The sequence below is a fragment of the Nyctibius grandis genome, chromosome 2 (assembly GCF_013368605.1).
Source record: "Nyctibius grandis isolate bNycGra1 chromosome 2, bNycGra1.pri, whole genome shotgun sequence".
NCBI lineage: Eukaryota > Metazoa > Chordata > Aves > Nyctibiiformes > Nyctibiidae > Nyctibius > Nyctibius grandis.
The window spans coordinates 123,898,640-124,042,818 of NC_090659.1; the positions used below are offsets into that span (position 1 = coordinate 123,898,640).

Here is a 144,179-nt window from a genome sequence, read left to right on the forward strand (position 1 = left end):
AAGTCCAACCGTTAACCCAGCACTGCCAAGCCCACCACTAACCCATGTCCCTCAGCACTACATCAACTCATCTTTGAAATCCCTCCAGGGATGGGGACTCCACCACTGCCCTGGGCAGCCTGTTCCAGTGCTTGACAACCCTTTCAGTGAAGACATTGTCCCTGATCTCCAATCTAAACCTCCCCTGGCACAACTTGAGGCCATTTCCTCTCGTCCTATCACTTGTTACCTGGGAGAAGAGGCTGACCCCCACCTCGCTACACCCTCCTTTCAGGCAGTTGTAGAGAGTGATAAGGTCTCCCCTCAGCCTCCTTTTCTCCAGACTAAACACCCCCAGGTCCCTCAGCCGCTCCCCATCACACTTGTGCTCCAGATCCTTCACCAGCTTCCTTGCCCTTCGCTGGACTCACTCCAGCACCTCAAGGTCTTTCTTGTAGTGAGGGGCCCAGAACTGAACCCAGGATTTGAGGTGCATCAAGCTCTGGCAGCATGGGGCTGCTTGAGCATATACTCTTCTCCTCTATCCTGAATCCTTCTTGAATGCTCCTCCTTGGGGGTGACACCAGGTGACACAAGTATGGGAAATGGGGCTCAGGTCCCCAGTCCCTTGGCTGTCTGAGCAGCAGTGCATAATTAGAGGAGACCTGGGCTTACTCTAACAGCTTTCCTGCCCCGCATTGATCCGCTCTCCTATACGAGTACTCGCCTGCTTATGAATATGCGACTTCAGAAGAAAATGCTCACGTGCTGAAAAAAAGATGGTGTTGCAGAGCTTTGTCTAGGGATGTGCTGCAATATTAAACTCAAACGTGCCAGCCCAGCCCTGCAGCACTTTGGAGTAATCTGCATTTAAGGAGATGAGGTTGGGACAAGCGTCCTGGCTAAACCCCAGCTGGGTTTGCAGTCGGGTGACTGAACAGCTAAACTGCTGTGCAGAATGGGGAGATACCACCTTAAGGGCAGTTTGGAGGATGCAGATGTGAGCATTTCCCACCCTCTTAGCCCATCATAATTCCTTCTGGGCTCCAGGAGCCAAGTGTGACATGGTGCCTCTGTTCCTGGGCTTTCGAAGAGCCTGAACCCATCTTCCCAATAGAGCAGAGAAACCCTCAAATTTTCAAGGCTTCCAGACATAAGCTGATGGACCTAGGAATAGCAGAGGACTGAGTATCAGCCAATGGTACCCCTCCATCCTACCTTCCATCCATCCTTTATCTGGACTAATACAGAAAACAAGGAGATAACAACTCCCAGCACCATGTCTCTTATGTTGCTCCGCAACTGAAAATAACAAAATCTTTCCTGAAACCCCAATGGGATGCCAGAACCAGGTGGGGGTCAGACAGTAACGACTTACGGGTGCTACCCTCTGCCAAAGCCCTGAGACATCAGCAGATAAAAGCGGTGGCCAAGAGCTCCCACCTTGCCAGGGTTTCTCACGACACAAGCAAGACTGGAGTGCTTGGAAGTCAATACCATCTCCTGGCCACAAACCCTCCAGGACTTTGGTTGTCGTTCAGCCATGACCACCCAACTGGAGAGGACCAGGGCTCAGCTGCTTTGGCACGGATGTGCCTCTGCTTGGGAGCAGACAGCACTATAGGAGTTCAGTCCATGACCTTGATTTTTCCATGGGGTTTTTCCACAGTGAGAAGCAAGACAGTTTGGAAAACAAGCAGGGTGCCAGCAATCCCACGTTCCCTGGAGCAGAGGGAAAGGAAAGGAGCAAATGGCACTGCTGTCCTCTCAGCTGCTCTTTATTTATGACAGGTCAGAAGCTGCCCTAACAAATGCTGACTCCAAACAGTTCTGCCAAGAGCTTTTTAGGCAATTTTCCTGCTGATTCTCTTCTGCACCCAAGAGACAAAAAAAAGCCAAAAAACTCAGGGTTATTTTTCCCCTCCGTCACCATCTCTGCCTGCAGCTCCCAGCAGAGAGACATCTGAAGCTCCCATTTCCAGCAGCTCCCAAGAGCATACAGAGAGCTGGGCAAGGCAGACTCACACATCAAGGCTCTTCCACACAACTCTTCTTACAGATAAGCAGCTTGTTGTGATATTAGGACAACTTCTGATCTTGGCTTCATGAGCCTAAATCGATGCTGGGATTGGTGGAATGACTTTGGATTCACACTGGCATAACTGAGATCGAGTTTTGCTTGATGATAGCTTCCCTCTGCTTCCAGTCACGCTCGCTGTGCAAACCGGTGGCTTGTTTCTGACATCAGAAGGACTCACAGAAAGGCAGGATTTGCTTTTCTTAAGCACATCTTAGAAAATGTTGCTGTGTTTTGAGTTTCTCTTTGTTTCCCAGTTGCCTAACAATACTGCTGTCACGGTTTAAAGCTGGGCTGGCTATTAACCCAGTGGCAGATGCTCTCTGTTAACCCTCTCCCCCCCCACCCTAAAGGAAAGGGAAAAGGGAGAGAGACTTATGGGTTGGAAAGTTAAAACAGTTTTAATAAACTATAATAATGAAAAAGAGTATAATAACAATAATAATAGAAATAATCAAATATATACAAATATATACAAAACCAAGACTGAGAGCTTGGAAATCCTCCTCAGGCAGAGTTGCTCCCCCCAGCACGGGCAGAGGGGAAAATGCAGTAGCTCCCCCTGCCATCACACTTGCAGGCTTTTAACTGGAGAATTGGCAAAGCTGGTACCAATCAGTGGAAGACAGGAGGGCCCCTCCCTCCTGGGCCCCACCTCCAGGAGGCAGTGGGTTAGTGATAAATAGGAAAGTGAGAATGACATGTATGGGATGGAATACCTCGTTGGTCAATCTTGGGTCACCTGCCCTGTCTGCTCCTCCCTGCAGGTGCGACCCCCCTTCGGCTCTTCACTCATAAGCAGTGAGGAATTTAGCAGTGACCTTGGTTTCTCTAAGACTAATTGGCCTGGTTTGGGCCAAACCAGCACAACTGCCCATTAATAATATGTAGATACATCAAAGCACAGCCTGGTTCCTGTGTCGGAAGAGACTTTGTCCTTCCAGGCGATGGTCCTCAGATGTCACTTTTAGGACTGCCCTCCTTGGCTTTTGGAGTGGCCAGCTCTGGGGAGGAGGAGCAGGCAAACGTTGGACCTCGTGGGAACACCCTTGACCAATTCCTTGCTACCACGTATGTAGAGCAAAGCTCCCAGAAGAAGACAGGGCCAAAGATGACTCAGATGATTCCCCACAAGGCAGTAAGATGAGTAGCCAGTGCATCTGAAAGGACAAATTTCCCCAGGGATTTACTCATTTTGTGCAATGTATTTCTGACTGAGCTACCTCCAACACCTACCAGGACCTGTGGGTTGGCCACTCGCATCCCTTGCATTTCAAAGAAACGGAGGTTTCAGAGGGGCTGAGGATAATTTGTCATGATGGCCACGTATCCCAACAGTCCCTTCAACCCCCTGAACCAGGTACCATGCACCCATGTTTCCATCACATTCATCCCATGAGAACTTGTCATCTGGAAATTTCCCCACCATTATCAAGGCAGATATTTTCACTCTACGACCTACTCTCCTTTGGCAAGGAACATCTCTAGGACATATCCTGGAGGCTCCTAGGGTATTTCCTTCTATGTATTGCTTATCAGCCTAACCTTGACCCCAACATCAGCGTGCAGCAACTCCAGCACTTGTGCTGACTCCTGCACTTGGTGAGGAAGCCAACACCAAGCTCTGCTCCCAGACTGTCTCCAGTTACAGAGCTTGGGGAAGTTGCCTGAGGATTAATTAGAGAGGTCACCTCTACATCTCAGCTTCATCCGGGCTTAGCTTCAAACACTAGGCAAGCATAAAACCATTAGCGAGATCAAGATTTATTTGCTGCAGTACAGACTGGCTGGAAAGGGGGAGCTGAGGGTGTGGGAAAAAACAACAGCGATGTAATTCTTCCTGTAAACCCCAGCAGCAAGGCACTGCTCAGCATCCTCGTCTAACCCCTAAACCATAATTCAGCTGCTGTGGTTGGGAGTCCAGGAGAGCCTTGACTTGGGTACAACTCCTCAATGCATGCTCAGAAATCATCCTCTTTTCTTGCAGTGTCTAGTGATCGGCTTCTGCCCCTTCCTCCTCTGCAAGTTTTATATTTTAGGGGAAAAAACTGTACTGTAGCCAACATGAGTGTGTAGGAAAAGGAGATGTTCCCGAATGCACTTTTTTTTTTCAAAGAGATCTTCGACACCAGTAGTTTTTCATTGCTGCTGGCTTGTGAAATGACTCAACCATCATTTTAAAAGCACTGGATACACCTTTTTATGATACACTGGGAAAAGCAGCAATTATCCAGCACTGCTGACGAGACCGGTGGATACCACCTGCGTTGGGCAGATACCCCCCTCACACCAGTAACACAGATGACAACTATACCAATGGCATCTCGCGTGCCTTGATTCCTCTCTTGTTTCCAAGTTTTAGAGAACAAGGATGTCTCAATCAGAAATCTTGAGGAGAACGTGACCCTAATTTTAAATGGTCTGTGGAGCCAGTGCAGGCTCAGGCATTGCATACATGGTGTTGAGGCCCCCTAAACCTTCAGAGGGTTCCTGGGAAGGCTTCTCCACCAACCCTAAAACTACGATATGCCCAAGGCCCACCTAAGCTTCAGCAAACCCTCCTGAGCTAGCTGCTTTTTTTTTTTTAAAACCTCATTTACTCAGCCCGCCCGATCGCTTTCCCCCCTCTTTTGCACAACACAACTGCATTAGTGTCCTGGTTTGGCCTAAACCAGGCCGATTTTCCTTTCAGTGATTTTTACTTTCAGCTAAGTCTCCTCTAAATAACTGCACTTTCTGAAACTAACTGCATGTTTTTGCAGACAGTGTCTGCTTCCAGGACTGATAACGCTCAAAGTTTGTAGTTATCACTGAGGCACCGGTAGGGATGTTATGCAGAAAGGCTCTTGCTGTACTTGTTCTTGAGAGAAACCAAGGTCACTGCTGAATTCCTCACTGCTTACGAGTGAAGAGCCGAAGGGGGGTCGCAGCTGCAGGGGGGAGCAGACAGGGCAGGTGACCCAAAATTGACCAACGAGGGTATTCCATCCCAGACACGTCATTCTCAGTATAAAGGGGGGGGATCACGAGGGTCTCGCGCTCTTTCTGCTATGGCCGGTGTCCAAGGAGGACTCCGTCTGTTTTCCTGCTGCCCCCGATCCCGATCCGTGCGTCCCTGAATCCAGCTCTCGACCGTCGCTAGGCCCAGCCTGGGCCTTCCCGGAGCCTGCCCTGCAGTGCCAGTGGTGACGTGGCTGACTTCAGGGGAGCTCAATCTTGGTTTTGTATATATATTTGTCTATATTTGATTATTTCTATTATTGTTATTATACTCTTTTTCATTATTATAGTTTATTAAAACTGTTTTAACTTTCCAACCCAGAAGTCTCTCTCCCTTTTCCCTTTCCCTTTCCCTCTGGGGGGAGGGGGGGGGGGATAACAGAGAGCATCTGCTGCAGGTTTAATCGCCAGCCCAGCTTTAAACCGTGACAGATTTATTGGTGCCCAACGTGGGGCACGAGAGAAGCTCCGACAGGTTGCTCTGATAAGTCGAATCCCAGCTCCAGTGGGAGGAGACCCGGAGAGCTCAGCCAAGAGAGTATCAGATTTCTTCCTTTGAGATTTACGAGGGGTTGGAAATTAAAACAGATAGTGAAGATGATAATGTTATTTGTGAGCCTTGTGTTACCTCTTTTCTTTATAAAGCTTGTTTTAGAGTTAAGTGTAATAATACCTTACTTGCCGTATGCGCTGTGTGTTAGTGCTTTCATGTGGTTTAACAGGGCGTGCTGGACGAAATGTGTCATTTTGGTATGGGTTGTGATACTGATTTATGTCGTGATAAACTGGGCAGTTATTATTCCGATCTCTTATCTCTACGATACAATGATAGGCAGCTTTAATCGCAAATCGGTAGCTGCGCACACCGGGCGTCTTCTAACTGATTTTGATAGTATCTGCTCCTTTTTTGCCAAGCTGATCCCTGCAAAATTCGAACAGGGCATGTTTTTATTTGTGTGTGTCCTGAATGTGTTTCTGGTGTGGTATGTGATTAGATGTCAGTGCAGCAACAGCGGTAGGTATCATGCTGCCCCTGCAACCAGGAGAAAACACCGAAAGAAATCAGCTAGTAAAGTGAAGGATGATGACTCAGAGCCTTCTAAGGCAGAGCCAGCACAGGACCCAGGTGAGGGCCCTTCTCAGTCAGAGTCAGGGCCTGACACAGATGGGGGTTTCCTTGATCGTCTTTTTAAAGCAGACCCATCACACAAGAAAGGTCCTTCTAAAGCAGAACAATCACAGGAGGACGAGGACTCGGACGTAGAGATAACCTACCACTCCTTATCCCTGAAAGAACTGCGAAGTATAAGGAAAGACTTTAGTCGTTATGACCGTGAGCCAATTATTACCTGGTTGCTCCGATGCTGGGATAATGGGGCGGATAGCATAGAATTGGATGGTAGAGAAGCCAGACAGTTGGGATCCCTATCCAGAGATGGTGGTATTGATAAGATGCTTCCAAGAAGGTCAAACACTATCAGTCTCTGGAGGCGACTCTTGTCAGCTGTAAAGAGCAGGTATCCCTACAAAGATGATGTTATGAGCCACCTGAGCAACTGGATCACTATAGAAAAAGGTATTAACTACCTTAGAGAACTAGCTGTGCAAGAGATCATTTATAGACACCCATGGGACATTGTAGATCCTGTAAATCCTGATGAAGTGGAATGCAACCGATCCATGTTCCGGAAGGTTGTGAGGAGTGCTCCACCAACACATGCCCATACATTGTCAATATTAGTCTGGGGAGAAGATGCTATGGCACGACCTAGTGTGGGCGAAATGGCTAACTGTATGCGACAGTATGAAGATAGTATTTCTTCCCCACTGCAGGCCACAGTTTGCTTTTACCTGGAGAGGTATCCAGTACACCTGGAATCGACTGCCCCAGGGGTGGAAACACAGTCCTACTATTTGCCACGGACTGATCCAGACTGCACTAGAAGAGGGTGGAGCTCCAGAACATTTGCAATATATTGATGACATCATTGTATGGGGTGATACAGCAGCAGAAGTTTTTGACAAAGGGGAGAAAATAATCCAAATTCTTCTGCAAGCTGGTTTTGCCATAAAAAGAGGCAAGGTCAAGGGGCCTGCCCGGGAGATCCAGTTTTTAGGGATTAAATGGCAAGATGGGCGTCGCCAGATCCCGATAGAGGTGATCAACAAAATAACAGCTATGTCCCCACCAACTAACAAAAAGGAAACACAAGCCTTCTTAGGCATTGTGGGTTTCTGGAGAATGCATATTCCAGATTACAGCCAGATTGTACGCCCTCTTTATCAGGTGACCAGAAAGAAAAATGATTTTCAGTGGGGCCCTGAACAACAACAGGCTTTTGAACAGATTAAACAAGAGATTGTGCATGCAGTAGCCCTTGGACCAGTCCGTATGGGACAAGATGTTAAAAATGTGCTCTACACCTCAGCTGGGGACAATGGTCCTACCTGGAGCCTCTGGCAGAAAGTGCCAGGGGAGACTCGAGGTCGACCCCTAGGATTTTGGAGTCGAGGATACAAGGTCTCCGAGGCCAATTACACCCCAACTGAAAAAGAGATACTGGCAGCATATGAAGGAGTTAGAGCTGCCTCAGAGGTAATCGGTACTGAAGCACAGCTTCTCCTGGCACCCCGATTACCAGTACTAGGCTGGATGTTCAAGGGTAAGGTTCCTACTACTCATCATGCAACTGATGCTACATGGAGTAAATGGATTGCATTAATTACACAGAGGGCTCGAATAGGAAACCCTAATCGCCCAGGAATCTTAGAAGTGATCATGGACTGGCCAGAAGGCAAAGACTTCGGAATGCCACCAGAAAAGGAGGTGACACGTGCTGAAGAAACCCCACCGTATAATGAACTACCAGAGGATGAGAAGCAGTATGCCCTGTTCACCGATGGATCCTGCCGTCTTGTAGGAAAGCATCGGAAGTGGAAAGCTGCTGTATGGAGTCCTATACGACGAGTCACAGAAGCCACAGAAGGACAAGGTGAATCAAGTCAATTCGCAGAGGTAAAAGCCATCCAGCTGGCTTTAGGCATTGCTGAACGAGAAAAGTGGCCAAGGCTGTATCTTTATACTGACTCATGGATGGTGGCAAATGCCTTGTGGGGGTGGTTAAAGCAGTGGAAGCGAAGCAACTGGCAGCGTAAAGGTAAACCTATTTGGGCTGCTGAACTGTGGCAAGATATTGCTGCTCGGCTAGAGAAACTAGTTGTGAAGGTACGTCATGTAGATGCTCACGTACCTAAAAGTCGGGCAACTGAGGAACATCGAAACAACCAACAAGCAGATCAGGCTGCTAAAGTGTTCCAAATAGATTTGGACTGGGAACATAAAGGTGAACTATTTTTAGCTCGGTGGGCTCATGACACTTCAGGTCATCAAGGGAGAGATGCAACATACAGATGGGCTCGTGACCGAGGGGTGGACTTAACTATGGACTCTATTGCACAGGTTATCCATGATTGTGAAACATGCACCGCAATTAAGCAAGCCAAACGGTTAAAACCTTTGTGGTATGGGGGGCGGTGGTTGAAATATAAATATGGGGAGGCCTGGCAAATTGACTACATCACACTCCCTCAAACCTGCCAGGGTAAACGTTATGTGCTTACCATGGTGGAGGCAACCACCAGATGGCTGGAAACATACCCTGTGCCCCATGCCACTGCCCGGAACACTATCCTGGGCCTCAAAAAGCAAATCTTGTGGCGACATGGCACACCAGAGAGAACTGAGTCGGACAATGGTACTCATTTCAAAAACAGTCTCATAGATAACTGGGCCAAAGAGCATGGCATCGAATGGGTATATCACATCCCCTATCATGCACCCGCATCTGGGAAAATTGAACGGTATAATGGGCTGTTAAAAACTACCCTAAAAGCAATGGGGGGTGGAACCTTTAAAAACTGGGATAAACATTTGGCACAAGCTACCTGGTTAGTTAACACCAGGGGATCTATCAACCGAGCTGGCCCTGCTCAGTCAGACCTTTTACATACAGTAGAAGGGGATAAATTCCCTGTGGTGCATGAAAGGAATCTGTTGGGAAAAACTGTCTGGGTTCTTCCTGCTACAGGCAAAGGTAAACCCATTCATGGGATTGCTTTTGCTCAAGGACCTGGATGTATTTGGTGAGTGATGCTGCAGGATGGTGGAGTCCGATGTGTCCCTGAAGGTGATTTGATCTTGGGTGAGAATACTTAATTCTGAACTGCATGATGTTAATTGCTGCATAATACTAACAGTGTTCATAAGTGTCTTTCAGGTTGAAGCAGTGGTGATGAGACTGGAGCTAGCTGCAAGTGGCGTCCAGTAACCTCCTCAAGACTGACATCTTTAACCTGCAACCCGTGGGCACGAACTGTGACAAAGCTCATACCATCTCTCCTACCCTGGGAGACTCCTAGCCAGATGGAAACCCACAATCCCGAACTAAATGAACTTGATTAACTTTTTTTTGTATAGAGATGAATCATAAACTAATGTTATCTGTATATATTTTAAAATGAAAAGTTAGTGGTGATTTGAGTATGACGTGAATGGTATGGAATAAGGGGTGGAATGTCCTGGTTTGGCCTAAACCAGGCCGATTTTCCTTTCAGTGATTTTTACTTTCAGCTAAGTCTCCTCTAAGTAACTGCACTTTCTGAAACTAACTGCATGTTTTTGCAGACAGTGTCTGCTTCCAGGACTGATAACGCTCAAAGTTTGTAGTTATCACTGAGGCACCGGTAGGGATGTTGTGCAGTAAGGCTCTTGCTGTACTTGTTCTTGAGAGAAACCAAGGTCACTGCTGAATTCCTCACTGCTTACGAGTGAAGAGCCGAAGGGGGGTCGCAGCTGCAGGGGGGAGCAGACAGGGCAGGTGACCCAAAATTGACCAACGAGGGTATTCCATCCCAGACACGTCATTCTCAGTATAAAGGGGGGGGATCACGAGGGTCTCGCTCTCTTTCTGCTATGGCCGGTGTCCAAGGAGGACTCCGTCTGTTTTCCTGCTGCCCCCGATCCCGATCCGTGCGTTCCTGAATCCAGCTCTCGACCGTCGCTAGGCCCAGCCTGGGCCTTCCCGGAGCCTGCCCTGCAGTGCCGGTGGTGACGTGGCTGACTTCAGGGGAGCTCAATCTTGGTTTTGTATATATATTTGTATATATTTGATTATTTCTATTATTGTTATTATACTTTTTTTCATTATTATAGTTTATTAAAACTGTTTTAATTTTCCAACCCAGAAGTCTCTCTCCCTTTTCCCTTTCCCTTTCCCTCTGGGGGGAGGGCGGGGGATAACAGAGAGCATCTGCCTCAAGTTTAATAGCTGGCCCAGCTTTAAACCGTGACAATTAGTCAAGTAAATGAATAACGATGCATTTTCTGAGCAGACCTGTGGTGCTGCCAAGAAGCTGTTGCCTCATTAAATCTGTGTCATAACTACTTTCACTCACCCAAGGATGCATGTCTTGGCTGCTGGGCAGTGTACACAAGTTGAGAATTTGGGCTTTTTTTGTGTTTCAGACTCTTGGTGCTTTTTTTAAAGGAGATGGCGTCGCACAGTCCATGGGCAGAGCAACAGAGAAGGAACCAGGAACCCTCAGATCCTGCAAAAAAGCAAATGTTCATCTGTTTTTCAGAGAAAAACATATCCATCTCACAGTTAGCATTTTCTGTTTTGCAGTGTGGAAGGAAGAGCAGTTACTCCAATTCTTTCCCAACTCTGCAACCACCCTGGTTCATGCTGTAATTACGCCTGATCTCATTAATGAAGCGCCACCAGACCTGGCTGGGATTTGGAGAGGAGATCTAGGGATAAGACAGGTGTTGCAAGAAATGGCAGGGCTGATTCACAGCTTGGCGATCTTCCCTCTGAATCAGCGTGAAAATAATTAATAACCCAGGCTAGCAATGGGGGACAGCAGCCAGCTAGATAATTATATGGTCCTCCTTACAACCTACAATCCTCATTTTTTAGTAACTCAAGTAATATCTCATTTATTTGCCAGTCACAAAGAAAGGGGACTGATAGGACAAGAGGACACAGCCTCAAGCTTCGCCAGGGGAGGTTCAGGTTGGACATTAGGAAGCATTTCTTCTCAGAAAGGGTCATTAGCCATTGGAAGGGGCTGCCCAGGGAGGTGGTGGAGTCACCATCTCTGGATGTGTTTAAGAAAAGACTGGACATGGCACTTAGTGCCATGGTCTAGTTGCCATGGTGGTGTCAGGGCAATGGTTGGACTCGATCCCAGAGGTCTCTTCCAAACTGGGTGATTCTGTGATTCTGTGTAATTAGCAAACAAGTGGATTGTGTGAAGCGTTTGGTAAGGGAAAGCGAAGACAAAATTATTAGCTTTGCCTTAAATTCTCAGTGGAGCCTCTCGTTTCATCTGGGTGGGTGGTTGCAGCTTAAATCCATCCCTTGGACTTGCTGTGGTGCTTTTGGTGGATCTCAGCTGGTCTGGGCTGTGGAATGAGATATTTTCAGAATCAATTTTTTTCAGAATCAATCAGGCTGGAAGAGACCTCTGGGATCATCGAGTCCAACCATTGCCCTGACACCACCATGGCAACTAGACCATGGCACTAAGTGCCATGTCCAGGCTTTTCTTAAACACATCCAGAGATGGTGACTCCACCACCTCCCTGGGCAGCCCGTTCCAATGTCTAATGACCCTTTCTGAGAAGAAATGCTTCCTAATATCCAACCTGAACCTCCCCTGGCGAAGCTTGAGGCTATGTCCTCTTGTCCTATCACTAGTTGCCTGGGAGGAGAGGCCGACTCCCACTCCACTACAACCTCCCTTCAGGTAGTTGTAGACTGCAATAAGGTCACCTCTGAGCCTCCTCTTCTCCAGGCTAAACACCCCCAGCTCCCTCAGCCGTTCCTCATAGGTCAGACCCTCCAGACCCTTCACCAGCTTGGTCACTCTCCTCTGGACTCGCTCCAACACCTCAACAACTTTGCAACACCTACTTGTTGCTGCATGGAGCCAGTGGGACAGGCTTGGGATGCCTGACCCAGGTGCTACATCCTTCAGAAGCCTTTGGTCTTGCTCAAAGGGTTCCCAGGGGGATGGCACTCTCACATGGGCATCCCTGTGTTTTAAAGGGGAAAAACAGAAAAAAACAGACCCAGCAGAGATCATATAGCCTAAAAAGACCAATTGCCATGTATAGTAGGGGTTGAGGAAAGTATGAGGCTGGGAAATCGTACTGCCCAAGGATATAAATCCATCCCAAAGCATCCAGATTGTTTCCTCTTTGCACATGGTGTTTTAATGAGTCTAATGATATACACAGCCAATGAAATGTCTTTTAATTGCTATATGTCTTGGCCAAAAAGAGGGCATTGATGCAAAAAAGAGAGAGAGGAAAAAAGGGTTTCAGAATTGAGAAGTTAAAATCATTGAATCACGGAATGGTTTGGGTTGGAAGGGACCTTAAAAATCATCTAGTTCCAGCCCCCTGCCATGGTTTCTATTTCAACCTTGAAGACAGGAAAAAAAAATAATCCAGTTCAGTGATATTAAAAAGAAGTTCAGTGCCATTGATAGTTTAGAGAAAAAAAGGAAGATGGAAAATCCCTGTTGACACTCAGCTTCTTACAAGGAATAAAGCCCAAAGGAGGGACAAGGCTTGTATCTAATTTAGACATTAGGGAAAACTTCCCAAGTCTGTCTTTGGAGCGGGCAGGCAGGGGAGACCGTGGCCTCCCTGTCCCCAGAGGTTTCAAACACCATGGAAAGGCTGTGTTGTGCCAGGGCATGGCAGCTGGGGGGAGCAGGTGGTGGGGATGGAGCATCATGCCGGCCCTAACTGGCTGACCCCGTCCCCCCATTAGCAAGGGGAAACAGGGTGACCCCCAGGCACAAGCAGCCCTGTGCTTTTGGGTCCAGCTCCCACTGCCACAGCATCGCTGCGTGCCAGTTTTTATCTGAGAGAGGGTGAGGCTCGATGTCCAAGTGGAGACCAGTGACGAGTGGCTTTCCTCAGGGGTCGGTATTGGGACCGGTCCTGTTTAACATCTTTGTCGGCGACATGGACAGTGGGATTGAGCGCGCCCTCAGCAAGTTTGGGATGACACCAAGCTGTGCGGTGCGGTGACATGCTGGAGGGAAGGGATGGCATCCAGAGGGACCTGGACAGGCTGGAGAGCTGGGCCTGTGCGAACTGCATGAAGTTCAACAAGGCCAAGTGCAAGGTCCTGCACGTGGGTCGGGGCAATCTCAAGCACAAATCCAGGCTGGATGGAGAATGGATTGAGAGCAGCCCTGAGGAGAAGGACTTGGGGGTGATGGGTGATGAGAAGCTCACCATGAGCCGGCAATGTGCGCTTGCAGCCCAGAAAGCCAACCGTGTCCTGGGCTGCATCCTCAGCAGCGTGGCCAGCAGAGTGAGGGAGGGGATTCTGCCCCTCTGCTCCGCTCTCGTGAGACCCCCCCTGCAGTGCTGCGTCCAGCTCTGGGGCCCCCAACAGAAGAAGGACATGGAGATGTTGGAGCGAGTCCAGAGGAGGCCACAAAGATGCCCAGAGGGCTGGAGCACCTCTGCTATGGAGACAGGCTGAGAGAGTTGGGGCTGTTCAGCCTGGGGAAGAGAAGGCTCCGGGGAGACCTTCTAGCACCTTCCAGTACCTGAAGGGGCTACAGGAAAGCTGGAGAGGGACTTTTTACAAGGGCATGGAGTGACAGGATGAGGGGGAATGGTTTTAAACTGAAAGAGGGGAGATTTGGATTAGATATTAGGAAGAAATTGTTGACTGTGAGGGTGGTGAGACACTGGCCCAGGCTGCCCAGAGAAGCTGTGGCTGCCCCCTCCCTGACAGTGTTCAAGGCCAGGTTGGATGAGGCTTTGAGCAACCTGGTCTAGTGGAAGGTGTCCCTGCCCATGGCAGGGGGGTTGGAACTAGATGGTCTTTAAGGTCCCTTCCAACCCAAACCATTCTGTGATTCTATGAGTTAATCAGTGAAACAGCTCAGCCAGGGACATGGGGCATCGTCCCTTCCTCCGGGCACCTGAATGGAGGAGGTGTTGCCCCAGTTGTACCCACAGATTGATGTTGTCAAACCGGGCTCTGCCAGGGGAAATGCCACAGCGTGATGTCTGGGTCAGCGCAAGTGCCTGCAGGTATCACGTCAGCCACTTGTGAAGAACAGGGTGGGCTATAGCTCTGATGGGCTACTCTACCCATCAGAGGAGCCCTGCTGAACCCCAGCCTGGTGTTGAACAGCGAAGCCAAGAAAAAAAATAAACGAGGCCTTTAACGCAAGAGCAGTTGGGTTTTACTCTTCACATTGACATGGGCCATACCTTCACAGCTCATATAGATATATGTTTCTTTCTGGGACCGATGTACGAGACTTACAACTACTGTCACACCTTAATGAATAACACCGGAGACTCCTTCTGGTCTCCCTCATTTCCTGATTCCTGAATTCAAGCTGCAGGAGCCATCTCTGATACTATCAGACTGTATATATATATATACCTATAATTAAAATATAGCTTAGCTGTCAGTGAGTGTTTCTCCCCTTTTGCTCTTTCTCGCTGATCCAAGATCTCTAAGCAGAAACAGCCAAGCTGGTATGGATTCAGGCAGGAAAACACCAGGGTTTCACTTGGAATCGTGGGCTGTAAAGGGATGCTTTCCTCCACCTCCAACCTTCCCACCTGAGGATGTTTCTGCTCCAGATACTCATCACCCCCCTTGCTGGAGGTAATTGCCTCCACCACTCTGTCTAGCCTGATTCAATCTACTTAAGGTAAGAATGACCATGTTTTTATGTTGATTTAGGGTTATGTCTTTAAAAGACACGTCCTGAGTCGTGTATAAACATTGATTTCCCCTAAAGCCTGATCCATGCCAAGATCTCACCATGGGTTTGGGCTGGGGTTGTTGCTGTGGTGGTTGTACAAACCTGACGTGCAGCTGCTGATGTGCCCTGTGATGCTTACTGGAGAGGAAGGGGTCTGCTGGGATGTAACCTGGATCATGGTATGGGAAAAGGGGCTTTTACTCACAGAATCACAGAATCAATGAGGTTGGAAGAGCCCTCTGGGATCATCGAGTCCAACCATTGCCCTGACACCACCATGTCAACTAGATCATGGCACTAAGTGCCATGTCCAGTCTTTTCTTAAAAACATCCAGAGATGGTGACTCCACCACCTCCCTGGGCAGCCCCTTCCAATGTCTAATGACCCTTTCTGAGAAGAAATGCTTCCTAATGTCCAACCTGAACCTCCCCTGGCAAAGCTTAAGGCTATGTCCTCTTGTCCTATCACTAGTTGCCTTGGAGAACTCCATCCTGAACATGAACACCACATGACATGAGCATATGGACAAACCCACCAAGTATCAGAAGTCCCGGGCATTACTGAAGAGCCACAACTGCTCTGGAGGGATGTATTTGAGTGCACGGGCTGCAAAGAAAATCGATAGCAAACCATCAAATTCAGGGGAACATGGCCCAGAGATCTTCAGCAGAAACAACTTCACAATGTTAATCAGCCCTCCTGCTCCAATTAATGCCAGCAGCAAGAAAACACAGCTGGTGTTTGTTTGCTTTTCAGATAAACCTGTATAAAAATATCCCTTCTGTAACAGCTCTTGCTTTGACGCTGTTGCTCGCAGGTTCATTGCTGGTTTTCATCTTGTAACTAGAACTTAATCTTGTTTTCATACCAGCTGAGGTGGGATGTTAAAAATAAGAAGATTAAGAAAAAAAAAAAGCAAATAGAGAAAAAAAAAACAAACCCTTGGAGGACTCCAAACGAACAAAATCCTGTTAACAATGACTCACAAGTGCCTGGACAGGTTTGCCTGGGTGCAGAGTGGATTTGCCTGTCCTGTTCATCACTTCTCTTACCTGAGGAAGTTGGACTTGTCCCCAGGCTTCTACAATAATGTTCTAACACATTTACTCCATTCTGCTGTTTGGCAGTGAGTCAACATGGCAGCTATGAGGAAAAAGCAGCGTTAAGGTTATGCATCCACATAAATCACTGCAGCTCTGCTGCTCGGCCAGCCTATAAACATTAGGGGCTTGACATGAGTTTACATCAGCAGAGTAAGTCAATTAATCCAATTTGTGTGGGATCATGCAAGCGGGTATTCATTAGCATTCACCTGCCTGATCTCAGCGATGAGAAAACACTGAGTCAGAGCCCTCGATGTCTCATGGGGTCGCTGTAGGTGCACGGTCCACAGGAGCTGCACACATGAAGCTCTGGCTGGTCCCCGTGCTGGCTCTATGTGCGTGTCAGTGCCATTAATTACTGCTAATTTCATTAAGTCAGCGTGTGCCTCTTGCATGCAAATTACAAGGTCAGTCTCAGTGAAGGAGATTAATGAGGTTGGACGTTTTTCAGTGGCTATTTGGATTGCCATAGCAGCTAGGAAGTGTCATGCTGGATGGCCGAGCCCAGAGAGTGGTGGTGAATGGGGCAAAGTCCAGCTGGCGGCCGGTCACTAGCGGTGTTCCCCAGGGCTCAGTTCTGGGGCCGGTGCTGTTCAATATCTTTATAGATGATCTAGACGTAGGGATTGAGTGCACCCTCAGTAAATTTGCAGATGACACCAAGCTGGGTGGGAGTGTCGATCTGCTGGAGGGTAGGAAGGCCCTACAGAGGGATCTGGACAGGTTAGATAGATGGGCCGAGACCAACGGCATGAGGTTCAACAAGAACAAGTGCCGGGTCTTACACTTCGGCCACAACAACCCCATGCAGCTCTACAGGCTGGGGAAGAGTGGTTAGAAAGCGGCCCAGCGGAAAGAGACCTGGGGGTGCTGATCGACAGCCGGCTAAACATGAGCCAGCAGTGTGCCCAGGTGGCCAAGAAGGCCAATGGCATCCTGGCCTCTCTTAGGAATAGTGTAGCCAGCCGGTCTAGGGAAGGGATCGTCCCTCTGTACTCGGCACTGGTGAGGCCGCATCTTGAGTACTGTGTCCAGTTCTGGGCCCCGCACTTCAAGAAAGATGTTGAGGTGTTGGAGCGAGTCCAGAGGAGGGCGACCAAGCTGGTGAAGGGTCTGGAGGGTCTGACCTATGAGGAACGGCTGAGGGAGCTGGGGTTGTTTAGCCTGGAGAAGAGGAGGCTCAGAGGTGACCTTATTGCAGTTTACAACTACCTGAAGGGAGGTTGTAGTGAAGTGGGAGTTGGCCTCTTCTCCCAGGCAACTAGCGATAGGACAAGAGGGCACAGCCTCAAGCTTCGCCAGGGGAGGTTCAGGTTGGACCTTAGGAAGCATTTCTTTTCAGAAAGGGTCATTAGACATTGGAATGGGCTGCCCAGGGAGGTGGTGGAGTCACCATCTCTGGATGTGTTTAAGAAAAGACTGGACATGGCACTTAGTGCCATGGTCTAGCTGACATGGTAGTGTAAGGGCAACGGTTGGACTCGATGATCCCTGAGGTCTCTTCCAACCTGGTTGATTCTGTGATTCTGTGATTCTGTAATGCACTGAGACCCTTGGGTGTTGCATGGGGGCAAGGTGAGACACCCAGCTTGGGGTTCTCTCACCTCGGTAAGGAGTTTAGGAGCCAGGATGCTGAATTAACTATATTGATTGCAAAATAGGTCTAAAATAAGTCCGTGCAGTTTCTCCTTGTAGGTTGGGATGTTTTCTCCGTCACACATGGTGCTCCACACATTAGTTCCGTGTTGGCAAACACAGGTTCCCTCACATGTACAAGGTAAATGAGAACATCCCAGCTCTGTTCCTGCTCAGGGTGCAGGGGACCTCCTTGAGCTCCAAGTCTCACCACGTCATTCCCTCTCGAGCTCTCAGGTGACTGAGGCTGAATCCAGATATTTTGTCCTTGTCCTGCCTCTGTTGATCCTCCCTCCTATGCCAGCACAACCGTGGTGTCTGTCTGTTCTGTCCCCATGGGGACCCATCAGAGGAGCCCTGCTGAACCCCAACCTGGTGTTGGACCTACCCCGTCAGACAACTCAAGTTTGCCCTGTCTTAGCTTTTGGAGAAGGGGCTGTTTGGGGAGGCAGAGACAGGGCAGATGGCCCTGAAGATGTTCTCTGGGGACACAGAGCTCTCCTGGGTAGTGCCAAATCACTGATCTCACCTCCAGCCATTTCAAGTCTTGTTTTCCATAAGGCCAGGAGGTAACATAAGCATGTTCAACAGAAGCATGTTGAGTGCTTGGTCCCTCTAGGTAAGAGCCAAGCCAAGATGACTTGGGCTGCTTGAAGTACATTCGCAGCAAAAAAAGAGTAACCCCCTGACCCACAGAGGAGACAGATCCATCATAGCTCCATTAGTGACTTCATTATCTCCACCATCTCCATGATGTAGCACCAAAGGTCACAGAATCAATCAGGTTGGAAGAGACCTCTGGGATCATTGAGTCCAACCATTGCCCTGACACTACCATGTCAGCTAGACCATGGCACTAAGTGCCATGTCCAGTCTTTTCTTAAACACATCCAGAGATGGTGACTCCACCACCTCCCCGGGCAGCCCATTCCAATGTCTAATGACCCTTTCTGAGAAGAAATGCTTCCTAATGTCCAACCTGAACCTCCCCTGGCCAAGCTTGAGGCTGTGCCCTCTTGTCCTATCGCTAGTTGCCTGGGAGAAGAGGCCGACTCCCACTTCACTGCAACCTCCCTTCAGGTAGTTGTAGGCTGCAATAAGGTCACCTCTGAGCCTCCTCTTCTCCAGGCTAAACAACCCCAGCTCCCTCAGCCATTCCTCGTAGGTCAGACCCTCCAGACCCTTCACCAGCTTGGTTGCCCTCCTCTGCACTCGCTCCAACACCTCAACATCTTTGTTGAAGTGCGGGGCCCAGAACTGGACACAGTATTCAAGATGCGGCCTCACCGGTGCCGAGTACAGAGGGACGATCACTTCCCTAGACCGGCTGGCTACACTATTCCTAATAGAGGCCAGGATGCCATTGGCCTTCTTGGCCACCTGGGCACACTGCTGGCTCATGTCAGGTCCATGCTGGATCTCCAGCTCCTCTGCCAAACTGGCAGCAACTGTCTCCACTGTGGGTACAGCACCGAGCACAGCTGGGTCTGGGGTTAGAGCCACTGGGATTAAAGTGTTGCAAATACATAGCTTCATTTTTAGCCTTTGAACAGGCTGAATAAAGAAAAAACAAGGGGCGAGTGTGGGGGGGAAGAGGGAATGGGAAATTAATAAAGCTGCAAGTAAATTTGCAGTCTTGAAAGAGAATTGCTAAGCTCAAAATTGAATTTTCTGGTTGGTAGGAGGTCTTTGACAGAACCACAATGTTTTTATCCCCAGGGAAATTTCGAAGTATAACTGAGTTCTGGGCTAGCCACAAGCTCCAAATGCAAAGCTGGATTTCACCCAGCCGAGCATTCAGGCAATGCTTGTCTGCGGAGCCTGGATGTGCCTCCCTGTGCAGCACCACCGAGCAGGCACCAAGGGGACGTGGCACTGGTTCCCCCAGACATTTACACCACTGGCTATGAGGGTTCCTGCCCTGTGGTTTGGCCCCCAAATATTTAGTTCAAGGTTGTCCCTGCAGCGACACAGCTGCAACAGACATGAGCAGGAGAAAATGGGGTCTCTGAGTATGACCTGGGAGAGCTGCCAGAAGTGGGGGGAATACCTGATGGTCACTACCTGACCCTGGCTGCTGGGGTGTGATGGGACTCGTTGGGTAAGAGCCTACTGGTCCATGATTTCTGCCTGGAGAGGTTCTGCCCTGCAGTGATTATCCTTCTCTCTCACTGAAAAAAAACAGGGAAAGGATGAGGCAAAGGATGTGCAAACTGCATGCTCCAAGCTGACAGCATGTTCACCTGATTCCTGCCTTGTCCTCTCCCACCCATGTCAGGCACCTGAATTCCCTTCTAACTGGTGTGCACTGGGGAAGGTCTTTAAGGTGAGAAGATCCTGCACTATTTGCAGTCAGTGCTACACCTCCGAGCAAGGTCCAGTGCTCGAAGGGCCCCAGCACAAGGCAGTAAAGACTGGGGAACCCCAGAGCCTTGCACTGGAGTTCAAAAGGAACACAATCACATCACCACAGGTCATACAAATCCCACTGTTCTAACTTGGGCACCTGCTATCCAAGACATACAACCACGCACCTACTGATGAGCATCAAGAGGAACCAGCCAGCCCCGTGCAACACAAAAGCCAAGAAACACCTGGGAAAAGTCAAGTTTAAAACAAAATTCTTTAATAATTTGAACTATAAAGACACAAATTAGTGCTTGACTGCAGCATGAATAACGAAATACATTAAATATTTCAAAGGTACTGTGCTTTGCAAAATATGATATGCTGATACATATAAGCGTAATGTTAGTTACCAGCTGGTTTGGTACGAAGAATCAGTTCAGTATATCAAAATTGTCACGAAACATTGCTCAATGCAGCTGTGTTTTACAGGTCAACTGCTATTCATCTGTCACAGCATCATTATCTATCTGCAACAATATACTGAATTTCGGGAAAAAAAACATTACCTTAGAACTGATAGTGTCAATGTTAGAAAGTTTGGTCATGTAACACGTGGGGTATTTCATGTCCGTTACAGGTGGACAGATGTTATTTGCTAAGACAGTAAACATCATCAGTGCATGGAGCTGAGTTCAGTAGTCAACATCAAATAGTCAACATCAGTTTGGAAGATCAAGAGAAAAATCAGTTCCCGTTCAGTCTAAGGAGTAACTACTGCTTACGCTGCTTGAAACTCTCTCTTCCAAAATCCAGGGAGCAATAGTATACACAACCAAACTTCTTCTGCAGCGACTGACCAAAGCTTTAATTTAGAAAACATTTTGGTAAATGATTTTCTATGAGCATGTGTGAAAGCCCATTCTAGTCAACATTGGCTTTGGAAACATATAGATGGTTCCAGAGCTTTGGGGAAAGAAGGATGAAACTGAGATTGTGCTTACAGGTATTCCTGTGGACAAATAACCAAAAGACCCTTCTATCCTTGCATTTTCCTCAACAATCTGCTCTAAACATCAGGCAGATTCAACTTGTGTGAAATACATGCAAAAAAAAAAAAAATTGGCAGGCACTGGTTTAGGGTCTTGCATTAGCTGGATTCTGAACTTGGTTCGTCTTAAATCTGCAATTACATGCTTAATCAAATCTAAACACTTTCAACAAGTAAAAAGGGAGAGTTCTGAAGTAAAGTTAGAGGTTCAGGCACCAACCCTGCCCCCAAAATTGTACATGTGAAGCCCCATATCCCCAGTCCTGTTCGGAGCATCTGGCTGGGAGCTCCAGTAATGGGGCTCTGCATAAAGTGCTTGCTTGACTGCTGCGCCCTCACGCTGCCTGTCACTGAACTACACACACTAAAATAAACAGCTGTGAGGCCAAATCCTCAACCAGCTTTCAGAGTCTGAAAAGATGCAACAGCATCAGGGATGTGGGGTAGTCAGGCACAAGTCTGAGCCAAGCAGAGGCAGCCATGTACTGGATAACTATGTTTCTGGAAAGCAATTAAAACCAGTGCTGTGACTCCTGCAGTAGAATTTTTAACAAAAACCAAACTGACCTCCTACTTACCAAGGACCTTGTCTTATGGACCCCAGGAGAAAACACAGCTTCAGCTCTCAGAAAAGACTTGTGACAAAGAGATCAGGCACTTGGCAGCTGTAGGCAGTCGTGAGCGAGAAACTGAACAAAGAAACCCAAAACCAGTCGTAATAGTTATACAGTATTTTCTCTGTAGTTATGTTATGGACTCTCAAACAAAGCTGGCAGAGGATGTTCCAGATGGATAAGAAATGTATTCATTCACGTACGACACAATCGGTGTCACGTTCCATCCTCACAAAAAAACAGCTGAATGATCTACAATGAACCGAATGTAACAGAGCCTACGTCACTTCTATGGTAACGAGTGAAGAGTCAGCATGGAAAGTTAAATGTATAAATAGCAAAACATTCAAGCTTGTTATGGAAGTATCTAAAGTGCAGTTATCAGGAGGGTGGCTGATGTAATACTACAGGATTCTGTGCTTAATCTTTTGTTATTCTCTTTCCATGTAAGATTTCTTAATCTCCTTCTGGCTTTCGCTTCTCGTGGGTAATAAAGACTCCATCATTTATCCCTCTTCATACAAAAATCTCACAGTTAAACAGTACTTTGCAGTTAAAGCCTCCCACCACCTACTTATAAAGCGCAGATGGGGTTTCTTTAAAGTAAACCACCTGTTTTACCTGAATATGTTAATTTAAATGATGGGGCACACATTCCGCCACAATTAAGGTGTGATCTTGGATTCTGAGGTCTACTGAAGAAAACAGCAGTGCTGCTTTGTTGGAGCTCGTCTTCCACTGAGAAGTGTTACACTGAATTGTTTCACCACCTGCTATCAAATGCCAAAAATATATCCACAGAGAGAAACAGGTTTAAAAAAATTCCACGCTATTACCAAAATTCTGGAATGCAGACTAAACAAGTTGGTAGTGACTGTGAGAAACACTCCTGATGCTGGGAGGATTTTCTATTGCTGAGAGTTTCACATGGAGGAGTTAGCTGAAAAACTCATTCAGCTGTTCGAAACCAGGTGTTGGAAGCAAATGCCCTGCAGCCAAAAGAATCAACTGCATTTCAAATCATACAATTTCCCTTCAGCCAAACAAGACAGCACAATATTAGATTAAAAGGGAATTAAAACTAATTATAAAACAGTATTTTCCATCACATCTCTTCCAAAACCAGGTAACACAAGTTATGCTGTTTGCATCTTAGCTTTAAATGCAACTTAACTGCCAAAAAGGTTTCACTTCACCTGTCTGAATTAAAGTCCTCCTACTTGTATCTCTTTCTAAAGCAGCCAGACTTCTCTGTGCAGATGAACAGCAGACTGAGCACAACCTAAAAGTGACAGACACCGAACAAGTCAGGATGTTTACAGAGTCAGCCAAGGATCAATACAATACTGTCGCCAGCCTCAGGGGCTGCATGGTCTAAGTCAGGCTGCTCTAACGTCTGCATATTCAGGCAGCTCTAATTAAGGGCACAGGTATTGTACAATACATGACAGAGGTAGATTGGCAAGTGCCAGAGTGCATATTGCGATTCTGACTGTGGGGTAAGTCTTCTAAACACTCGTGGGTGGCACATCTTCTTGGTGCTAAAACAAAAAGCATTAACATGAAGTCCGGAGATGGCTAATACTGCTAGCTACCACCACTGCCCTCAAACCATGGATGAGATTTGTCCTGATGGCAGATTTCTGTTTATCATGCCATATCTTCAGCTCTGGATAATGCACGTCTTGAGCTGTACCCGGAAAATCTAGACTCCTGGCATAAGGTATGGTGTTGATCTGTACTGGGAGAGTAATTCTGAGGTTTTTCTTTTATTTCCAAGGAAGATTTTTTCACCTCATGGTCTGCAGAACGACTTGCTGCTGATCTGTGCCAAGCCGATGGTCCTAAGGTGGCAGGTTTTCTGGTTCCTCACGGATGTTAAAGAATACGAGTTCATTGCTGTCAAGTCCGTCCAACGCATCCTGTAGGATTCGTATTAAACGACACCTGCTACTTCCATAATTCCCTTTAAAGTAGCTGCTGTCTGAATCCTACTCAAAAAAATAGGATCAAAAATGACCCACCTTATAAGATGTAGTGCAAGAAAAGTTTGGGATATGCTGCTCTAAGGTTTGTAGAAAAAAATCAGCATGTCATACAAGTGATATAAATAAAAAGCAATTTAACAGACATCTAACATTACAGGAGTAAGGATGGATGTCTTTCCAGGCACTAGAAAAGGCAGTCTGAATTTCAGTGACATGCAGTTAAAACTGGCTTGCCATTTTCGATATCACTCACAAGATCCGTAAGGCAGCGAAACCAAAGCACCCATAATTTTACATTATTTATGCTTGGAAGGATACACACGTAAATTACATTCTTCAGGGTCTAACGTAACCTGAAAGAAAGGCTGCTGGAAGGGTGGCAGAGGTGTGCATGGTTTTGGTCATTTGGAATGAAGAAAGAAGCCAATTTGCGTAATTTTTTTAAAGATAAAAAAATCAGTGACAAATGATACGTGAATGAAAAGCTAACAGCAGCATAAAACTAAAACAGGAGCTTTTCCAACTCTTTTTTAAAATCCTGACAATTTAATTCAATGAGATCTGAAAAGAAACATACACTTCCTAGTGTGGAGTTGCAAATGTGTAGGAGAATCAACAAATTTCTTTAAAATTTACCATTGTAGAGATGCCTTATCAATAAGAAAGTGGCTTTTCAGCACACTCTGGTTCCTGCAATTACAGGGAAACCAAACAGAGCCCCCAGATCCTCCAGTAAAAAAAATAAGGCCACTAAAATAAAGGTTTTGTTTGTTTTCTTAAAAATAACACCCTACCTAGCAGATGTCACAAGACCTGTTGATAGGTCTCGTTGCTGCACTGCTCCTATTACGGGACTCTTTCCTTAACTTAAAAAAACATGAACATACTAATAAGAAAATGGGATACAGTGTACAGGAGCATGCTTGAGAGAGCCTGGAGGTGAATATGCAGGCACTTATTTTTAAGCTACATTTTTAAAAGAGTTCTCAAATCTCTTTACAAAATTTATGCCTTCTGGATAATTAAAGATATTTGATCCAAGACAGCATTTTCCTACCTCTATTTTAGTTATTCCAACGTCTTTCAGTCTGTAGATCACTCAAATTTCCCAGAACAGATGCTGACCTTGTCTATGGAACTGGAGCCTACTGACAACAAATCTGTTTTAAAATTTTAATTCAAGAATCTTTATAGTGGTTTGCTGATTACAGGTTGAAATGCACTGCTATCAGCACGTGCTTAAACCTCACTGAAGTCACTCCAGGTTAAGTATCTTCTTCTAGCCCTGAGTTTGGGTCTATTTGATCCCAAGAGTCCAGGGTCAGTCACATAACAAAGCCACAATTTTATTTGGAGATTCACATCAGTAGGAGTGCTACTGATGGACAAGGAGGATGCAGCTGAGCTGCAAACAGGAAAAAAGAAAAAAAATATTAAAGGGAGGAGGCCATTTTAGACAGCTTTGATTGTACAATACAGATTTCAGTCTGACTTCTTCAGCAGTTGGAGCAAGGAACTGCTGGGAACTAACCAGGACTTTGTGATCTGGGAGACAGCTTTATAGCTACGTTACTGTGCCTTGCCGCTGCGGGCACATTTTAAATCAATACAGAATGGGATTTCCAATCAGTCTCAGCATTTCCCTTTTTTTCCTTCACTGCAAGAAGGATAAATCCGTCAGAGCATCAAAAACAGACAAAAATTGCATAGCATGGCAGCTGGGAGGCCCAGAGACAGCCCCCATTAGTTGCCCCAAGATCTGAAGGGTCAAAACCACAGCCTCCAATATGAGGTATATTTTGAAAAACTCTGTTAGTTCAATGTTTTCTTTACGCTTACTTACTAACTTTCATCAGCTGGGTAGATAAAAATTGCAGAAACCAGAGGGTTTGTCCCTCCCATTAATCCCCAAGTTTGACTTTAAAAAGGTGGTCAACTTTCCACAGGGTAACTATGTAATGGACAGATTAAGAGCAAGCAATCAAAGTGCTGCCAATTATATTTTGGGGTATCCTCAACATCAGTCTTGTTCTTTACTCTTTCTTCAATATTTCTGAATAAGAAGATGCTTCTGAAAGTCAGATTAATATTTAAGACTTACAAAATAAGGGAAAGAGGTGAATTCAAAGCTGAACTAGCACACATCTAAGGTGTTTGTCAATCTGTAGTATGAATGGGACATGGGGAGTAAAAAGTAAGGACAGAAAAAAGAGGCATGTAACTAATAATTATAAAAAATAAAAAAAGTGTTTCTTGTGTTTGTACAGTCACCCTGCAGTCTCCTGATGGATCACTGGTCAAACAAATTAGGAATTCAGTTTCCACACACAAACAAGAACCCCTATAACGCTTCACCACCTTAAATGTCTTCTGCCGGTCACACCCTGGAACATCCTCCACGATGTACCTCAGTTGGACTAAAGAGAAAATGGAAGCTTGGTACAAAATGAAATACATGGCACAGGTATCCCAACCGTTCTGCTTAAAATACAAATTGCAAAGGAGGCTGTGGAAAAGCAAGATAGAATAAAGCCCTAAATTAATCATTACATACTTCATTAATTGTATAAAAGTGCAAGATTAAAGTAGTTCAGGTTAAGCATTCAGTTCACTATAGGCCACATAAATGCTTGGCCAACAATGGCCTGTTTTTGTCATTCAGTTACTAATATTAGTTTAAACCACAGAAAGAACAACAACTGAATGAAAAAATGTATGCAATCCACTTCAAAAATGGTTAGTTTTCTGTGACCAGCACGAAATATTAGCTCAGTATCATCAGCTATACAATATATACATAAAAATATTGTGTCTTAATCTTTGTTTTAACAACTTAGAATAAAGCTGTACTAAACATTATTTCCCTAGTGTGCCAACTCTTTGTTCTGTTCCGGCCAGCTGGCCTAGTAACACAGAGAAGTCCTTTTATAGCAATGGTACTTGAACTGATCCATAATTTTGACACTTCAGCCACAGTAACTGTTGAATCGCTTTATTCAGCCAGGCTAGGTGACTCCCTAGGTCTCAGTCAAAGCTTCTTGGGTGGCTCCACAAGAAGAATAGGCCATATTCCAAAAACAAACTGTGAAAAGAGAAATAGGAAGAGGGGAAAGATTTCCTGGAATATTAAGTCTCTAGGAACAGAATGCAAACACTGTTAACCAGCTTTTCAACTGCGTTTCTTGGGATGTAAGTAGAAATCAAAGACAGTACCCTAATAGGCATAATCAGTGAGCCCCAAGTTGCTTTGAATGCAAGTTCAAAGCACAAGATATCCAAATGCTGCAGTGCATTAATGGACACAAAATATTGCTTGCTTACCTTCACCTTTGGCCTGTGTTTCAGGAAAAGTGTCCTTGTGTATAAACTGAGGAAAAGGAGAAATGTGTGCTTAAAATTTCAGGTATAAGACAGCGTATAAAATAATAATGATATACTAATCCCAGTTTTATTTTCCAGCTAGAAAAGAATTGCTTCTGTGATTGCAGAGCTCCCCATTCTACCTGGATTTACGCAGAATAGGAGACATTAGCCTACAGTAAATCTCTCCATGCTAGACTATGATTAGCAAACTAATCTACCCTATCACCTATGCGGGGAGAAAGACAGAAACCCAGAGATGTAAATTCTCTCTCCACGATGGAAAAGACTAAACAGGGACTAGAGCCTGTCATTTTGGAAGGATGAAATTAAATCAGTGTACCACAAAATACAGCAGATGTTAAGGGGGGGTGTGGAAGCAGCATAGCTTGATTCTGTATCTCATTTTTGTTCTTATACACCCTCTCTCCTCAGCAGATGTTTTCCTGTGCACAACCTCACTTTTTTAAGCAGACATAGGTGATGCCACTGTGGGGCTGTGAAAATACTAGGGAAACTGCTGCAGGGAAAGCATGTAGTTCATTGGGGTAGGACACACAAATCGGGCATCTGCACCTGCCCCAAGGGCTAGAGGACGAAAACCCAAATTATTTTCTCTGTGCAGCATGCTGGAAAAACCTCACCTATGCTATCCAAACTGTCTGCACCAGCTTGCTTTCTGTAAGGAATTTTCTTCAAAATATTATCTCAAGCCATTTAGGGCAGCAGACAATCTGTCAGCCAAAATGGAGCAGCTGTTTTGCACATACCATAACATATTTTATAAACACACATATATATACAGGTACATATAGATACACATCCACATATACATATATATATGTATATATAAAAAAGCTATCAGAATAGCTACTGGAAATGTACTTATTTTCCCTGCATTTTCCTTTTACCAGCTATTTTAACATCTGACAAAAAAAGAGAATACTGTGTTACATTAGAAAAGCTGATATGTAATCAAGGTTTCTCAACAACACAGAATGTATCTGTTAAACAGGTTAAGTGGTAAAACATTATTTCATTACATAACGAACAAACTACTGAAGTTCTTCAAATTCCAGGTTAAATTCTGGGTTTGTTCCTGGTTCCACTAGATGGTGGCAGAGAGCAAAAACAGAGACAAAAATCTCATTTAAGTCTCCTAAAATAATATCCTCCACTTCTGGGAACAGCTCTGCTCCAACCACTTCAGCCACCACCCTTCTGCTCTATAGCTTGATGCCTGCTAGTTTTCAGAAGCAACAGTGCCTATCAAAAAGATTAGCTATGCTTCTAAAATTAAACATGTTTAAGTACTTCAGGATTGCTGCTGAAGAACAGAAAGGTATTAATAGCTTATATTTTGAAATTAATATACTGTCAAATAGTTTTGCAGTTTAACTGCTACAGGGTTCCCATTTCTGAATTTCATTTTCCTGAAGAACCATCACTATTTAAAGACTAATGATTACATTTTGAAGAATATAAATTACAGAGTTTTTTAGACAGTTGCAAAGAGGAAAGAAAAACTCCCACCAGTTTAGTAAGAAGTAATTTTCCTCCTCTTCTGGCCAATACAACATTTTGAAGTAAATTTGAACCTGGGAAAACTCCTAAGACTGATTTAGGAACATCCAGTTTAGAAAACAATTCCTACCTTAGCAAGATATGAAGGTAAGAGCCCAGGCCTGTGAGGATATGCCACCACGCATGAAACTGTGTCACAGCTCCCACAACAGGAGGCATCTTCTCTCGTAGTGCTCTGTAAGAAAGAAACACCACACAATGTTGGGTTTTTTTTTCAAGCTAAGCAATCTCAAATCACAGCGCTTGATTGTCAGATCGCACATTGCTGTTTCTGCATCTCAGGCATGTGCTTCACGAGTGAGGCTTCACGTAGTCAGGCTTTCAGCAGGTGAGGAACAGCAGTTACACCTTATACTGGCAGTATAGGAAGATATTAGCAAACTGGCTTTCTTACACATCTAAAGAAAGCACACACTTCTTCATACAATGAGTGATCGGTTACTTCTGGACTCAAATTTCAAATAATATATTTATGGTATCCCACAGTCCCAAATGAGTTCTACCCTTCTGGAGGGTATGACCTATGAGGAGCGGCTGAGGGAGCTGGGGTTGTTTAGCCTGGAGAGGAGGAGGCTCAGAGGTGACCTTATTGCAGTCTACAACTACCTGAAGGGAGGTTGTAGTGAAGTGGGAGTCGGCCTCTTCTCCCAGGCAACTAGCGATAGGACAAGAGGACACAGCCTCAAGCTTTGCCAGGGGAGGTTCAGGTTGGACATTAGGAAGCATTTCTTCTCAGAAAGGGTCATTAGACATTGGAAGGGGCTGCCCAGGGAGGTGGTGGAGTCACCATCTCTGGAGGTGTTTAAGAAAAGACTGGACATGGCACTTAGTGCCCTGGTCTAGTTGACATGGTGGTGTCAGGGCAATGGTTGGACTCGATGATCCCTGAGGTCTCTTCCAACCTGGTTGATTCTGTGATTCTCCTCCCCAAAACCCGGTGAACTACTGTCCAGAGGATGAAATGCTGAGTTGAAGGTGTGAGAGAGGAAATGGGATACATCAGACATCACCACTTTACATTTGGCAATCACACCACCTATTCTCCAGCTCCCTGGAAGCTTCGCTTGCCTTTCTCTGTGTACTCTAAAACAGGGACAAAATGGGTGTTTAGTGAGGCAGCAAGGAAAGCAGAGGGTCTGAAATACTCTGCCAACATGCTTTGTATTTTACACAGTTATGGGGTGAGAGCTACTTGGGAAGAGGCTAAGGGAAGGAGACAGAGAAAGAAAGGGAAGGGAATTGCATTGCCCTGATTCCTCCCGCTCCCTAGGCTTCTGCAGAACGCCTATTTTGGTTGATGGTGAGAAAATGTTTGCATCTGCCTGTCTTCTTTTTTGACTTTCATTTCACATTCAGTCAAAACAAACAAGGGAAAACAATGAGTGCAGGTGTTAAGAAAAATCTGCAGCTTCTGTAGTACTTATTTACTGCTTGATGTTACAGTGTTCACTCCTCCTGACTAAATGCTGATCCCTGAGCTGCTGCTTAGTTTCCAGAGCTGCTCACTCACAAATATGAACACAAAGCTCCGATTCAGTCAGCCTGGGAATAACATCGTGGACACACAGGCTGTCACCCTGGCACAGCCCCTGAGCCTTGGGATGGCAGGAAATCTCAAAGCTCAAGTTCACAAGTGCATGGATCCAACCAGGGAAGCTGAGTGCTACAGATGTTTTCTTTTTTAAAAATAAGCTTCAAATTTAATGAAATACAGAAAAACAAAAACTGAACCAAAATACAATTGTGGACATTAAAACAAAAAAGAGCAGGCAGGTGGGTGATTCTCAAGGGAGCTCTTCAGAGAATAAAAAATTACAAGGAACTGGAATATATTTTCTCCAAAGGCTCAAGTTATAACACCACCTGAAAAAATCCAAGGCTCTGCAGACATCTGATTAAAGCTAGTAAACAGGCATATTTATTTTTTTTCCAGCACCATAACCAAACAAGTATTACAGGAAATATGCTCATCTTTTTTTTTCCCCTTTGGAAAATGAGGATGGAAAAAAGTGCTTCAGCAGCTGGTGTAATCTTTGAGTCTAGGAACAAGTTCAAAAGCCCCACGGACCTGCAGCAGCTCAGCAGGCTCAGTGAAGTGGGGGTTATGATCTCACCAGTGATGTGATGCAGCTGCAAAAATCAACCCTGATGCCAATATTTGCAAAGTCACTGTATACCCACCCACTTGTGTTGGCAAATAACTATTCTATGCCATCTGTATCAAGTGTTTCTAGCGATGAGGCACCGTGTATTATATTCAGCACACTTATATTTTTAAAAAAAAAATTTCAAGAAAATGCTGTTGGAGTTAACTTTTGATTGGCCTCACGTAGTGCAAGGACACCAGAGCCAAAAGGGACAGATGGAAAACACTAGGCTTTTTACAGCACACTATGATCCGACCCTGACAAAGGAACCCGCTAGGACAATTCTGTATGCCACAGAGTCAGTGGCATAACAGTATATCAGATAGTCAGGAATGGATTTTCTGGATGCTGGCATCAACCTTTCCATCTCCTCCAGCCTGTGGCGGAACACAAGCGTCACAACTAAGTGAAAGAAAGGTGAGAGTTGTCCAGTTCCAGAGGAACACACAGTAAGAGAACAACCTGTTGGACTGGCATTCTTTCTTGAATAGAATCATAGAATAGAATCATAGAATTGTTTTGGTTGGAAAAGACCCTTATAAGATTACCAAGTCCAACCATTAACCCAGCACTGCCAAGGCCACCACTAACCCGTGTCCCTCAGCACCACATCTACACAGGTTTTAAATCCCTCCGGGGATGGGGACTCCACCACTGCCCTGGGCAGCCTGTTCCAATGCTTGACAACCCTTTCGGTGAAGACATTTTCCCTGATCTCCACTCTAAACCTCCCCTGGCACAACTTGAGGCCGCTTCCTCTTGTCCTATCACTTGTTACCTGGGAGACCAACACCCACCTCGCTACACCCTCCTTTCAGGTAGTTGTAGAGAGCGAGAAGGTCTCCCCTCAGCCTCCTTTTCTCCAGGCTAAACACCCCCAGGTCCCTCAGCCGCTCCCCATCACACTTGTGCTCCAGACCCTTCACCAGCTTCGTTGCCCTTCTCTGGACTCCCTCCAGCACCTCAAAGTCTTTCTTGTAGTGAGGGGCCCAAAACTGGACACAGGATTCGAGGTGCGGCCTCACCAGTGCCGAGTACAGGGGGACGATCCCTGCCCTAGTCCTGCTGGCCACACTAGTGCTGATACAAGCCAGGATGCTGGTGGCCTTCTTGGCCACCTGGGCACACTGCTGGCTCATATTCAGCTGGCCATTGACCAACACCCCCAGGTCCTTTTCCCCCAGGCACTTTCCAGCCACTCTTCCCCCAGCCTGTAGCCATGCGTGGGGTTGTTGTGCCCCAAGTGCAGGACTCAACACTTGGCCTTGTTGAACCTCATACAGTGGCCTTGGCCCATCGATCCAGCCTGTCCAGACCCCGCTGCAGAGCCTTCCTGCCCTCAATATCTAGCCATATGATGAGATGGCAGGTTCCTACAAGCTTTGACTGGAAGCCGTTTTTACCCCATTCGGCGATACACTAAACAGAGGAAGACTTGCCTGGCCTCCGCTACAAGTGATAAGCCAGAAGACTTCAGGCTAATAATGACAGCCAAGCACAGTGCATTGGCTCACAGAGTTAGTTCTTTCTGAGACGCTCAAACAGCTGTTGTTTACTGGTGACAGACACCTTGCAACACATATTTCTTTAACCTGCAGAACTACTTCTTTTGATATTTTCCTGGGAAATGGCAAGAGCAGAAACTAAAGAAAGCAGGATAAAAAACTCATTCAGATGAAATCAAGTGTGAATAACAGGCTTTAGAAAGCCACAGATCCTCAAAATTACTTCAGTGACATTACTTTCTCTCAATTTAAATTGAAGTTAAAGAAGACATATCAATTATTTAAAAAAATAAATCTATTCATGGATTAAAAAAACATTAAAAAACTGTTGAGTGCTGAATCTAGGCGTGAGCAAACTGGATAAAACCTTTGTGAATGTTTTGTAGGCAGCATACCATACATACCATGAGATGGACTTGAATATACACCACAGAAAAACCAAAACTTTATGCTAAAAGGCTATTAAGAGCTATCTGGACAAAGTGAAAGAACTCACCTTAATTTATCACAGAAAATGTTGTCCACATTCCAGAGAAAAAATCCCATTAAAAATACAGTTAAAGATGTATAGCCTAGACCTCTAAGCCATGGGTATACCCTAGAGAGACAGAGAAATAATGCAAAGTTTAGTTCAGGATTCTTTAAAGGCAGCTTTTAACATACATAAATACTATTACAGACAAATAAACTGCTTTTTTTTTTTTCCCCCAAAAGGAAAAACATCAACTTCAAATCTCATCTATTTAAGTATTGTATTTTACCTCCTCCCCTCTCTCCTGAACTCACATTCTCTGAGACTGGTCTTATAAATGTTTTACTTCTATATCTCTAATTGTTCCCCTAAATACTGCTCTCTCCTAATGCAACAAGTAAGTGGGAAAACTGAAGTTGGCTACAAGGTACTAATTCTTCAGTCCTATGCATAATCTTTCAGTTAAAAATTAGTCACGTTACAAATTAGGACTCTCCCGAGAGAAGAGGCTCTTTTCCAATACATGATATCCCTATATTAGGAGACTTGTTTAAATAAGGTCTTTCAAAATGACTGTAGTCTTTTGTGAAAGCAGACCACCATGACCAACAACTAACCAAATGAATGGTTTTAGAAAACAGTAATTTCATCCTGTATTTTATCGTTAAGTACTATTGGGGATGGAAAAATGTCAATTTCATTTTGGGAGAAAAAAAATCCTCTTTAGGATATGGGAAACACACTGAAGAATCAGATGCAATAAAGTGCATCACTAATAAATTTACCCTCACTATCTGCATTCAGCTTGGACCATGGAATTGTAAACTTCCTATGTGGAAGTTGGTAGCATCTGCTCCTGTCCTACTAATAAGACAAGTCCAAAAGTAAAGCCAGTTCCAACCCTAAAAGGCTGCCACGAAATACTGTTCAAGTTATTTTTAAGCATTATGAATGCACAGTTTGGATCCCGGGTTAAAATGCATTCCTGAGCTGCTGCTTCTCCACTGTGTTACACACAGAGCTGTGAGCACTGGCAACCAAAACGTGCAAAACACGACAGGGAGAGCTTCTTCCCCAGGGCAAACTAACCAGATACAAGTTGTACATGTTCACAACAAGTGTGCTGCCAATATAAACTAGCAAAATTACTATTTGTTTAGTCTAATAAATGCATGGAGCACCACGCGGTACATGGCAGAGACTACACTGTAACATTCCCAACTCAGTGCTCTAGAGACATAAGCAAGCCCAGGACATGAAAGAGCACTAAATGTTATGTTATACATATGGGTAATTAGATAATTATAGCTCGAATTGTTCAGGGAATAAATGGTGGTGTTTTGTGAAGGAATGAGAGAGAGCTGGCATCACTTATTAATGGGGAACATGCTTTGTGAAAAGAGAACAACATTTGCCAAGTTGTAATCTTGGGAAGGAAGCAGACCCAAGAAAAAGATGAAAAGGGTGGGGGAAACAGGCAGGAACAGCAACAAATAATGAGGACAGGAGGAGGTAGCAGCCTGGAAGGAATAACATGCTGGTCTTCAAGATTTTACTCAGTTCACAATGACTTCAAGCCCTGCACTAAGAAATATGAGTGATAGGAAGCTAATAGAATCATATCATAGAATGTCAGGGGTTGGAAGGGACCTCTGGAGATCATCGAGTCCAACCCCCTGCCACAGCAGGACCAATCTAGGCCAGGTTACACAGGAACGCATCCAGACGGGGCTTGAAAGTCTCCAGAGAAGGAGACTCCACAACCTCTCTGGGGAGCCTGTTCCAGTGCTCTGTAACCCTCACAGTGAAGAAGCTTTTCCTCATGTTGAGGTTGAGCTTCCTGGGCTCTAGCTTGCACCCATTGCCCCTTGTCCTATCACAGGGCACAAGTGACAAGAGGTTGCCCCTTTCCTCTTGACACCCAGCCCTCATCTATTTATACTCATTAATCAGATCCCCTCTCAGTCTTCTCCAGACTAAAAAGCCCCGGGTCTCTCAGCCTTTCCTCCTAAGGCAGGTGTTCCAGTCCCTTAATCATCCTCATAGCCCTCCGTTGGACTCTCTCCAGTAGATCTGTCCCTCTTCAATTGGCGAGCCCAGAACTGAACGCAATACTCCAGGTGAGGTCTCACCAGGGTAGATGACAGAACCTCCAGTATCTGAAGGGGGCCTACAGGAAAGCGGGAGAGGGGCTTTTCACAAGGACAAGTAGTGACAGGACGAGGGGGAACGGTTTTAAACTGAAAGAGGGGAGATTGAGATGAGATATTAGGAAGAAATTCTTTACTGTGAGGGTGGTGAGACACTGGCCCAGGTTGCCCAGAGAAGCTGTGGCTGCCCCCTCCCTGGCTGTGTTTAAGGCCAGGCTGGATGAGGCTTTGAGCAACATGGTCTAGAGGAAAGGTGTCCCTGCCTGTGGCAGGTGGGTGGGAACTAGATGATCTTTAAGGTCCCTTCAAACCCAAACCATTCTATGATTCTATCTAGATGTAGGGATTGAGTGCACCCTCAGCAAATTTGCAGATGACACCAAGCTGGGTGGGAGTGTCGATCTGCTGGAGGGTAGGAAGGCCCTACAGAGGGATCTGGACAGGTTAGATAGATGGGTCAAGACCAACGGCATGACGTTCAACAAGAACAAGTGCCGGGTCTTACACTTCGGCCACAACAACCCCATGCAGCGCTACAGGCTGGGGGAAGAGTGGTTAGAAAGAGCCCTGGGGGTGCTGATCGACAGCCAGCTAAACATGAGCCAGCATTGTGCCCAGGTGGCCAAGAAGGCCAATGGCATCCTGGCCTCTATTAAGAATAGTGTGGCCAGCCGGTCTAGGGAAGTGATCGTCCCTCTGTACTCGGCACTGGTGAGGCCGCACCTTGAATCCTGTGTCCAGTTGTGGGCCCCGCACTTCAAGAAAAATGTTGAGGTGTTGGAGCGAGTCCAGAGGAGGGCAACCAAGCTGGTGAAGGGTCTGGAGGGTCTGACCTACGAGGAACAGCTGAGGGAGCTGGGGTTGTTTAGCCTGGAGAAGAGGAGGCTCAGAGGCGACCTTATTGCAGTCTACAACTACCTGAAGGGAGGTTGTAGTGCAGTGGGAGTCGGCCTCTTCTCCCAGGCAACTAGTGATAGGACAAGAGGACATAGCCTCAAGCCTCACCAGGGGAGGTTCAGGTTGGACATTAGGAAGCATTTCTTCTCAGAAAGGGTTATTAGCCATTGGAACGGGCTGCCCGGGGAGGTGGTGGAGTCACCATCTCTGGAGGTGTTTAAGAAAAGACTGGACATGGCACTTAGTGCCCTGGTCTAGTTGACATGGTGGTGTCAGGGCAATGGTTGGACTCGATGATCCCAGAGGTCTCTTCCAACCTGATTGATTCTGTGATTCTGTAATGCTTCTCAATGTCTCCTAACATTTCCAATACCCTTTTGTTTGTTATAAATAGTTTCTATTTCTATTTCTATAACAGATACCTAACTTTATCCAGTCAATACTGTAAGGAAAACTGTCATTTAACCTTCTGTGTTACTATCTTTTACATTTGAATTTTAGATACTTGAGTAGGGAAGAGGAAAGGAAAATATTAACTGATGGTTCAGCTCTGCAGTCTTACTCTTACCTCTCTCCAAGCATCATCATTAGAGTTTGGACACTGGCATAGATTTCACACATTACCCAGTAACATGAAGACAGAAACTCTATTCCCCTTGAAGTCCCAGGCTAACAGCCGAAGCCACTAGCGGAACACCTGGCAGTAAACACTGATCATAAGTGTAAAGATCCGAGTTTTGTTTAAAGTTATCCCAGTGGCTTCAAAAAAATGCCAGATGAGCCACTCCCTTTCAACCAAGCAGAGCACATGAGCTAGCATTATGTACGTCGTTAGAGAAACTTTGCCATTGCCAGTTTCTCATGTTAAGGCCACCAAAAAAAGATGCAAATGCTAAGTTACATCTTATAATGCTAAACGAAATGGTTACTTACCATAATACTATATAAACAGATCGTAGAACTATAATGGAAACCAGCGTTCCATACATGATCTGGAAATGAAGATAGAAATAAAATTCAGCAGTTGGATTCAAGAGACTTTATAAAATGCTACAGAAGTAAAAAAATTGTGAAGCCTTTGTTGATTTTTATTTCTTAAGTCTTAGGAAAATAGTATCCCCTCTAACTTCCTCTCCAGAAAGTCTTCCATAAAAGTTTCAAATGAAAACATGATTACAAACCATGCCCTTTACGCAATTACAGGAAAAGTCAGTTGAGTAAAACCTTTCACTTTTTTGAATTAGAAAGCAAACACTAGATGGCACTCAGCAAGCATCCTGAAACCAAGGTGGTAACTAACTCTTACCATCTCTTCTGTATCTGTGCATTTTAGCCCAGGATTGCATAAGCATCAGCTAAAATCATTTTTGAAAGCTATACTTCCTTCATTGATATTTGATTAATATTTTTTCCTGAAAGCAAACACCTGAATAGACAATGCATTATGCCCACACTGAGCACCAGTACGGAAGAAATTTTCCAGGAAGCATTTAAAACCAACTACTTCAGATTGTTGGGATTCTATCTAATTATACAGTGGGGATGCACGCTCTGAAAAGATCCACGAGCACTGGCTCACTGTAGGCTTGATGAATTTGAATGTAATCACTTGACTTACATAAATCAAAACAATCATTTATTTTCTGCCTCGTGATCTTTAAATCACTCTCCCTTTTTTTTTTTTATTCACAAGCTTAGGATCCATGTAACACCATCTCCAAGATGTACAGACTAAGGAAGAGAAGAAATGTGGTCAGTCATGCCTAAAAAGTGATGCAGAAGCCGCTGCAGAGGGAGGATTTTCAGACACTGGTGACATTAAATTACTCTCCATGCTTTTTATTCTGAACAGTTTTCCTCCGGCCTAAAGGCAGTTTGTTCCAAGCAGTTGTGCCTTGCTCTTTGCCTCTCTCCAGTGGCCCACAAGCCCCTCGTTGTTTTTCGCTTCCTTGTTCACTGACATCCCTTTCTCATTTTGCTTTAACTCCTATCTAATGCTGCCTTGTTTTACATGAAACAGAAAAATGATCAACCTTTGCTGCCTATTTTTAAAAGCTATTGAACCTCACAGAGGTGTGCTTACAAACCAGTGTCCTTACCATGTCCTACTGACCTCCTCATACCTTTCCTTCTTTTAGACTACATTGTCTTCAAGGCAAGGACCACCTCTTACTCTGCTGTAACCAGGGCATTCAGCTATTACTATCGCAAGAATATGCACGTGTCTCATCATCTGACATAAAACAGATTGCTGTAATAACGCAAAGTTAAACCGACCTTTCGAAAGTCCATAAAGGCAAATTTTCAAACCCCTTTTAGCTGTAAGGATGAGGTTAGCAGCACACACCATATTATCAGTGCATGTACACAGAACACGACAGACAACAGAGCTCTTATGTTTGACAACAGGTAAAAGTAAGCTCCAATATTGACTATGCAAAGTCAATCAGCACAGCAGCTCTTTATTTGCATTCAGAATGAGATCAAATAACTTCAGTAACTGAACTACCACTACTGTGTGTTCTGCTCTGTAGAGCTAAACAAAGCAAAACTATTTGAAAGGCTAATCGGGTCTGGTTTGTACTTTATACAAAACTGTTAGCTGATTTCCCCTTGCTGGGGAACAGCACATAAATTGGGAAAAAAACCCCCAACAAATCCCGCTAGAGACAGCCTGAGCATCAAATGCTTATCAGTCCCCAAGCTAAAGGTAGAAAGGGGACTGCTCAGGTGTGCTAGGTGCTGCATGCTGGTACAATTCTTCATCACTAACATTTTGCCTAAAAAGACTCCACCATATGACAAATACAGACTAAATTTAAAAGTTACAATGCCATTTTACTTCATCAGTCTCATTTAAAACAGCCTGTTTCATTTTCCTAATCAAATCCAGTAATTTATTCGAAGAGAGGGATGGCACAGAGGAAGAAATTCATAGAAAGGCTCCTCTGGAACCCAAATGACAGTTTGATGCCCTTTCCTTGCTGATCTCTTCCTCCCTACAATTTCCATTGCTAAAATGCTCTTCTGCAGCAGAGACAGTGGTCCCTTCCAATCCCTAACATTCTGTGATTCTGTGAAAAACATACCCACGAAGAGAAATTTCTATCATGCTTGACCACCTCCATGCTTTTATCCAATTTGCTCTTGGGTTCTTTGTACAAGGAGTTAAATAGCGTCAGACTATGCCTAGAGAAACACGGCTTACAGGCAGCCAAAAGCCCAGGTAAAACACAGGCTAAAAATGCTATTTTTTTGCAGCAGCTGCTAAAAGCAGGAAAGAGCAAAAGCTAAGAAAAGCTTTCTTTGTAGAGCCTCTGGCTTGGTATCTCCTAATGAGTTGCTTAATGGCTTGCAGAAGAGGACAGTCTTAATGGAGGTAGGAAGGGAAAATATAAAGAACCTTGCGGTGACTGAAGAAAAATATGCCCACCGTTGACACCTCAATTTCTTGCCTTTTCCGCTCCCCCACACAACCAGGTTGTTAGCAGTAAAACACATTCGTGTTTAAAAGCCTGTGAAAGACTGGAACAACGAACTGTTTTGCTCTGCGTGCTCCAGTCCTCCTCTTCACGCTTAAGGCAAGCATCGAGGAGGTGTTGCTGGGATATGCAGAGGCTGGAGCTGCACGTCTCGCTACAGCTGTTTGTTACTAGAGGCCCATAAACCCAGCTACACAACTTAGTGTATACTTCAGGGAGCAGTGCTTACTTTTACTCTTTTACCACCCATGGATTTACTATTTTCAGCATGTCAAAAATTTGCTCGGTATTATCCGTCCACCCAAGGAAGGATAAAGTATTCAGAAAAAAAATCTACCTTATTGAAGTTGACTCAAATTTCTCAATTCCTTTAGCTCCCTTTGTTCTCCTTCTTTAACTAACACATCGCTTAAGTGACAGACAAAAACTCAAGTTTTGTGCTATTTTGCCTAACAGTGCCTTTAAATTGTAAGCCAAAGAACACCCTTACGCTACAACTGAAACAAAAGAGCAGAATCTCATTATCTTTTGTTACCACTAGACAGTTCCCTCTTTGCTGTTTAAGATGCAAATAAAGCTGCATGTATTTCAGCTTTGAAGCCCGTACGTTTGCAATGGGGAAAAACCCAAAGTCTTGTTAATACACAGTGGATTACCTGATAAGGCGGCCAAATATGAACAACATCCTTCTAATTCACAAGTGGGAAGGAAGCATTTCAGGGCTCAGTGTTTGGCAGCATTTTTGATGTGGAGACAGTTAAGCAAATCATATAGATTCACCTCTTATGCAAGTCGGAGGCAAGGTTGGTACTCCACACTGGGGGGAACATACAAAACTGGTTCTTCATCTACCCTTCTAGTTCAGAAAGCAGCAATAGCCTGTTACTTGCACTTCTCCGTTTCCTCTGCTCCTGGCCTTCTGCCCACCGTTGGTTAATAAAGTCAATTTATCAGCCTCAAATATTAGTGTACACATTGGGAACTGCACTGAGAGATTTTGGGCTCTTGGCAACCACTGCTTATCTATTAATATACCAACCAGCTATCAAAAGATAGTTAGTATAAGTACTTGAAGTTGGAAACTCTATTTGCAATTTACAACGAAGAAAATGGACTTCTACATGTTCTTGGATTTCTGGAAAAGAAACCTGAGAAGAGAGAAAAAAGGAAGGACAATCCCCACGATGACACTGAAACACCGAGTAACTCTGCATCGTTACGACTGTTTAGTACTACATGCTGCCTTGGCAGCTCCTGAACGAGCTAATTCAGATTCACTTGGTCCTGTTTAGATGCACGTACACGATGGCAAAGTGACGCACAAGTCACTGCTGCTGCATGGCACAGAGCAGCTCTCCAGAGCTTCTGGGACACTGTCTGCAGCAGTAACTGAGCTTCCCCTTCAATGACTTCTAGAACTGGTCCTTTTGAGAGTCTGAACATCCTTCCATGTTCCCTAAACTATTGTGCAGGTAGAACTACTAGCCAGAATGAACGCTGGAAGACACCCCCAAACAAGGTGTGCAACAGAGTGAAATGTCACTCAAATTAGTTTTACACATGGTCTTCAGCAGGACAATGCCCAAGCAGAAAAAGCTCTGTGGTGAAGACATGCCCTGAAAAAGTCATTTTTAACAGACTGCTTGGCAACCTGAACATGTAGAAAGAACAAACACGTTCCACTAAAAGGCACATTAAGCCACAAGCCTACAACTAACTGTTGCCTTAGCAGTAGGAGCAACTCTAGGGAGCTGTAGGACATCGAGTGGGTGCACACAGATTCACCAAAATTGGGAGTCCTGTAAGTCTGAACAGGTTATGTCAGGGCACAACCTTTTTCATGCAGTTTCAGGCTCCTGTATGTACTTCTACATACACATTTCATCGTGATTTCACCTTTGTTCTTTGCATTTGTATATTTGTGGAGAACAATTTAATTAATTTTTTCATTGAGGCAAATGAAATACCTTTTTCTCCCATGCTCACTCTCTCCCTCTTACCCAAAGTTACCTTAATTGGTAAATCCAATACTTATATTTTACTTCTATCACTGTTGCAGAAAATCTACTGGTCATATTATTATGCTGTGATCAGCCAACACATCCAGGCACTCCCTCCCTCCCTCCTTTGGTGATCTGTGTGCAGTTTAGGACAAGAATAGTTGGTATTTGCCCATCAGTGCATGCTCCTCCATTTTGAATCATTTGTCATCCTAGTCCTCAAGGTCTCCCAGTTATCTCTTCATCTCCTCTTCTGTAATCAGTGATGCCTCTGGACTTTGTATCGTCACAAATATCATCAGTACATGACTGTTTTTCCTGCTATGGATCATTAAATAAACAGTCCCACTACAGATACCCAGAAAGTCCACACTGAGACTGCCTTTCATCATCTTTAGTCATTTTCCACTAGTCACTCCCTTACCCTATTTGCAGTTCTCATACTGATCTACTTTTCCAGCTTGCTTAGCTTCTCACGGGACACCATAACAACACTTCTGGAATGTCTGTACAAAAGACATTTTTAAATCACATTTCCTAATGTAGAAGAAACAGCTGTTTAATCTAATTTCCCTTTTAACTTTTAATTATTTGTTTGCTCAAAAATTGCTTCTAACTCTTGCAGCAGATGACTATGCAAATAAAACAGGTTCTTAGATCTATTTCATTATTCACATAACTTGGTTCACTGGCTGAATGAGGTTTTTGATCGCTACAGGTGTACAAGCAGCATATGGTATATAGCAAGTAAACAAATCAGGATGGAAAACAACGCTTTGTAGGTGACAGCTTTCTAGGCCGTATCATATTAGAAAGAAGAGCACTCGTAACACTTGAGTCTAAAAGTTTAACTGCCAGGGTAATTTCTTCTGCTTCCAGGACCGTCTTCTATTTGTGTGTCTATGGAGCATCAGCAGCCAGTCTTCCCCTGCCCTTTTCCTTGTATAAGCACAAATATACATGCGGTAAACAGGGATGAGCAACAAATCTGATTTAAAACTAATTCCGAAGAGAGTTTTAACCCCAATCAAATCAACATCAGAGAGTAAACGTGTGTGCCGCATCGGGAGGAGGGGAGAGACATAGCTGTTTTCTTTGACAATGATGCTGGCTTAAAAACAACTCTGAAACTGGGATGTAGGGTTGTTTAGCATCATGGAAATTTGGTAACAATAGTGCTCTAGCCTGAGAGATTTTGACATAAACAAGACTATACATATGCTTGTAAAGGCCACTGCTATCTTTTTTTTAATTGATGAGGCTGCAAAAAATACCAGATCGATTGTCAGGCAGGGAAGTGGTTTTTTCCTTCTAATGATGTGTAGCCTCAAACTGACCAAAACGTGCATCTCATTCCTCCTGTGGTTAAAGCACTAAGACCCTTAAAGATCTGCAACATGGGGATGAAGAAAAAGAAGTTCGTCTCTGTTGCCACTGTGCCATGAAGAACAAGCTGAAATCCCCTTCATGCCCTGCTGGCAGTAAGCAATTTATGAGCCTAAGTTGGGAAGGAAAGTAGAAAGTAATTCACTGAAAAATGAGGCTTGGATCCTGGCTACTAAATATAATAGGATCCTCTTCCATTCTTATTGCTCTCCTTTCAGGGAAAAAAACCACACTGAAACAATGAACAATATAAAGCTGTCCATGTAGTTATTCCCCTTTTTGCAAGGCTGACAAATGATGATGATCACAGACAAATACCTAGGGGAATCAAATGCTGCTTTATGTCCTGATGCTGCTTTCCAATACAGTTAGGGACCAAGACTGTGATTTACACTACGATTGCACGAGCATATTTAACTTAACTTCATGTCTATGTGACCCATTCAGTTGGAAAATACATACTGAAATTATATTGAGAATTTTTTTTTGTTGCGCTCTAAAATAAAGGACAAGAATTAAGACAATAACCTTGCTTAGTTGTGCAGAGAAATGTTTCCTCCAGATTTACAACATATTTGGCAAAGATGGTGAAAAAATGAGTGCAGTGCTTGAACGTCTGGAATTTGGCCATAGCTGTATGTTCTCCATAAAAATCAATTTGGAAAGAGTTCTTGTAAGAAGTCCAGCACTTTTATGGGCCTAAATCTTTTCTACATTGATTCTTCATGTATAAATTATAACAGTGAATTCATATTCTGAATCTAAGAGACACCAGATGCAAAAAATTAAAGGTCTGGGGCAATAGTTTAAAGTTTCCCTGTTTCCCTCTTTCCTGACAAATCATAATATCTATTGTCTTAGTATTTGTGACATGGGACAATACCTATGCCAATGCATCTAACTGGAATGTAGTGAAGCTGTGATATTATTTATTGAAATAAATGTAGGTTGAGTAGATAATTGATTAAAGAAATAAAAGTCCAGTATCAGTTGTAAATTCTGCTGCTGTTGTTAACAAAATTACTTTAAGTCACTTCATTCAAAACCAGTTATAACCAGCTCAGTAAAAGCATCAGAAATTGCCACTTTCACCCCAGCCAGTTATCTTCCTGCTGGAAACGTAAGTAGGGGAAAAAAAAGAAAGAATTTAATTAACATTATCAAAAAAACCCTGCAAGCTTCTCTTTTTATCTATAGGTAGAGTAACAACTCATGTTTCTAGGAGAGATTATTTGGAGCAGCTGGGAATTTATTTTATTCATCAGTGCTTCACTAATCCACCAACAGGAATCACGTATCATTTTTACAACTGCTGATGCAGCAGGCACATTTTGACAAGCGATGGCACTACCAATTTCAGAAATGAAGGCTTTAAAGTTCTGTCCTGCAAAGAGCTCAGTGCTTTTGCTTGGCAATTTTTCAGCTGTTATCCCTAGTCAAAAAATCATAAATGAGGGAAAACTACTCATGGCATACATAAACGAGCATGATTTCTAGCCTCCTGTGAAGAGGCAAGTGATACAGGTCCTATCCCCACAGGCAGTGGATGCATATTAATACTCTTGGGCTGCTACAAAAGGAACCTGCACCAAATATGCCATTAAGCCTGTAAGACCATAACAACCAGTCTGCTACATAACCCTAGAAGACATTCTGTGTTTAAATTCAGCTTGAATTTACACAAAGTAAAATTGAGTAGTTAAAAACCAAACTAATACGTTAAAGTGGAGAGAAGAACATGGTGCTAAGTCACCCAAGCCATGTTGTGATGTCAGGTCATGGTTTCACAGCAGCTGCTAATGGAAAGAAGCAGACAAGGACTCATTAAGCCCTCCCTCTCACACACAGCTTAGCCCATAGCGAGGGTCAGCTTGTTACACTTGCCACTGATGAAAACCGTGTGAAACCATGATGAAAACCAAGTATTAGATCAAATGCTGAAACACAACATACATTAAACCACTCTAGCTTTTCAGGTCACCAAGTAAGAGGATGGCAACATGACAGGCAGCAATGATGCTTGAAGAAAAAGGCAAATTGTGCTTAGTCTTCCATCTTCCTTCCAGCTATGAAATCCTGTAAGACATTCCACTAAAACAGCATAGTTTAAAAACAAGATTAGCTTCTCCAACAGAGCAAGATTTACCTGATGGAATACAGGCTCCTTCAAATTTAAGTAAACCTGGAAAGATTAAAAAAAAGAAAAATAATTTGCAACGCAGAACAATCGTAACATTATTCATCTAAATATTGGCAAGACTTGCTCTGTTAGAATCAAGACACAAGTGCCTATCCACGCACCATTTAAGTTGATTAAACATTTGAAGTTTCCTCTGGCAAAACCTGAGGTTTTAACTGTGGAATTATTTTAAATCAAGAAGCACAAATAGAGACGTTAACATCTAAAATCTCCTCATTTAATAGAGCTGCAACACATACAAAAACAATTAGGATGCAGAAATTACCAGACACATTCTCGATATGCATTGCAAGAAGAAAATGTACTCTACTTTGATTTGCTATTATTAATGTTTTTGACAATACTTTAACATTTCAATTCCTTTTACAAAAAGCTAGTAGTTCTTCCTATTGTTAATGCACTTCATTTAATTTCTGCTTTTGAAGAGACCTAGGCATAACATGCCACAAGTGTAAAAAAATTTTAGGAGGCAGAGAAGAGAACAGGCGAGTATTGTGAAGGCAGAAGATGACCTGTAATACTTCTTTTTTTTTAAGAAATGGTTATCAATAAAAATAATGAAGGCAATTCCATCTGTAGTTGACAGCCAGCAACCACAAATCTCATTTTATTCATAAATAGAGCACACTGCACTGAGAAAGGGAATCAAGTTAACCACGACAGTTAAAATTCCTCTGATTTTTTTAACAGCTAAGTTCCTTTCTTATTCTGGCTGTTGTTTTAAAACCCCAGTCAGTATCCTGGACTGTGTATCACAGTTCACTTTTTTGCAGTCAGTTGAACAGGATTATTCTCATTTCTGTAGATGAATTAAAGTGACGGAAGATGAGGAATGCAGCTTGTCCAAGGTCTCATAACAAGTCAACAGTGACTGTTTTTCTCACATTCTTATTCTAGCAACTGGATTACTGCTTTTCTTCTTCATTTATTCTGTCCAGTGCTTTAGATAGGAAGGTTTCAGGTTTCTCTGCCGAGCGCATAATTTTCCCAACAAAAGAATAATTTGTCCTTCTTGGCTGGAAGTGAGAGTGATTCAGTACTGCTTCTACAACATTCCTTCACTGGCAGGAAAACTGTCAACCCAACAGGTAAAAATGCTGTATTAGAAAAAGTTACTTACTATGCTGACTACGAAGCTGTATGTTATTAACAAGAAAAGCAGTGGATAATTCACTGTGTTCTTGTACTTGAAACATTCATACCTGGAACAGAACATAAAGGAGAGCGATAACATTCATCACTTACCATATAAAGGACTCATTTTTCAAGGTATATTATCACAAAATTTGTGAAAAAAAATGATCCAAATGAGTCTTAGGCCCTTCAAGAAACTGTAGCTCCTCCAATAAAGATGTGCCATTTTAATACAACAATTTACACTTTTACCAATATATGCTTTTTAAAAAATCTAATGCAAAAAGCCCCAATAAGCTCATTCATATATCAAAAATAACCCAGTCAGTGGAAAGAGTTTGGGAAGCAGAAGCATTTTCAGAAGGTGCTTAAGGGGTGATAATGGATGGCAAATTAGAAATGAGTTTAAAATGCAATACATCTGCCAAAAAACATTACATCTGTGAGCTAAAGGCAGCGTGGGAAAGGGAGTGCCTTACAAAACAGTGAACTCTAGAGATCTGTTAACAGGCAGATTGTTTATGGCTTTACTACAGTCACAGCGCAGTAAATTTACTAGATTGATACTGGTAGAAGTGGAAGGTAAAACCAGCTAATTGCTCCCAGTATGTAAAACAACTAATTAAAATTAGCTTCACAATCTCTATGCTACACTTCAGTCACAGTTATGATGGAATTACACACACACATCCCAGACCATAACTCCATCAGAAAAACAGGTCCAAAAACCCCAACAAAAAAGAACTTTGAGAAGCACAAAATCATTAGGGCTAGAGGAAGTTGTGTGTGTAACTCCAAGTTACATCTGCCTAGTTTATTTGTTTATAAACTTTTGGAAACAGACACCATCATGGATGAGTAAAAGGAAAGAAAGAAAAAACATGTAGGAATATCTGGGGAAAAAACCCTACAAGACAGCACAATGTGCTCCTAAACTAAACATTAGCTCATTCTTCAGAACATTTTAATTATTACCAAACATACACACACAGAATCTTATTAGAGATATAAATGCAGTAACAGACTTCAGTGCTTTTGAACTAGAGTAACCATGGCACAAAATACGCATGATTATTTTCAAACACATTTTTACAGCCAGTTCTCAACCTTTTCCCCAATCACATTCAAATCAGACAAAATAAATGCAAAGGCAATTTCAAGGAGATAGGGGAGCTACAATGGAAATATTTCCACTAACAGAGGCATTATGATGCTGGTCCTGCGTTTGCACAAATCATACTAATGTATAAATCACAAACTGATGGTAATTTCCACAGGTGTGGGTTTAGTCCTACAGCGTCCCATCTCCATTGCAAGCTACCAGTAATCTTCACCAAAGACATTCTGATTTTCAATGGCTTATTATTTGATATGTTCAAAAGCAAAAAGACATTTTGTTTTGGTTTGGTTTTTTTGTCTGCAACAGGTTGATTTATCACTTGGATTTTCCAAGTGAGAGAATAAATCATGTTAAATCCAGGCCTTGCAGCAACAGGCAAGAAAAAGCCAACTTACAGTATCTTTACAGTCGCCAAATGCTACATTGCTCCCAAATTAAATGGGAGAAAACATCCTGGCATGGCATTAAGCTGTCAGGCATGTTCCAAGACACTCTCCACAAAACAGACACTCAACTCTTCATAACATCTTTTGTCTTTAATTTTCCAGATGAGTGGAAAGCAGGTTTAACCAGAAATCTGAAATTTGCATTTGGAGTCAGACTTCATCATAGAAATACAGCTGAAATTAATTACAATGTTGATAATTTTGTAGGCATTCCTGAAGTTCATAGAATCATAGAATTCTATGAAGTCGATTTTATTATGTCTGCTGTTTATGTACCAAGTAACACTGAGCTCTGGTTGTATACTACACAAAGTCTTTAACAAGAGTTATTTTTTTTTCCTGCTAAACAAACACTCGTAAAACATCTCTAAATTAGCAAAAACTAGGACTAAAGCCAGCCTGGTGCTCTAATGGCCAAGTCATAATGCTGTACTAGTAGCAAAACTGAGATCTCACTGAAATCAGTAGAAGCTTCAGTGTCAGCCTCACTATACACTAGATTGGGCTTCACAGATTCTACATTTCAAAAGTTAATATTTCATAAATATTCAGAGGAAAAAAAACATTTAACAAATACTTACAGGCAGTAGACAAACACACAACAACTGTATATCATTGGCAGTTCATCCAACAGCTACAAAAAGCAGAGACATCAAAACATGAAAACTACTTTTAACTCACACGCTTGTGTAAGTTAATTAAGGAGAGAGAAGTCTTAGGAAAACAGGAGTTTTAAAGTCATTTGGATATCCACCTTCTTGACTGAACTTCAGTAGCCAGCAGTGACAAATCCTTTTCAACTACTGAAAGCTTGCTGCATTAATCAGCTTATTACTCTGTATCTTTTAAATATTATGTTTCATAAAAAGCCCACACCCTCAAAGAATCATGCCATTTTTGCTGTTCATACCGCTTGAAACATTTATAAGAATTAATTTTGTAAAGTCAGATTGAATAAGACCACCCCATTCACCCGCCTGCTCAATACAGCATCTTCTTACTTCTGTACAAGCTTCACAGAAAAACTGAAATAAATTTTTTCCATAACATAAAATAGAACTTTAGGCCAGTAGGAAGTACCTTGAGGTGTGCTTGCATGTTTACTGCCTAATTTTGGAAATTTCTTACATTGTTTTAATTCAGAGATGGGTTTTTTTGGTTTGTTTGTTTGTTGTGGATTCTTGTTTTTTTCTTTTTTCCCAAATTATGACTGCTATATAATGTTCTATTGCCTTAAATAATTGTTATACTTTGGGAGAAGACTGGTGTGTTACAGCTAAAACAGTTACTTCTCCAGGAACCTGCCACCCTAATGGAGATGGAATTAAAATAGTAATCATAAGAGAGGTGATTTCTCAAGAACAAGCATGCTCAAAATTGCCAATTTTTTATCATTAGAGGGGGAAAAAATCATAGCATCATTTTATTCTAAAACTTTTCTCAAAGAACATTAACATATTTCTGCTCATAAATATCTAGTTAAACTTACCTCCTTTTGTGAAAGACTGAAAATCATGAAAATGCAAAAGCATACAAATATCCACTGCCTCTGATTTCTAGCATGTTAAGCAAACGTTAATAGTTAGGCATCTTAGAATCGTTACACCAGGTTTGACTCTTTCCTAATAAAAACAAGAACTGGATGCACACAAGATTTTAATCTTTTTCCATCATCACTCTGAAAGTTGTTGATGGCCATGGCTGTACAGAAATTACCTTCCTACTACTGGTACAGGGTACTTAACAAGTTCACGACCATGTTTTTCTCCATAATGAGACACATAAAGAGCAATAGCAGCTATATAAACCCTTTTATAAAGCCAGCCTGATTCTGTTTGGTTTGGGAGAACTTTTCTAACTGCACAGTCTTTTAGTTTTGAAATTTCATATTGGGAAAAAAAAAAGTGATCTAGTTACAAGAGGAAATAGCCTCAAGTTGTGCCAGGGGAGGTTTAGATTGGATATTAGGAAAAATTTCTTCACTGAAAGGGTTATCGAACAGTGGAACAGGCTGCCCAGGGAAGTGGTGGAGTCACCATCCCTGGAGGGATTTAAAAGATGAGTAGATGTGGTGCTGAGGGATATTGTTTAGGGATATTGTTTAGTGATTGACTTGGTAGTGTTAGATTAATGGTTGGACTCGATGATCTTAAAGGTCCTTTCCAACCAAGACGATTCTGTGATTATTTACAGAAGGAGAGAGATGTATTATCCTGAGTGTGAACTATTAGCTTTCTGTGGTTTTGGTCACAGAAACTTCAGGTAATGTTTCACAATACTGCTCAACAGATCTACTGACTAGCTGCCACTGAAAGTGCAGGTCTTGCTTCTTCACCCATGCTCCCACTGCTTCTCTCAAGTGAGGCAGTCATGCTCATCTGACCCACGGTGAGCCAGTTCCAAGAGCTGATCCAGCACACAACTAACCTTGAAGAAAAAGGTTTAAATCCCTGAATCTGTGCATTATAGGGCCAGGGATCACAACAGGTAGCAGAAAGAAAGTATCAGCAACATAGGTGGCAGCTGAAGCTAACAGGAGTGTTAGGTGGCACCTTGCCATCACATTAATTTATCTTTGCTATGATGCCTTAAAGGAAAAAAATGAAGCAACAGCTGAATTCAGCTTTATACTAATAGTTATTATTTATAAGTTCAGTGATTAAGGGAGTGGAACATCTCCCTTATGAGGAGAGGCTGAGGGAGCTGGGTCTCTTTAGCTTGGAGGAGGCTGAGGGGTGACCTCATTAATGTTTATAAATATGTAAAGGGCAAGTGTCATGAGGATGGAGCCAGGCTCTTCTCAGTGACATCCATTGACAGGACAAGGGGCAACGGGTGCAAGCTGGAACACAGGAGGTTCCACATAAATATGAGGAAAAACTTCTTTACAGTGAGGGTGACCGAACACTGGCACAGGCTGCCCAGAGAGGTTGTGGAGTCTCCTTCTCTGGAGACATTCAAAACCCGCCTGGACACGTTCCTGTGTGACATGATCTAGGTAATCCTGCTCCGGCAGGGGATTGGACTAGATGATCTTTCGAGGTCCCTTCCAATCCCTAACATTCTGTGATTCTGTGATATGCTTTACCAAGTCTGATAGGAATTAGCTGTAGTATTAATTCATGAAGCATGAGTCATTTAAGGCCTCATAAAAGAAAAAGGGGGGAAAAAAATACAATACAGCAAAATTTTTCAAATTTGGACAGCTGATTACACTCTTAAGTTCATATGCTGGCAGCATCTCAGGGACATAATGGTAACATCAAAGAGCCTCTCAAAAGATCCTCGTTCGAATTTGCTTGCAGAAGACAATGGCTTCTGTATCCAAAGGAATTAATGCTTCCAGAAATACTGTCAACAGCATGTCTGAACATGTCTGAACAATGAAGAAACATGGATAGAAGGAAACTCAGTGAGATGATTTTGCTGGTTAAATAAGCATTTTGGATTCTTGAGGATGCACAATCAAGCAGATTCCCATAAAATTAAGAGAAAAAAGAGAGGTGATTGCTTCAGAAGTATTCTAAGTAACTGCTTTCAAGAACAGCAGCTTTCACATTTCTCTTAATGAAGCAATCTGAATTGACCATTTACAGTATTAAGATTGTGGGGAAAAAAAAGTAGAAAAAAAAAAAACTCTTTGAACAGCTATCAATGCTGACTTTTAATCATAAGAAGAGATAAAGTGAACGAAAAAAAGGTTATTTACTGGTTGAAATGTTTCCTCTATGGCAATTTGTGAGCTAGCAATCAGAGTAATTATTGGGCCACTTGCGGATTTCACTTGGCTGCCAAAATAATAAGTGTACTTTCTCTGCCTCACAGGAAGCCTTTTACACCAGTTGGAAAGATGATGCAAGACATTCCTGCTCCCCTCTCATCTGCTTCTGCTCACCCTTTACTTACCACAGTCATAGGCCCCGTAGTTGTTCTGGTGCAACACCAGAACTACATGGTAAGTAGCATCAAAGTGACTTGGATTAAAATAGCTTCTACACACAACCCCCCTCCCCCCCCCCAAAAAAAAACAACAACAAAAAAACCCACATAAAAATGTTTTAAGCCTAGATTATTTTAATGATCTGTGTTTCAGGGTGGCCTTGCTCACCTCTGCATCAGAGTAGAATTTGAAACACTGGCAGAGTTAGAAACAAGCAGCGAGGGAAGAGAGATGAAAAGGTGGAAATTCAAGGCAGGTTCACCACTGAAAAGAATACACGTAAATCACACCTCAGTTTGGGAGGGAGTGGTGAAATGGATCTAGAAACCACCTTTTTCATGCCAAGAAAAGCACTAAATATTCTTATGTGGTGGCAACAGTATACTCTATGGAGGCTGACAGTCTCCAGCACATGCCAGTAATATAAAACAGAGCATTATGGAGGCAAACATCACTACAGATTGTAATTCAGTTCAAGTTTAAGACACCTAACTTTTGGTGTCCACATATGCAGTGCCTCAGGTCCCATTACGATCAGTACAAATCCAGGACTCAATTCAGTTGCCACGGCATAGGCATCTAATGCCACCTGAGATGCTCTGTCATCTCCAGTACACCCACCCAAGACTGACAGATGTGATGGGAGGGTCTAAGAGACCTGCACCTTTGTGGGATGGCAGCTGAAGGCCAGACAGAACACTCACAGGGTCTAAAATGACACTAAATGCATATATTGTTGTTTAGCCTGGAGAAGAGGAGGCTCAGAGGTGACCTTACTGCAGTCTACAACTACCTGAAGGGAGGTTGTAGTGAAGTGCGAGTCGGCCTCTTCTCCTGGGCAACTAGTGATAGCACAAGAGGACACAGCCTCAAGCCTCGCCAGGGGAGGTTCAGGTTGGACATTAGGAAGCATTTCTTCTCAGCAAGGGTCATTAGCCATTGGAAGGGGCTGCCCAGGGAGGTGGTGGAGTCACCATCTCTGGAGGTGTTTAAGAAAAGACTGGACATGGCACTTAGTGCCCTGGTCTAGTTGACAGGGTGGTGTCAGGGCAATGGTTGGACTCGATGATCCCAGAGGTCTCTTCCAACCTGATTGATTCTGTGATTCTGTGATTCTATTCAGACAAACGAATATTATTCAAGACTGACAACGAAGTCTGGAGAATGATGCAGCCCAGCTGACCAGCTCTCTAAACTCCACTGATGAACTGTATTTCCATTGACTATGGTGGGAGTACAGACTTCCAGCACACACTTTTAAATGTAGGGTTCTTAATTTTGAACCAAATCCCACTTCACTTTGACTTTGATTCAAAGATGAATTTCCTTAATTTTATCAGACCTAAAACAGGACAACTGGACAAGAGTCCTTGTGTCCCTGTAGAAAACGGGAAATACCAGGACCAAATCCTTATGCCCAGTGATTTATTACAGAATGTCTTCTACTTGAGAAGACGAGAGAGAAAGGAAGACTCAGCTACTGCTACTCAGAAGATACTGACTTCAGTATTAATGCTACAGGTACATCTAAATAAATAGAAAACATAATAGAAAACATTAAGATGAAAAAAGGGATACAATAAATAACAATCACTCTGGTCTATACTGCTTGCTATTAAGCCAAAGCTGTAGGAATTTTAAAATAACACCTCAAGTAAAAAGACAGTATGATTTCCCAAAGGATAACGTGTCTTCTACCAATGTAAGCAAATGATTATAGCTCTTATTTTAGATGCAACTATATATTCCTGTACATCTATTGGTGGAAAATATCTAATGAAACAAGACCTGCTCTACTCTTGTTGAGAGCAGGAGTCATGTACAATGATACTTAAGGTAGATTAACTCATGTTATACGAGTTTCATCTAGTCAAGAAATGGCAATGTGACTATATAGTGAGATATACATGTAAAATTATTCACAGCTACTTATCAATACTCACCTGCATTTCGTACTTCAGGGTCATGTGGAAGCACCAAGATCCCAATCCCACAGCTGAAAACAAATCAAAACTATGGTTAATATAAAAGTCTACATGTAAATCTTTCAGGTACATTAACTTAAATGCATGAACTTTACTGGGAAAAAAAAATTAGAACATCAGCATCCCATTTCAGGGACGAAACCCCAATTTTCCACAGCCTTCTACTTTACACTTTAGTCACCAGTGATGTCCTTGAATTTATGTTTTTTAGGGGGTGAATGTCCTCTTTCACTCCTCTCTATACTGTCTCCTATGAATTGGTGTAATGTCAATGAGGATAGGAGTGGAGGGAACCCAGTATGAATGGAACATTATCATTCTATTTCTGTTTTTCTTTTTTAAAGTACATTAAGATTTATCTGTCTTAATCCTTCTGTAACGCAAAGCATCATTCAACTTCTATCACTCACAGAATCACAGAATCAATGAGGTTGGAAGAGACCTCTGGGATCATCGAGTCCAACCGTTGCCCTGACACCACCATGGCAACTAGACCATGGCACTAAGTGCCATGGCCAGTCTTTTCTTAAACACCTCCAGAGATGGTGACTCCACCACCTCCCTGGGCAGCCCCTTCCAGTGTCTAATGACCCTTTCTGAGAAGAAATGCTTCCTAATGTCCAACCTGAATCTCCCCTGGCAAAGCCTGAGGCTGTGTCCTCTTGTCCTATCGCTAGTTGCCCGGGAGAAGAGGCCGACTCCCACTTCACTACAACCTCCCTCTGTGGTGTTTCTGCTCATGGTCCAGTTATAAAAAGGTGAATTGTACAAGAAGCTTTGTCAGGTCTAGAAGCAGAAATGAATGGCTACTAGAACTCAGAACTAGAAATTCAGGGTAAACAAACAAAACCCATGCAGTATGGATTCGTTTTGTGAAACGAGATCACCATTTCCGAGCCTTCTTCTTGGAAGCTCATCCTTCTATGTAATGATATTTATTTCAAATACTTTATTTTTAAACTCTGAATTTACTTCTGAAATTAATTTATGAGACATATACTTTGCCTGTACACAGCTTTTTCAGTTAGACAAGGACAGTGTTTCTTGGAAGTTAGATTTCACTGTTTAGAGCAAAGCTGGTAGAGTATTTAATGTATCATTCATTACTTTGAAATGTTATCAGTTAAACACTCTCATTAAGCACCAGCTCATTTTTTTTTTTGCAAGAACAAGTACATTAACGCGATGTCTTGTCTTCCTTCAACAAATTATGTTTTACCTCAGACTCTCATTTCAGAGAAAGCCAAGTAATTTGCACTCAAGCCTTGATCACTGGGTAGTGCTGCTGTGCCTTGCTGCAAGAGTATGCACCTTTTCTACACACAACAGCCAGATTTCACTGATGCATAAACAGATTTCTATCTAACAAACAGTGTGTTTTGTAAAGGATCCCCGAGACAGTTGGTAGACACGTCTGGAGATGCTGACCATGAGCCAGCAGTGTGCCCTTGTGGCCAAGAAGGCCAATGGCATCCTGGGGTGGATTAGAAGGGGTGTGGTCAGCAGGTCGAGAGAGGTTCTCCTCCCCCTCTACTCTGCCCTGGTGAGGCCGCATCTGGAATATTGTGTCCAGTTCTGGGCCCCTCAGTTCAAGAAGGACAGGGAACTGCTAGAGAGAGTCCAGTGCAGAGCCACGAAGATGATTAAGGGAGTGGAACATCTCCCTTATGAGGAGAGGCTGAGGGAGCTGGGTCTCTTTAGCTTAGAGAAGAGGAGGCTGAGGGGTGACCTCATTAATGTTTATAAATATGTAAAGGGCAAGTGTCATGAGGATGGAGCCAGACTCTTCTCAGGGACATCCACTGACAGGACAAGGGGCAACAGGCGCAAGCTGGAACACAGGAGGTTCCACATAAATATGAGGAAAAACTTCTTTACAGTGAGGGTGACCGAACACTGGCACAGGCTGCCCAGAGAGGCTGTGGAGTCTCCTTCTCTGGAGACATTCAAAACCCTCCTGGACGCGTTCCTGTGTGATATGATCTAGGTAATCCTGCTCTGGCAGCAGGATTGGACTAGATGATCTTTCGAGGTCCCTTCCAATCCCTAACATTCTGTGAGATGTTTCTTTAGATGCTATTAGACTAGAATTGTGGTTATTACATGTACTCAATGAAATGAAATACCTGAGCATGTAACTTTACTGAAACATAGAACTGTAATACATCTACATTTAAAAATGTATTGCCAAATACTTTAATGTTGTTAATTCTCTGGGAAAATTAAGCATGGCTGTCTACCAGAACATAAACAACCACATGCACTTCTGTAAGTTCTGATTAAATCGTTTTGCTTCTGAAAAACCTTTCCAAACAATAAGCAACAATTGGTTTTCACCTTCATTGAGATTTGAATGAGAAATCCTCATAGCCAATTTTCTATGTATACAGAATATATTACAACTACTGTTCATTCTGAAGAAAAAACTCATTAAGTTAATCATTAAAACAGTACCATCCATCATCCTGCCTGTCACAGTGATTTCAGTATCTTCATGATACAAACTCCTACAATTTGTAACAATGGTAATTTTCAAATATGGGCAAATGCATAAGAAATTTCAACTGATTTTAAATTAGCAAAATATGTTGTTAGGGTTTTTTTTTTGTTGGTTTTGGCAATTTGGGGTTTTTTTTGTTAATGTTATTGCGGTTAATAAATCTCAACAGTCAGCTACTGAACTCCTTCCCTTCCTCCTATGTGATTAGAAACAGTTATTTCTAGATTATTTTTCTTTTCCAGTCTTTGCAAAAATCAAGAATGCTGCAGATATTAGTGTTTCAGGTCATTAATCCCACTACTACAATTAATTTCTAAAAACAATTTAAAAATCCTCTTGTTTCTATGTAAGGATCACACTTGGGAGTTTCTTTGATTACGAAATTTTACTATGCATTGAAGAATGATGCTTCAGCTACATTGTGTGGCAATAAAACAGTTACCTGAAACAAGAAAAGTTTACATGGACTCATCATATGATCCTTCCTAAAATAAAAACCTCAACTGGAAATGGCTGTAATACTGCTTGTTGCAATCTTGACCGAGCTCATGAACACGGTCAAGTCTGTTTGGTATTCAAATGCATTCAGCAAGAAACCCAGGATGTTCCATGACTATAGAAATTATATGACTAGATTATTCATCAGATGACACTCTCCCTCTAAAGACTGCACAGACAACATGTCCTCAAACACTATTGTGGTAACTATGCACAATGGCATCTTTTTGAAGAGTTGGTTTAAATGAAGACTGAAGAATAAAACTATGATTCTTTATGTATCCCGTTTATACCTGCTTACTGCAGAGGTATAACTTAAAAAGGAATGTTTTACATTGCAGAGGGGTAACATAAAAATGTTTTACATCTAGACATCGAATGAGCCAAGAACCAAGGTTCTCATTTGCTACCTTTGGCATACGCTATACCTTAACACAGAACTGTGCAAAAAGCTTCATGAATCTGTTAAAAAAGGAGGAAGAAGGAAAGCGCATTAAGAGATGACAAACTGAACTGTAGCAGCTGAAGCATACATCATACTCTGCTTCACTAACATGACTATATAACTGGTAAACTTCAGCAGAAGGGAACTAATAACTCCCTCAAGCTACGCCAGGGGAGGTTCAGGTTGGACATTAGGAAGCATTTCTTCTCAGAAAGGGTCATTAGACATTGGAAGGGGCTGCCCAGGGCGGTGGTGGAGTCACCATCTCTGGAGGGGTTTAAGAAAAGACTGGACATGGCACTTAGTGCCATGGTCTAGTTGACATGGTGGTGTCAGGGCAATGGTTGGACTCGATGATCCCAGAGGGCTCTTCCAACCTGATTGATTCTGTGATTCTGTAATATGCAATACTGCACTCTGACTGGACAAGAGCTGTGCCAGTCAGAGGCGCTGTCTCGTGGCTTAATGCAGGGTTCAGTGTTCGGTGCTGAAAACATTGCAAACTAAAAAGAGGAAACACCTATCACATGCCAAGGATCACAAGGAAATTGCTATTTCCTCTGCTATGCCCAGAGCATGTCACCTTTCTGTCATGCTTAAAGCATAACATGTAAACTTACAAGGGGCTTGACATGTATTTGTGCCCAATAAATAGCTGTCTAACGCTTAAGCTCAAATGTCTTCACATGTAACTTCTACCTGTAGATCTACTGAAATGCAGCTATCTGTAGATATTCTTCTCATCACATAACTACGTCAGGATGAAGACATTTCTAAGGAATATTTACTTCGTAAAAACCATCACTGCGATGAGACATTCCACCAGCTTTGTACTTTTCAAAACATGAGTGAACATGATCACAGAATCAACCAGGCTGGAAGAGACCTCTGGGATCACTGAGTCCAACCGTTGCCCTGACACCACCCTGTCAACTAGACCATGGCACTAAGTGCCATGTCCAGTCTTTTCTTAAACACATCCAGAGATGGTGACTCCACCACCTCCCTGGGCAGCCCCTTCCAACGGCTAATAACCCTTTCTGAGAAGAAATGCTTCCTAATGTCCAACCTGAACCTCCCCTGGCGGGAGGTGGAATCACCTGGGGATTACTGCAATTACATGAGTCTTCAACAGAAGCAACTTTCCCATACAGCCATTGACAAACTGTGCAATAGATTTGCTCCTTATCTTGTTAGCAGGGGTTACAGTTTTCATTTTAAGTGTTTCCTTTTGCAAAGGAGCTTAACTCAGTAAAAGCTGCTTATCAGTTGGGAAGTTTTAACACCATCTGAGGCAATACCATTTCCTAACTACTGCAACTCACTTTTCATAGACACTACAAGTCACTCAGCATTTTTACATCAACAAACCTCTCAAGTTACAGAGGATATACATAAATTATGTATTAAGCACAGAATACACATTAAGTCACAATATTATGAGATCAGAATAGCACTTAAAAAGACTGGAAATGCAAAGTCAGGTTAGCTGCTATATCTAGACTAACACAATCTTTTGTCCTGCAGCAAACACAATGTGTGGTTACTGCCAGTTGATAAAATAGTTGTGTTAGTGATGATGTAAAAGCAACACATCTGCAAACTTCATACACAGTTATTTCACTGTGCTTCAACACCATCAGATTTCAAGGCAATATCCACGCTAGAAATAATCTGACATTATACACGAGACCCAGCTCCACATATAAACCATACAAACTCTCACGAATTGAACCCTAAAGGGACAGAAATATCTGCTACGAATTTTTAGGCAGAATCAGAAGTATCACATGATCAGTGATAATTCATTTTGATGTAAAGACTACCCATCAGCATTCAAAATTCTTATCATAAGCCTAAAGCCTTTATGGAAAAAGCAGTTTATTAGGATTTCATAGACGTGGTTTGAATTTAAACTGTACAGGCACTGGATGAAAACATTCTGAAGGAAGGATGCTCCAGATGCAAACACCTTTATTGAGGTATCTACACATGAATTAGGTGTCAAAGCTCCCACTAAACAGAATGGCATTAGAAAGAGTAATTCTGCTGGCCAAATATAAGGGGATATTTTAGGATGAACCAAATGATTCTCTAAGCTTTACTGACTGCAATGGGAGATAGACTGCTCTGCACAGGTAGACACACGTTTAGGTGTTTGAATGTGGAGCTGAATTCCACCTATGGTTCCTTACAATGATAGAACTGAACTAAACAACATACTGCATCATAAACAAAGAATGAATCAAGATGAAAAAGCAGAATTAAATGAACAATTTTTATTGAATTATTTTGTCTTGTAATAGTATCCCTCCATAGCGTAAGAGACAGGAGAGACCTTCGTTACTCCAAGGGTACAGCTCTACAAGTGAACTCGAGCATGGCTGGGGCTGTTCCCAGACACTATAATGCAACCATCTGCGCTAGTGAATTGTTAGAACAGTCTGCGGTGTGAATCTGGCCTGTTCCAACTAGCGCTTTCCCTGAGCAGCTCCCAGGCACAGCCCAGCAGCCAGACGAGTCCAGGGCTCGTGCCCAGCAGGGAATTTGTACGTGGTCACCTTGTTTTGGATGCTAAGATGAACAGACGTGGGCTGTTCCACGCTACTCGGCTTCAGCACTCAGGAATGTTCCCGAGCACGTTTGATTTACTAATGTCGACATGGCCTAAGCACCTTCTCTATGGCTGTTAGGTAGGAATGAGGGAATTAACTTTGACTGAAGGGCTTATAATAACTACTTTTACAGATACAGAGTTTCACTGGAAATGAAGTTCAGTAAGTTGTTTATGGGTTCCTATGGCTATGTCCATCCTTTTTTTCCTCCACTTTGGCACAGCTTGAATGACTGAGCCCTATTAAACAGGCAAAAGAAATACAAACCAGAACAATCCTTCCAAATGTCAAGTAAAGCATCTAATAAAGTACATAACTCCATTGACTCTGCTTTTTCTTATCTTCTTAGGTCCAAAACAGTTACACTCTCTTTTTTTTAATATATATATAAGATTTTTTTTTTTTTTTAATTGAGATCATTCTAGAATATGAACCATTTGGGAATCATAGTTCCCCAGGAAGCAGGAGGAAGTGACAAATGGTAGAACCTGATACAATACCACTGCATCAAAAGGAACCATCCAAAACCAACTGCTTATTCTTTGAGGTAGTGACAGTCCGATGATGTGTTCCACCTACTTCAGGAGATGCAACATCCTAAAGTAATGGCTCAGAATTATTCTTCATAATTTATAGGCTGATTAATAGTTCTCTAGAGCTTAAAAATCCTATCCAGCTCCTATTGAGTTCATTGACAACATGCCCTTTGAGCTGAAAGGCAGCAGAAATAAGGGCTGAGAACAGTGTGCTGTATTTCAAAGAACTTGCTGAAAAGTGCAACTCAGCCTCAGCACCAGTATGAACAAGGAATTTATTTAAACGGTTATTTAGAAATCCCCCTTCTTGTCCTGCCAACTTTGGATCTTAGCATGTACGTGAAATGAACAGTGCTTCACTAATTCAAAATGCATTTGGTTCAAAGAGGAAACAAATGTCAACAACAGAAATTGTGGGGTATAAAGTGAAGCACTGAACATGGCGTAGTAAAACACAAAGGAACTGACAATCAGCTAAATGTCTGGAAGCATCCAAAAGAAACAGCTGATTTGGATCAAAATAATGTCTAGAAACAACACTTCTTGTGTTCTCAAATGCTAAAAGATTTAATTTTAATGTCCTCTTTGACAGCTGTCTTTTAACGTCTTGTAAAATCTCAGTAATGATTCAAAGTCGTTAAAACCTAACTAAAGTGCCCTCCCTTCCACCCCCATCGTCACAGCGGAATCATTAAAGAATTTCTACTTTAACAAAACAACCCTTAGACACTACTAGCCAGTCAGAAGCTCTGCTATATGGTCTTTAATGAAGCATGGTGCCTGAAGTGAAATCAGAAGTTTGTGTTAAATTCACTATCCCTTTACAGATTATGTCTATACTTGTTTGTTACAAATGAAGTAAGTAGAGTGAAACCTGTTAATAAATAAAATTACTGTAAGGGAAAGAATTCTCTCTGGTACTTCCTTACAAAAAGGAATTTCTGTACACTTTATCACCACTTCAGTATGCTTCTCATTCAGTCACATGCACAGAAAGAAAGCCAATGTTCCTGGCCCATTTCAACTACATTTAAAATTCTGTTCATCTTCTCATTTGCTGCTTTTATTCTGTAGTAGAGCAAATGTTAGGAGGTGTGTGATTCCAAACCATCCTGTTTCTGTTTTTCACTGAGAAACTATAAAGCCTTCTATATTCCTTTACACCTTTCAACTGCTGTAAAATAGTCCAGCGTTACAAATACTGAAGCAGAGACAGAAAAGAAACGTTTTTGTGAGCGTCCTTTAATGTTAAGTTCCAATATATGAGAGAAAAATCAAGCCATGCAAGCATTTATCACTTCAGACAGGAGTCAAAGGCACATCCCCGTCACAGATGAGCGGAGCCCAGCTGGAACTCAGGACTGCCCAGCAGCACTGCTGTCAAATACATGGGCTGAGCTCCCCTTCATGAACAGCAAGAACAGTATAAAACTGACATCCACAGCATTTATTGTGATCAAAGACAGACTTTTTTTTTTTAAAACATTAAACAGTATATGAGAAATGCCCACTCAGGGCAGTCTTGGTGTGAGAGCCTGACATTCTGGTCAGATAGTGGCATACTTTGTCCATCATGAAGTGTCACTGACAGAAGTAGCCACAACTTACAGTGAAGATAAAAAAAGTAAAACTGTGTTTGAGCTTTTTTTTTTTTTTTTTTTAGTTTAGAAAGAATGGCAGCATAGGATACTTTGATTCAAAAGCATGCAGAGAGTCAACTTCAGTGACACTTACACACTGTTACTTTCCCTGTCTTCTTAAAAGGAAACCTTGACCTTCAGGAACTTCTCCTACCGAACTATTTTATACTGAGACAAAAATGATTAATTACTCGAACCCATAAAAAGTCTACAAATGGCTATTTGGAAAGTGTTCAGACAATATCCATTGTACATTGCTGCTGCTTATCTTTCACACCTATCAGCAAAGCTCAAGTAACTGAAAAAACATGAAGTTGTACCTAGCATATGTTACAGTTTAACTGGCATCGAGAATACATTTAGCATATGGATATGTGGGTTTTGGCAAAGTTTATCTAAATAGGTAAGTATGTCAATCTTAAAAGTAACATTTACAATAAACCAATCTCTTACCACTGGGAAGACTGGGAAAGACAGCCTCCACAGATACAGGAGCTATGGCAAACACAGAAATCCTGTGAAATCTACTTTAAGACCCAACTGCCAAATCTGAACCACCTTCAAACATCATCTTTTCTCATAAGGATCATGACTTCTAGTTGCATAATTAACGTCTTAAAGGAAGTTGGTTCTTTTCTGGATTTTGCTATTTTAGAAAAAACAGGCTGCCCTTAAGTTCACATTGTTCTTCCGTCCTTGCAGAACTTCCCAGACACGATGACAGTTAGGTTATTGGGTGATATATGCCAAAGAGGAACTGAAAACAAATTCAAACTCATGAAAGAATGCTCTTCCAGTTCCTTCAAGATCTTGGCCACTTCTTGTATTGCTGTTCCATGCAAATGTCACAAAAATATTAATATACTGTGAAACTGTTTGGAAGTAGGACACACAAGACATCTTCTGTAAATCATCATAAAAGGACACAGTAAGCTAAGATGCACTGAGCAGGACTTAAAGCCAGAAAGGATCACTTTAAAATCTCATAAAGTTATTTAGTGGATTCTAACTTCATGTCCTCCCAACAAACACCAATTTTCTGTAAACATTAACAAGTATAACAAACTGAGGTTTACGTTTCACACACATAGTATTTGGATTTAACTACTTGGTTTCTTAATATTTAGATATTGTTCACCGCACATCTGAGCTCTCTTTATAATGAAAGAGCAAATTAAGTTTTACACATACCTGTAAGACACAAATATGCAGCTAAATACCGTTTTTCAAGGCCATCTTTATAGGTCTGAATCGCACCATAGATTGGAGGTAGAATGAAAATCAGGTTACTCACTGTGTTCCCTGTAGGACAGAAACCAAAAGCAGAGATTTAGAATTGGGTACTGTGCACTTTAAATAAATAAAGCTGCATTCACTCATTAAAGACAGGTTCAACAGTTTTCATCCAGGAAGCTACACCTTCTCTGAAGTTGTCTTCTACATTCACACATAATAAAAAGTTAAATTTTGGTACAACACAGTTAACTACTTGAAGGCTAAAAATATTTTAACTCTTGTCTTTTTTCACATGTATGGATAGTAATAAAATACTAATTCAACACAAAAGTTTGGATTAGATGGTGCTTACTTTCTTGGCAGGAGGCACAAAAATAGGCTTACCTTAACTGCACAGCTCATGAATTAAAACCCGATTCCTTAAGGAGATATAAGCCCCAAATAGTTCAAGCCTGGTATTTTAAAAGAGCCGTTTGTTTGTTTTTCTCTTTTCTTAACGCTATTCTTGGAACTCTCTCCTCCACACTCCGTTCAGATGCTTTGAGGTCACCGAGTGACTCGTTCCCAAATGAAACCAGTTCACTCTTTGCTATTAGTGTGCTAGTCACTGTGCGCACACAGAACATGCTGGGTGGGATGCTACACCACAGATCATAGTGTAAGACCACAGACTACGAGGGTACGATAAGGAATAGCAAAAAGGCAGCAGCCACTACTGATCAGCGTGAAGGCAACTCTCAAAGCTTATCAAGAGCCTGAACCTCAGCAAGACACCACTGCTCTCCATCCCTCCTGCTGAAGTGGGACACGACGCAAAGAAATGACACATGCTGCAGAGATCAGAGAAAGCAGGAACAAGCCAAGAGCCCAGCTCTCATACCAGGGAGCATGACGACTCTTCCAGAGCTGGCAAAGATGAAGGAACCTTGCTTTTTGTTTTAAGACTGCTCTCCTAGTCTGATTTAGATGTTTTTTTCATACTGTCCTGGCCTATGCAAAAGTACAATGAAATATTGAGAAGTTTACGTGAAGCATAAGGTAATGGTACATTTCTCAGCAGAAGGGATGCAGATTCAGCTTTTTAGCCTAACCACAAATCATAATTTTGAGAATAAAGGTTATGTAATGGGAATAAAATGACCTGCAATTCGGGAAAAAGAGTACATCTATTAAAAAAGGCAGAATGTTGCTCACCTAAATTAAATTGCACACTTTCACACGCCATCAGTTAAATATGTATAAAATTGTAACTCGAACTTCCAAATATCTCAATGAAAAGTACAATGTATGAGGCTATGGAGAGGCCAAAGAAAACCTATTTCTGGCTTTTTTATTCAGCAGAAAATCTCAGAAGAGTTTCACTTTCTAAACCACAGAACAAGAGCGAGCAGGCCATGTCTGAATCACTCCCCTCATTCAAACACCTATTTTTCAGGAGTCCTACTTCCCAAGATCCATCCCAAACAAGAGTGAAAACTACCAAACTATGATCATACAACCCCAAGTATTACAGCACCTCTGGGAACAAAAATCCGTACTTTACAGGTTTACAGAAAATTCAAAGCCAAATGGAAAAAAGGTTATTTCAGAAGACACGAAGCAGAAGTGTACCTGGTTAACTTTAACAAGTTAGCTCGTCTAAATTCTCACAAAGTAGATTCAAATCTCAGTTTGAGACAGTCTTCTAGACCAGATAAAAATCACATCTGATTTTTATTAGACCTTCTTTAAATCACTTCGTTATTGATTTTACATCATCTCCTGCACAACCATGAATTTCACCAAGTTATAACAAGCAGAACAGAGGTGTGCCAGAGATCTTACTCTTCTAGTCAGCTCTGTAGTAAGTTCCTCCACGTAAATGCAGCCCAGCTGAAATCAAAACAGCTCTGCAAAGACATACGAGTTTATATCAATATAAAAGGCCTTTTTCATGCTTAAATTCTTTGGGGAATCATTAACCTTTTACCACATTCCCACAGTGTTGCAATGGGCAGTGATTCACTTTCAGTGGAGACTGGATTTGGAAGCAATCCACTAAAACTCAGTAGTGTGTGATACACTGACCATTACCACGTCCTCCCACAAATCACGCAAAGATGTCATCCAGCCTCGCAAAGTAAAGGCTGTGTAGTCTGGATAGTGAATCTTCTGCTTTCTAAAGCAGTTCTCAACTATGCCCATTTTCAAGAGAAGTTATTAGATGTTATATGAATATCCCTGTTCGAGGTCACTTGGTTATGACACTGTCAAAAACCTGGCAAAAATTCAAATATGAAAATGCTGAACAAAAGAAATACCATGATGTTTATCCGCAAGTGGGAAGGCACGTGACTTTAGAAGAGAGTTGCAGTAGGATAACAAACTTCAGATGGATGTAAGAATGCAGAAAAGAGATTCTTCTGTAGGGAGGCAAAGGTTGCAACACTTCCTGTAAAGCCATCATTATGATAAATTATTGAAAATTTATGAGCGTTTCATCTAGGACTGTCTTGCTTAGAGAGGAAATACCATAGCCCTAATCTAGCTGTAAATTCCTGCCACTCCTTCTCTGCACTTTTTGGCCCATATTATTCAGAACGTTTATAGCACAGATTAGGCAAGCCTATTTGCAAAACATACTTATTGCAAGTTGTGCAAATTTTTTAAAAAGGGAAATGGGGGCGGGGGAACAATGAAGTCCTCTGGGGTGCTGCTAGCAGAATTACTTCTTTCAAGAACAAAAACTACAAGGCCTCTTTCAAACCCAGGAGTGCGTATTTCATAAAAGTCTAACTATCTTTACAGGATTATCCTCGCATAGAATAGCTTATAAATTCATTAAAAGGGATTTTTACTAATTCCATCAAAAAAAGGCAGTGGGATATGCAAAGAGATTAGCAAACAATACCAATATAGAAGTAAAAGGTGACATAACTAAAGACCTATAACTCTAAAGTTAATTTACAAACAAGGAAGGGAAATAAGTTTTGAAGGAAACAGATATGGAAGTTGAAAAGGGGAAAAAAGTTAAACTGTCAAGAAACCTAATCTTTTTCTTTTTCACCAGATTTTCTTTTTTTTAAAAAAAGGAAAAAAATAATGCAGAAAACCTCCTTGGAAAAAACAGAGATTGGAGAATTTGGAACTAAGGCGTGAGGCAGAAGGTATGCAAAGTAATTAAAGAGATTATTGGTTATGCCTGTAAGAAATATAATATGCCAGAAATTACATGAATGCACGTGGAATGGACCCGGGTTTAACTCTGTACAGCATTCTTATATTTCAGTACTGGATCCCTTGAATACTGGTCCAGGGAGTGATCTAATTTTTCTTTAGTGACCAAAGACTGCTTCTCAGCATTTTACCTTCAGCATGTCTGTCAACAGAAAGGAGTACTAGATTATCAGAGGAATAAATGAATGAACTCGCAGACTGAAATGACAGGAACAGGATTAAATATGATGGCCAAGAACACACTGTTCAATGTGAATATGAATTCCAAATGTATGATAAATCTATTTGAAGAGGCAGAAAAGTGAATTAAGATCGCATGGTGACTGACCATAAGCTGTCACTGCAGGCACCAAGCCCCCTCAATTTATTTCCAGTAGAGGCAGGGAAAACAGTAATGTCTTCACACAAGCCAACAGTAGAATACATTTTTCTCTAGTTATTGATAAAAGAGAAAGCACATCAGGTGCAGAGAAGCATCACTCAGATGGGAGTGATGAATGGGAGCTTACAACATCAGAAGGGACAAAAATTGCTTGGCTCACCTTGCCTAACAAAACAATGGTTGGATGGAACAAAACTGTGCTCTGTAAATACACCATGGGTAAATTCATGGATCACAGAATCACAGAATCAATCAGGTTGGAAGAGACCTCAGGGATCATCAAGTCCAACCGTTGCCCTGACACCACCCTGTCAACTAGACCATGGCACTAAGTGCCATGGCCAGTCTTGTCTTAAACACATCCAGAGATGGTGACTCCACCACCTCCCTGGGCAGCCCCTTCCAGTGTCTAATGACCCTTTCTGAGAAGAAATGCTTCCTAATGTCCAACCTGAACTACTTGATGTTGAAGGATGAAAGGGAGCTACTTGAACTAAAGGATAATACAATACTGACAAAACAATAAATAGATATAAACTAACCCTAAATAATGCAGGCTAGAAGTTAGAGGAAAGCCTCCCACTGAAGAGGAAACATTTACATCTGCTTCCCAACAGAAACGTGCAGCATGAGGGACCTACCTGCTTTCAGGGTGAAGCTCAGTATGCTCAAAAGCCAGATTACATGATGCGGTGGCCTATCAGAGTAGTAAACCAGACTATGCCCACAAAGATTATACACGGTACTAGATAAAGTGCTAAATTAATGTCTAATCATGATAAACGCAGACTGTGTGACTGACCTGACAAATTTTCAGAAAAGTCTTTCAAGACTGTTTTAACGCAAACCATTGTTTCAAAATACTGTTGTATTCATTGAGAGAATGCCATATGGTTCCAGAACAAAATCAAAGTTATGCAAAACGTCATTTCAACAGGCCTCTGTCTACAGGAAGGACAGCTGTATGAGTGTTAAACCACATCTGCACCCTTTTCTACAAACATGACAGCAAAACCTGACAAGTCTTTTTTACAATGCACGTACATTCAGAGTCATCTTCAGGTCCTAAAAAATAGGCATATTATCATAAATGCACAAAGATCTGCACAAAGACCGAGCACCTCAGACAAAAAAATATAAACCTGAAGAGAAAATAGTATTTACAGGCAAACATGGGCACAATATACTGCTTACTGTTATACAGACAGCTTGGTACAGTTAGACAGTACACAGATTTGAAGGACCTTACCTTCATAAAGTTTCCATTTCCCCAAGTATGCAGTTAGTTCTACATTAGAAAGGCATTTCTACAACAAATTTGGATGAGGAGTCAAAAGGATAAAACCAGTAAAGTTGTAAATAAGTTGTAACAGAACATGGTGATAAAGAAATAATAGGCAGGGTGTAAAAACATAAGGAACACAACACTGAGAGTTAGAATATAGGTGATGTTTGCAGTGAGGGGGAAAAGTGCTATTATAAAAAAGAAGCAAAAATTGTCATCTTCAGCTTTTGACAAAGTGACCAATGTGATTTACAGTGATCCCTTCCCCTATGTTTGTACACAGAATGACTGCAAGATTTACCAACTGCAAGGACCTTTTCAAATGTTAAAATGCTCTTTCTCTATCAGACAAATGAAGACTTTTCACTCTGCTATGGTTTCTGTAAGACTCAAAACCAATAGAGATAGATGTTACCCTCAGAGAGCAAAGAAAAAAATTTTTGCAGTTAAAAAACTTGACTATACATAAAAAGTTCATTTAAAATCAGGACTAAGAAACACAACATTCATTACAGGCGTTCAGCCTCCCCTTAAGGACAACTGCACTGCACTGTGAAACAGGAGAAAGGAAAGTGGCTGCTATTTTCTAAAATAGATACCTATGTTCCAATAAAGTCAAAATGTCCCTTTAAGTAAAACAAACAAGCAAACAAACAAGATCTTGAGGCTGAAAACATCCATTTCATTGTCTGGATATCGTGGTGCTCTGCACACTCAGTTTTAGTGCGCTTCCTGGATCACGTAGCTTCTTCTTTTTCCATTGTTGCATGAAGAAAATAAAAATAATTATAAAAAACCAAAGCCTGTCAGATGGCATCATGCAGCACTTGAATCATCCTTCTAGCTGCTTTCAGATATAAGGAATTCTGTCTCATGGCTTTTGTTTGTGGAATCATCTCAAGCAGCTCTGGTGCAAACTACAGCTCGTTATTCGAGGGTCTACCAAATTTAAAGAAATTGCGAAGCAACGCAATTCAGGCACATTTGAGAGCACAATCATCTACCATTAGGTACCCTCTCTTTTAAAGAAAGATTTTTCTCTTGGAAGGCTCTCTAGGGATATGAAACCAAAGATGAACACACACAGCATAACAGTGAAAGGCAGGCGTAAAAAGGGTAGTCCTGTGGCCCAGCAGCACCAGATAAGGTTAAACAAAGACAAAAAGGTGTCTGGAAATTAGATTTGAACCGGAGAAGTAGGTGGCCTAACAGCTTAAAGACTGAGGAGGAATCTAGAGTATTTCCCTGTAAGAATCTCATTCAAATCTAATATGAGAGTCCTTGCTAAGACACAAGTATTTCACAGCTTACCTATCACAGCATTGCAAGCTCAACAGAGAAATTAATTGGAATGAAATCCAACAAGTTTCCACACAGCATAACCTATATATTATCAGGCAATAATAACTAAGCCAGAGCCCAGAGGAGGTCTGTATCACTGACATTTCAAAATACAGGCAATTTCATGATTGTTCAGAAGACCCAGCTACACAGAATCAGCTGGTTTGGCCCCTAATTTCAATCTTGTGCTGTTTTGGCTTACGGCTTATCACCAGGAGGGCAGTATAGAAATTAGATTTTCACTTCCACCAGCCATTTTTAATATCTTCCACTTCAAAGTCTACAATAACTGCACTTCAGAGTGTCAGGAAATGAAAACTCCTGTCTCCATTTGATATTTCAGAAGGACCTCAAGGGGAGAAAAGCGAGTCATCCCGATGGGAATTTTGCCAGTATGTAATTACTAAACTCCCTACTTGCTAATGTGCATGAAGGATCAATATAAACTTCCTGGTACTCAGCGAAACACAACACAGCGTTACTCCAGGCTGGACCCACAGGACCAAGGCTGCCTTAAATAAAAACAAAAAAATGGGGGCGAGGGCTGTTTGGAGTGTTTATTTTTCAGCGACAGGATCCATTTCTTACCTCCTGTAATTCTCTTTTCCAAATACCAAGCAAGCCTTGATTTTGTTTACCTGGACATTAACTGAAGTTGCAACTTCAGCAATTCAGCTGCAACATGTATTAGCCACCACATTTCTAACAACAAAATGGGAAAAATACCGAAGGAAACAAATAGTGAAGCAATTACTGAACCGTATAAGCTATGTACGAAAGCTTCCTGAAGAACTATAAAAATGGGTACAGATAAATAACACTTCAAACTAATGGGTTATTAGAGAGACTATTAGATCTCCCTAGGTATTTAAAATAAAATCAGAACTCTAAAGAGGAAGTTCATAGAGATCCTAGGAATCATGAAATTAGAAGGTAGATAAAACACCATAGAAAAACGTGATAAAGTGAGCACATTACAAAGGAATGCTTCATTATGCTGTTCAATATCTTTATAGATGATCTAGACGTAGCGATTGAGTGCACCCTCAGCAAATTTGCAGATGACACCAAGCTGGGTGGGAGTGTCGATCTGCTGGAGGGTAGGAAGGCCCTACAGAGGGATCTGGACAGGTTAGATAGATGGGCCGAGACCAACGGCATGAGGTTCAACAAGAACAAGTGCCGGGTCTTACACTTCAGCCACAACAACCCCATGCAGCGCTACAGGCTGGGGGAAGAGTGGTTAGAAAGCGGCCTGGCGGAAAGAGACCTGGGGGTGCTGATCGACAGCCGGCTAAACATGAGCCAGCAGTGTGCCCAGGTGGACAAGAAGGCCAATGGCATCCTGGCCTCTATTAGGAATAGTGTAGCCAGCCGGTCTAGGGAAGTGATCGTCCCTCTGTACTCGGCACTGGTGAGGCCGCACCTTGAGTACTGTGTCCAGTTCTGGGCCCCGCACTTCAAGAAAGATGTTGAGGTGTTGGAGCGAGTCCAGAGGAGGGCGACCAAGCTGGTGAAGGGTCTGGAGAGTCTGACCTATGAGGAACGGCTGAGGGAGCTGGGGTTGTTTAGCCTGGAGAAGAGGAGGCTCAGAGGTGACCTTAGTGCAGTCTACAACTACCTGAAGGGAGGTTGTAGTGAAGTGGGAGTTGGCCTCTTCTCCCAGGCAACTAGTGATAGGACAAGAGGACACAGCCTCAAGCTTCGCCAGGGGAGGTTCAGGTTGGACATTAGGAAGAACTTCTTTTCAGAAAGGGTTATTAGACATTGGAACGGTCTGCCCAGGGAGGTGGTGGAGTCACCATCTCTGGATGTGTTTAAGAAAAGACTGGACATGGCACTTAGTGCCATGATCTAGTTGACAGGGTGGTGTCAGGGCAACGGTTGGACTCGATGATCCCTGAGGTCTCTTCCAGCCTGGTTGATTCTGTGATTCTGTGATTAATCTAGCTGTGCATAGATGCTGGCATACTACTATGACAAAAACTGTAAGGGACAAATGAGAGGGAGGAGTCAGATGAGTATTAGAAAGGAAAAGAAAGATCTGAAGGAAAAAAATAAAAGAACGGCTACCTACATCTTGGCCAGGCAGCAGCTACAGGAAAGCAACGTGGAATCCAACAGATTTACGTAGGGGAAAGACTGAAAAAAAATACTATTTTTATTACTAAAGAGCATTCTGATCAGGACTAACAGACTGAAACAAGGAAAAGGGAAGTTCAGGTAGAACATCTAGAAATCAAGTTTATTTGGTAGCAGCAACATCTCCCAAAAGAAGACACAAATCCTTGAACCGTTTCAAACAAAAGTGGACAACACGCTGCAAGATACACGAAGAAAACATTCCACCATGGGCGAAGAAAGGAAGCAAAGGAGGCAGGAAGGCAGCCGACTCCTGCCTCAACACCAACCTCCTCCACCAACACAGATGCATACCACCAGTGTGAGCACGCTGCGTTCCAGTCGCACGCGTCCCAGCCCCAGCCCCAGCACAGCGCTGCTTCCGCTAAGTCAAAGTGCTGGGACAAGGCCAGAAAACCTAAAGGCAGCATTGCTGCTGCAGAGCTGGTGGTCAACGGGGAGGTTTGAGTGTTTAAAGTCAGCACGTAGGGCCATGCTTCTAGAGCTTCTAGGTTGCTTCTCCCTTGTTGGGCCTCCATTTCTCCAGGATATGTAAATATACCCTGATATGCTTCAGAAAAGGTAAACCATTTCAGTGATTTACTGGATTGGAGAGGGGTAATGAGGTAATTTTAGGAAAAAAAAATTAATTATTAACAACACAATTTGATTTTTATTCCCAGTGCTCATTTACGAGCAGTTCCAACATGCTGTGTCAAGTGATACGTTCCGATTTATGGCCTTATATTCCAGCTGAAGAATTAATTCCCTTGGCATTCATCATACTAGTTCAGCTAATATTTTTGTAGGTATTTTTACTCTGATTACAGTATTTCATGTTACATTTGTGTTCTTCAAAACAATCGAAAGGTAATTAGAAGAAAAAGCTCTCAACACTCCTGACTAACAAAGCACACACAAGAAAGCTCAGTTCAAACCTGTGAAGGGTGGGTGTATTTTCTAATGCACAAGCCCCTTTTTGGTATGCACGTCTTACAAAAGCACTTATTAAACCGCTTCTGAATTGCCTGAGGTTACAATTAAGCAATCCTTTTCTTCACCCCCACCTCTCTGCAAAGTGCTTTGCTACTGTGTAGTAAAGACACTCGAAAATTAGACTAACAGGAGACTGTACTAACGCCGACCTTGTTTCTTATGTATATTACACTAAAAATAAACGAGTGAAAGCTAATACTGCACAAATCCATATTTTAAAGCTCCACATGTTTCTTCGTAAGAAACTGATACCCTTGCAATCCCAGAAATCCAACATTTGCATTCATAATGCACATTTAAGCTTAGATGGTGAAACATTCATTGCTGGGCTGAGAAGTTTTTGCTCTTCCCCCTCAAACCCAAAACATATTGGTTACCTATTTAGTCTCCATTACTGCAGTGTCTGAGCAACCCCAGTCTTGTGTGTACTCATCCTCAACATCCTTGCAAGAAGACAGGCTAGAGGAGGGTGCCTGAGTCACAAAGAAACCTGCATAAAACTGAAGCCAGGACTTTCAAACACCAAAGTGCTTCTCTAGCCACTAGACCATCCTTACCTGCCACAATAAAAGTGAACGAGCTCACCGCAACACCTCTCATAAATAAAGCTTCAAAGCAGAAAGTACATCAGAGTAAGAACTGGGTACTTTCCAGAACGAACATTTTTGTTACCAGTTCTTATAATGTTTAGTGTAATGGAGTCCTCCTCCTCCTCCTGGAACTCTTAAAGACTATCACAAATGAAGAAAAAGTGTCTAAAGACCCAGAACTTGGCTGGACAGTTTTTTTGAGGAAGGATGACTGATATTTTTTTTTTGCAGAGGGATCTGTCTTGAAGCCTTTCATGAGTGAAGACCAAGGTCTGTACGAGATGCTGCTCCTCAGAAGAGGGTTAATAGGCCAGATTACAAAATGTGGAGAACCGACTGTGAGGTTTAACAGATAATTATGAAAGCAATTGCAAGGGAAATATTCTGAGGTGACAGGCCAGAATAAAGATAGCTACAACAGCTAAATGAAAAAGCCATGTTCTCCACTTTTGAAGGCAGGTTTACCAGTTATCTTACTGTGGCTCTAACTATGTCTATCACACCTAGGCCTGTCACAAGTGCGGGGCATTCTGAAGCACTAATAAATGTTTTTTTGTGTTTTGAAGGGACAATTACATGAAAAATAACAGTATTTAAGGAGGTAACAAAAGTGCCAGAATCCATCCTTGGCCATTTTTTGAGATTGCAGGACAAATATGGAGAAATATGATAATACACAGCTCCTTTACAGGACATTTTATTCCCAATCCAAGATATCCACAATTAACTGGACTACAAGGAATAAATTTGCATTACAATTAGCTGATATGCCATCCTGTCATATTTTAACATTGCTTTCCTAGAGTATGGGAAGCCTCACGGAAAAGAAAGCATCGTTTCCCTGATAAACGTGCACCTGAGATGACAGCAAGCAGACCAATTACTTTGAAGTACACCTGGAAGGATTTTGCAAGTAAATTTAAAGTAAAAACAGTTGACATAGGCAGATCGTTTGAAATATCAATCTAGAAAGCTCACCGAAAGCAAGTGCTTACAGCTGGAAAATGCAATCAAAGTCTAAAGAGATGAAGCTGAGACGATGTAAAGTTAGAATATTACATGCAATAAGCTCGTTGCTGAAGGGCAGCTTTGCTGCTATTATAGCCTTTACTGGAAAACAAAATAAAATGCATTTTAGATGTTATTTTAAGACAGGCTGATAATGACAGACTGGAAGGAAACAACCAAGATGTGGAAGCTTACTCTTCAGCCACTGCTAAAACTAAGCAGTGACCAACATGATGTTACAGTGATCATCCATTTAATTTTCATCATACTTAACTCCTTCCAACCTTTCTTCTTCTGTGCTGGTGCCAGCATCTTGGCTTCACGTTCTGTGTCTGCACCAACTCCTCTAAACCTAAGGGTCTGTCCTGAACAGAAAGCACAGCTTTGGGCAGCTGACAGTTTTGAGCTACCAGAGTACGTCCAGCCCAGCATCTGTCTGCTCTCACCACAGAGATACCAACTTGAGGCACAATATGCTGTGGGTATCATCTCAGGGGCTCTGTATGACTCCTGCAGGCATTGTGCAGTGAGATATGAGCACTAAGCATTTGGGGAGCCCAGTATGCTCACTGGATGGTGGATGGCAGAGAATAATGTGTTGTCAGTCCTCTTTTCCAGATATTTGCAGCTTTAGTTTGAGCAGCCTTTCTTCAATATCCAAATCCTCTTCCTTTCCTGCCTTTCTTGCTATCAGCATGGATTTCCCTTGGGCATCCACAACGATTGAAGTCTCTCCTGTTAAGCAAGTTTTGCCTTACTTGGATGGTAGGAAATTAAAGGTGAGATGCTATGTAAAACAGAGCACCTGGGGATAATAAGAGCAGTCAGCAACCACTGCCTGATTCAGATATACATCAACCATTTGAACACCAGCTGCTGACATTCCCCCTCTTAGCAGCAGTACTAATAGAAAATCCCATCTGTAACTAACTTTTTTTGGCAGGACTGCCTTAAATGAAAAATCCTAGGGGTACTGGGATAAAAAAAGGCACCTAATCTCAGAAATTACTCAGACTCTTCTTCTTCACTCCTAAATATCCAACTTTATCTCTTTTATGTAGGTACTTCACAATTTTTTCCAGTTAATAGACAACCTCCAGCAAGAACTTTCACCAGTACCCAATTAATTCACTAACTCAAGACTCGAAGACTGTCGTTCCTGATGCGCAACTTCTAACTCTGACTATTCTTTAGTCACTGTCCAACTGTCATTTCAAGACAACCTTCTTGTTCTTACTTGAAAAATGAAAAGAAAAAAAACCTGGCAGTTGCCTATTCGCCCACAAACCTTGGCAAAAGCTGTTTATCTAGAGGGAAAAAGAAGCTTCTTCTCCACAAAGACAGTAAGATCAAAGTCCAAATCTTAAATATCTCACAATCTAAATCAAATACAGGAAGAGATATACAACACACTGAAGGTTGAAGCTTTAAACGCTGCCTTTTTGTTATAAATATAACTTAATACAGTACCCACACAATAACAGGTCATGAGGTGGGTGGCAAGCATTTGGGCAGAAGTGAATTTTACTGAATAATAAACAATTGAAAACTGAACACAAAATCAACCAAGTTCCAAGCACAAATGGTGGCCCAAAAAATAGCAGAGGAAACTTTCAGAGGACAGACTTGAGACAAATATAGAAAAAGTACCATAAAGCAGGGGAAAAAAAAAAAGTTAATACAAAAGGCATATGGAAATCAGCACGGAAGAGTTTAAAGGCAGGAAAAACAGCTGAAGAGCTTGGAAGGGAATACGTTCAAGAAAAGGAAATAGCTTTAAAATATTTGTCTGCAACCTAGAACAGATAAAGAAAAAAAAAGACGAGAAAAATTAAATTGGGTTGGACTCAAGGGTTTTAATATTCGAGTACTGTGCTGAAGACTATATTCTGAGCAGCCTCAGAGGAAGATAAAACTTGGGCCTTGAAAGATTTAACAGCCACCAAACCTCAAACCTCGGCGTGAAAAGCAACTGTGATATCACAGATCACAAAGCCATAGCAGTTGGTTTAAGTGAAGGAAAACAACATCTGCTGTACGATTTCACTACCACGGTGCACTTCTCTGCCGCTTTCCAAGGCGTGTACACAATTCAGTAGAGCTGATTCTTATTAGAGACCACACTCACCAGCTTGGAAGAAGCAATACAACTGGCAATGTTCATCTGTTTTTTTTACTTTTAAAGCAAGCCACCAACTTCCATGCTGCTGCTGCTTTATGGAGATGGCATTAAACCGTACCCACTTGCAGAAGCCAGATCTGCAGGTACAGGGCGTTAAGAACAACAAGCACATTGCCAACCTTCTTTCTAAATTTCTGTTACTAAATTGAAAAAAATAAAGACAAACTGTTTTGCTTCTCCAATTTTCCAGGCTGTTTGCTCCTGCACTGGTCAGCACGTTGCACACAGTTAGTTCTCTCTGCTTACGTGGGTCATTTCCACAACTGTGAAAAGGACTTGGAAAAAAAAAAAGAAAACCCAAAGGAAATAAGAAAAGATAAAAGCATCAATTTTCATTCATGAGCAAAATATCACCTGGAGCAACTCCAAGTTTATGTATTTTGTATTTTTTTTCTTAAGTCTACAAGATTTAAAACCTGAAAAAAACCTGTATCCTGTGGGAGGAATGCAGGGAATATGTATAGAAATGCACCCTGCAGCTCTCCTCCCGAGCGTAATAACCCACAGAGCACGAAGGCTCTGCAGCTTGCCTGCTGCAGTCTGGGGCCAGCACTAGACCTGGCAGTCTCTGGCAGGAGGAGAGCACTGGAAACTCCCTCTAAGAGCAATCAATTCTATAACAAGAAGCACAGAAACATACCCTTTCTTACATAGCAAACCTTGTTAAGTACTCGTAGAGGAAAAATACACTCATTTCACCTAGAAGAAATGTGAATTCCACTCTGTGACAATAAAATCAGTTCTTTGGGTCATTTTAGCTTCCTGTTGTAGGTGATTCATTTGATTTCAGACAAAGCCAGATCTGCAGATCCTATTTCTCAAAGCATGTAAGTAATTTCCTAGGTATCCCTGGGTTTCCTCATTGTAAGGTCAAAACACCCATTAGAAGGGATCACAGGAGTGTGCTTTCCAGTTGGGAAGCAGGTCTCTGCCTGAAGAAACAAATGGTGTTGACCAGGGAAGATGAAGAAAACCTGATGAACTAATGATAGATCTAATACAGAAATGCTCTGTCCCAAGACTGTCAGTGTCCAGACTATTTTTAGTGCTCAACTATGCTACACAGCTCTACAGGACTTCTTTGATCTAATACTGCATCTGATTCCTAGATGCTGGATCTTGTCCAAATGAAAATCCTTATCCAACTGGAACTAGCAATTTCTAAAAACCCAGTCTACAGCGTAGTAGCATCCTGAGCTTCCACTGCAAATAATGAGCCCCTTAAAGCACTGTATAAATCAGAGAGTTTCCAGGGTCATCTTTTATGACCATAAAGTTGATAGCTTGAAATCCTGCTAGTTGGAATTCATATAAAACGTACTCTGGTGTCCTGTGCCATACACCCATGACTCACAGAAAAGCAGATGTGAAGGAAGAAACTGAGGGAGAGGCACGGCTAGTATGAGTTACGTACACTGTCCTGCCTTCACTCACCTTGTGCTGTTAGGTAGAGGCAGATGTTCAGCTCACCCCCAACACCACGTCTTTTTCTAATTCTGCTTGTCTGCTTTCTTGCCTAAAGAGGATCGAGCCTTGCCTTTTGCTCAAACCTAAAAGTCGAGTCTCAAACTAACATCCTGAACCTCGTCCTGCTGAACCAGCCCACACTCTTGTCCCCTTCTCCAGCTCCTCTAGTTAGAGAGGAGAATCAGGGCAATGATGCCTGAACTGGGCTGCAAGGGAAAAATACCCTCTTGCTTACAAAGCCAGCTGGAGATCCTTTAAGAGACACACTCTGCACACATCATTCCAGGGTCACTCCAAGGACACTGGATTCAGAAAACAAGTCCAAAGGAACCAAGGAATTATGTAAAAACAAATAAAATAAAGCCCCAGGACACAGCTGGGAAACGGATATACTGCTGGACACTAATCTCAATTTTTAAATAAAGTTTGGAATTCCCCTCAGGAAAGCTCTGCATCATGGAGGGCAGGTTGAGTCACCAGTTGCTGGAAAGGCAAAGAACTGGACAGGAACCTTGTGAGGCTGGAGGGGGCACAAAGGGTGCGTCCCCCTGCCGAGACTGACAGAGAGGGCTACTTCGGCCCCCAAACTCCAGACACGCTGAAGTACATACACTGCCAGAGGCCGATGGACCATACTGTAAAGGAGATAATGATCCTGCAGATGCTGACGACACTGATCACTTAGAACATGGCAGTTTTTCAGTCACTGATCGCAGTGCGCGTGCAGCATATTTCTTCAAGGAAATTAAATTTTAAAAACAGACAGAAAAAAATATCCTCATCAGACACTGCAGGTTTTTGAGCTAGCACAAAAATCCCAAGTATTTTACATTCTCAAGTGCACAAAAGGGTATGTGCCTGAAACCTTAAATCTAAACGGTGCCCAGCAAAATCACTGGGACTCTCTCCAGAGCTTGCCTACATAGGGGTATTCAGACTAAAAGACTGACACTAAAGCAGCGTTGCTCTGGGTTTTTTTGTACTTCTTTGTAGTACTTCCACAGCGACAGAATAACCAAGCACCTTTAATTCATGCAGCAGCTCAGCTTCTCTGCTTACAGACTGAAAAATGGCTGTAATTAATGAGGCAGGTGTAAAGAGCCCCACACTTAGAAAACTCAAGGCAATCAAAGGTAGGCAGCTTTTCCCTGATAACCACTTAAGTGGGTTCACTTTTAGCATTATAAATTTAATTTTTTGGATACATATTTTGAATTAAAAGAACTTTCCACATTTTCTTAACCTTTCATGATCCATGAACCTTTCTGTGATCCTCCTCAGGCTTTTGAGAGAGTCAGGGAAACAAGTCAAGTGTGTTAGCACTTGCATGCACTGCAAGATAAAACGACCATATACTGCTGAGCTGTTGGGACTGGAGACAAGTCCCAGAGCTCCTCTGAACATTTTTGCAGCGATTACTAAATCTTTCTTTTGTTTAAAAAACATCTTCCCCACTGATCTGTGAAAGGCTCTAGCAAATATGGAAAATACATTACATAAACAGCAGTTTCACACACACACAAGAAGACACAACAAACCCCAGCCTAAAAACATTTTTGTCTTTCAATTATGACAACAGTAGTTTTTATCTGTGACTAAAAGCTCATTTAAAGGCATTTAAAAGTCAGCAGCGTTCCCTTACCATAATTTATTTTGCATTAATCTTCCTGTTTCTAGCTACAAACATATATTCTACAAATTCGTATCGTGCAGTTCATAAGCCTCTCTGCCTTAGTTTGCACATAAGCAAAATTAAATTGTACAAATGCCACTGCTCTGTTACCATTTGGAGTGGCAGATGTCCAATTGCCAGCTGTACAAGTACTGAATATGAAGCACTAATTATAGCGTAATCAAACGCTTTGTTAAACCATATTTAAGAATTTTATTGTCACTTAATAACTCCACAAGCGTTAGTAGACAAACACACGTGTGGTCCATTACCACAGCATCCATCACGTTTTAAGCATATCCATAATGCGATGGACAAATGAGAACTGTTGATCAGACAAACACAGACTTTCCAAAAGCCTTTGACCCTATCTTTCAACGGGAAAACAGAAAATTAAGCTGTCATGAGATGAAAGGTTGAGTTGCATGAGATGAAAAGTTGAGAATTAAAAAAAAAAATATATATATATAAATCATTAATTGTGGCAAAATGCATCAAAACAGTGCCACAAGATCACCTTCAGGCTTAAGTATATATATTTGCAACTTGGGAAGGGAAGTAAATTAATGCAGCAGCATTTGCCACTGACTCAAAATCACTTAAAATCATTAAAAACATAAGAAAGCACGACAGCAGAGATCATCCGTCTGGCTTATAATAGTATTCTTTAAAGAAAGGAACCCCCCTATCAACTTCTTTTTGTCCTCAGCACAAAAAGCAACCTAGAAGGGTTCATCTTAAAAAGCACCCCACAGCTGAGCACATTTTCTATACACTCCACTTGACTTTACAGCCACCATCAATGAGTTTAATGTTCTCTTTACCTTTTCATCCCTACTGCCCCCTAAGTTGAGGGAGCTCCCTCAAGGAGCCTGATGAATTTAAAGAGGAAACCTGTGATGTGGCTTCCCGCAATTAGGTCATTAAAGTTACACACTCAAATCCCTTTCAGTCTTAAAATCTGTGAGGCTGTGACATCGTCTTCTCTTAAATCGCACTTTAGAACTCATCTGTGTCACGATGTCTTTAAATAATTCAGGTGCAGCCAGGCAGCTGGGCTGATCACACCCAATTAATCCTGATGATTCTTCCTTCACCTGCCACTTTATTACTGAAAGAACAGACAGAGCTCTTGAAGCCAGAGTTCGCTTTATTTTATTTTTTTAATTCACGCAGATAGTACCTAGTCTCTGGCTGCTTTCCAAAGCCTCTGGTAAAAAAGGCAAAACACAGCAGGACGCCCAAGAGGAAGAGGTGACAGTACGTATGTGGCAGTCAAAATTCAGTATTAATGACATTATTCTGACTTTAAGTAAATTTTGCAAGTTCTTAAGTTCTAAAGTAATGATCCCCACGCAAAACAGAGATCGGTGCATCTTTGACAGCTGTCTTTTTTGAGCAAAGCTTAAAAAAAAACACAATGTTTTTGTGTCATTGTTCACAATGTAGAGAATGCTTGGATGGCAGCCTACGCATTGAGATACCTCACATCTAACAACACAGGTAGCAGTTATCTCAATCTCTTATCTCTTGTCTGAAGCAAAACTAGGAAGGATTTAAGGAAGAGCAGGAAAAGTGGCTAGAAACATGGGCAGATTTTCATGATCTGTTTTTTTTTTTTCCTAAGTAAGAGTCCCATAAGGAAAGCATAGTTACAAGTATTTGTTTACCAGTTTCTAATGAAAACAAAAAGCAATGGATTTAACTCTGGTAACAACAACAACAACAAAAAAATCTTTTCTTATATGAAGGTGGCAAAACATACTGAGACAGGACCAAAAGCCAAGAAACAAACCATTTCACCAGTTCCTTGGGAAGCCCAAAGCTATATTGCAGATGTTTGCTGCTGTAAATCCCAACATAAGGATATACCATCTCAAAAGCAGTCATGTTGTAGATGATGCATATTACTCGTGGGCGATGATAGCTCAAGGCAGTATTTCACATCCCTGGAAACATAACTCAAGTTTGATCCAAACTGAAACACAGCACTAAGTTGATAACAACAAACTCGCCCCCGTGAGAATTAGAAGACCTTGGGTACCACATAGGGCTCCTTTGAATTTAAAGTATTTGTTTACATTGACGCTACTCTCCATGTTTTCAACAAAGGAAATCCAAGAAGATTAGTTATATCCGTTCCTCATATTCTACAAGACAAACTCTTCTTACAGGGAGAACAGTGGATGCAAGAAGGGTAAGGCACTTGGCATACAGACATTCACATCAAACCAGACCCCCAAAACTGAACACTATGTGAGCTAAACTGGCCTCAAACATCAACTCTGCTAAAATAAGGAGTAAATTGTAACACTTAAGCACTTAGTGTCAAAGAACAGCACTTACATTTGACCTTGTTCTGTTTGCTTCGGTGGGAGAATGCTGGTTTTTTTCCTTTATTATTATTATTTTGCTTAGGTTGGTGTACAAAGGGTTGGGTAATTCAGCACGGAGCTGGAAAAGATTACTTAAAAAAAAAATAATCTCTACTGCTTGCCCTCTAGCACAGGAGTCAATCCAAAACTCCTGAGAAACCCTGAAGAAGGAATTACTACACCATACAATAGACTTGATCAGTGAGGGATATAAGAGTCGTTTTAGGGATTAACATAGTTAAGCTGGCAAAATAATTCTTTTCAACTGTTTTTTTCCATTTCAATTGGTTTAATATTCTACAGAAGGACGCAGAGCAGTTAGTCATCCACCTCCACAAGGGAGGAAAACTGGCTAGGTGCAGAGTCAGAAAGGCAAGAAAAAGCATTTTTCGTTATTAAAAAAAATGACTCTTTGAATACAGGTCATTGTGTTTGGGATACATCAAGAGAATGCAAATATGAAGTGCTACAAAAACACCTTACCTCACCTTCACATCTCTGAATAAGTACAACTGATTAGTTGCCATCATTTACACTAGTTCTTTAAGGCGTGAATGGCAAAGCACTGCATGTAGGCTTCTGGAACACAATGTAGCAAATTGTACTAAAATTAGCATATTAAAAACAAATTGCTAAATGGCACAAAGACGTAATTTGCACAAGAAGCTTTCAGTTTGGCTCTTCAGCCTGAAACCTAAGGAAAACATAATATTTGATTTGGAGCTGCCAGTATCCTTCAAGCCTCAGGCCTCCAATAGTTTCTTATAAATTATTGATAACAAACATTTAATGCAAAATTTTTAAATACCGTCAGCTTAACTGAGTGATACCAAGACAGCGAGAAGTCAGAAAGCGATTTCCACTCTTCTGTAAGGTAACATTTAAAATAATACAGGCTGTACGTGAGTTTTAAAAACAGTATCAGCAACATCAAAAATTACCACAATGAGAACTCTGAGAGAGAAGAGAAAAATATTGTTGTACTTTCTGGTTTGTGTGCTCTCTGAATGTGAATTTTTGGTAGAGTAAGGAGGTGATAAAGGCACAGTAAATGGCAGAAGGCCACTGGGCCACACAGACCCCAAATATACTCTCAGCTCTTCTGCTAAAGCAACCAACTAGATTTCAGGGTAACATCTCTCTTATCTTCCAAAGTAATTACCTTCACATTAAGTATTTTAGAGAAAGTTGGGGAAAAAAAATTATTTCCTCTGACCCTGAAAGTGCAGTTACGGAATTATTGCTGAAGAAAATCTAAACCATCTCGACATCTCCACTGAAATTATCTACTGCTAAGCTAACCCTAAAATAACGCTGTTTTGCTTTTTAATCTTGGACCGTTTAAATGCTCTAATTTACAGCACAGTCCTTACACACATTTTTTTTCAGCACAACTAAGAGATCAACAAACTGTGGTCCCAAACATTAAAATCATAAGGAGGGACCAGACCTTCTATAATTAGCCCTTTTTTCTTCTGAACACACACCTTTCCACCTCCCACCATTAATCTCATCCTTATTTTCCTTCTCCTGCATAATCTAGAGGCAGATGAAAAGTACCAGTTCACAAGGCCAACAATGCATGGATTATTTCAAAAATTTCCATGCTAGTCAAATTTAGTTTTACATGGGTGAAGCAACAGAGCTTCCTCTTCCCTATGAGGATTATTTCACAAATTACTTTTACCAGGAGGAAAACGCAAAAATACATACTCTGTAAAAGTCTCATTCTATTTAAAAACTTCTAAGTTTGTCCCATTTTAAGAGTATTTAATTTTGTTCCCTCTTCAGCCGGCCTGCCTCTTCTCAGCCATAAATCTACACACCAACTTCCCTTTTCCTCCGAGTTTCTATGCCTCCTGTGCTACTGTTATTCAGATCCTCTGCTTCTCCTCGTTCCCACACTCTGAAACTTCTTTCACAACTATTCATTTTGGTCCCTCACCCATGTCAGTGTTCGTAACCAGGAGTCACAGCCTGGCATGGACGCACAGAACCTTCCTCCTCCTGCACGCCAAGCTCTTCCAAAGCGCTGTTGAAGCATCCGAGCTATGCGAAAGGCCTCCTCAGATTGCCCACTCCAAGCACTTCAGGGCAGGTGAACCTGTGCACTTTAGTACTATTTTCCTAGGGTCTTAACGCTTCAAAAGCGGCCACCTATCTCATACGTGTGAAAGCTTTTTGTAGGACGGGGTGTCTGTCAGGTGGCAGCACATAACTACAACTACTACACCCTTTAAAGTCACTGACCAGGATACAAAAATATTTAATTTTTCAGCAAAACATCACTGACAGATGGCTTGATCCTTTACCAGCTACCACAATATACTCCCTTCTCAAGCGCCTGCTGGATGACCCTGTAGTCGAAGCACCTTCTTCTTTCCCTAAAATATGCTTGACGATATCTAAATTCCTGCCTGCCTCTTAATAACAGAGTTTTGAGGTCAAAACAACGGCCTGCTCTCTTGCTGTTGCTCCGCACTGTCCTAAAAGAGCACAACCTGCAACAGAGAGACCCTTCGAGCCATTCTAACTCCCACCACCTGCAACAGAGCAACCTGATGATGGTCAAGACCCACCAAAGATCAGCTGGGCAAAGGTGTCTCTCCTGGATGAAGATGTCTGTCCCGTACAAAGATACCTTCTCCCTCCCTGCTCTCCCTGAACAGTTTTGCTTGGTTTGACCGGCCGTGGTCGGGCAGATGCTCCCCGCTCCTCTGAAGGGGAGCAGAGCTGCAGACTCGCACAGCTTCACAGCATGCCACCCCAAGCACGACTTCAGTGAAAACTCCCCTCTTCAGCCACCCATGTAGTGTCACACAACCACCCCTGCCCCAGTGCCAAGCCCCCCGAGACCCACCTCACCCGGCCACCCCACCTCAGCCGCCCCCTTGATGGCTCCCCAAGCCCCCGGACACCCTACCATCGCTTTGGACACAGGCCAAAGGGACAGACTTGGGATGGGGGGGGCCCAAACAACATGCTGGGGTACAGGGAGAGAGGGGGCTACACCAGACACGGATCTGGAGGGGAAGGGACAGGAAAACACCCATTTCCACCCACCGGGGCTGGCTGAGGGGCAGGGCCCCCACTACCCCGCCATTTGCCCCCGCCTCAGGAAAGGGGGCCATGGAGGAGAGGGGATTGCCCTGCCGTGGGGCCTAGTCAGTGGGGTGAGGGCACGGAGGGGGGTGACTGAGGCGGCGGCGGGACGCGGCCCCCGGGGCCGGGGCGGCCACTCACAGAACTCGGCGATGTAGTAGGAGACGGCGTAGTTCTCCTCGCACCACTCCAAGGTGGAGGTCGGCGGGCCCCAATAACCCTCCCGGTCTGCGGCCGGAGCCATCGCGGCGCCCGCTTCAGGCCAGAGCGGAGCAAGGGGAAGGGGAAGGAGGGAGAAGGGCGCCGGGCCCGGAGCGCGGCGGCGGCGGCGGGCGGGGGCCGGCGCTGGGCCCGCCCGGCCGGGGGAGGAGCCGCCGCGGCGGGAGCGGAGGCCCGCGGGTTGCCATGGCGACGGGCTGCGGCCTGCGGGCGTGGGAAGGGCCGGGCCGGGCCGCGCCGCGTCGTGTTGCGTTGCGATCGTCTGAGGAGGGAAACTTGGAAGGGAGAAAAATGTTGACGTGGAAAAGGCAGATTTAGGGAAAGTCTGCGGGGAGAGAGCGGCTGGGGGCGCGTTTGGAGCAGAGGGCCCGCGGGACGCGCCTGTGGTGGGAAGGCAGGACAGGCACCGTCACGGCCTGGCTGCAGCCGCTCTATCGTCACCCGCTTTTTGAGCAAAATATGCTCCCCCGGGTGGGTTTGGTGGCTCTGAGGGGATTTACCTCTCTCTGGTTTTCCTTAGAATCACAGACTGGTTTGGGTTGGAAGGGACCTTAAAGATCATCTAGTTCCAACACCCCTGCCATGGGCAGGGACACCTTCCGCTAGACCAGGTTGCTCCAAGCCCCATCCAACCTGGCCTTGAACACTGCCAGGGAGGGGGCAGCCACAGCTTCTCTGGGCAACCTGGGCCAGTGTTTCACCACTCTCACAGTCAACAATTTCTTCCTAATGTCTAATCTAAATCTCCCCTCTTCCAGTTTAAAACCGTCACCCCCTCATCTTATCACTCCATGCCCTTGTAAAAAGTCCCTCTCCAGCTTTCCTGTAGCCCTTCAGGTACTGGAAGGCTGCTATAGTGGACTGCAGGGAAGGTTTGTAACGTGACCGAGACAGCGCGCTGGCTTCTTGTTTTTAAATGAAGAGGCAAGTGTTTCTCGTACTCGTGGGCTGGGAGGAGGAAGGAGGTTTTATTTATAGCACTGCCTACTACACGGGGGTTTTCTCTCATCTGATGCCTTATTTAGTTTCCTCAGTGCTTACTACGCATACTATACTTACACCCATAATATGCAAAGTGCAGGCAGAGTTGGTATCCGAAGGCAATTAGAGTCTAAAAAGGGAAAGACTTGAAACGTACGGGAAAAGAATAAAGCGCACAAGTAAAGGCCTAATAATATCGTGGGTTTTATGTTTCAGAAAAAGGTCCAAAGACTTGATGAGAAGCTTTGGGCTGTACGCAGTGCTTATACCCTGCTGGTCAGCAGAATTTATTATACCTTCATATAGATACACAAACTTCTTTTTCCACATCTTATTTCTCCTCACCTCCCCTTCTGTAAGCTAAAAAAACTCTAATCTAAACACAGACCTTTCCTAGTGTAAATGCCAATGTTTCATAATGTATACATTTCTCGTGAAGAATAGCCTGCCTTCTTCAGTTCAGCTTGTGTATGATTGCTTTCAGCATCAGGTAGAGATGTATTTAATGTCTTTCATAGTGATATAAAGCCTTCAAAGCAAAATTGATTTTAGTGATGGCAACGATAAAATATTTAGATTGTAAAAACATCATCAAAATCACTGTGCATTTTTTTATGCAGACCTTTGTCTGTCTTTGTATTTTTTTTCCAGAGCTAGATTATCCTTCCCGGATTTAGACTTTCAAGAGTGAGGTCTGGAAGAGTACCAAACCGATTTAGAAGCACAAAACTGGTTGTAAATAATGAGGAGGATTCTAGCCTGCTTGATGCACTTTAGCCTTCTGGACTTTTGAAGGTTCAGTTTATATAGTAAAGAAGTTTGTAGGGCTCTCATCCATCTTTCGTTGTCGTGGTTAACCATTTGAAGATTAAAAGTTCTTAGCAGAAAAGTAATTCAAAGTTTGAAGTTGCAGTAGTTCAGAAACTAAAGAAAAAACTATTAAATATATCCCATTCACACACCAGGAGCACAAAATGGGAACAATATGAAAACCCAAGCAATTTGTGTAATATTATATTGCAGTTGGCTTTAAATAAGTAATTAAAAATATGGATGCTTGTCTCTTTTCTCATCAGATGCATGCTGGACATGAGAAGATTTATAACTGCAATAGAAACAGAAGTCAGACATGAAACTGGCTTTGAAACTGAGCAAGATAATTTAATGAATGATTGTATGGGGTGGATAACAACAACAATGTGGGTTGTTACCCTATTCTGTTTTTTCTAGTTAGAAAGACAAGCAAAAATGTATAGCTAGCCTTTAATTTGAATCGTTGGAGAATTTTTGTTTATTTGACATGTTTCTGTAGTATTCTCCATCACAATATGCATTTATTTCTGCCTTATTCCGTGGTTTGGTTCTCTGCTTTTGAACCCTTTCAGTCATTGCACTCAGAAGGATAGTTTTGAAGAGGCAACCACAAACCGTTATAATACACGCTTTTTTCCCCTGAAACTGTTTTGTAAAGGTAAATTCATCTTCCACAAAACCAACTTTGACCGTTTCTCACAATAATACAGATTAAAAACAATACTTTTCCTCTGTAACCTTGAGCTATGCTTTGTAGTGTGCATTACTGCACTGGATATAAGGTGACAGCCTGAAGTTATTTGCATCTAAATGTGGTCTGTCTGACTAGATGGTCAAACCTATGTCCAGGTGTTGGATTTTCTTTGTCTGATCTGTACGACCTACGGAGGGAGTGCCTTGTTTCTGAAATACCGCGAAACAAACACAGAGCTCCCGAAATGCTTATTTTCAGTATTACTAAAAAGGTACTCAACATGCTAACAGAGTAATTTCCTGTGGCCTCAGGCTGCCTGTGGCAAAGGATACTCTTTCCATACAGTTTTGTGTCGCCCCTAAACCTCATGGCTTAACTGATCAGTTGGGTTGAGTCATGTCTATTCACACCACTAGAGGTATAAGTCCTGTAAATTTAATATGTAGATCCAATAGTTTTTCCCTTGGGGAATGGGAAAGGGCTGGTGTTCAAAAATTGCACGTGTTCAGCTGTTTCTCTTTGTGATCTGTGAAATTCAGGAGTGACACCTGAAGAACATTTTTCTCTCTCCCTGCTCTATGCAAATGCTTTATCATGGCTTATGCTGCTGGTTGTTTAATTTCTGCATAAAATGAGACCTAACAAACAGATTGATTAGAACTCATTATGGCTAGATATGTTGGAGAAGATCGTACATATTCCCTCTCATCAGTATACTTAAGCGCAGAGGTCATAGAATCATAGAATAGAATCATAGAATCATTTTGGTTGGAAAGGACTTTTAAGATCGTCATGTCCAACTATTAACCCAGCACTGCCAAGGCCACCACTAAACCATGTCTAAGCACCGCATCTACTTGTCTTTTAAATCCCTCCAGGGACGGTGACTCCACACTTCCCTGGGCAGCCTGTTCCAATGCTTGACAACCCTTTCGGTGAAGAAAGGTCGATAAAATTGACACAAAATCTTGAAGTTGTTTTCACTACTTGGTTTTAATAATGTTAAAATAAAGGTATCAGCCACATAAATAAGGCTGAATTTTGGGCTACAAATAGTCTGTTCAAATTTTACATTCATTATGAACCTGTGCCTCTTCTAGGATATTATTTTATTGGGTCATAGCATATCCAACATCTCAGGCATGGAATCCTGAGTCAGGATTCTCAGCTCGAAGGTCTCACATCCCGTGATAATGTCGACTCCCAAATACTGCAGCTCAAAATGTCATTATTGGCAGCTTTCTGAATTGTCTCGTCTATACTGGTTACCGAAAAAGGTCATTAACACCTCTAGATCCTGCAAGCCTGATCCTGTGTAACATGTAATTTATCCCATTGATTTATACGTAGATAGCGTGAGAAAGATGCTAATAGCAGGATTATAAGAGGCTGAATCAGACTCTTTGTAAAGAGCCTTGAAGTTTAAGGGCTCTTTATGAGCACTGTTGTTGGGATGATGATAATTACGCCTGAGGTAATATCACAGAAATTTATTGGCACCTGGATGAGTGAAAAAGAGAAGTTGTTTCCTAATGTGAAGAAGAATCTGATCCAAGAAACTTCAGCAGACTTTAGCAGAACTGATTTCCTATTCATAGCCAGGTAAAGCAGAAATGTCTGCGCTGCAGTTAAATGGGGTCGTGCATTTGTAATGCATCATCAAAAGGACTCAAGTCCCAGAGCCATATAAAAATTCATAAACTCACCAGTCTAATATGACTGTTCTTGGTCCTATTTTCAAGGCTATTGGATGCATTTTGGCAAATGGCTGTGAGCATCCAGAGCTGAAGGGCTCAGATATCACAGAATCACAGAATCACAGAATGTTGGGGATTGGAAGGGACCTCGAAAGATCATCTAGTCCAATCCCCCTGCCAGAGCAGGATTACCTAGACCATATCACACAGGAACGCGTCCAGGCAGGTTTTGAATGTCTCCAGAGAAGGAGACTCCACAACCTCTCTGGGCAGCCTGTGCCAGTGTTCGGTCACCCTCACCGTAAAGAAGTTTTTCCTCATATTTATGCGGAACCTCCTGTGTTCCAGCTTGCACCCATTGCCCCTTGTCCTGTCGAGGGATGTCACTGAGAAGAGCCTGGCTCCATCCTCATGACACTTGCCCTTTACATATTTATAAACATTAATGAGGTCACCCCTCAGTCTCCTCCAAGCTAAAGAGACCCAGCTCCCTCAGCCTCTCCTCATAAGGGAGATGTTCCACCCCCTTAATCATCTTCGTGGCTCTGCGCTGGACTCTCTCTAGCAGTTCCCTGTCCTTCTTGAACTGAGGGGCCCAGAACTGGACACAATATTCCAGATGCGGCCTCACCAGGGCAGAGTAGAGGGGGAGGAGAACCTCTCTTGACCTGCTAACCACACCCCTTCTAATCCACCCCAGGATGCCATTGGCCTTCTTGGCCACAAGGGCACACTGCTGGCTCATGGTCATCCTGTTGTCCATTAGGACCCCCAGGTCCCTTTCCCCTACGCTGCTCTCCAACAGGTCTGCCCCCAACTTGTACTGGTACATGGGGTTGTTCTTGCCCAGATGCAGGACTCTACACTTGATCTTGTTATATTTCATTAATGAGTACAACCACCTGACTAGTGTCATAAAGGGCTGATGAAAACAGGGGCTGCTGAGAGCAGGCATTTAGGAAAGGAGGTGCGACCTGCTGAGGACTGGACATTCCCTCGTGCAGAGGATGATTCAGTCCTGTATACAATCCTCAAAGCAGATTTTAGGGAGGCATTTTTCTCCTCCATCCTTTTCCTAGCACAAGCCTGTCTGATTGGGACCTGTTGAGATCTGTCCCAAAACCTTTCAAATCAAAAGCTGAGGCAGGTGATACCATCCACAGCAGGTCCCATCTTACCAAAATCAGGATGTTTGCTTTCTTGTAGCGGTGGATTAAGCTGAAGTTTATCGGCACTCAGTGGTTACTACCCTGAAAGCAGACAGCACGCATGGGTGTCTCCAAGCACCAGCAGCTTTCAACCCATTGTATTAGCATGCAATAAAATTGATGTCAGTTCGCACTGATTTGGAGGGCTGAAATTAGTATGGGAAGACATAAACCTGCTGCTCAGCCAATCCCGAGGGAGAAGCAGTTGACACTGGGACAAGTGTGGAAGGAGAGCTCAGCTTAGTAACTTCTACAGTCATCTGAGCTTAATTGACCCTTATATGCAAATCAGAGCCCTTATGCAAATATCTATAGTCAACATACACCAGCTTAAGCTGAAATATCAAATAAAAGTTTGTCCTAGGAGGAAGACTTTCCAAAAGTGCAGATGGCATGTGCCTCCATCTCATTGACTTTCCAAGGAATCTGGGAATTGGTCTGCCTGTGCGCTTTGGAAGTCTTCTCATGCTTTAAAAAAACAACAGCAAATGCTGTAACGATTCATTGTTTACACTTGTAAACAGCTTTCTCCTTAGGAAAAATATAACGAGCTGTCTTTTTCTGCCTGCTGATTGGCATACACAGAGCTCAATATGAAGAAGCTTGTGTGAACTTTGTAACAATATTTAAGTGTGTTAATCTCAATTTGGATCCTGCCTTAAAGGCTCAGTTCACTTCCTTAAATGCTGGCATCTTGTGTCATTTGAGATTCTATCGGAGCAGCAGCTGAAGGCCAGGCAGGATGCCCTGGGGTCACTGGATCTTCCCTAGATCCAGTGTCATACCCCATATGGCTCTCAGCTGATTTCTGTCCAAGAGCGCTAATGTCTATGTTTTAGCAACTGAATTGAGCTTAGGTGTCTGGCTGTTTTGGCTGGATGAAGTTGGGTGAGATCATGAATCCCAACTCCTTACTCTCTTCTGCAAAGCACTCTGCTCTGGTTTGAGGTCAATGAAGCTCCTGTTACTAATGTTTTCTGTACTTACAGCGTCCATGGAAGGTACATACCTAATTGACTCTTGGACATGCTTTGACCTCATTTGGCTGGAATCATTTATGGGAAGCAACCTTACTTCTGGATATAATACAACTCATTGGAGTCACCTGTCCTGAGGACGTAAGCTCCATCTGTGAAATCTGGGAGGAGAGATATACCAGAGGACAAGAACCACAAAACATTGGCTTTCCCCAGCACTTGAACAGGCAGCACGGAGTCCATTTGGAATTCAAAAAATGGCAATAGCCCTTTTCACATGGACAGAACAGGAGCAGTGCTCCTCTCTTCTTGTTCCTATCCTAGCTCCCTCCCCATGAATGGAGCTGAGAAAGGGTTTGGAGGAGAACACATTGCTGGATCTCTCTCACAACCAGCTCCTTTTGGGGAAGAAAAGGGAGGGCGTTGGCAGCTTGCAGTTAAAACAAGAATCTGTACGTGCTATCATGATATATTTGTGGCATAGAGGAAAGACAGTTGTACAACAAAACCCTATTTTCAACCTCACAGGAAATTTTTTGAAGTCTCTGTGTTTTCTGTGACTTGTCAGCATCCGAAGCCAATGGGTGAATTAGGCAGGACTCTCCTGGTAATAGCAGATACCTTGTGCAGACAGGTGGCTGTAAATAGCAAGCTTTTGGGTGTCAGCATTAGTTTGCTAACCTGTCCAGCTAAGGCACGTCAAGCTGGGGCCTTCTGCCATCTACATTCATGCTGCTAAGGTTTCTGGCGCCACAGGTTTCAAGTATCAAGTCATGATGCGTATGCATCCTTCCCACTCACACCATTTTGGGTGTCTGGTCAGATGGAGACTGGGCAAAGACTGATCAGTGACCATCTACTGCAGGAATGGAAGTCCCAACGATATAAGGGTCACTTAAGGCAAATTTTGAAGGCAAAATATTGTCAAGAAGCAAGAAACTGGCTGGAAGACAGGCTAATCTGAAGTCTGTGCAGGGTAAGGGCTGAAGCTGTTTTACTGCAAAACCCCAGTGGGAATAGATTTAGAGGAACTAGCTATTGCCAGTGTCTCATCCCTTTCTTATAACTTTCAGTTCAGGGAAGAAAGCACCCACAAACCATTTGTCCACTGTATCTTGTATAATAAATCAATTAGTGTCTGAACCTGGAAGGCAATAAATCCCACCCCGTGCTCTGTAAAACCCTCCACCGTCCAATTGTGCCTTGCTTGGCATTTGGTCTTGTGGATAGGGAAAGCAATTTCCTCGTATTGCTGCTCTTGGAAACTTGTGCAACAAAAGGAGGAAACCACTAGGAGCAAGCAGAAAGTCTCAGTGGTAAGCAGATACAGATATATTAAAGTGTCACATGTTAAAAGAACTTTTAAAAAATTGAACACTTGAAATATCTGCAGTTGCACTGCACATGCAGTAGGGAAGGCAGCTGCTACTTTCTTCCTCGATCTCTGGGAAAATGGCATACATACCCCAAGCAAATTGTTCTACCTAGCCTGGAAATTAAGCACATTCTGCTCGTGTAAAGAAACCATTGTTATATTTCTCTCTTTTACTGCAGGAAGGAGGAGGAGAGGAAAGAGCTCAAGTCATTATTTACTTGGCAAAAATCCTTTGTGCCTTTTCTGGATATCTGTTAATTACCAGTGAGCTAATCAACTTACACGTCAGCCAAACTCTTTCCTTTAACAAGTCATTAATAAAGGAGACTGCTCAGACAGTTCAAATTGGATATTTCAGACCTATGTACTAAAAGGGGGATAAAAGGAAACACAAGGAAACACAGTAATACATTTCCACTTGCAGCTTTCTTCTGGGATGACAGATGTCCCATGGTCATTCCGGCTGTAAATGTTTGATGATCAGCCTCAATAGGAGAGGTCATTATTAGACAGAGAAAGAAAGAACTTTTCTGGAGCCTTTGTACCACTGACCTGGTTCTCCTCCCCCTCTCCACTGCCCTAGTGAAGCCATACCTGGAGTGCTGTGTCCAGTTCTGGGCCCCCAGTTCAAGAAAAATAAGGAACTACTGGAGAGAGTCCAGCGGAGGGGTACGGAGATGATCAGAGGACTGGAGCATCTTTCTTACGAGGAGAGGCTGAGGGAGCTGGGTCTGTTTAGCCTGGAGAAGAGAAGACTGAGGGGGGATCTTATCAATGCTTACAAATACCTTAGGGGTGGGTGTCAAGGGGATGGGGCCAGATTCTTCTCAGTGGTGCCCAGTGACAGGACAGGGGGCAACAGGCACATACTGAAACATGGGAAGTTACATCTAAATATGAGGAAAAACTTCTTTCCTTTGAGGGTGCCAGAGCACTGGCACAGGCTGCCCAGGGAGCGGGGGAGTCTCCTTCTCTGGAGACAGATATTCAAAACCTGCCTGGACACGACCCTGTGCAACCTGCTCTGGGTAAACCTGCTTTGGCAGGGGGTTGGACTGGATGATCTCCAGAGGTCCCTTCCAACCCCAGCCATTCTGTGATTCTGTGACCCCACTTTCTTGGTGGCATCAGCTCCAGAGGAGTGAGCCACTTTTTAGCTTGTATCACAGAAAGCCATTGCCTTAACCACCCTGGTGAGGCCCTCACGCTTCATGAATTCGTATGAAAGAGAGTTGGCTTCTAGGCATGGTCATGTCCAGGTGTTTGATACACCAAACTTCATATATGTGCCATAACAAAACTGTAGATGAGAGTGGATCCATCATGACACACTTTTCTAAGAAGTTTTGTCCAGAAGTGTGACATAATTATTTAATTACAATGTGAATTACCTAATTACGACATACGAAGCTACGTCATGCTCATGAATCACATTCTGAATTCTGTGTTAAGGCATTATGGCTGCAATGGTAAGTTGATGTGATATAATACTGAATTACTGTCTCATGCAACTTCTCTCTGTACCAAGTGCTGACTGTGGACAGTCTGAATCATGCGATGGTTTTCTGAGTGGAAATGCCACAGTAGGTATGACCTAAAAGTTAGCCAGTGCTAATACATGGTTTAAACTTGACACAATATGCCTAGCACAAGCCGTAGAGCACCCTCCGTGAAGGCTGTGTGATTTCTGTGATCCATATTAATGGCTTTGTAGCTTTCTGATAGACCCTGGAGTGTGACTGTCTCAAGGAACGGATACAGTGACTCTCCCTTGTAGGTATACTTCAAAAACCAAGTCTAGGTTTGTCACTTGTAAAATAAGAAAAGGGCCCTTGAAATAACCACTGCTGGTCCTGGGGCTGGCCCTTCTCTAGGACCATCACGGAACAATGCTGGGAGTCTATACCACTCCAGGACTGAAATGTCTGCATCGCTTCTGCTATCCAAAGCATGTGCCCCATCCACGATCAGGCATGACTGATACAGGTTAGGGGACTGCTCATGCTCGAAGGAAATGGGAATAAACTCCAGCAAGACTCCAGCTCAGACTGGCGTCTCTCTCATGGCAGTCTTCCCAAAGAAAGCTGCGATGCGCTCCGAGGTCAGTGCTGTACATCAGCCTATTTGCTCAAAGGCTAAGCAGTGTTTCTGGATGAACTAATTTTTTTTTAAATGCCATCAGAGCAAAGATGCTATATGCTGTTCACTGCTCCTGATGTACCAGATCCAACCAGAAAGAGCTTAACACCTTCCTTCTTGTATTCCCCCTTTAAAAGGAGCATTTCTACCCACTGCTTCCATTGCCAGAGCCTCTGCACTATTCACATGACCATCTCCACTTTTGAAGCCAACTCTCTCCGAAGGCTTTGGAGGCCGGACTGCTAATCTCTTGACAAGCAAGTGTATTTCTTGACAGTGTGATTGGTGTTGGCCCATCGCCCTTAGCGGCTTGGCCCTCTGACGGCTGGCAGTGATTTTCTGACGGCTGGAGCCCCAGTCACATGACCCCTGACAGCAGCAGAATAATATTCTCATGCCTGTGATAATGGCAAATGCATTTGGAAAGCTCATGAATAAAATTCCCTTCTCCGTCTCTTTTTATAACTCTGACATGCTTTTCTGTTGCCCAGTTTCTCCTCAGTCTTTTTTTTTTACACCCCACCCCTTATTTCTCCCACTCTATTATTATTCCTCATGTTATCGGAGCGGCAGAGACAGACACTTCTAATTTCTTCCCTGCTCGATGCTCAATGCTCTTTCTTTTGGTCTTTGAGGAATATTCCCCAGATCCTGTTGGCAGGAGGCTGAGTCCTGTGTGAAACTGCCATGCAGAGCCCCTCTTATTTTACTCCTACCAGCTTCTAACAATGCCAATTCCGTCTTCCATCACCCTCGCTTGCCAGCTTTGATATTTATTTTCAAAACATGCCTCTGACTCTTGTGTTTTCTCAGGAAAGTTTGGGCTTGGTTCCACAAGCCTGACATACCTCCTAATTTAAAGTGTGGAGAGGAACCTCGGGTACAGGGAGGCAGAGAAAAAGGGAAGCCACGGTGTAAAAGCTTTGCCTTAGCTCATGGGACGCATGGTTTGCCCTCAGCTGAGCAGGAGGAGGTGGCTGGGGCTCACAGCTCAGCTACGTGTTGGAACAGGAGTTGAGGAAGCAGAGTCTGGGGATTTTCTTAATGGGACTTACTTATTATCCCAGAGAAACTGGTCGTAGGAGGGAGAGGATTGCTGCCAGCATGTGGGAAACCTGTTTCAGCAATCTGGGATGACAGATTAGTGTCTAATTCTCTAGGGGTTCTGGTAAGATAGGAAAACAGATTATCTTGCTGTTTGCCATACCCCCCTCAAAATTAACATGCATCACTAAACGAACAGTCCTACTTCTTTTCCAGAGGTGGGACACTGATGTACAAAGCAAACAGGTACCGTTGTGCATCACAACATCCCACCCCGGCCACCCCCTCTATTCCTTCGTACCTGTTTTAGGGTTGCATTCATTTAGCAGTGGCCAGTGGTGCTCAACGGGTCTGGCTCCAAGGCTGAAGCAGTTCCTGAGCTGTGCTTGCCCTCTGAAATAGGACTCCGACTCTTAAGTCTTGCAGTGTGGGCACTTTGCTGGCTCTGAGCCTGCCTGTAGCAGAAGTTCAAAACTTCCACGCCGCGTTTAGGAACAGCTGAGCTGAGAAAACTGCTCCCTTGCCAGTTCCCATGTCCTCCACTGGGTAACGTGAACAAGAGCTGGGACCTGCATGACTACACCCAACGTGGGCTCTAGCCTTCCTTTCACAGCTGTGCCCCAGGCTGTGCACACATGTGACGAACATGGGCATCAGCCTGGTCCTGAAAATGGGCTTAAACATGACAGTCTTTGGGACTATCTATACACAGGACGAGAGCAACACACGTGGATACGAAGACCTTCAGTATTGCTAAATCCTGTTGCAAAGGATATCCACAGCTGGAGCACAAAACTCCTTTTGCTCACAAAGATATGTCAGAAATAGCTGGTTTAGGTGTTAGCGGAATAACTTGGGTGTGCAACCACTGTAAGGGAGAAGGACATGAGGGTCCTGCATTGAATGAGCTGTTCTGGGCTCAGCTGTGATTTCTCTTGGTCTTTCTTCTGCTTAGTAGGAGCACTGGTTCCTACTGGCTTGTGCTGGTGAGGGAGGAAAGTAGGACAGCGTTATGTCCCACCTGAGTCTAGGTCAGCCCTGGGAGCACTTCCATGCACAGCAGGACCTCTTTTCCTGGGCTTCCCAAGAAAAACCTGCAAGCTGCTGTAGCCTGAGCTCTCACAAAGGCAAGAATATGCTTTTTGGAAGTGTTTGGGGGCGTTCCAGGAGAACAGCTTCTTTTGGAGGCAAGGAGATCGCTGCAGCTACCTGTTCAGCCAGGTGGGCGAGCTGAAACAAGTGGCTTCCTGGAGCCTCCATCATTGTTCTCAGGAGCGTAGTTAGGACAAGCTTCTGTTCTGTGTTGCGTGGGTGTCTCCAATTAGGAAAAATACTCTGCAGTTTCTTCCCTTTGCTGCATTACGCTGCTGCTAACAAGGGGCTGTCACAGGGGATCTCACTTTGTCTCATACAGAGACTTGCACACGGGCTGTCTTCCAAAATGCTCGGAGTTAGCTCGAGGGTGTTTTAACTGGGCATTTGTGAAATACTCTCTAGAGCACTTACTGGTTGTCCAGGAAGATGATCTGGCTCATCAGGGGACCTTGATCCACCTTGGTTTTCTGTTCTCAGATATTGGGATGCTGTAGGATGAAGCAGATCAGAGTCCCGTGCTCTCCTGGACTCTGGGCATCATTGTGCCACTGGCATTTCTTGTCTTCTGTAAAGGTGCTCTGTGATCCGGCATTGCTGTTGGTAGCAGCAGACCATCAGCTATGTACTGAGTTTGCAAGGCCTCAGGGCTGAGCCTTGCCAGGTTTTCTGTATGAACTTTTTTTCACCTGCCTAAGCTTTGTGTTACTTGGTTTAGCTGTGACAGAGATTTCTCTGACTGACTAGGTGTCTACAGCTAATTTGCTATACTTTTGTATAACCATAGTTCACATGAGTTCACATAGTTCATGGTGCTGTTTAACATCTTTGTCGGTGACATGGACAGTGGGATTGAGTGCGCCCTCAGCAAGTTTGCCAACAGCACCAAGCTGTGCAGTGTGGTCGCCACGCTGGAGGGAAGGGATGCCATCCAGAGGGACCTGGACAGGCTTGAGAGGTGGGCCTGTGCAAACCGCATGAAGTTCAACAAGGCCAAGTGCAAGGTCCTGCACGTGGGTCGGGGCAATCCCAAGCACAAATACAGGCTGGGCGGAGAATGGAATGAGAGCAGCCCTGAGGAGAAGGACTTGGGGGTGATGGTTGATGAGAAGCTCACCATGAGCCGGCAACGTGTGCTTGCAGCCCAGAAAGCCAACCGTATCCTGGGCTGCATCCCCAGCAGCGTGGCCAGCAGGTCGAGGGAGGTGATTCTGCCTCTCTACTCTGCTCTCGTGAGACTCCCCCCTGCAGTGCTGCGTCCAGCTCTGGGGCCCCCAACAGAAGAAGGACATGGAGCTGTTGGAGCGAGTCCAGAGGAGGCCACGAAGATGCTCAGAGGGCTGGAGCACCTCTCCTATGGAGACAGGCTGGGAGAGCTGGGGCTGGTCAGCCTGGAGAAGAGAAGGCTCTGGGGGGACCTTCTAGCTCCTTCCAGTACCTGAAGGGGCTACAGGAAAGCTGGAGAGGGGCTTTTTACAAGGGCATGGAGTGACAGGATGAGGGGGAATGGTTTTAAACTGAAAGAGGGGAGATTTAGATTAGATATTAGGAAGAAATTCTTGCCTGTGACGGTGGTGAGACCCTGGCCCAGGTTGCCCAGAGAAGCTGTGGCTGCCCCCTCCCTGGCAGTGTTCAAGGCCAGGTTGGATGGGGCTTGGAGCACCCTGGTCTAGTGGAAGGTGTCCCTGCCCGTGGCAGGGGGGTTGGAACTAGATGGTCTTTAAGGTCCCTTCCAACCCAAACCATTCTATGATTCTATGAGTAGCAGTGACAAGCAGTTATTCTATGAAGAACAAGACACAGCTCTAACACAGTGATGTATTATAGAGAAATACAGGGCTCACACGATAGCAGAGACCTTGAGAAGTGGAGATACAGGAAGCAGCACTGAAGAGTGCAGGCATGGTGTGAGAGAAGATGGGGCATGGGCTGGACTGCAGACCTCATGGCTATAAACGACTCACCCGCGGGTAGTTACGGAAATGCAGACCTGGATCTGGACAAAACTAGTTTTAGGGGTAACAAAGGAAACAAAGCAATAGTATCTAAGATACGTAACATACGTATAGTGAATTTGGATGTAACCTGGTTCTGTAGACTCGTGAAGAAAGAGAAAGCTGTAAAACCATCTTAACAAGCATCTAAAAATGACCCAAAGTGGATTTTAGATTGGGGAAGGATAAACCAATAACATAAACATCATATTCTTCCCAATAAAGGGCACCAGAGGCTGATGACTTTTGGTGTTGCCCTCTCCAGCAGTCCAAAGTTATTAAGACCCAGTGGAGCAATGGAAGGGTGAGCGTAAGACCCAAAAAAGGGCTAGAAACCAAACTAATGCGATTTTAACTGTATTATTACTATTATTGAATCTTTTTCTTTATAGAATTACTCTATATGGAATTACTATTCTTTCTTTTTCTCTAATAATTAGATCAAGACTAATAATGATTCTTGAATTAGAGAGTTAAGTTTTCAATTACACTAACAATAAGTTGTTGGCTTTTCCTACATATATGCTGTGCTTCATCTTTTCTCCTGCACAACATTTGGATTATAACACTTCAGAGGCTGAATTTTTCGGATGAAATACAAATACCTACAGAGTAGGTGTTTTCATCCAAGCTGGTTACCACAGATGCCCATTATTGTCAGCGGAGACTGTAATTTAATCTTAAAGTAGAAATCTAAATAGGGGTCAGATTAATCATGCTGTAAGACTGTCTCCTTTTTTCCTGTTAATTATACACAGCACCCAGGCTGACTAGCTTAGTCAGAACTGGTTTAAGACTTCAGATGTCTTGAAGTGATGTGAATCCACCCCAGATGTGCACGCTATTCTGACTCCACATGATTTTGTCTGCAGACCCGACATGTCCTTGAGACAGGTGATCCTGGACACCTTTCCTAGAAGGATCTGTTGATCATGTAGTGTTGCTGCAAGGATAGAAGGGGCATGCTGACCAGGCAGCTGACAAGTGGGGTCAGGTCCCATTTGAGAAGCTAGAATTTCCTCAAGGTTTCCTCAAGCCAACACCAGAGCATGGTCTTGTATTTCAATAAGTGAATTTGGATGCGAATGCAGGCTGCAGCTGACACCCCAAGCAGCGTAGGCATAGCCATGCTGGTGAATGACAGTGACAGCTACGCTTGCCTTCAGTTTTCTAATATCAGGCTGAATTTGTTAGCATGACTTTTCATTAGTTATCTAATCTGAGGCACTTAAAAAAACGTGATACTCAGAAAACACATTTCCTTTCCAAGACCTTTGAGACACTGATGTTATGGAGAGCTGCCACATCAACAAACCAGCTAGTCCATGCTAATGGATGCAATTCCAGGGAAGGACATGCACATGAGTCTGTCTATGCTGGAGCTCAGGCTTTGAAGATCATTTCCTACCAGGCTGAAGCATCTCTCATTGAACATATCACTCCCTCACTATTAATTTATTGTGTGTATTTATTTTACCAGAAGGCTCCCCTTGTTGGCTGGTAAGACCTCCTGCCCTGACTTATCATAGAATCATAGAATCATTGAGGTTGGAAAAGACCCTTAAGACCATCGAGTCCAACCGTTAAACCAGCACTGCCAAGGCCACCACTAAACCTTGTCCCTCAGCACCACATCTACATGGCTTTTAAATCCCTCCAGGGATGGTGACTCCACCACTTCCCTGGGCAGCCTGTTCCAATGCTTGATAACCCTTTCAGTGAAGACATTTTCCCTGATATCCAATCTAAACCTCCCCTGGCACAACTTGAGGCCATTTCCTCTCCTCCTGTCACTTGTTATCTGGGAAAATGTGTTCCTGTTTTTAAGGGCTTATCTTTCATGCTGGGACTCCAAGTGCCTTGTCAGAAGAAAGAACCATATTGCAGGAGGCCCCTGCAGCATGCATAGATGGAGTAGAGATGATTCAGCTCAGAGATCAGGCTTTGGCATCTTCCACATCCCAAGACATCTTCCACATCCCAAGGCACCTTCCACATCACTGGAGCCTTCATTTCTTCGTGAAGCTGCAGTTTCTGTCCTGCATTCCTCCTGCTGTTCATCATCCCTTCCTGGTTTAGGTGTAGCATCAAGCAGGAGCTCTCTGGATGTCTTACATCTGCTGCATGCATTACCCTATGGGTGGGGAATAGGTCCCAGTGCACTGCAGCTGATAGCAAGGCTAGTGACTGAAAACGGCCCCGCTGAACATCTCTTACCAGTGCAGTCAGGGCAGGGGGAACCAAAAGGCCTTTCCTCCAAGAGAGTTTTTTGCATGAAAAGGCAACTATTCACTGAAGCAGGAAAACTTTTCCTTTGCTTTTTAATTTGAAATTGAAATTTGCGGTGGAGAGCAGACATTTCGCAGTGCAGCCTGTGTTAATCAATTGTCCCACATACCGTTTTTTAATTAAACAGACAACTGGAGTGAATTAGGGCAGGGACAGGCGCACAGGGAAATTTGGATTGCAGATGATTGTGGGGTGATGCAGTGAATGCTGGCAGTCAGGAGCTCTCGAGTCTGTCACCGACTCAGCCACAAAACCTTCTTGTTGACCTTGGGCACATTCATAGACTTGAGTCTTTACATATCCCTCACCTACACAATGTAGAAGTCTTCAGGATGGGCCCTGCCTGTAACTTTACACTGAATTGTGGCCTGTGGTTGCTGCAGTGGTACAAAGAGATATTGCAAAAATGCTTTAACACTGCGACTGTTAGAAATATTCTGTGTGCAGGTAGATAGAAGATAGTTACCTGAAAGGTCTCCCGTAGGATAGTGAAGATAAAGCACACTGAATCAGATATTGGTTCGTGGTTTAAATCCACTCAGGATTAATCTATCTCTACCCTACTGATTCAGGGGTGTTTATTTAGTCCATCTTTGCTTCAAAAAAAAGTTCCTTTGTGTTAATTGGGAATGTATTTTTGCCTGTGTCAGGTCTAAAACTGGTTAGCAGTAAATACAAAAGGTTTGCCAATAAGAGTGTTTCAGCAATAAATACCCTGTGTTGGGACAGGACCACTTGTGAAGGTGGTCATATTAATGACGTGATACTGCTGGAGTGTTTACTGGTTATTGGACATCACTCTGTGAATCCCAAAGGCTGGAATGGATTCCTGAACAGACACTTATCTAAAATTGCATAACTTTTCTTAGAACGATTTTTTTGCTTGCACTGAAGACCAGCATTTGCATCTAAGCTCAGAGTCTTACTGAGCTGGTCAATGTACAGGTAGCCCCTCCTGCCAAAAGTGTATGGTTTGACAGAAAAGACAGAGATGAGTGGGACAGGACATCCATGGAGATAGGGTGATCCACCCCTGCACTGCACAGCAAGTCAAGTGACCACAAGACCAGAGCTTTGTCTCTGATGCCCCGTCTCATCCAACTGATGGCACATGTTCTTCTCCATGTTTCCTTTTCTGCTGCTTCAGATGTTCTTTCAGGGTGGTCTATTGGTGGCCACCATATGAGCCTCAGGTCCTGGAACAGTTCTTCTCACTCACCGCCTTAACCTTAGAGGATTTGGCATCAATGTCCCATGTTGCAGAAGAGCTGGGTGAACTGATGAACTGGAGTTTTGTTTCCTACCATATCTCAGCTCAACAGGGGTGATTGAAGCTGCTCACTGTTTCTCAACTCAAGCCATGCTTCCCTTTGACAGTTATGAGATTAAAACCCCAGTAAATTCTGTAGGACTTTTCTTCCTTTTTTTCCCCGTAAGAGGTGCAGCAGGTTCTCATTTTCCAACTTTTTTTTTTTTTTACAACCAAGACAGTTAGCAATGTACTTCAAAATTCAGACTGAGAATCCCCGGTATTCACACAATCCCAAGAGCTGGTATTTCAGCCCTCTTCCAGCTCTGCCTCCTCACCTTCCCACAGTGTAGGATGAACAGTAGCAAGAGGAAGATGAAAACAGTGAAAGGCTCAATAGATGATGATTTGGTGACTCATATTTGATGAATGCTTCATAACCAGCTTTACATGGGACTGCAGTGGTTTAACTGCTTCAGCCCACTTTGTGTCTGAGGCAGACAGACTACAGTTCCATCTGCCTTGTGGCAGCAACACTTCCAGTGCCAAATGTTGTGCTTTGTTAATCCAAGTGTATCAAGAGACAACTGCCTTTTGCTATTTGCAGCATGTAAAAATCAATATACCACTTACATATCCTCTCTGACTGTCATCCCAGACACTTCTGCTCTTCTCTTACATGCAAAAAGTTTACCTCCTTCAAGAAGAATGCTGTCTGTTTTCTTCATGAATGCGAGAAATGCTCCAACATTATGGCCCCATCTAAATTATAGGTGTGAGAAAAGGATTTATGAAGGATATTATAGGATGGGTGGCTTGTGAAAACAGAGTACTGGTCCTCATGAACAAGGATATGCTTTCTATTTCCACAGCCCTAAGCTTTTACTGAGAAGCAAATTTTGACCGTACACCTCAACTGTAAGGTGTTTGTAGACCTCTGTAGAGCATTTTTGCAATATCTCTTTGTATCACTGCAGCAACCACAAGTCACAATTCAGTGTAAAGTTACAGGAAGGGCCCATCCTGAAGACTTATACATTGTGCAGCCAAGAAACCTTTATATAGACCTGTCATACAGAATCACAGAATCAGTCAGGTTGGAAGAGACCTCTGGGATCATCGAGACCAACCATTGCCCTGACACCACCACGTCAACTAGACCAGGGCACTAAGTGCCATGCCCAGTCTTTTCTTAAACACCTCCAGATATGGTGACTCCACCACCTCCCTGGGCAGCCCCTTCCAATGTCTAATGACCTTTTCTGTCCTACCTGATCTGCCCCACAGTAGGATATTTCGGGGCTGAAGAGCCAAGCGGTTGTTGAAAGCCACTGTGGTCTGTGGGACTGTGGTCTTAAAAATAGGCTAGAGGGGAGAGATGCATGGAAAGGGAGCAAAGGAGAGAAAAGATGGTTGATAAAATGATTAAGATTGCCCTATGGAGAATGAGCTGCTCTGAAGCACCTAATGGCCAAAACACCACATGTAGGCACCTAATTTAGATATCTAAATCTTGGAACAGGAAAATCTTGGAAGAGGAAAGCCAGCAGAGATTTAAGGGACACACAAGAGGGCTCAGATGTCAGGTCTCCGTGGCAGAGTGGTGAAACCAAGGTCCCCATGCAGTGGGAGGGCAGGCAGTCAGTACAAAATGGGAACCATCGAGCCAGGCAACAGGCAGCACATTGTACAGGGCAAAATCCTCTGATCTCTGGGGTAGATGTGCCATGCTGAGGTCTCCCTCATGTGGCACACAGAGCCTGGGTCCTCTCCCAAAGTGCAGCAGACAGGGAGGTGATTGCTTTCTTTCCACCCTTTATCTATTGCCCTAGAGGTCAGAAACTCATTGGAAAGCCAGATGTTCAACTTCTTCCCCTTCCAGCAAGGATTTCTACCCAGACCTGGGAGATCTGCCTACCAACAGCCTGCTGATTGTCAGGATGGGGTGGAAGCAGTCTACCCTCCTCCCAGTGGTGCCCAACAAGTCAAGAGCAAAGACACTGTATTGAAAGGATCCAAAATCCTTGCTGGGATAGTAAGCTTGCCCAAACAAGCCTGGTGTGACCCTCCCTGCCTGTGGCAGGAGCTATCATCCCCTTCTTCATCGCTTGCCCTCTCTGCCAGGTAGATGACACCCACCCCACCTCAGTGCTTGTTCCGATTACAGGGAAATTGATGGACTCAATGATCTGAAAGGTCCTTTCCAATAAAAAAATTTCTATGATTCTATGAAAGGAGTGGGCTTTGCCTGTTTTCCCTTGCTCCATTCCCACATGGAGGCTCAAAGGAGATCTTGGGGTTTCTCCAGCAGCCCTTCTCTGCTCTCAGCAATGCCTCCTCCGCAGTCCTGGCCATGGTGAAGGCTGATTCTGAGCCCACCCCGGCTCCTTCTGGGGGAAGGTGCCAGCAGATGGTGCTCTAAGACCCCAAATTTTTTTCTTCCACCCAGGGCAGGGGTACCTTGGCAAAAGCACCCCACAGCACCCTCCCTACTCAGGCCTTTCCCACCCTGCTCAGGCCTTTCCCATTTGAAGCTTCTGTACGGTCAAATGCTCAAGATGAACTTTCAAAGTTATGCATATTATAACATCTTCTAGCTCCATCCATCTCCGAGGGCTTTTTGTACCAGAGGCATTTTTCCCTGGCAGGGGGGATTTCCAAGCTACAACAAAAATGATATTAACTTCTTTGATCGGAATTGATCTATTCTGGAGAAGCTCAACTAATTCTTTCCTCTAACTCGCTCATAAAAAGCTGTGGTTTGCATCTTACCAGCATATCCTTGTACTGCACTGACTTGAGGACAGTGCTTTGATGAGGCAGTCCAGCTCACAGATGTTCCCAGCAAACCTCAAGGATGGACAAAACCATTTTCTGATAAAAAGACAAATTTCAAGGCAAAAAAGAAAAGCAGGTTCAGCTGATGACAGTATACCCTGGAGTCAGGCAAAAAAAGGCAGTGCTGGGGAGAGTGAGTTATAGCTGTGCTCAGTAGTTTATGGGAGAAGTAGGGTCTGTGTTTACAAAGTGAGAAGAAGAGTGTAAGAAAGTGCTTTTAAGCTGTCAGCTATTTATGTCCCTTGCTTGTTTAATTATGAACTAAATATAACAGTGGTAGATACCAGAGGGTGCAAGTACTTGATGCCTTGGCACAAAAGCTGTGTAGAAACTTTAAATTCATGCCGCACTACTTTTTGCTTTATGGTGATGATTTGTGGGGAAGCGATAGCAAGAGGTGAAGGTTTGCTTGCATTACCTGGGGCATGGTTGCTTGAGTATTTGGACTGGGAGGTCAGGCAGTAAGTTTTGCAACTTGTGAGTCCATCTGTTCAGTTGCTGCTATGAATAAATTCATTATTTTGTGGGGAATCCCCCCAAGCTCCCACTTTGGTAACAACTCTTCCTTGCTGGAAGCCAAGCTGCTGTTGCTCACCCAAGAAAAGACAACACTGTGGTGTTAGCTGCAAATCTCATAACTGGTTTTCATGGCCAGATCTATAGAAATCACTTTTCCCCCACCAAAATGCAACTGTCTCTGAGATAAACCACAGCAGGGGTTTAACGCTGTGCGACTGCTTAGCAAGAAGACTCACGTGTCCTACTTAAAATGCAAGGGAGAATTTAGGCTAACAGGATGTAATTACCAGAGGTGGAGTTTGGCTGTGTGACTACAGCTAACATCCTTCACTCCAGAAAATTGCTGTGAAGGATTTCAGACAAACACGAGTGTTCAAAGTCTCCTTCCTGCATCCTGAAGATGGCAGTTCCCGTGGTGGCTGTGGCATCTGTCTTGGGAGGAGGAAGATGCTGGAAATGCTGCGTAGGAATCATAGAACCATAGAATTGTTTTGGTTGGAAAGGACCTTTAAGATCATAGAGTCCAACCATTAACCCAGCACTGCCAAGCCCACCACTAACCCATGTCCCTCAGCACCACATCTACACGGCTTTTAAATCCCTCCAGGGATGGGGACTCCACCACTGCCCTGGGCAGCCTGTTCCAATGCTTGACAACCCTTTCGGTGAAGACATTGTCCCTGATCTCCAATCTAAACCTCCCCTGGTGCAACTTGAGGCAGTTTCCTCTCATCCTATCCCTTGTTATCTGGGAGAAGAGACCAACACCCTCCTCACTACACCCTCCTTTCAGGCAGTTGTAGAGAGCGAGAAGGTCTCCCCTGAGCCTCCTTTTCTCCAGACTAAACACCCCCAGGTCCCTCAGCTGCTCCTCATCACACTTGTGCTCCAGACCCTTCACCACCTTTGTTGCCGTTCTCTGGACTTGCTCCAGCACCTCAAGGTCTTTCTTGTAGTGAGGGGCCCAAAACTGAACACAGGATTCGAGGTGCGGCCTCACCAGTGCTGAGTCCAGGGGGATGATCCCTGCCCTAGTCCTGCTGGCCACACTAGTGCTGATACAAGCCAGGATTCTGGTGGCCTTCTTGGCCACAAATTGGGTGGATCCCATCTCGCCCCATAGACTTGTGTGTGTCTAAGTGGCATAGCAGGTCGCTTAATCATTTCCCCTTGGATTATGGGGACTTCACTCTGCTCCCCGTCTCTGTCCTCCAGCTCATGAGGCTGGGTACCCAGAGAACAACTTGCCTTGCTACTAAAGACAAAGGCAAAGAAGGCATTGAGCACCTCAGCCTTTTCCTCATCCTTTGTCACCATGTTTCCTCCCACATCCATTAAAGGATGGAGATGATTCTCCTTTTACGGCAGTGGACAGATGAAGTTCTAGGTGGGCTTTGGCCCTTCTAATTTTTTCCCTGCCTAGCCTTACAGCATCCTTGAAGCCCTGCAGTCCTCCTGCACCTTTGCTTTTGGGGAGAGGCTGGGGGAAGAAACAAGCAATTTGATACAAAATGGAGAAATAACACCAGTAATAAGATAGCTGTCAACACTCCCTGTGGATAACCTCACGACGGCAGAATTATTTATAGACAGAAGTGTCTGAGAACTTATTTTCTTTGACACTGTGGTCATGGCAGAGTAATGGATAGCTCTACGGGATGGGTTTTCAAAACCACTCAATTAGGAGCAATGAGGTGCAAAATTACATGTGCAAAGAGATGGAAATGTAGATGTTTGAGATGAAAAGGGCCTTGCTGGCCTGCCAGCACCACCCGCTTCCCTACCGGGCAGAAAGAGAGCTCTTTTCTAAGCACTCCGATGTAAAATAGTTCTTTTTTACGGATACTTTTGAACACCTGACTGTGATATATGGAGCCTAAAAACTAGAGACGTTTGGGTTATTGTTTGCTGCTCTGGATGCCTGTGTGTGTATAAATCCGTGTCTACACAGGGAAATTGGTTTCCTTGTCTCTAGAGGAAGAAAGTTAGAAGGAACTCAATTTAAAGTGGAGTTCCTGTCTTGATTCATTCCTTGGGATAAGAGAAAGAGTAGCTTTTTCTAAAAGGACATATCCATCTGAGGAGGTCGTCAGACAGAGAGCTGATCAGAAACTGCTTACTTATAAGCCCAGCCAGCAAGCTCTCCTTATTTTTATTCTTGCTTGCCATTGCTCACAACCCAAGTTAAAAAAAGTAACACTAGCCTGAAAAGTAGTGGTCTTCTCCTTGAGTAAGGAAACATTTTGCTCAGGGATGGACAGGAAGATTTTATTTGACTGCTAAAAATTTCTTTGTCAGCCTGGACTGGCATTTACTGACCTTCGGGATTTTGAGGGATCCCAGATCAAACTCAGTCCCTGGGAAAAGTGTCCCTCCAGTTCTGCTTTTTCTGATTACGGATTAACTTTGGTCCTGAGAGAAGAGCGCAGCTTACTGCTTATTTCAGCTGTTCTTGAGGCTTATGATGATCTTTATCCAGGATATCTCTTTTACTGAATTAATTTCAGGAGAAAGAAGGGAGGAAAACTGGTACCCAGTGAACTGCTTGCAGTAGAGACATTTCATAGAATCGTAGAATCATAGAATGGTTTGGGTTGGAAGGGACCTTAAAGATCATCTAGTTCCAACCCCCCTGCCATGGGCAGGGACACCTTCCACCAGACCAGGTTGCTCCAAGCCTCATCCAACCTGGCCTTAAACACTGCCAGGGAGGGGGCAGCCACAGCTTCTCTGGGCAACCTGGGCCAGTGTCTCACCACCCTCACAGTCAAGAGTTTCTTCCTAATATCTAATCTAAATCTCCCCTCTTTCAGTTTAAAACCATTTCCCCCTCGTCCTGTCACTCCATGTCCTTGTAAAAAGCCCCTCTCCCTCTTTCCTGTAGGCACCCTTCAGATACTGGAAAGCTGCTAGAAGGTCTCCCCGAAGCCTTGTCTTCTCCAGGCTGAACAGTCCCAGCTCTCTCAGCCTGTCTCCAGAGCAGAGGTGCTCCAGCCCTCTGATCATCTTCGTGGCCTCCTCTGGACTTGCACCAACAGCTCCATGTCCTTCTTGTGTTGGAGGCCCCAGAGCTGGACGCAGTACTCCAGGTGGGGTCTCACGAGAGCAGAGTAGAGGGGCAGAATCCCCTCCCTCGCCCTGCTGGCCACGCTGCTGGGGATGCAGCCCAGGACACGGTTGGCCTTCTGGGCTGCAAGTGCATGTTGCCGGCTCATGGTGAGCTTCTCATCACCCATCACCCCCAAGTCCTTCTCCTCAGGGCTGCTCTCAATCTATTCTCCACCCAGCCTATATTTGTGCTGCCTTCTGCTTTCTTGAGACCATCTCCATCTTCTGTCAATACAAGAGTCTGTTATTATTCCTGTTTGCAGTAGCCGTTATAACACTGGGGGTTTAATCAGCAGGGCAAAATCCAGCCAGCGAGTGCCGGTAGACCAAGCATGGGCATTTGGTCATGTTTTGAAGCCTCAGCATTAGGAGTCAGCTGTGGTCTAGACAAGCAGGGAGGAGATGTCTATGTGCTATCTTGGACTCTTTTGGGGGGTGTTTCTGAGCTCTTGGACAGGCAAAGTAAGCAACAGCTCTGCTGTTTGAGCACTGGCTGTGTTTCATGCAGTTGGTCTCCTTTTCCTGACCCTGCCCAGCATCCTTGTGTTGCTGTATGCAAGCCGCGTCCATCACAGGGTGGGATTAACTTCATTTTCCTTCACACATCTAAATGCAAACGTCTCCATTTGACTGAGTCACCCTCAGCTCCTGTTTTCAGTCACAGAAGAGAAATGGCCACTGCTAAAGCAATTCCCCAGCCCATTTTAGGTGCCTGCCTTAGGATAAGTCAGATGACGTATCGTGCCTCTAAAATAAAATGAGACAACCCCTTGCTGACTTGGGTTGCCTATGTCAGTTGTAAAGGATTGAGATATAGCCCCACTAAAACTTCACCAAGCCTCATGTGCCTAATCAGCAAAAGGATTTTTCCCCAAGCATTTAAGAATGTAGATAAAGATCAATTTAACACTACTATTAACCTCAGACATATTGGGCAGTGCTTTGGTTTTCTCTGAAGGTCACACACATGTGCGGTCTGTCAGGAGAGCGGTTTAGTCCTCTGGTCTGCAGATGCTTGTGAGTCCATGAGACCTCCCAAAAGGGCCAGTAGAAAGTAGAAACAACAGGCTTAGCCATCTCAGCTGTTGTACAAGAGTCTGTAACTCCCTAGGGGAATTTGTCCAGTCCAGGTTGAAAACCACTGTCAGAGGACATGTCCTTTTCTGGGCTGTGCTGACATTTGTGTTAAAGTCAGTTGATGAAGGCAAACCCTCTCCTCCATCATAATGAAGACTCAGGCGTGTTGGTTCTTGCTGTCATTGCAGCTGTATACCCAGGGCACATTGATGTGTCCATCTGGGAGAAGCATGTGTGGATTGGTGTTGTGCCCTCCCCTGAGTGACCTGTGCCTGATGCTGAAAGGCGCTGTGGACCACACGCCATTCCTGAGCCATGGACCAAGACTGAGTGATTGGAGACTCCTGACACAGGGAAAATTTGTATCAGAGACCAGTGGTAATAAAAGGACAGCCAAGACCTCACTGGAGACAATTCCCAATTTGAATCCTCAGTTTTTGCCTTCCCTTAATTTGTTGCTCTTGCCCCATCCCCAGGGCAGACCCCAGGCTGGGGTAGGGGGTTGTGAGTAGGAAGAGCCATCCCCTCAGGGATGCCCCAAGCTCCAACCTCTGGCCTCCTACGCAGGAGCCGGCTGGATCCATGTTGGTCCGTGTGCAGGCTGCCTGCCTGTGGCCCTGCCTCCTTTCTGCACCGTTGCTCCCATAAAATGAGCCATGTTCAGCCTTTATGGATGCGGAGTGTGTTGGCGTGGAGGGAGCACCATTCATCAAGGGGCTCTGGTCTCTACTCATTATGTGCTGGCTACAATGAATCAACGTTAATGAGGCAATTTTTGGTCATTTCCACTTTGTATGCACAATAATTTTCCTCCCCTGCAAAATAGTCCCTAATTAAACTGATGGATTTCAGCAAGGTCTTGCGAGACTAAACCCTGTTCCTCTTTTGTAGCGGCAGCGTGGCCTGTGGAATCCGTTGCGACCAAGCTCTGCAAGGCACAACAGGGTTTTCAAATGCCTCCCTTTGCTGGATTTTAATAGGGTGAACAAATGGAAACCTTTGGTGAAATCAAAGGTAAAGAAAGAGGCGACATGTCTCTTTCTTGTGGAGAAAAAAAAAAACCCAGCCACCCAACCTAATTCCTTTAAATGCCTTAGGACAATGTGATATCAAATGTGCAGGAGAACAAGATGAAACTCATTAACTCACTCAAGTCAGGAATGCCTGCTCATGAAAATGCAGGCAGGAAACTGCTCTCTTTTTATGGTCTGAATTAAACAAGGGGCGACGTTTCCATGTATTGCCCCTGCTCTGTAAACATCCCTGCCGCAAAGGGACCGTCTGAATGCAGCATCTCCAAGCCATTGTGCCACACTAGAGTCCTATTTCTTCTCAGCGATAGCTGTTGAACCAGATGGAGGTCAAGAGCCTATTACTACTAGCCTTAAAGACAGCAGTGCTCTTAGAGGAGCGTGTGCTTTAAAGCTAAATGGTCTCACTGTCAAACCGTAACTGCTGTCCTTGGAACAAGCTGTTACAACAGCTTTGGAAATGGTTGGCGCTTGTTGTGTGAGCAGATTACAATAAATCAGCTGAGCCACGGCAATTTCTTGGGTGTAAACTCATCTCTGGGCAAAAGCGCTGTCACTGGTCTGTGCTTAGCTCATGAGCGGGGAGGATGAGCCTAAACTGGGTTACCTCTCGTTATCTGCAGGCTGGAAGGTGCACGCAGGCAGTAGATAAGCAACATCTCAAGACAGAATAACGTGACCTTGTGCTCGTGTCTTTAGGCATTAGGACATGACATCTGTGGCTGCTTGTTTGCTTGGGGTTTCTTCTTCACCGAAAGGGTTATCAATCATTGGAACAGGCTACCCAGGGAAGTGGTGGAGTCACCATCCCTGGAGGGATTTGAAAGACACATAGATGTGGTGCTTAGGGACATGGTTTAGTGGTGGGCTTGTTAGTGTTAGGTTAATGGTTGGACTCGATGATCTTAAAGGTCCTTTCCAACAAAAACAATTCTATGATTCTATGAAAGCAAAAGCAAACTAGGAGTCTAACGCCTTGTGTAGAGGCTCCTAGCCCATGTGGTCTGAGCCCAAAAACCATTTTGTGGGAACCTTCATGGAAGACAGATGCAAGCCCAAAGCCAGTAGCAAATTGGAGGTAACCCCTCCACATCATGTAGGAGCTCATCCCTTTATGCCCTGGAGTCTTCTTCTGTTCCTAGGGGAAATATAATTCATGCAATCGCTGAAAAGACAGAGGAACTCAAAGCTGAAATGTGCAGAGTTCAATCAGTGGCATCAATAATGATATAAAATGCCTGTTCACCCCAAGGGCAGCATCGTGGCAAGTTGAAACATTAAACACCAGGACAGGGCTGGGATAGAGGGTAAATACAGCGACTGTGAAATTCTCACACTTGCAAACCAATGCCTATTGCAGACCATGCTGCCTCTCCCTCAGCCCATCTGCAGGGACCATGCCCTCTGCCTTTCCTTCTCTACATCTCAGCATCTTACATGCCATCTTTCAGCCTGATTTTCCTTTTTCCCCTTTTTATTTGATGTGCAACCACCAAAGAAAAGACAAAACAGAGAGAAAGACCACTGAGACCTTAAGAGGCATGCTGGCAAAATTGTGCTCGGAGCAGGAGTACATCAGTTTGGATATGGAGCATTGATTTTGTTTTATCACCCTGCTTATTAACTACACAGGGTTTGCTCTTAAGGAAAAAAAAATCGAAATGAGCCTAGAGGAACTGCAAGAGATAAGGGGAAGGATATTTGCTCAAGTTATATCTCATGATGAAATGCTTTTAGCTCCAGATCTTACGTAGGGACCCAGTTCCCCATCTTCCTTTTCAGTAATTAAAAGAAAAAAAGAAAACCTGGCAGTTTACCAGACATTCTTTACACATAGAATTAATATCTCTTTATCTTCATGAGATAATACATTGAGCTGGAGATCAGAACATGAATGTCTTTGTTGCAATTCCAACTCAAAGGAACATTTTTGCTGTAATACCACCTAACAGTATTAAGTGGCCTTGATTTTCCACTGCAGTGTTGTGGCTTGGTGTCTGAGCAGCATCACGTGGCTGGATCTTCAGACAGGGTAAGCTGGTTGATTTACCAGTAAGCTAAAAGCCAAAGCTATTGATTTAACTGGGACTCTCTCACTCTGATTAAACAAAGAATCTAGCCCATTGTTTTCGGTAAAGTTACCTTGAGGAGATGCAGCAGAGTATCAGTGTTAGAATCAAGTTGCACTGGGGACACAGGATGCAGTGAGACAATTAGTGCAATAAACAATGCAAAGGTACTGGAAAGGAAAAGTAACCCAAGGAAAAAGAAGCAAATTCCTCAGGTGTGGAGATTCAGGGAGGCAAACAGAAAATAAGTGAGTTTACTAGAAAAGGTGGTGTTGAACAGAGAGAGTCCTCACACTAAAAATGTAGCGACCCTGAATCTTCTGCCTGAGACCAATTCCTAGTGAGCAGCCTGAAGGAGTCAAAGCAACCCCCTGCCTCCCTCCCAAATTCTTTCCTTTGATTCTCTACCTATTTTCATACCAAAGACTCAACTTGGATTTCTTCCATCTTGGCTATCACCATCACTAAGGAATGAGCTGCAAATCAACCTTCTTGGAAGCTGGCTTCTCAGGAAACTTTCTTCACTAACAGGTTTTACATGTCTTCTTAAAATCCCTTTCAGAAGCATCAAAGTACCCACTAATTGCTGTGCCCTGCCTCACAAATACCTGGATCTGAATGGATACACAGGATCCTCTCAGACTGGTTGACTTTAAGATATTTCATTACTTCACTCTCAGGTAGACAATCAGGAGTCAGAAAAATGTTTCTTTAGTCAAGTGACTTTGAGCTAAGCATCTGGGTGTTGCTCCACACGTCGTGATCTTCATGTTTTTTCAAGGTCTTCATGTCGTTCATGTAATTCCGGTCTTCATGTCATTGCTGAGAGATTCCCAAAGCTCTCATCTTCCTGTACCAGCTCAAATGAGCTCAAGGAATCACCTACTCACATCCTAGATGGAGGAGACCCCAGAGTTGGATGGTTCTGTCTTGATGAGATCAGTTGTTGCTTCACCAGATGCAACCTGGATTCCAAGACCAGATTGCTCTGAGTGTCTACTCAAAACAAAAGGAGAAGCCCCCGAAATTATCTCCATGGATTCTGGATTCCAAGACTAGATCATCTGTAATGACCCCATATGCAGTAACATCAAACTGTCTGTTTCCATCAGCAATGAAAACAGAGTTGGACACAGAGAGGAAACCACCAGATTTAATCAAATTTCAGCTGCAGTTTCTCATACTCAGGGCTGTGCTATAAAAACCCAGGCCAAACCACCTGAGTGCCCACCTGGCAGGATGGCTTGGAGATACAGCTCCTGCAGGCACACAGCATGTGAGCCAGGAGAGCAGCTCGTGGTCCAGATGCTGAGACCCTTCACAAACGGGACCTTCAGTTGCAAGCAGAGAGGAAATAGAGCAGGTGAAGCATTTGCTGTGCAACAGACACCTGTTAAATTAATTGCAGGGAGACGAGCGCTAATTAACTGATCATGCTAATGAGAATGTTGAATTATGGCAATGTGGCTATTCTTTTGATAGGAGAGAATTGTGGATGCTGGGTGTGGAGGAAGACAGCACAATCCTGAGAGATTTATGGGGGCTCCGCATTGCAACTTCAAGAAAATTATTTTAAAATCCTTTATATTAGAAAAGCTTTTACATTAAAAAAGCAATTAGATTCTAACAAGAGAAAAACAAGCTGAGCCCTCGTGTTGTCAGGTGCTCTCTGAGGTTTTCAGTTCTGGTCTTGCTGCCACGCGGAGTAATGTTTTTTTTTGTGTTCCCTGTTATTTACCTGGGAATTTACAACAGTTTTAAGTCCATCACACTGATTCAACCTCAGCTGCACTACAGATCTATCAAATTCCCAGAGGCCACCCAGGACTGTGTTTGCCACCAGATGCACAGCAGTTTCCTGGTCCTTTGTGGTTCCTAAGGGGTATATGTGTCTTCAGAGAGATTATTTAAATGCTACTAATAAATTACATTGGTTAAAGAGATTCCTCTCTCGTTCCTGCGAGCCTCATTCCTTTAGGGACCTTGTGAAGGACGATTTGATCAAAAATCTGCTCCCATTTTTCAGGATTAATCAATTAATTAGTGCCAGGGCATGCTCTGGGGCCTGGAGCATCCATTCAATTATCTCTTGCTACATTGCCAGATTGGTCTGTGGCTTGGCTCACACCTCTGCTGAATTTCTGAGCGTGTTTCAAGGGATAATGTGGGGCAGAAACCATTCCCAAGAGGCAGCTGAGGTCAGTAATGTTCATCCCCTCATCTGCTGACCATCAGGGAGCACAAGCAGAGGTGCAGGGACTGTATCACAGTGTCACAGACATATATATCTCTGCCACACTGGACAGCTTCCCTTAGACCAGCCTTTTGCTATTTCCCCTGGTGCTCCAAGCTGTCTGGGGCCACCAGGACATGGTTAGCACAGTGCAGAGCCCTGACACAGCTCTGTGCAGGGACAGGTACAGGAACACAGCCCGCACTGCTTGCAGCCCTGGAACGCGGGTGGAGAGGAGACATCTGCCTCAAAATCCTTTCCAGAGGCTGGTAGGGAGACAGAGACTTGTGCACAGTGATTATTAGCAAAGTGTAGGTCATAACTTTATACCTTGTTCCACATCTGTATGTCATTTATCATTTAAAAATAACCACGTCCTCTCTGAAAGGCTGCACTGCTGGAGTTGAATGACAGTAGGAGGTGGTCCCATGTTTCTAGAAGAGGGTTGATGGTGCTTTTCATAGAGGACACCCAGTTTTCCAGCCATTTCTGCCTGCCCTGCTCTGCCAGCCTGCTGTCTCACCAACTGACACAGTGGGAGCAAGCAGCATCCCCGGCCCAGACAAAAGACAGCCAGACCCATCCACATGCACAACTGGGGTTTCCAGGTCCTCTTTGTCTCCTGCACCTTCAGAGCTCCGGCTGTTGTGTCCGTCTCTTGGCGGGTGTCGAGTCCCATGTAGAGATTTGGCCCTGATGTAACGATCGTTGTCAGATAAAATTAACGGAGGTCATCTCATTCAGATGGAGGCTGGTCAGCTGAGCAGACCTGCGTGACAAGCTTTAATTAGATCCACAATGATTGTCCTCCCTGGGAGAGTTGTTTGGTGGCTTGCTCAACACATGCAACGTAAGTGGCTGGTAGCCAGCGCGTGCTGGAGGGCAGCTCCCAAGTGCTCCCTTCTAACAAGAGTGGGGAGGAATTTGTGTGAAACAAATTGGGATGGGGTTTTGGGATTGCTTTCTTTCAAACACACACTTTTGTGCTGTTCCCTCCCACAACTGTGTGTTTGCTTTCGCTTTTTCTCCCACAGACAGGTGCAGAGAGAGGTACAGGACCTTCAGGAGAGACCAAGAAGTGCCTTCTGCTGTCAGTTGCAATTATGTTAACAGTCAGTTAAGTTACTTTGGACTATGGCCCAGGTTCAGCAGGGCCATTCTTTAGAGTAGGTCCAACCCAAAGCAGGAAGGAAACTGTACAATATGAATGAGCTGGTCACAGGCTTACAGTTCTCTCTGCTCCAGGCTCCTACACTTTAGCTAATCACTTTTCTTGCCCCCTCTTTCTTCCCCAAACCTGGTAGAGACCATACTTTGGACAAAGCTTTAGGCACAGTCTTGCTGGGTCTTCACTGACCTGTTCAGTATTTTGACATGTGGCAGCAGGAGTCTTCCCTGAGCAAAACCTCTGAGCTTTGGTTGGTGTGAATGAAAGAGAATGAGAAAGCTGGCATGCTTGCATTCCCATCAGGCCAAATCCTCTCCTCCACCCACGCTGCAGAACAGCAGCTCCTCATCCTGTCAAACCCCCAATCTCCTTCACAAGCTTCAGACAGCTTAGTTTTGTTTAACCTTCCCTTTCCAGTTATTAACAAGCTTCCTTTGGGCTTTATTTAGAGCCAGCAGTGGTTCCCACTGGGATGTTGCCAGGCAAGGAATTAATATGTTTGAATGGAGATATGAGGAGTCAGCATGGCTGTCACAATTTTAGACAAAGCTCAGATGTTGGACTGGCTGATCATAGCATCTGGCTGTAGAGGACTGGATTTTTCTTTAGAAAGTCTCTGTGGCACAAATGGGGCAACCTGGAGCACAATAAATGCCAGAAGAGCAAGGATCTACCTGTTCTCACACACCTTTAACAGCAGACTTCCTTATATCTCCAGTGTATATGGCATTCAAACTTGTACATGACCTTGCCCTATCTTCATGTAGCAGATATTGCTTCCATCGGAGCCTCAGCCTTTTACTGTGCCACCTTACTGCTGCCCATCTGCTACAACTCATTTGTCTGGATGATATTTTAATGAATAGACGTGACAGATTATGCTGAAGTCTGTCTCCTTTGCCAGGTGATATGCGAAAGAGAGAAACTTCAGTGTGACAAGCTGTCAGACGGCTCTTCTGGAGGAGAATTTCAGTCCTAACCATTAAAATGTGTGGCTGACAGTGTCTGCCCAAAGCACCAGTGTCTGAAAGAGGCAATCATAAAGTGAGATTCTGCACAGCTTCACTTCAGTTCCTAAATTGCTCTTTCTCTGGCCTCACACCTTTGGTGGCTATTGGCAAAATGAGAAATGAAGGAGACGAGCGACTGGCTTGGTTGATAGCTTTATTTCCATTCCCATTTTTTGCCTACACCTTTGTTCCACTGGGGGAAACCATCTAGAACTGTGAAAGGTCCAGAAATTAAATGGAATCAGAAAATGGAAGTAATTTCTTTCTTGCCCTTGCTCCGAAATTTTGAGTGCTGGCGGCAGAGATGGAAGAAATTATTTCTCTGAACAGCCCCACAGTGGGACTTGTTTCACTTCTCTGGATCATCATGGAGCTGGTCACCATGGGCTTCCTTAATAGTCAACGGAGGGAAATAGGCACTTCAATGGCGATTCATCTGCCCCGCTTCAGATATTCACTCCTGGGCAAGCTAATTCATACACAGCAGTGCCTGGTCCCCTACGATGAGTCTAGGCTGCTAGCTTGAATAGAGACGTCTATATGGGATAAAACAAATGTGACCTCCTGCCCATGTGTCTTGTCCTGGCTCCTGAGCTGTCTCTATTTTTGACCCAATGTGCTCATCTGTCTCATGGTATAGACACCCTCAGTAGTCACAGTGGGGTGTCTTCTCGAAGAAAACAGAGTTTCATAGTAAAGGTCTAGTCCTTCGGTGGCTCTAAATCAGAAAGACCCCTGCTCAGTGTAACACAGCTCTGGGATTACGTGATGGTACCGTATCAGGCTCAGAGGTGAACCTTGAGGACTTCTCAACTCTGCTCCATTGGGAAAAGCAGTTTTCCTCCCTTTTTGGGGGTGGTGGAAGGCTGCTTTCTAGGAGCAGCTTGGTTTGGGGGCATAATTTCTGTTGCTCTGGGTTGTGCAGGTCTCACTGAAGCCCACTGGCTTCTCGATAAAATTCTAGATGCAAAGACCACTCAGAACCCAGCCTCCACTCCATTGCATTTGCCTCCACAAGAAGGAATGAGTAATCAAACCCAAGGGCCCTAACCTAACAAAAAAATAAAATACAAGGAAAACCAGGAACAAGCACAAACACTTAGGAGGTAGGAAAGGAGTGAGACAACATGGCAAATGCCCTGTTCCCTGGTTAGCTATTGACTGTGTCAGTCTTCTATAACATCACCCCTTGCTTAGCTAACACTAGGCAATCCTTCATCATTTCTCTCCTCTGGCCTAAGGAGAATAATGCGATCTCCAAGGTCAACATAATTACCTGCTTCTCCTCATTAAAGGAATTGCCAGAGTATCCATTTAAAATCATTATCCTCCCCGCCCCTTTCATTACAAATGATTTATGAGGAGCTTATTTATTCCCTCCTCTTTTCTCCTGGACACCTTTCTAAATTAAGAGTGGCATGTTGAGGTCCCTCATTCTTCAGGGTGGAATCCTATTTATTGCAAAAAGGGGAGCATGGAAAGCTGGAAAATAAAGCAGGCAGCTATTTGTTTTAAAAGGAATAAAATCCATCTCATGGCTGATGCTAGAGAGACAGCTCCAACTCCAGGTCCTCTGCTTACAGACCATGGGACAGAGCAAAAATCAGCTGTATAAGGAAGGGTTTAATAGATACTGGTTCAACTCTTGGCCATGCAGGCAAGAGGACGATGGAGTGGGTTCCTTAATCTCTTAGTTTCCCACACATCAAAAAGTCAATAATTTTGGCCCATTTAAGCTGGTTGGAGCTCCATGGCTGTCTTCCCACTTGTACGGCTGCACGTCTTCCCAGCAACACAAAACAGCAAATCACACTTGGGCGCTGGCTATTTCGAGCCAGCAGAACAGTCATGCTTGGCCAGGCTGTGGAAAACACTCTGCAGATCCCCATTAAATGGGAGAATTTGAAAATTTCAGCCCTGCGTGATGATGCTGGGAGCTGCCAGAAGTGACAGTAGTCTTTTGTTGCAAGTGTTTGGAAACTGATGTGCTAATGTCGTGACAGCGCAATTAGCTGTAACTTTTTCAACCAATTTTACTGCTCTTTCCTAAGACCACAGCTATACACCATCTGAGATCGACTGCCAGTGCTCAGCAGACCCTGTAGCCGACAATGTTATTCATTTAAACCTAATACCATCTGCATCTTGTTACTGCAAGCCCTCTGTTAACCAGCTGTAGGAACCACTTTGTTCCTTTTCTGGGTAATCCCCAGAAAATCTTTGCAGGGAAAGGGATGCACAAGCGGCTTCTGGGTCCTGTAGGTTGTCTGGTGTTGTGCTCATGGTGTGAGGATCTCAAGAGCTGCACGCGCAGCTAAGCAGCGTAATTTGTACAGCAATTTCCCTGCCAAGCTGTTAGCAAATGTGTCCAGGTGATGAAGAGGAGGCTCAGAGGTGACCTTATTGCAGTCTACAACTACCTGAAGGGAGGTTGTAGCGGAGTGGGAGTCAGCCTCTTCTCCCAGGCAACTAGCGATAGGACAAGAGGACACAGCCTCAAGCTTCTCCAGGGGAGGTTCAGGTTGGACATTAGGAAGCATTTCTTCTCAGAAAGGGTCATTAGCCATTGGAAGGGGCTGCCCAGGGAGGTGGTGGAGTCACCATCTCTGGAGGAGTTTAAGAAAAGACTGGCCATGGCACTTAGTGCCATGGTCTAGTTGACACGGTGGTGTCAGGGCAATGGTTGGACTCGATGATCCCAGAGGTCTCTTCCAACTTGATTGATTCTGTGATGGAAGAATGAGCGGGGAGCTTTGCGATTTGGGGGACCGTGCTCGCACACTGCTGCCATCCCCCAAGTCATTGCAAATACATGCAGGATGAAAGTCAAACACATGCAGAATAAATGTAAAGAAGAGGAGCATAAAGGGACTGGACAGAAAATCAGGATAGAAGTGGTCAAGTTCTAGTCTCACATCAGTTTTGAGCTCCTGTTCCATAGGTATGAAAGGAGCAAGTTCTAAAACCTTCCTGACTGTGGCTGAGCAGAAGCTCTTGGTGTAAGTATAGCTATTAGCATGAAATCTTTTAAAATTAAAAGAGTTAATTAAAATTACAAGAGTTGTGTCTCTCTTCTTGGTCTCAGCAGCCTAGATTAGAAACCTAAGACGTGCCATTTCCTCCGAGTGGCCATAGCCTCCTTGAGCATCTTCACTTGAGGTCTTGTCCTGCACCAGAAACAAAGTGCCTGTGGCCAAAAGAAGAGGGAGATCAGTTTTGCTAGTAGTGTTTTTCTGCAAACACAGAGGGATCCCCAGACAGGAGGTAGAGTTTGTGAATGCCTCCTGAGCCTCCATCACAGCCCTGCTCCATGTCTGGGACTTTCTCCCAGCCCTCCCAGACCCTTTGCCCTTTGCCCACCTGGTCGCTGGAGAAGGTTGGATGTCTCAGGGCTGGTTCTCCCACGTCTCAGGGATGGAAAAATCTCCCTACTTCATCCTGATTCACTGTGAAGTGTCAATAACTGGTGCCTTTTTGGCATGGGGAGGAAATTTATCTCTCCTCGGGGAGAGAGGACTGTGCCTTGTAAGACAGAGGACTTGAAGCCCCATGATGGGGTGATCTTCCCTCCATCACCACATGGTCTTTTGGGATGTCTCCCTTGATCTCCCAGTTCATAGCATGACAAAGTTCTCCGGGAGTATCAGCCGTGGTCCTCCAGCCATGGGCCCATCTGAGGGCTGAAGGACCGTCCCCAACCCCATGTCCTTACTGGGGCATGTGCCCTGGCCTGGCTGGCACTGTGGGCAGGGACCAAACAGCCAGGTCTCTGCCCTCCATGCCTGGTTTGTCCCTGGCAGGCCTGAGCAGTTTGGGTCTGAGCTCCCCGGCGCCACGAGGAATGTTTTAATGCACAGACATGCTTGTTCAACACCGCCTCAGCTCTGTGCTAATTAAATCCAAAGGGTAATCATTATTTCATTGAGTTTCCTCCAGCGCTGTAATTCCATCTCTGCTGTGGCAGAAAGCCCTGGATGGAGAGGAGTTACAGGGGCAGTGCGTTAGGCTAGGGGTTTTTCCCTTTTTCTCTTCTTTTTTCTCCTCTCTTTTCTTTTCTTTTCTTTTCTTTTCTTTTCTTTTCTTTTCTTTTCTTTTCTTTTCTTTTCTTTTCTTTTCTTTTCTTTTCTTTTCTTTTCTTTTCTTTTCTTTTCTTTTCTTTTCTTTTCTTTTCTTTTCTTCTCTTCTCTTCTCTTCTCTTCTCTTCTCTTCTCTTTTCTCTCTTCTCTTCTCTTCTCTTCTCTTCTCTTCTCTTCTCTTCTCTTCTCTTCTCTTCTCTTCTCTTCTCTTCTCTTCTCTTCTCTTCTCTTCTCTTTTCTCTCTTCTCTTCTCTTCTCTTCTCTTCTCTTCTCTTCTCTTCTCTTCTCTTCTCTTCTCTCTTCTTTTCTCTTCTTTTCTCTTCCCTTCCTTTCCCTTCTCTACCCTTCTCCTCTCTCTTCTCTCCTCTTCATAATTTCTTTCTTCCACTCTTCCTTTTTTTTCTCTCTCTCTAAAATAAAAAGGTGGTTCTTCATGCAATGAGTAATTCCTTTTTGCAGAACCATGGCAGTGTGAGAAAGTCACACAGGTTCAAAGGGAGACCGATCACGTTCGTGAAGAGAAATCCTTCTAGAAACCACCCCCAGTTCAGGAGCTTCTTGAGGATACAGGGATGTGGCTGGAGTCAAGGAAATCACGCTGGGAAACAGCACTTGTGCTCACTCTCTTTTCAGGCATTTCCTGCGACACTGAGGGGTTCTTTTGATCTGGCCAATACACGTTTTTATTTGTCCCTCCCTCCCACCAGACCCCCCCCCAAGCGATGTGGCATGGGCACCCCTCAACACTTGCAGGATCCCTTTTGCCGTGTCCCTGCAGAGCTGGATCAGGCCCCGTAGCCAGCAGGGCCACCCTGCAGTAGGTTCAGCCCATGGGAGGCAGGATCCATGCAACATCACGCAGGAGAGGGTTAAAAGGATCCTGTTCCCATTGGGAGCAGGGACCTGAGACAGCAGAGGAAGAGAGAGAGATGGAAACCCCTCATGCCCTGATCCTTGCAAACATATTCCTAAAGCGTGTAAGAGCGTGTGTGTGTACCAGGACTACTCCATCTTCTCTCAGCTCCTGCCTGCACAGGGATGTGTAGTGAACAGGGGCCACCATACCACCAATACCCAGGGCTCTCCGAGGGACCTGAACTGAAATTGGATTTTGTGGTTCAGTGACTGAAATCAAGAAGATAAAAAAAAAAAATAATCCAGTTCTGTTTGAAGCAAAAGGGGTCTTCCAAGGGGGTTTCAGTGAAATGATTAAAAAAACCCACTAAATAATAAAAACCACCTAAAGTGACTTCATTGTGGCTTAACGATCAGTGTTTCCTTTCTGTCCATAATGAAACATTTTGGTTTTATTCTGGCTTATTTAGAATGTCTTAGGTTTACCTTTTTCCTTTCTCTTTTTTTTCCCCCTCTTAGAGATATATCATTAAAGGAGAAAAAAAAAAAAAAAGGAATACACCAGTCTGGACTTTTGGCTACCACACTTCATTTCTGACACTGCTGGGATGGGATTTGTGAGCATCCTCCCCAGCCAGTCAGCGTAGGAAGCCACACAGCAACCTGGTTTTGGAGACAGTTTCAGACCTTCTGAAATTCCCTTTTCTCATTAGATGAGTTGTAGATTATACTAGACAGATTGTATTGAAAGTCCTTTTTCACAGCTGAGAAACTGAGTCAGAGCGAGCTGTTTGCCTTAGAGAAGTCTCTTTCTGCTGTGACTGCTTCAGTCTGGGCCTCCTCTGGCTCTTTGGAGTTCATCTCATCTGGCTTCTGATGGCTCAAGTGTTAATGTTTCCATCTGGGCCAATCAAGTGTTAATGTTTCCATCTGGGCCAATCACCCTTGGCTCCCTTTAAAGTCAGCAGGGAAAAACAGGCACTTTCAAGAGTTGCTCCATCTGACATATTTGGGCACTTCTCCACTTGGCTGGATGATTCCCAGACCTTATTCTTGGTGGTTCTTGGCCATGCTCTTCCCTGGAGATGACACCATCCAGAAGTTTGCCTTGTTTGGATAGATTCTGGCTTTGGCCACATCCTGTTGAGGCTTGCACCCCTTTCTCCATCACAACCACTCTGTTTATCTGCTCTTCCAAGATTTGTCTGCTTTTCTTCCTCCTGTTCCTGGCACAGAGGAATGAGTTGCATGATCTCATTGAGTTGTTGGAGGACTGTGTTTGCAGGCTGCCACTGCAGAGTGGCAGGTGAGTCCTTTCTTGCTTGCCTCATGCCCTCAGCAAGATTTTAAACCTTGTTGGGGCAGAGGACACCTTTCCATCCCCTATCAATTTAGCACAGTCAGACTGTGTCTCTTTATTGCTGTTGCAATATAAATACCAGGCAAAACCAAAAGCCTCTAAGTAGTTCTGAGATTCATATGAGGTTTGAAGAAATGTGGAGGCTTATCTATCTTCCAGTAGGCTAATGGGATAAGAGCCAGGAATTTCTGAGCTCTCCTCCCAGCATTGGCTGCGTGCTCTTGAGCTGGGATCTCAGCCTGTGCTATGCATTTCCCCTTGATTTGCCTGACACGTCATGTACCAGATGAAGATGAATCCATACACAAGGGAGTTCATGCTTCCTAAATTCACAGACTGCATAGTCAAAAGACACCATGAGGATCATCTTATCTGACCTTCTGTGTACAGAAAATAAATTTTTCCCAGAAATTGGGTTAGAGCATCTCCTTTATAGATACCTAATCTTTATTTTGACATAAGAAGCACTGGTGACCTGGCAGCCTCCCTGATAAGTTGTTCCAATATTTAATTACCTTCACAGCAGTGAGTTGGTGTCCACTTCAAAGGCTGAATTAATCTAGTGCTATCTTCCACCCATCATGTCTTCTTATTCCCCTTATCAGGATGGCTGAAGAACCTCCCCTTTTCTGCCTCGCTATCAGACAGCTTTCGCCTACGTAATACACATATGTAATGATCCCTCTCAGCCTTCTCCTTGATGAATAAAGTTATATTCCTAAATCTTTATGTTGAGAGATTGTGCATCTAATCCCTGACCCCCTGCTGTCTCCCCAGCCTCTGGTGTGTGGCCAGCAGAACTGAGCCGTCACCTCCAGCAGAACTGAGCCGTCACCTCCTAGCAGCCCTACCGTATTGTCTACTAAGTCAAGAAGGTGTCCTTTCTGCAGGACCTTTCTTCATTTTGGATGCCCAAGACCTTTGTGGGCCTCTTCTGGCACATCAGCTTGGCTGACTTTCACCCATCCCCAACTCACTGCAGTTCAAGGGAGTCTCTCACCCTTTAGGGGTGAAATACCCTCTGACGGGGTATTTGCCCTCCAGGTTGACAGCCCTTTAACTCTCGCTCCTTCTGTGGATGTACCTATGTATCAGCCCAGTACATTTCCCATCCCACAGACCTTTGAACTGCTTATGCAAACTCTATCTGCTTCTCAGTCCCCTTGAAGTCCTTCTGCACCTCCTTCCAGTGCCTCCTCCCCAGCCCATCCTCCTAAGCCTGCCTCTGGGCTTAGAGCCCTTTAATCCTCCATGCCTGGACCTGCTTCCATCTGCTTCTCCAGTGCTGACCACATTAAGCCATCTCTGGTAAGAAAAGGGTTAGAACCCCATCCCTTTACAGCCACATTTCGAGATCTGTCAGAGGGCCAGTTCTGATACCATTTAATGCGTGTTTTGTTAATCTCATCTAATGCAGTTTAGAAGGAAAAAAAGCAGAATGCCTTGAAGCAACGGCGATGCATTAAACTGCCGCAGCTCCCTTTATCAGCAGAGACTCAGAGGCTGAAACGTGATGAATGGTGATGAAGGGTTTCTGCTCTGCCATCCGACTGTTTTACAGACCTACGTGCCATTTGCCCAGATTACAAGCTCATTGGTAAAATCCCAAATTAACTGCTCTATTATTTTGCTAAGAACCAATGGTGCTCACCCTTCTGGTTGTCCCCTTCTCCTCTGTCCATGTTGCCATGACCCAGGCCCTGTGCCAGCCCATTCCTCTTCCCTGAGGTTCCTCAAGACTTGTTAGATTTAATGATAATGGCTCTTTGGGTCATTTCTTGATGACTCCTGGCAGTGAGTTATCCAGGCCTATTGATTTGAAAGATATCATTCCAGCAGATAGTTCTCCCTTGCTGTAGATGTTTAGCTTTCTGCACCATCCACCCTCTTCCAAAAGGAACCAGAGAGATCCATCAGGGATTTCCGAGTCACTGGCTGTGATCCTGCTGAGCACATCCAGTCACCAGCCTAGTCCTGACCTTGTGCTCTTTTTGTACGTATGAAACGTTTAAAAGGATGCCTCTGAACCTCGGGCCTAGAGCTTTCACAGCCCAAGCCAGACTGTCATGCCCATCAAGGATCTATCGAATAAGCTGAACACCTAACGTGGTTTTGAAGGAATTCACACTCATGCTCACCTAAACTTCTCTGCCAGAAAGAGGTTAACTTGAGCCAATGACTGAATCTTAATTGCAACTCATTCTCTGTTCCCAGCAAAATCAGTCCTCCTGGACAAGATACATCAGGAGGGAAGGGCTTTTGCCTGTCGTCGGGGCAGAAAGAGTGTGGGTGGTCCCCTTCATTTCCCAGTGCCATTGCCTCTAGCCCTGATGGATGCATTCTTCTCTGGTGAAGTGCCATTTATTTGCATGGATGAATTTGGTGGCTATGCTACTTCTCTGGCGATCGAGCTGACTCCTATCAATACAGGTGTCACCATAGGAAATTTGCAGGCACTGCCTGACAAAGTGATCTGCAGACACACACACTAGATATCCAGGCTTTTGCTTCGGGAATGCTCAGAGACTTGCTGTGCTCTGTATCTTGCAATAATTTGCATCCCTGATAGAGCTAATGCTGGACCCTCCTCCTGGCAGCAGAGTTGGTACCCACCACCACGAGGAGGTACAGTGGCATGTCTTCCTGAAAAAGTTACCTCAAGGCCACAAGAGGTATCAATATTTACAGAAAGAAGTGGTATCTAATCACTTCTTTTCCCCCATGGATGCGTGCAACTTCGGAACAGACAGCGATAACCCATGTCGCTCTGACATCCCCCTTGGCAGTTCGGTGTGCTGGCAGCACTGCTTTGCTGTGGTGTCTGCGAAGGGGATCAATCCACAGGCTGCCACCCTAACCAGACCCCAAGTCCCTTCTGAGCCTCACTTCTGTCTGTCCCATTCCAAAGAGATCCTGACTGGGGCTAGCAGAAGCTCTGCCTCTTGCCAGCACTATTTATCTAGCGATGGGGCAGTTCCTGTCCAAGGTCAACGTCATGGGGCAATTTCTGTCCTTATCTCCTCCCAACAGAGCATCGCCTTTTTTTTCTATGCGTGCTGTCTGCTCCCTGTTTAACCTGCAGTGCATAGCAGGTGCCTGGGAGAAGAGCAGGTCCCATGGTTAATGTCTTACAAAGCTGATAAAAATGCTATCATCTGCAGTGTCCCGTGCCTGGTGCTGGAAGGTGGTTAACGAGGGAACCAGCCCTCAGCAGGTGCTCAGCAGTTCAAACACAGTTGTTATGCAGCATCGTTGCCTGTCAGTCATTAATTTTGTGACCTCGTCACTGCATCTCTGGGGGTAAGGACAAGGAGTCACCTGCTCAGGCTGCAGCTAGGGACCATTCAGGTTAGAGGCTGGGAAGTAGATTTAGATTAGACATAAAGAAGCAATATTTTATGATAAGGGTGGTGAGACACTGGCCCAGGTTGCCCAGAGAAGCTGTGGCTGCCCCTTCCCTGGCAGTGTTCAAGGCCAGGTTGGATGGGGCTTGGAGCAACCTGGTTTAGTGGAAGGTGTCCCTGGCCATGGCAGGGGGGTTGGGCTAGTTGATCTTTAAAGGTCCCTTCCAACCCAAACCATTCTATAAATCTATGATGAGAAGGGCAAAATAAAGGCTGAAATCTGCTGCTTTAGAGAGGATATGGCATCTCTGTTGCTGCAGGTCTGCAAAAGCAAAGGAGACACACTCCTGTCAGAAAGTGTAAATCTGGCTGATGCCAAGCTGATGCCATGGGTGAGTTGGCCATTGAGTCCTCTGGTTCTAGGACTTGAGCCAAGACACTGGGCTTTATCTATAACAGAGCAGTGCAGATGCAGCAAACAGCTCAGGGGTATGCTGTTAGCCCTTAGCATCCCTACTGCCCAGAGCTCCCACGCTGAAAGCAAACGTTCCCATGTATGGGAGCATTTCTGTGGCCGTCACACATTGCATGTATGTGAACAGAGTTGAGGGTGTGAGGGACAGGGGATATTCTCAGTGTCTTTGCTGTATGGTGGAACCAGCCCTGGAAGGAGTCTCTCCCCAGCCAGGTGCTGGCTCTGATGGGAACAACAATGGGGCAGGCACTGTGACAGGGACAGCAATGTGATACCTTGCTTTGGGCTACAAGAGCAGAGACAATCCTTTCTGCCCCCCCCAAGAGTACTTCTGCCCCGGACTACTCTGGTGGAAGAGGCCAGGAGAGAAGTGGGTGTGCAGCAGGGCTGCCATGGGCGCAGGCTGTCTTCCTCTCTCCCTAGCAATCATGAAGGGGGTTAAGAAATAGAGTGTCGGTTTTTGCAACCATTAGGGAAGATCTACCACGTACTGGATCTCCAGAGCCTGTCAGGTTCTGGGATTTTGTCCTCTCTTCTAACTGCTTATGAGATCAGTTCAATCCCTGGGAAGGGCCATGCAGCTTTCTTCTAGGCTTTCAAACACGTTTTGAGTCTGAAGGAGGGAAGATAAGCAATAAAAGCAAATGCAACAAATTGCTCATCCCTGCTTGTGCCCAGCTGCCCAACACCACCTTTGTCAGACAGAAGGGAATTCTCTGTTCTTGGACAACCAAGTACTTTGCAAGGAAGTGTTTGAATCTCAGGAATCTTTGGATATACGAAGAGGTTTGGAGTCTGAACAGCCCCTCTAACTCCCAAGTCTGTAGCTATCCCCATTGCTCAGCTGGGCAGGCACACAAGCTTACTCTGTCCACGCTGAACCAAGAGGGTAGGGAAGTGTGATGAGGAGAGACCCAAGCTGGAGGGACAGAAGCCAGGCAGGTCCAGCTGCAGCCAGAAGGCCTTGGCCAGGTGTCAGCTGAGCTTGGTGCCAAAGCTAATAAGCCTGCCAGGAGCCAGGACTTCCTTGCTTGGATGAAAAACTAGGCTAATGGTGCTTGGCTGGCTCCAGAGCTCTGCTGGAAACTGCACGGCTCTGCTCTGCCATGTGAAACTGCTGCTTCAGACAGGGCAGCCAGCTTCTCTTCTGCAGCAGATAACGCAGGGATCTGTGGCACTGGTGTGGGGACATGTCCTGATGCAAGGGTTGTCCTGGGGCTCTTCTCTTCTGCTGTGGCTTGAAGAGAGAAAACAAAGGCATTATCACCTCATTTCTATCAGGTTGCTGGGTTATTACTGTAATTTTGGTTTCCCCTTGGTGACTCTAGGGTGGGGTCCCTGTCAGTCCTGGTGCTTTCACTCTGCTTTGGGGTGCTGGCACAACACACACTTTGTAGCTCTGATTTTAGCTTCAGGAAGGGGGAAGCTGAAGACATTCCAGACAGAGATTTTGCCTGCCTAAATTGGTTGCCCATGGACTGCAGGCTGTGAGTGAGGGATATTCTCCATGCATGAAGGACCTACCACTGCTTTTCTGGGGCTGCTGAAACCCAGCAAACAGTATTTGCAGAGCCACCACAGAAAAGCACTATTTTTTCTCCAAAGCAATGAAGCCCAAACCCACTGTGAGCCTGGTAGTGCTCTTTTCCAGCACAGCACCTCTTTCCCTGGCATCAACAAGTGTCTACGCTCCTCCTGTGGAGCAGAGACTGGCCTGCTTGTGTGTGAATGTAGAAATAGCTGATGAGCAAAAGCAGAAACAAGAATATTCTTATGGGGAATATTTTGAGGTGAAAAGGTGTCTCACTGGTGAATTCAAACCCAGTTGTGAAACAGCCTCCAAAGGCTACTGGACTTGTCGAAAGGCTTGACGCACCTTTACAGCAAGCAGATATGGACTAGATGGAGACAATATGGGTTCCTAGAGCGACCAAGGGAAAAATTCAGCTTTGTGATGAGGCTTTGGGAAAACTGACTGAAACACAGTCCTAATCTTCCCATATTTCTGTGATAATATCCTCTTTGGAGGTCTTCTCTGGTTGCAAGATCTCTGGGGCAGGATCCTTCTCAATTTAGCTGTGGAGGACTGTTGGTCGTGGGAGGTTGAGGATGGTGCCACAGGACACTTAAGAAACAGTGGTAAAAACAGAGTTGTGGCTCAATTGCCACCATGGATTACCCAGGCATTTCCCATGGGACATGGCAGGGTTACATTCTGTGCCCTCTTCCTTTCCTGTTTATTCAAGGGGATTTTCACCTCTGTGGTCTCTAGGATGAAGGTCCCAGATGGCACTATGACAAACAGACAGCTGTTGGGTGGGGTATTGTTTTTTTTTGAAGACAAGAAATCACTTTACAAAGATTTTAAATGAGAAAAAGTCTATGAACAAATACTTCTGGGGAAAATGGATAATTTTTATGCTGGTGATTAGGATTAGTAGCAAAATAGGGAAAAATGATGCCCCTTATGTTCCTGCAAAAAAGACTGCAGGTAAGGACCAAAGAGGAATCAGTTTTACTCGGTGTATCTCACAGGAAAAGCTACTCCTTCTTCAGGATTTTCTTACCTCAGACGGAGACAGCAGATTAACAGGTCTGAGAATTATCTCCAGAGACGCCCAGTTCTTTCAGCAAATAAATCTATCCATTATTTCAGGTTTTGTAATCACTGAAGCGATAAAAGAAATGACGGCAGTGAGTACGGGTAAAGCAAAAAAAAAGACAGTAGAATATTGTTCTTCAGAAATATCCTAAAGGTTACGGAGCAGCACAGATTGATTTATGCTTTAATATGAGTTCTCAGATGTTTGATCAATGCAATGAGGTTTTACAAATGCTGGCTGACCTGTGGTAGCTATACGCACTTAATTCACTGCAACAGTGAGGTAGGAGATAGTAGCGTAAATGTTTGACTGAAGTTTATACTGACGTGCTCTCCCTCACAATAGCTGAACCTAAGAGCTTAGATTTGGTCAATGAGCAGGGCTCAGTTGAAATCTAAGGATTTTCTGAGCTGTGATAATTATTGTATGGATGAATCCAACCATAAGGTAAGGACAATCATTGGCAGAAGCGGGCTTAGCCTGGTGTGGTTGAAATAGGTACAGTAGTAGAGCCATGAGGACTCTACTCGACGCTGGTGAGGCCGCACCTCGAATCCTGTGTTCAGTTTTGGGCCCCTCACTACAAGAAAGACCTTGAGGTGCTGGAGCGAGTCCAGAGAAGGGCAACAAAGGTGGTGAAGGGTCTGGAGCACAAGTGTGATGAGGAGCAGCTGAGGGACCTGGGGGTGTTTAGTCTGGAGAAAAGGAGGCTGAGGGGAGACCTTATCACTCTCTACAACTGCCTGAAAGGAGGTTGTAGCAAGGAGGGTGTTAGTCTCTTCTGCCAGGTAATAAGGGATAGAATGAGAGGAAATGGCCTCAAGTTGCACCAGGGGAGGTTTAGATTGGAGATCAGGGAAAATGTCTTCCCTGAAAGGGTTGTCAAGCATTGGAACAGGCTGCCCAGGGCAGTGGTGGAGTCACCATCCCTGGACGTTTTTAAAAGACGAGTAGATGTGGTGCTTAGGGACATAGTTTAGTGGTGGCCTTGGCAGTGCTGGGTTAACAGTTGGACTCAATGGTCTTAAAGGTCCTTTCCAACCAAAACAATTCTATGATTCTGTGATTCTATGACATGGAAAATTCAAGGGTAGCTGAAATGAAGTCAAAATGAGGTGAAAAACAGCACTGGCTGGAAAGAGCTTCAGACCTCATAGCTTTCATCAGAGCCATAAAGGTGTGTGCTCCATGAAGGACCCCAAACTCAGTTTTGGGGTCATGCCAAAGTTCTGCTCCATGCCCAACCTTCTTCCTTCCCAACATACCTGGTTCTGTCCCACTTGGTGAGAAGAAGGTGGTGTTGAGATAGTTCCTCTCAAGGACTTACTGAACATGATGGATATTGAACATACTCCAGCCCCTCAGAGATGCTTGGTAGAGTATCTATGATGGGGGCAAAGAGCATAGTTAATGTGAACTGAGAAAGCATCATTAACAATGCAAGGATTTTAGGACCATAGGCCCAAGGATGACCCCAGCTGTCAATGGAGACCTACCAATGCAGGTGTCAGCTCAAGTGATGAGGAGCTTGTCTTTCAGAACATTGTCTAATCTAATAGTCCAATGCCTCACAGTCCTACATACATTTCTCTTCATAGCAGCCCAACCAGGGCCGAGTTATAGGTTATAAGCAGGCAAGATCTCCTTCTCTGGAGATATTCAAAACCTGCCTGGATGCAACTCTGTGCAACGTGCTCTGGGTGACCCTGCTTTGGCAGGGGGTTGGACTAGATGGTCTCCAGAGGTCCCTTCCAATCCTAAGCATTCTGTGATTCTGTGAAGATGTTCAGAGATGCTTGGGAGCCTTCAGTCCACCTGTTTTGAACCTAAAATGGACGCAGACAATGCTCATAGAGTCCAAATACAACTGGGAAGAGGGACTCAGAGTGCCCATTGTGCAGGGCACCATGCTCTTCTGCTAGCGGCTGCATGGCCACGTGGTGGGTTGGTTCAGGTCACTGATCTGTCTGAAAACTGGTCTTCTTTTTTTCTTTTTTGATACAGTGAAGGGCTGCACAAATGCTGGCTTTGATGTAATGCAAAGGAAGGTCAGGACAACCTCTCTCTGCTTCCCTGCAGTCACAGAGTGACTTACACCACCCATGGAAATGCACTTTGGAAAAGTTGTCATTCATGTGCCCAAGCCCACCCAGAAAGTCCAGCATGGTAGAGGGGCTTGAACGTAGTTTCTGGGTGAGCGGCCCCTAACCTGTGGCCCTTCCTTGGTCCTTTGTCAGCTGAGACCCCGCCACGTGCTGCTGCGACAGCGATGTTATGTGGCTCTGTCAGTCCCTTGGCCATCTGTGGGGCCATTCCTTTACCTGCAATCCCCTCCGAAATCAAGGGGCAGCTTGATCCCACCAAAATGGGATCATCATCACACACCACTTAGCAGCACGCTGACACCAACATCATTGCTGATAAAAACCCACCAGCTCTAAAGTGCCGGGCTCCTGTCAAAAGGGGCTCTGGGAGGAAGAAGCCGTGTGTTTCCTTTAACCTGCAATAAAACAAAGCAGTTCAGACAGAAGGAAAAGGAGGTTAACAATCTCTTTGAAATGTAGGTTCAAATTCCCAGCACAGTCCCAGTCAATTACCAGCAAGCACCGTGACACACATCCACCGCTAACGAGGAAGAGGAGGGGAACACATGGCGCAGAGGTCCAGGCGGGCCGCGGTGGGGCTTAAAGGACATCCCCACGGTGGTGGGAAAGTTCCCAGGGACAAATCTTTGGGTTTTTTTCAGTCTTATTCATCCCCCTGGGGTGCACCCGGAGTGGAGGCTGAACCACTGGAAGGGATGGAGCTGGGCAGGGTGGGAGGACATCCCCCTGCTCAAACCCCCTTGCAGCTGGCCGGGGTTTTTTGGGGGATCTCCAGGGTGCTCCTCCCTGACAGCATGAACCACTTTTATTTTAATGAAAGGCAGTGCAGAGGTGGGGATGGGGCAGGGGGGAGGCGGGATTGTTCTGGTGCTGAGGGACGCGTGCACACAGGCATACAAATGCTAGGAGACAAAGACTGTGACGAAGGGCCAGTGCTCCGACTCCCTGCTTAGTACAGGACAGGATTTATCTGATGGCCTAGTTTCAGCTTCGATTTTCCACCTTTTAATCATGTTCCCAGGTCTGCTTGTCCACTCAGAACAGGAAGGAAGGGGAAGCCTCAGGGGCGATGGGGCAAGAATAAGCTGCAGCACTGCCTCTAGAAACATGCATGGGGCAGAGGGTTTGGCTGCCCTAAAGCTTTCCCAGGAGGCAGATCCTGGGGCAGCCAGAAGGGTTATGCCCAGCCATGCAGCATTATTTTCTGGCATGGAAAGAGTGTATCTGCGTTTTCCAGCCTGGCCAAGCCACGGTGTGTGGAACAAACGTGTTGGAAATAAAAACTTCCTGCAAAATGGAAAATGTACAGAGGAGCAGCTATTTTTAAAAGGGACGGCACCTACTGCTGCTCTGAAGTCAGTCACATAATCAGTCAGCCAGGGACTTCTGTAGGCTGACAGCTGACAGCCAGGAGAAACAGCTCCAGCAGAGTGGTGAGAAGAAAATGGGAGCTTTTGGGTACCAAGAGCTGCGTGTTTTCAAATAAAGAAGGTTGTCTTATGCTGCCCTGGGCATGAAGCAGGTGGGGGGAAGCAATCCTCGGTGTCTTTCCCAACATACTGGAAAGGGGGATGAGATGGTGATAACCCTCCAGGAGACAGAGCGCTGCAAGCAAGTGCCAGCTCAGCCACTTCTTCCCCCTCCCTAACCCAGCCTATCCTTATTGCCCAGGCTCCGCTGAGGTTTTCCTGCTTCTAAAAATATTCAACCTCTAATTAAAATGCCCATCTTGCTTGCCAGGGCAAATGTATCTGGCCACAGAGCTGAGCTGGTCCTGGAGACAGTCAGAGCTTGCAGCTAACCAGCCTGGCTGGCTTCCCTGGCATGGGTGGCTGGGATGATGTCTGACATCGGGGTTTTAGTCCATCACGCCGTGTTATCAAGCTGACAGCAGCTTCAGGAAGCTGGCATGAGGGCCCCCTCGAATTTTCCAAGCCTGAAGCTATCGCGTGTCTTTTCCTTCTCCATAGGGACATTGGTGCTGTGTTTCAGGTGCCTGGGTCCTATGGCAGAGAGGGACGCAAGCGTGGGTGACATTGGGGCTCATGCTGCCAATGGAGGCTTGCATGCTCCTTCCCATGCGGAGGGCTTCGGAAAGGCTATTTAAATAATAAAAATCACTAGCGTGATGAGAGAAAGGTAAGGCAAGGTCCAAAGGAGTACTGTGAGGGACAAGGTCCAGCACAGCACTGGGGCATCATAGAAGTGGAGCATTCACGTGGAAGTGGGAGAAGCCAGCTTCACAATCTGTTGCTCCCTGGACAGTGTCCATCCCCTGGCAGACTGGGGTAGCAGGGCACTCTCCACTGCTCTGACAGAGCCTGTTGTCCCAGGGCAGGAGGGATCCCATCCAGAAGGAGACCCAGAAGGAGCATGGTGGTGTAGCCTCATGTTCACGGCATGCAATGGTGGACACCAGAGGAGCAGTCATCCCTAAGCGTTGGTGATGGCTTTTCCTCTGCAGTCCATAACAGTGCTGGGAGCAGGATCTGGCCTCTCCTGGAGATGTCTACCTCCAGGTTACATCTGAAAAACACCCAGGTTACGGTCTGAGCGAACCTTGCATGCGGTGCTGGAGGACAGGGCGGTTTGGGAAGGCAGACAAGAAAACCAACAGCCTCTTCCAGGCAGCCTGCAGCTCTGCCTGCCTGGATGAAAGATGTAGTTGTTCCTTCAGGCTTGGGAGGACCAGGAACGCTGCAGCTTCTCCGGGGGCGGTTTCCTCACTGGGGCTCCGCTTGCATCACTTTTATACACAGCACTGAGAAGTGCTTAAAATTAAATTTGCTATTTAAGAGCAGGCAAAGCCCTCCTGGGATGTTTCTATTTATTCTTTAGTTGCAATGGCTCTGCATGCTCTTAGCCCTCCACGCAGCAGCTCCTGCTCCTCAGAGAGCGGTGCTGAGGATGGACCACGTGTTCTCACTGCCGAAAGCCCTGCGGTCTGGCAGCGTGCAGCTCTCTGTGCCGGGGCATTGCTCATGTGCCCATTCACTTCCTCCCACGCCCATGGTCTTGTGAAACAGCTCATGGGCTCTCCCCACATCACCCACTCTGCAAAGCCAGCCTAACAGTCTAGGAGACCATGTCCCAGATTGGCCAAATCCATGGAGAGATCCCCACCTTCTCTGACAAGCTTTGGAGCAGGAAATTTGCTCTATATACACTTGTGCTGCTTCACTGCCACAGAATCACAGAATGTTTGGGGTTGGAAGGGACCTCTGGAGATCATCTAGTCCAACCTCCTGCCAAAGCAGGGTCACCCAGAGCATGTTGCACAGGGTCGTGTCCAGGTGGGTTTTGAATATCTCCAGAGAAGGAGACTCCCCCCTCCCTGGCCAGCCTGTGCCAGGGCTCTGGCACCCTCACAGTAAAGAAGTTTTTCCTCATATTCAGATGGAACTTCCCATGTTTCAGTTTGTGCCCGTTGCCCCTTGTCCTGTCGCTGGGCACCACTGAGAAGAGTCTGGCCCCATCCTCTTGACACCCACCCCTAAGGTATTTGTAAGCATTGATAAGATCCCCCCTCAGTCTTCTCTTCTCCAGGCTGAACAGACCCAGCTCCCTCAGCCTCTCATAAGAGAGATGCTCCAGTCCTCTGACCATCTTTGTAGCCCTCCGCTGGACTCTCCCCAGTAGTTCCTTTTCTTTCTTGAACTGGGGGGCCCAGAACTGGACACAGTTACTCCAGGTGTGGCCTCACTAGGGCTGTGTAGAGAGGGAGGAGAACCTCCCTCAACCTGCTGCCCACACTCTTCCTCATGCACCCCAGGACACCATTGGCCTTCCTGTCCCAAGGGCACAGTGTTGGCTCATGGTGAACTACTTGTCCACCAGAACTCCCAGGTCCTTCTCTGCAGAGCTGCTTTCCAGCAGGTCAGCCCCCAGTCTGTACTGGTGCATGGGGTTATTCCTGCCCCATGTCCATAATTTCCTTTGAGTCAGCCAGTGAAGCTCTCAAGCGTTTCTGCTAGTGAGGAGCCCAGCAGGCCAAACACAGCAGGACAAATCCTGCCCCTAGTCTGGAGATGCAACACCCATGAGGCCAGTGGGGCTGAGCAGAGCAAGGCGAGAAGCCGTGTTGCACTTCAGACCCAGCGACAGCTGCCACCTTCCCAGCACTACAGCAATAAATCCAGGGGATCTGGGTTTATTCTCTTCCAAATCACTTTATTATATTGTGAGTAATCACAAAGCCTTACAATGCTGCAGAGGTTCTGTAAAAAAAAAAACTAACACAGCAACGGTGTTTGCCAGCTTTTGCTAGGACTTGTTTAGCTAGCAGCTAGCATGAGCTTACACAAGGAAAACTTGCAGTCTTGGATTGGATTGTCACATTGGGTTTTAAACTTACCACAGTGGCGCAAAGACAGTAACTTTGATGGTGTGTGATCCCCGGAACATTTCATCTACGTACAGACTTATAAAATTAAACAACTTTTTAAAAAATTACATTTTCTGCCAGCAGAAAAGAATTCTCTTAAAAAGGCAAGGTTCACTAAAATTTCCTCCCAAACTGCCCGTCTCGCACTGCAGTTGGTTGCTGTTCCCCTCCAGACCCCTGCCTCTGGGCAGTCCCGTTGCCTTTTTAAGAAAATGTTTCTTGTGACTGTGAAGGCTGGTTGAGCATTGCAAAGGCTCAGTAGAGAGAGAACCCCCCACACTGAAAGAAAGGGTTAAAATCCCACCCTAATGTCTCTGAACAAATAATAATTGAAAAGGAGATGGATGAAAACGTGGGAGAAGGATTTCAGTATCCAAAGTGAGGTGTTGACTTTGGCTTTTATGGACTCTGCGTTTCAACCATCCCCGGAGACAGCTGCTTCGGACAATAGGGTTTCCATTTGCAAAGACCTTTGGGGATGTGAGGACAAAGCCTGAGCTCCTCCCAGCACTCCCCAGGAGGCTTGTGGGATGGGTTTATATCTGCATCACCTTTGCATGGACCTCCTTAAACCAGCTTCAGACTCTGAAGGTTGCCCTGACGCAAGGCTGGGTTTAGAGACCAAGCTGCAGACCAGCCCGAGCAGGACCCCCATCCACAATAACCCTTCCATTACCCAGGACAGAGCGTGCCAGATGTGGACCAGACCTCAGAAGACACCTCCATTGCAGGAACTCCTATGAGCAACTTGAAGGCTTCACACACGGCACTGAGTCATGCTTCGCTGCCTTCCCCCACTTTCTCCTAGCCTGAAGAAGAAGAGGGATGAGAGGGGCTCCCCTTCGCTTTGCCAGCATTTCAGCAATGAAGGAAAAAATGAGTAAAGCTCTGAGGACCAGGCCTCTTATCAGATATCCGTTGGCAGCCAAGGAGCTGTGTGAGAGAAAGAAAAGCCACAACTCTGGGAAAAAAAAACCCAACAACAAGATCTTTCCTCTGATAGGCAAAGCACTGCACTGTTAGCAGGCGTCAGTGTTAATTCTTCCCCTAGCACGTTCTGGGGAGTGTTTCAGCACTGGAAATTGCCTCATATGAGCCCAGCTGAGTTGCAGATGTTGTGCTCAGATGGCAGATGTCAGCATGGAAACAGCTTACTCTCACGTCCTCTGGGTCCGCGTCTTGGTTTGATAAGGTCATCAAGACGAGAATCCCTGTCAAGTTTTTCTTCCATGCTTCCCCAGAAAGGGAGGAGGGATTTTTAATTTTTTTTTTAAGCTAGGCTACACGATCTCTTCGCTTTGCAGCTCAGTTAATTTGCTTCATTGGAGGCTGGTTCCTGGGTGTGATGCAGCTGTTGGCAGACCTCTCTGCTTCCGCTGCTCTGCTGCACATCACCTCTGAGCAACAGCTCAATAAGGTTAGAAAGACGGGAGGTTGCCAAGGTTGGATGTGAAGTGGTTTGATGTGAAAAGGATCGAGATGGGAAAATAGGGAGAAAATCGTGAGAAAAGTTCTCAACTTACTCAATGTTCATTGCACACCTATGCAAATAACATGTAAAAAGCAGCACATTAGGAGCACGCTGTGTTCAGGTTTGTCTGGAAAAGTTTCTTCAAGACTGAAAGTGCGTGACAGGGAACAGGGTGCTGCTAATGAAGGCAACATCCAGAAGGCACTTCTTGAGGAGTAATAATTAAAAAAGGATGATGCATGGTTTTGTAAGCAAGCAGCTATGGAGTTGGTACGTTTTGGTGTGTGCTCTGGAGAGACGTAGCTTTGCTCCTACAAATGTATCTGGGGCACAAAGGTTTGCTCCAGACCGTCTGTTTTGCCCTGGGACCTGCAGAGCAGCTTGATTCCCGTTGTCCAGCATCACTGCTCTTGAGCTAATGGGCTGCACGCAGGACCTCAATGCACTGGGCAAAATCTGGAGCCTGCAGATGATGTGGGCCAGGGTTTGAGAGTTTATAAAATCCACAAACAATCAAGTATTGGCATATACAAATATATAAATTATTGTCAGTTTTACAAAAGGCACACTGCAAGCCATCTCAGTCCGATACCTGTACAAATCCCATGGCCCCCCGCCCTCCCTTCCCCACCCCTTCTCCCCAGCTTTCATCATGAAACATAAGGCGCTGCTGCTACGGTCCCGTGGCTGTCATGGCAACTGAGGACCTCTTTTTTGGTCAGCCCAATCTGTCGGTGGTACTGTCCTTCTTTGATGGTCTTAAGACACTGTATGTTCTTCCCCAAGGTGATGCTTTTGATGGAAGGCAAGTATTTCAGTACAGTCTTTGGCAAGGATGACACGCCTGTCCCAGAGAGGTTGAGCTCTTGTAGGGAGTTCAGACCAAAGATAACTTCAGCAGTCAGTGACTTCAGGTCAGGATTGTTGGATAAATCCAGAACTTGGAGGGCTGGTAGTTCCTTGAAGCTATAAGGAGATAACTCTCCAAAGCCACTCAGGCCACTGAGGGATAAATGAATCAAATCTTTCAGCCCCATGAAGTCTCCTTTCTCAATCTTGACTAGAGGGTTCCCATCAAGATTTAAGTATCGGAGAGGAATGCCTTGAAGGTTTGGCACAGACATTAGCCTGTTTCCAGAAAGATTTAAGTTCTGAATGTTGGGGATGCTCTTTTCACGGTGCCTCGTAATTGTGCTGAGCATATTATTGGATAGATCCACATTCAGGGGTTTTCCTTGACCTTTTGAAGCAAAAATGTCCATTGCTATATCCAAAAGCTTGTTATTGCTCAAATCTATGTCGCCCAGAGGAGAACTGGAGAAACAGTCCTCTGGAAGGACTTCCAGAGAGTTATGACTCAGATCCAAGGACTCCAGGTACCGAAGCCTGGAGAAAGTTGTGGAGGAAATCTTGGAAATTTTATTGTAGCTCAGGTCGAGGCTCACCAAGGTGGTGTATCCAGGGCCAGTAAGCATTGATTCATTGATTGTTTCCAGTTTGTTTGATGATAGATCCAAGTAGGAGGTATCCAGAGGGATTGGGACAGGAACAATGTGTGAGCCTATTCCACTGCAGTCCACCTTGGTCAAGCTAAAGCTGTCGAAGAGACCAAAGCTTTCCACTTCGCAGTGGCAGCCAGGGAAGCAGGTTTTGGTGGCACCAAAGCAAGGAAGGAGAAGCAGCAAATTGAACCAGGCTAGGAACTGCATTGTTGACCTGGAAAACAAGACGATAAGAAAATAGATTTAATTGCTGTAGACGTTACTTTACTAAAGATGTGTAATAGTCTGAGTCGTGCAGTCTTCTTCCCTGACTTTCCAAAGGGATAGATTAAGTACACCCTTAAATAGCATGGATGTCCCAAACACTTTGTCTCTAATGTTGTGAACCCCAGTGGGAACTTAATGGAGAAAAAAAAAAAATGGGTCAACAGTCTTTGCAGATGTAACTGAGTTAAGACACAAGTGGAAATTAGCTGTAAGAACAGTAGGCTGCCTTAAAGCAAGAAGTTGTGGATGCCCCCTCCCTGGAAGGTTGGATGGGGCCTTGAGCAACCTGGTCTGGTGGAAGGTGTCCCTGCCCATGTCAGGGGGGTTGGAACTAGATGATCTTTAAAGTCTCTTCCAACCCAAATCATTCTGTGATTCTAAGATCTATCCAACATGCATCTTTTTGGTTGGACCACTGAAGAAGCTAAATGACAGCTCAAACACTGAGTCATTTTACAGCCTGGCAAACTTCAGCACACAGAGGTCTTCATGTCAGAGCATCCATGTGAGATTTGGGAGTGCTGAGTACAAGACCCTACATTGACAGCCTGAAAATCTCAGTGGGAGCCTTTGGTATTCAAAACCCTTATCAGGGAAGGAAACACCAAAACTCCGTTCAAATTTCCTATAGATGACAGAGATGACGGCATCATCAGAACATCCTTCAGGATGAACAGCTAGAAAAGCCAGCTGCCTACTGCCCAAATAGACAGCACATCTCCCTCGCTTAGATTTCAGATGCAAATTTAGAAGTGCTTGGGTAGGTAGGATCGTTGATTTATATCAGGTGGCTAAAACCAACCCTTCTCAGGCTGGTGGTAGGCAAGACAGACAACGGCCACTTGGCTACATGCCTGTCAGAGCAGGGGAACCAAGGACTGCTCAGTCTAACCCAGACTCTGCTGTGATGGGCCCAGCCTCCTGCACAGGCATCGAGTGGAGAGAGCCAATTTGTTTCATACAGAGCCTCTGGGGAGTCTTTGCTAATTACAATAAGTATTCTCTCTGATTAACGATGTTAGCAAGCAAGGAGCTCTCTCCACCCCTCTGGTTTTGACCCTCCTCCAGCTGAGACACTTCTGTCCCTCCATCGTTGCAGCCAACGGAGGAAGAGAGCCCATCTGCACCTCACCAGCTTTGCTGGACCTCTTCAGATCGCATCTGAACAGCTCCTCCACGTAACTGTGGGCAACAGCAGCTGTGGGATTTCAAGAGCCAGCCAAAAAGGCTGCATCTCTGGAGAGGGTAAACTGGAGCGTGCCAGCATCCTGCAGGTCAGCAGAGGCAGCAAGGGCTGTCCTCGTTGGTTCCCACTGCAGTCATGGGTGACAGCTCCTTGTGCCTTACAGTGTCTCCTGGAAGCCGGCAACAAAATCTCCCACCAAACCAGGCAAGCAGATCTATCAGCACCGCTCTTTGGCTACACTGCTGGTGATAAACTGAGACTCACGTGCCAAGCACTCATTTAGCCAAAAAAAAAAAAAATCCCCTTTAAACGTATGTTCCCATCCCCACCTCAGTCCCCCTGGTCTCTGTTCTCACCTTTCCCACCGCTGTTTAAAAGCACTTTATTACCTTCCTTGCAGTATCATCTTTCCCACACACCCTTTGATCTGGCGAAGGCACCTTCCCCACAGCCCATGCACCTTCCCAGGACCATTTCCGAGACGTTCACACTTCATCTTCCCTCACCTACCCCTTGGCATCAGTTTCTCTCCCTTTCCAGCATGGTCCTCCTGGCCCTGTGCTCTTTCCCAGGAGACCATCAGGGACTACTTGCCAATGTGCAAAAGAAGTGCAAAGGGGAAAAAAAAGCGTTGCAAAAATATTGTCCTGATCACTGATATGACTTGTCTGGCAGTAACTCCCAGACCTCCTGCAAACAGAGAGCAGAGATTGGGACTCTGGCCAAAAGTGCCTGCAACCAAAGCATTGCTAAAGGCCAACACGCAATCCTCTGGGGTCCATTATTCTATAGAAACAACAGAAAATCAGTAAGATGAGCCCTAGTCCCAGCCCATCTCGACTGTTTCTTGAGAAAACACATATGTGTGCAGAGGGGACGCAGGGGGTAGAGCTCCTTTCTGCAGACATGTTTCCAGATATCCCTTCCTAATGTCATCCAAGCCGATCCCTTCTGGTTCTGTGCAGACAGACCTTAGCTTGCTCCCTTCTGCAGTCCCTCCTAAACCATATACTACCTTTTTTTTAATGAAGCTGCATTTGGAACGCACTGAAATGTTTTATTACCAGAGGAAATTACAGCAGTGGGGAGCTCTTTGGAAACTAAAAAAGCAGAAACTCAAAATGTTAAATGTCTCACATACAGGGAAGTACCTGCATTAGTGCCAGCTCAGTCTACTGGTATTTCTTCTCCCAAATCCCACCCAGTGGCTATTCCCACTTGATGTCTCAACAGGGAAAGCACCTCCTAACTTCTCCTTTGAAAGCCCAGCTCTGTTCCTCATGGCATCATGTTGGCTTGGGTGGTCCAAAGACACATCAGTGTGAGACTTGGCTTTCTGAGCCCTGCTAAGACCATCATGGGCACCTGCTGAGCCACCTGAAGAACAGCAAGACTGCAATCTCCAAAGTCCCTGTTTAACTGGGAACAGTCTTTTAATAGGGCCTGTAGCAATAGGATGAGGGGTGATGGTTTTAAACTAAAAGAGGGAAGATTCAGGCTAGATATAATGAAGAAATTTTTTACAGTGAAGGTGGTGAGACATTGACACAGGTTACCCAGAGAGGTGGTAGATGCCTTATCCCTGGAAACATTCAAGGTCAGGTTGGACGGGGCTCTGAGCAACCTCATCTAGTTGAAGATGTCCCTGCTCATTGCAGGAAGGTTGCACTAGCTGACCTTGAAAGGTCCCTTCCAACCCAAACTATTCTGTGATTCTATGATTCTATGAACTGAGAGAAGAATCAAAGGCAACGCAGGGTTTTGATATGTGGCTGCTCAAACTCCTTTTGACGTGGGAATTCCCTTCCTGATCAGCCTCAAAAATGATCACCAGTAGTGGGCAGCTACAGTGACTCCCATTACAACATCCATGGCTGCAGCCAGCAGGAAGGACAAAACATTACACAGCTGAAACGCAGTATGCAAAGCTCAGCTTAGGTATTTGCACAGCATCTATTGCCTCTTCCCTCCTTGCAGCACTGCCCCAAATTCTCCCTTACTGGCTCTGCAATTGCTTTGCAGGTGAGATGCAATCCATTACTACCAGTTAAAAACTCCCTTACGGAGGAGCATGAAGCATTCATAGACTAACAAGCCACTTGGCTAATAGCTCTGATAAACGATGGGAGAAATAAAGGTACTGGTCATCTTCCAGTCCAAGAAAGAGACTTCTGCATTTCCAGATAATCAACGAAGAGCTTAGTCAGGTACGGGCATGCTTTATCATCGCATGGAACAATCGATAGCGCTCTTTGAAAGGGGGAAGGAAACATGCCGCAGGCATTTACAGTTTATCCGTGTGCAGCGTGCATTTGAAACCGCATCAAATTGCCTTTGGATTGCTGCCTACGAGCTGCTCTGTTGATAAAGGCAGGAAGCCAAGGTATCCCTTGTAAAAGGAACATGAGTTATTCTTCTGTAGCGCTGGGGAGATTCACCTGGAGGAAACACCATGGACCAGAAAACACTGGCACCGGCACCTGGGATGGTGAGGGGAAAGCCACCGGGAGAAAGCAGCCTGCCCTTGGGCTGGTGCAGCCATGACCTCTGTTGTGGTGTGGAGAGATCCCAGGGATAAACTTTGGCCATCTGACAGCTCGGGGGGCTTGTTATACCCACTGATTTCAACAGGAGCTGCTGTGGGTGCAGCGTCATCCCCCACATTTCAGGTGCCCGGAGTGGCTGCAGGGCTCTGGTCTTTACATCTTGCTTGTCCTTTCTGCACAGCAAATATCCTAAGACATCCTCAAGGAAACCCAGTGGTGGGTAATGGAGCCAAGGTTGGACCAAGCTCCCAGAAGGGTGCCAGCCTTCCCCCCAAATTTCACATCTCTCCCTGAACCTGCAGATGCCCCGACACCTCCTCCCTGCTCTACTCATCCCCTGCACCATCGCGTGGCAAGACTCCAGCAGAAACCTCACACTGAGATTTCCCTGCCAAAAAAAGACATTAAAATCTGATTTTAAAACCAGACTGCAGAGGAAACCCAGGTCTCAGCTGATGGTCAGGAGGATCGGAGAGAGGAAAACCTTGTTACAGTGTTGTTGCAAATTCACTCTTCTCACTGCAGTTGATTTCCTCCTTCTCCTCTTAAAGAC

At 44.4% G+C, this 144,179-nt stretch overlaps 2 protein-coding genes across 4 annotated transcripts in view; both read right to left on the reverse strand.

The window, feature by feature from the left end:
- Positions 1–20,218: 20,218 nt before the first annotated feature.
- ACER3 (alkaline ceramidase 3) lies at positions 20,219–84,933 on the reverse strand. The gene is made up of 11 exons (XM_068425287.1): positions 84,770–84,933; positions 62,847–62,957; positions 53,380–53,432; positions 48,078–48,130; positions 45,917–45,998; positions 44,743–44,778; positions 36,662–36,720; positions 32,706–32,807; positions 28,628–28,732; positions 26,935–26,980; positions 20,219–26,695 (listed from the first exon to the last, which is right to left on the reverse strand). Exons 1-11 carry the CDS (start codon positions 84,870–84,872, stop codon positions 26,642–26,644), a joined length of 804 nt encoding a protein of 267 aa, XP_068281388.1. The 5' UTR covers positions 84,873–84,933; the 3' UTR covers positions 20,219–26,641.
- A 53,835-nt stretch (positions 84,934–138,768) lies between these two features.
- TSKU (tsukushi, small leucine rich proteoglycan) overlaps positions 138,769–144,179 on the reverse strand; it is a 19,820-nt gene continuing 14,409 nt past the window's right edge. For all 3 annotated transcript variants that reach the window (XM_068425506.1, XM_068425507.1, XM_068425508.1), the window contains exon 3: positions 138,769–139,841. In XM_068425506.1, the coding sequence (XP_068281607.1) occupies positions 138,776–139,834 (1,059 nt within the window). In that variant the 5' untranslated portion in view covers positions 139,835–139,841 and the 3' untranslated portion in view covers positions 138,769–138,775. The remainder of the gene's footprint in view (positions 139,842–144,179) is intronic.

Bases quoted from the DNA above. Each gene is read 5' to 3' on its own strand.
- ACER3 (XM_068425287.1), bottom strand. From the start codon at position 84,872: ATGGCTCCGGCCGCAGACCGGGAGGGTTATTGGGGCCCGCCGACCTCC. The intron at 36,721-44,742 runs GTAAATCTTGCT...CTTCATTTCCAG, and splicing joins AGGAGCCTGTATTCCATCAG to ATCATGTATGGAACGCTGGT. The intron at 28,733-32,705 runs GTGAGTTCTTTC...TCTTTCTTACAG, and splicing joins ATTTTCTGTGATAAATTAAG to AGCACTACGAGAGAAGATGC.